This window comes from Trichomycterus rosablanca, chromosome 5 (assembly GCF_030014385.1).
Source record: "Trichomycterus rosablanca isolate fTriRos1 chromosome 5, fTriRos1.hap1, whole genome shotgun sequence".
Taxonomy (NCBI): Eukaryota; Metazoa; Chordata; class Actinopteri; order Siluriformes; family Trichomycteridae; genus Trichomycterus; species Trichomycterus rosablanca.
Window position 1 is genome coordinate 33,063,574 of NC_085992.1, and position 127,226 is coordinate 33,190,799.

Consider the following 127,226-nt stretch of genomic DNA (forward strand, 5'->3'; position numbering starts at 1 on the left):
ACGCTGAAAGCACAAATTCACAAATATCATTGGAATTCAGTGACTGTAACAGATTAGGCTAAAACCCAAAGGATGTTTTCTTTCCAATCATAGAAAACATGCCCTAAAGGCTACAGAAAACACAAAATAAATGAAGTGTTTTGCTTTTGTTGTCATTAATTGTACTTTTTGATTTCTTATGTTACTTTTTTTCTTCAATTTAATCTATTTTTAACTTTTTCATTTTTCTTTTAATTCAGTCTTGTTTGTGTAACTCAGTACATCATAATAATTGCTTAATATTGTAACTGTAATGTACACCGATCAGCCATAACATTAAAACCACCTCCTTGTTTCTACACTCACTGTCCATTTTATCAGCTCCACTTACCATATAGAAGCACTTTGTAGTTCTACAATTACTGACTGTGGTCCATCTGTTTCTCTGCATGCATTGTTAGCCCCCTTTTATGCTGTTTTTAATGGTCAGGACCCCCACAGGACCATTACAGAGCAGGTATTATTTAGGTGGTGGATCATTCTCAGCAGCGCTGCTGTGTCTGATCCATTAATACCAGCACAACACACACTAACACACCACCACCATGTCAGTGTCACTGCAGTACTGAGAATGTGTCACCTACATAATATCTGCTCTGTGGTGATCCTGTGGGGGTCCTGACCAGGGTGAAAGTAGGCTAAAAAGTATTTAGAGAAACAGATGGACTACAGTCAGTAATTGAAGAACTACAAAGTGCTTCTATATGGTAAGTGGAGATGATAAAATGGGCAGAGAGTGTAGAAACTAGGAGGTGGTTTTAATGTATGGCTGATCGTAAGTCGCTTTGGATAAAGGCATCTGCTAAATGTCGAAGGATTTGAACCTTGTCTCTAGTCACTGTGAGGTGTATTTTTAACATGTTTTTATTTCTGTAGTTTATTTGTGAGTTGATTAGTCTGGTGCTTGAATAAGTGAGTATGATGGTAAAATCAGTGCAGTTATGAGGATGTTCTTTGGGAAAGCTCTGATCAGGCTGAAGTGGTAAATGAACATGAATAAATAAATTAAGAACTTCAGATTATAAAAAAAACTTGAGTTGAAGTAACAGTTCATCACACTGACAGCCTTTCAACACGTGCATTACTCATGCTCCTCTTCATCAGAGCTAGAAAAGCAAATGACAAAAAGGGCAAAGTGGAAATATAGACAGGGAGGAGGGAGCTCCTCACTCCATCGCCCCTGAATCCCATAAGCAAGGTTATTAGTGATGTGTTATTAAATTCTGAGAGAATTTAAGTGAGAGTAGAGAGGGGGAAAACAGAGTGAGGAGGAAAGTGAGGAGGAAGTTTATGACTAGTTTTGGTGTTAAATTGGATTGCACTTGTCCCTAGGGGCAGTTAAGATTTCATTGCACTTTTACTTTGAGGTAGTTTATATAGCTCTAATGCTCCTATTTTTTCTGTTTATGTTCTCACACTTTAAAACACCCCTGTATTACACTGTGGGCCTTCCAATGTTTTTATTGATCAACTTTATGCTTATAATGATTTTGTATAAAAATTACCCACTTAAGGCTCAGGCTTTGCAGGAAAAGATGGGTTGTGACTTTTCACTTTGTGCCAAACTTTGAATTAAGTCCAAAAAGGCCATTTCTTAATGCAAGACTGCAAATATTTTAGGTCTTTTACCATCTACTATACATAATCTTGTGAAAAGATTCAGGGAATCTGAAGAAATTTTAGTCTGTTAAGGGAAAGTCCAGAAACCACTGTTCTGTGCTCTTTGAGGCCTCAGATGGCATTTCATACTACTGTGATAAACACAGCCAAACAGGCTTAAGAGTACTTTAGTAAACCATTGTCACTTAACAAAGTTCACTGCTGCATCAAAAAATGCATCTTGCCTGAGCTGGGATTTCGAATACATCATATCGAATCTCAGCTCTGCCATCAGGCTGGGCTGGGCTGGGCGCCTACGTTAACAATGATTGGCTGTTATTCACAGGGTGGGAAAAGTCAGACCGGGTTCCTCATAACTAGTGCTGATAATGCTGATCAAGGGTGTGGCTCTCTGTGCACAAAGCTGATACGCATATAAACTCGCATCGTGCAGGTGAAGAGATGTAGTCGGTAGTGCACATGTGTCAGAGGGGGCGTGTGTCAGTTGTATTGGTAGAGGTGTTTTTTTTTTTTTTCTCTCTCTCTCGTTCTCGTGGAAGACGGACGCACTTTTCCCTCCTCCTCCCTTATCTTCCCTGCTTGGCTTCTCCTGTATCATACTGTCTCGTCTACTCTATTCTACAGAGATTTTCTTAGCACAGCTCCTCAAAGAACAAATTATGGAATTGGTTAAATGGTCTCTGAATGCTATTGACACCATCTTCTCATCGAGAAGTTCGGGTTCGGGGGAACCCACATGCCCCGACGGAACGCAGATGGCAGGATATGCGATGGACTCGTGGGAGAAGTGGAGGGTCGTGTTCCTGGCACCTCTTTCGTTGGAGGACGTAGAGGATGTTTACCTATTCGGAACTTTGATTGTGGGGTTTTTGCTGATTGGATTAGGCTTTGCCCTGCTGTATCGGGAAATTAAAAGAGTTGGGTCAGTTGTCAAAGGTCCCCAGAAACTGCCCAATTTGATTTGATTGATATGGTGGGCAGAGCCGTTGGAACTCAGACTGTGAATATAAATCGCAATATGGATTGCATCTTGGAGAAACTAACGGCTTTGCGAAATGAGATGAACCAGAGACACATTCATTCTGAGAGTTTGTGTTAAATTTTTATTAGTGCTCAGACAAAACAACAAGTCATTTCTGCTCTTGGCTCCCCTGTTATCAGCAACGGCCTCGCTGATAAGTAAATTCCTCCAGAGGATCTGCTGCGATGTACCTACACCCCCTTCACTGACTGTTTTTTCATTCTGGGCAGTAAGAGCTGTAAACAGCCATGTTATCGCGAACTTTGTACAGACTTTTTCTTTCTTGCTGCAGGAATGGAGGACTGACAGACTCTTTCCCAACCCCAACCAACGTCTCCACTCTTAGCTTAATCCCACCAATACGGCAGGACGGGCTGCAGCGCGCGCCGGCATATGGCTGTGAATCGCTGTATGGCTGCTTGTCGTAGTTGGTTACTTTTCCTATCCCCACATCCCTAACCCGTGGCTTGTTGTGTGACTATGTTATGTTCTTATGTTTACTTGTGCTTGTGTGCTGCTAGGGGCTTTTTTTTTGTGTTACCATAGTGTGCTCCTCAGGGAGCACAATCTGGTTGCTGGTTTTTTTTTATCTCCTACTCTCCCAATGTGTTACCATTTCTTGTCTAACGATGTGAATTTCCCCATTGTGGGACTAATAAAGGATTATCTTATCTTATCTTAAGCGTAACGCAATTAGGGTAATTGGATACGATTAGATTAGGGGAGAAAAAAAACACATCTTGAAACTCTATTACACAATTCTATGCAGAAACAATTCTGGGTTCTCTGGTACCAAGCACATCTCAGATAGACCAAAAGACTGGTAACCTGTGCTGTGCTCAGATGAGCCCACGATTCGTATTGATTTGGGTAAAATTGGATGTCAAATTTTTAATGGCAAAGATGAAAAGGACCATCCATCCAGATATCAATGAAAGATAAAAATGCCAAAATCTGCCATGGTATGGGGGTGCATCAGTGCTCAGAGCATGGGCGACTTGCATATGTTTAAAGGTACTATTGATGAGTCATATATTGGGATTTTAGAGAGACATATGCTACCATCAAGGCAATCTTTTCCCAGAATGTCTATGCATATTTCAACAAGCCAATTCCAGACATCATTCTGCATGCTACATCATTGTGACTTCATACACAAAGAGTGTGTGTGCTTGACTGGTCTTCCTGCTGTCCAGATTTGTCTCCTATTTAAAATGTATAGTGCATACTGAAGAGGAGAATCAGATGATAGCAACCACAAACTGTTAAGCAGCTGTGAGTCTTGTATCAAGCATAAATGGACAAAAATTCCATCTGCAAAACTGCAACCATTAAAAAGTCTCATTAAAAGAAAAGCTGATGAAACACAGTGTTAAACATGCCTCTGTCCCAAACTTTTTGGAGTGTGATGCTTGTTAAATGTGTTTCTATTTACAAAATACAATTACGCTGATCAGTAAAACAAAATTCAAGAGAATTAACAAATAAGTCCCAACTTCTCTAGAAATGAGGTTTGTAATCACCATTTATACCTATCAGTCTACACTTAAGCAACAAGGTGCAGCATGTTTGCTTTAATGAGTCTTGAAATATGTCTAAAACTAATTTTGAGTTGCAATTTGAATTGATTAGACATTGTTTGGAAAGGCACACACCTGGGTTTATAAAAACACACAATTTATACTGCATTTTAGGAAAAAAACAGAGAAATTGTGTATTCATTTCTGCCATAAAATTATGGTTAGGCATAGATCTGAGTAAAGACATAAAACAACATATAAGGATTGTTTCCAGGACCACAGTGGCTTTAGTAATTTTAAATAAAAAAGCTTGGCAAAATGTACAACATTCCTAGATTTGGCTGTCTGGGCATACAAGCATGAATAGCCTTGGTGAGTCCATGCAAACTTAGACTAGGGTGATACTTCATCTTTCAACAGGACAATGACTTAAACGATATAGCCACAACAACACTGTAGTGGTTTTAGGGAAAGTTTTCGATATACTTCAAATTTGTGAATGTACTTCACAATTCACACAGCGGACTGTGTTTTTCTGGTGTTTTCAATATTAAAATGTCTCCAAATAAGGTGCAGAGAGAGCGGAGAGCTGAGAAAATGAAAAAAGTCAATTACATTTGTTGTTGTACAGTATAATTACTCCTGCCAGTAGCTGTCACTGTGTATCAGACAGCGGGGACAGTAAGTGAGAGAGAAGAAGAAATTCGCTGAGTAAAGAAGGAAATAATCGAGAATTATGAGAGTTATTGTTGTTTCTGGTAGATACATTTTATAAAAAAAGAAGGAAATTTATTATGGTGTATGGTACAGCACACGTACTGTACTGAAATGTGGTGTGTGTTTTTTTTATGTACAGTACTACTGTGTATTTTTGCTTATTATTGTTTATTACAGGTATGTCTATTCTATAATTTAAGATTTAAGGGAAAATATGCTTGTGTTTATAACAAAAAAGACCTTTTAAGACATTAGAAAGGTTAGGTAAGGGGGGGTCTGGGGGGTCTGGCACGGATTAATTCTATTTACATTATTTCTTATGGGAAAAATAGGTTTAACGTACGAACATTTTGACTTAAGAACAGCACTTTGGAACCAATTAAATTTGTAAGTCAAGGGTCTACTGTATATATACAGTGGCGTCAAAAAGTATTTAGTCAGCCATTGATTGTGCAAGTTCTCCTACTTAGAAAGATGAGAGAGGTCTGTAATTTTCATCATAGGTACACTTCAACTATGAGAGACAAAATGAGAAAACAAAATCCAGGAAATCACATTGTAGGATTTTTAAAGAATTTATTTGTAAATTATGGTGGAAAATAAGTATTTGGTCAATAACAAAAGTTCAACTCAATACTTTGTAACATAACCTTTGTTGGCAATGACAGAGGTCAAACGTTTCCTGTAAGTCTTCACCAGGTTTGCACACACTGTAGCTGGTATTTTGGCCCATTCCTCCATGCAGATCTCCTCTAGAGCAGTGATGTTTTGGGGCTGTCACTGGGCAACATGGACTCCACAAATTTTCTATGGGGTTGAGGTCTGGAGACTGGCTAGGCCACTCCAGGACCTTGAAATGCTTTTTACGGAGCCACTCCTTCGTTGCCCGAGCGGTGTATTTGGGATCATTGTCATGCTGGAAGACCCAGCCACGTTCCATCTTCAATGCTCTCACTGATGGAAGCAGGTTTTGGCTTAAAATCTCACGATACATGGCCCCGTTCATTCTTCCCTTAACACGGATCAGTCGTCCTGTCCCCTTTGCAGAAAAACAGCCCCAAAGCATGATGTTTCCACCACCATGCTTCACAGTAGGTATGGTGTTCTTGGGTTCTTCTTCTTCCTCCAAACACGACGAGTTGAGTTTTTACCAAGTTCCATTTTGGTTTCATCTGACCACATGATATTCTCCCAATCCTCTTCTGGATCATCCATATGCTCTCTGGCAAACTTCAGACGGGTCCGGACACGTACTGGCTTAAGCAGGGGGACACGCCTGGCACTGCAGGATTTGAGTCTCTCTCTGCGTAGTGTGTTACTGATGGTAGCCTTTGTACTTTGGTCCCAGCTCTCTGCAAGTCATTCATCAGGTCCCTCCGTGTAGTTCTGGGATTTTTGCTCACCGTTCTCATGATCATTTTGACCCCACGGGATGAGATCTTGACCCCAAGGGAGATTATCAATGGTCTTATATGTCTTTCATTTTCTTACAATTGCTCCCACAGTTGATTTATTTACACCAACCTGCTTGCCTATTGTAGATTCACTCTTCCCAGCCTGGTGCAGGTCTACAATTTTCTTCCTGATGTCCTTCGACAGCTCTTTGGTCTTGGCCATGGTTGAGTTTGGAGTCTGACTGTTTGAGGCTGTGGACAGGTGTCTTTTATACAGATAACGAGGTCAAACAGGTGCTATTAATACAGGTAACGAGTGGAGGACAGAAGAGCTTCTTAAATAAGAAGTTACAGGTCTGTGAGAGCCAGAAATCTTGCTTGTTTGTTATTGACCAAATACTTATTTTCCACCATAATTTACAAATAAATTCTTTAAAAATCCTACAATGTGATTTCCTGGATTTTTTTTTCTCATTTTGTCTCTCATAGTTGAAGTGTACCTATGATGAAAATTACAGACCTCTCTCATCTTTCTAAGTAGGAGAACCTGCACAATCAGTGGCTGACTAAATACTTTTTGGCCCCACTGTATATGGTAGAGCTATATATAAACTGGTAGAGCTATTAACTCCAGACGAAGAAAACATAAAACAACAGTGAATCATTTTAAAGTGCTCAGGCAAGTTTCCTTCGATAGCAGTCCAAGGCCTGCAGAAACAAAGCAGCCCCAGATCATCACACTTCCACCATCATGTTCTAGTGTTGGTATGATGTACTTAGGGTGGAATTGCCACAGATGTAAAACTTTAACACGTCTCTTAAAGTTTGACGTTTTGACCAAAATGTTTAACCTTTGACTTACCAAATATTATCTTGAAACTTTTGGGGGTCATCTAGATGTTTTTGGCATATGTGAGATGAGCCTTTGTGTTCTTTCTGGTCAGCATCTTGCAACACCCCCATGGATGCCATTTTTGCCCAGCCTCTTTCTTATTGTGAAATCATGTACATTACCATAAACTAAGACAAGTGAGGCCTGCAGTTTTTCAGATGTTTGTCTGGGGTTTTGTGACCTCCTGGATGAGTTGTCTATACATTTTGGTAGGCGGGTCACTCCTGAGAATGTTGAGCACTGTTCCAAATTTTCTCCATTTGTCGACAGTGGCTCTCACTGTGGTTCACTTAAGTCATAGAACCTTAGCCATGGCTTTGTAATCCTTTCCAGACTAGCTGATTTCAATGACTTGAATCTTTTTAGAATGTGGCTTCATGTGCTGCTCTTTGAGACTTTCTGTCCCACTTTACATGGCTAGACTGGTTCTGATTAAGTGTTTATATTCACAAGGTCTGACAGTAATCATGCCTGGGTGTGGCTTGTAAAATGTAACCCAATTGTCAGTTGATTTCTGTTCACTGGTTGTTTGAGTAGCTTAGGAAGCAATTGCTTTTTCACATAGGGACAAGTAGGGCTGAACAGCATTTATCCATTAACAAAGCATGTTGTGTTTAATTGAGTTATCTTTGTGTAATATTAAAAGTAGTTTAATGGTCTGAAACACGTGTTACAATTGTGCAAAAAATGAGAAAAGGGTGAATTATTTCACACAGCACTGTATACAACCAGAGCTCTGACTTCAACCAGCGCTTCATATTAATACATTACTTAGTGTCAGTAGGATTAAATCAGTTCCATGATTACTCAGGTGCTTTATGCAGGTGCATTAAACAGGTGCATTATGCAGTATTAAAATGCATCTTGATTTGAGTGTGTTAATCAGGAGATTGAATTTTATGTAATTACAAATGAAAAATTACAGCAAAAAAACCCAGTGCTTAATGCAATATGTACTTGTGTGTTATGTAGCAGAAGACAGGTGGCACGGTTTGTAGCACTGTTGCCTCACAGAAGGTCCCAGGTGGAGCAGTCTGGGTCCTTTCTGTTCGTCATATATACAAATAGTCGAAATACATGCAGTTAGGTTAATTGAAAATATACTAAAAGTTGCCCCTATATGTCTGCATGAATGTGTTGTGTGTCTGCCCTGTGAAGGACTGGTGCCTGTCCAGGGTGTTTCTGTGTGCCTTGCACCCATTGAGAGCTGAGATAGGCTTCAGCACCTCCTGATTAGGATAGGCGCTTTAGAAACTGAGTGAGTGTAGTAGAAGACAATAAGGTAATAGTTATATACTAGATAGCTGCAAACTGTGAATCAGTGAGTGGCAGGTAAGTTGAGTAGATTAGAGTATGTTTCACTGATTTGCACAGCGAGGGGTTTGTTCTGAAACTCTTCCTCAGACCACGGCCTTCATTACTGATTACTCATGTGGATGACACACACACAGACACGCACGCACACACACACACACATATACAGTATATATGTATATATATATATATATATACACACCGATCAGGCATAACATTATGACCACCTCCTTGTTTCTACACTCACTGTCCATTTTATCAGCTCCACTTAGCATACAGAAGCTCTTTGTAGTTCTACAGTACAATTACTGACTGTAGTCCATCTATTTCTCTGCATACTTTTTTTTAGCCTGCTTTCACCCTGTTCTTCAATGGTCAGGACCCCCACAGGACCACCACAGAGCAGGTATTATTTAGGTGGTGGATCATTCTCAGTACTGCAGTGACACTGACATGGTGGTGGTGTGTTAGCGTGTGTTGTGCTGGTATGAGTGGATCAGACACAGCAGCACTGATGGGGGTTTTAAACACCTCACTGTCACTGCTGGACGGAGAAAAGTCCACCAACCAAAAATACGTCCAGCCAACAGCGCTTGTGGCAGCATCATGTAACCACAGATGAAGGTCTAGAAGACCTCAAACAGCAGCAATATATGTGCACTTGTCTCTGACTTTACATCTACAAGGTGGACCAACTAGGTAGGAGTGTCTAATAGAGTGGACAGTGAGTGGACACGGTATTTAAAAACTCCAGCAGCGCTGCTGTCTGATCCACTCATAGCAGCACAACACACACTAACACACCACCAACATGGCATTGTCACTGCAGTGCTGAGAATGATCCACCACCCAAATAATACCTACTCTGCAGTGGTCCTGGGAGAGTCCTAACCATTGAAGAACAGCATGAAAGGGGGATAACAAAGCATGCAGAGAAACAGATGGACCACAGTCAGTAATTGTAGAACTACAAAGTGCTTCTATATGGTAAGTGGAGCTGATAAAATAGACAGTGAGTGTAGAAACAAGGAGGTGGTTTTAATGTTATGGCTGATCGGTATATATATACTTACAGAAGTGCTTCCATAGTAAACATTACCTTACTTTAGTTTAAGTAGACAACAGTGCAAGTTTACAAATCTGCTGAAACCCTGTTACAACATAAGCCTTTTTTAATAGAAATAAATAAGAGAGTTAGTAAGTATATGTTAGTTCTCAGTTTAAGTGCTTAGTAAAGAGGTGGGTTTTTAATCGTCTAGTACAGAGTCCTCTAAGGTAACTTGGGGCTGGTCTATTTTTTACTTTGTAGGTGAGAATGCAGCAGTGGGGTGATGTGGCAGTGTTTAGGTTGGTTTCCATTCTGGTCAGGGTTGCGGGTGGTCTGATTGATTGATTAGGCAAAAGGCAAGAAACACCCCGAACAGGGCACCAGTCCATCACAGGGCACACACACACACACTTAGGGCAATTTTTAGCAGCTGTAGTCACCCTGGCTGCATGTCTTTGGACTTGTGGGAGAAAACTGGAGCACCCAGAGGAAACCCATGCTGACACAGTGATAACATACTGTACATACTCCACACAGAAAGAACCAAAAATCAAATCCAAGTGACTGCTGGCTTTTCTTTTGCCTTTCTTATCATCAGTCCAAGAGCATCTTAAGGAATATTGTGTAGTGCACCCTGCCTGGGTACAATATGTTGTTCCATTGCACTAGTAGAGATGTTAAGATATTTGTTTTGCAGCATTTTCTATTCAAGTGTTGATTAATAATCTAGTGTCTGAGAACTGGACCAAAAATCACTGTATTTTTAAGGATTCTGATGGTTTCACGGTATATCACGGTATGTTATATTTTTGTATGACTGGGACTTTTTATATGTCTGTGGCTTATTCTACTGTTGTAAGTACATACAATATAAAAAGTTTTTATTTTACCTTGTATATAATGAAGGTTTTAAGTACTATAAGCTTTGCTCCAAACTCCACTGTACATCTTGACCACAGGTCTGTTGTAAAAAAGTTGACAACATTAAATATCTCTGCCTCCAGTTCACCTATAATGTTGGTTTAGCAACTGACCTGAAGAATTTTTGCCCTGTAAGACATACCTGGAATCCACTGATATTGTTCTGAAAGCTCCTTTCTCGACTGTCTATAGAAGAATCGTGTCCTTGTATATGTGGATTGTTACTATGTTCATAATGTCATAGTTTGCAACAGCCGTGGCTTGAGAAACCATGCAGTATATAGTGTTTTAGTCTGTTCTAAACTGCCGACACGCCTCATTTTTTGGCGGGTTCTTCTGGTGCATTTTTGGTCTTCCTCTCTTCATCCTCCATCTGTTTTTTTTTTTCACTGTTACAGGAGAGCAGATCATTGATGGAAAAACTGAGTCAGATTCAGGAACTTTGAATGCAATTTTGGTGATTTACTTATCCAAATCCAAAGACAGGTGCAAAATATTACACATAAAAAAAATAATTTCACTGAGATATTCCAACACTCAAATGCGGTCTAAACTAATAAACAACTTTAAACTAAACTTAAGGGCTTCTTAATTACAGCACCACCATTACAACTCCAACATGCAACAAACAAACACCACCTCCCTCCCCCCTTCCCGCCTTTAATACTCATGAGGGATTGGACCAAACCAACTACAGGTAACACAGCATTTCCTAAGTTCACCACTATCAAAAACTCATTGTTCTATGACAAACAAAAACATGGCATCAGCCCCGGTTCTGGACTGCTTTGCTTGGGGGGGCAGTAAAACCTAATGAGGGGGCATGTTGATAGTCATGTTTTTGAAGCCAGAAATATATTCAAGGCTTGATTTGTGCATGAATGATGACAGCCAAGCTATTGATACTGGCTTAAAGTGATGTATGAGGTAAAGAAATAAAAATGCATGTTTTCAAACTTAAACTTAAAACCCAATGATTAAAAAATACATGTTGATTATGTAAATGGAGAAAAAAGATTATCTAATTGTATTTCATTTTAATACGCCCCCTTAATTAAATTGCCATTACTAATAGAACAACTCTATTTCTTGAAAGGCTTTAATACAAATTTAAGTCAAAGCTGACAAATGTACCTACACACAGACTGAGAATATTCAACATGGAAATAGGAATGAGTGAGAATATTTATATTATTGGGAAATTAAAATATAAAGAAAACAAAAGAATACTAATTCTGTAAAAAAAAAGTGTTTACCAGTATACCTGCCTCTCGCTCACACTAACAGAACATATACTGCTGAACTGAACTGTTTGGGGCAGTCTGCCGATTTTTATATGACTCAAAGAGCCAATCAGGAATAAGCAAGGAAATATCTTCACACTGTAAAACAAAATGCATTTTTGTGATTGGTTCAGAGATAATTTTAAAAATAGCCGTTGCTTGCATTGTGCTTGGGGGGGCAAAGACACAATTTGGGGGGGCAATGCCCCCCTCAGCCCCCCCCTAGCGCCGGCCCTGCATGGCATTATTACACCGATAAACAAGTTTATATTAATTACAGTAAGACAATGTCACAATCACAATTATATAAGAACACCATACAAAGGATAAAAGGATAATTAACAAGACCCCCCCAATAGATACAAAATAGCCCATTCCCAAAATGGTGCAGTCCAAGGACTTCAAATCCCATCAACCATCAGTGTTCAGGTCCTTTGACTCCCAGCACAGCTGCCTGCATGCCTGGTGATAACCTGTAAGTAAACTTACTTGAACCAAACTTTTTGTTTAAAAAGTTAACACTGCTAACCCTACAAACATTTATCCCACTTCTTACAATCATCCCCACCTTCAATTAAATAATCACAGTTTGCATTGATAACCAAGTAAATGATTGTGGTGTTTGTACAATGCAGCACCCAAACAAAAGTGTACCAAACTTTTACATGTCAACCTTGAAACAGACCTTAGCTTCGTTACACTCACCAACCAAGTGTTAACACTGTCATGCTAACGCTTTAGCGGTGAACAATATTATATGATTTGCTGCCTACTGAAGCCTACAGCTGTTGTATTAACTATGCTATGGTATGGCATACGGTATGAGGAATTAAAGACAGTATACTGAATGTATACTTAATGTACCATCATACCCCCCAGCACTAACGTGAATGGTTACATTCTTGTTTTTTCTCACTGTATATGTCCATTGTGGTCTGTTATTTGCTTTCTTAGTATGTGAGCATAGTTTTGTCTTGTCATTTATCTGAAAAACCATCCTGTTCTATTAGATTTTTGCTTCTGGGTATTATGGCAAACTGCACACTTTCTGAATCCTTTTACCCTTCGAATGCTACTCTGTAGCATAAGTATAACTCACAGTGTGCTTTGTGTAACAGTTTATAAACTAGTTGCTGATTTATTAGTGTTAATATTATTGTGTTGATGTCTTGGGGTTTTTTGTATTTTTGTCTATTCTTCTGCCTTAAGTTTCATATCAGTGTGTCAGTAGGGAATGCACTGAAAATGTATATCTTACTAACCACAGGTACAAATTGTTCCACTTGAAAACCTTTAGGATTTGCCTGGAAAATGTTTTGTAAACTGGAGAATATGCAACCTACCTTTTAAAGCTTTATTGTTTTCTTATTTCCTGCTAACAGTTAAATAAAAACTGCGTGCATACGGCTCTTAGTGTCTGCATTTTCTGAAAATAATTTCCCAACATTAATTTTCCTGAAAGACGCTGATCAAAAACAGATTAATGAATGCTTGTTTTACACAGAACAAATAAGCTCTGTATTTTCATTTCCCATTATTAGCAGTTACACAACCAGGGGTGCCATTTGAATTAATTACAAAGGTTTCAGTGTTTCACCTGGTGGGTGAATTAAGAGACAGGGAATATTCATGTAAAATCAGAAATATGTTTATTTGGGCAAATCGAAATGTCGTTGTCAACATTAACTGCATAGGTCAAAAAAACAAGTAGAGAGGGTTATGACCTTCATACTCATAATTATACTCCAGTAACAAACAAGAGACAAAACCAGAGAACCAAACAGAAACATAATGAACATCAAAACTAAAGGGCAGGCTGGGTACAAATACACAAACTAATTAAGAAAGGACAAGAAATGAGTGCACACACTGATACAAATATTATGATAATAATCACAGACAAGTGGCCCAAAACACATATGAAGTGTTACAATGGAGACAACAATGTAGAAAAGACCTGGAAGAATGTTCTAGTTAGAGGCTTTGTGCTGCCCAGTCAGGTCTTTCTCCACACCAAACTCAGCAATTAATTTTAGTAGCCACCTTGTTTTGTGCACAAGGGCATTGTCACGGTGAAACAATGAAGAACCTCTCACAAACTGTTGTCAAGTTAAAAGCACACATTTTTAATACTATTGTATGCAGCATTAGGGTTTCTTTACTGGAAATGAGGAACAAATCCAATTTATTTAAACAGCCTGAGCTCATTATTCTTAACACGACTTTATAATTGTCTCTATGCATTCAGGCAGATGACATTACAGTAATTGGATAAACAGAATTATTTGTAGGATGTAAATGACAAATAAAGCATTTCAAAATTAAATTGTTAACCCTTCCCATTGAGATGCATTGAGATTTCAGGCTTGTCCAAAAATTTTCATCCTCTTTCCATGTGGTTATATCAGCTATTGTTGAGTGGCGGTTCTTGATGCAGTGCCATCTGAGGGATTGAAGATCACAAGCGTTCAGCTTAGGCTTGCACAATTGGCTCTTACGCATTGAAAGTTCTCCCAATTCCTTGAATCATTTAATCATATTTTGCACTGTAGAGGGAGAAATATGCAAATCCCTTTCTTTGTCTTTCTTTGAGGTACATTGTTTTTAAACATTTCAATATTTTCTCACGCATTTGTTGACAAACTGGAGATCCTCTGATCATCTTTGCTCATCAAAGACTCAGCCTGTCCTGAATGCTGCTTTTGTACCAAACCATGATAACAGTCACCTGTTGGCATCACCTGTTTGGAATCACATCATTATTTAGTTTTTTCACCTCATTACTAGCCCTAAATTGCCCCTGTCCCAACTTTTTTTGGAATGTGTTGCAGGCCTGAAATGCAGGAATGGAGGTATATTAACAAATGAAATGAAGTTGAGCAGACAAAACATGAAATATCTCAGGTTCAAACTGTCTGCAATCAAATAAAAGTCAAAGTAAATGTAAGGAACACTGCATTTTTATTTGTTTGCATTTTCCATACTGTCCCAACTTTTTCTGATTTGGGGTTGTAAATCAGTGGTCCAGTTTTGAGAACTTGCACGGGTTACCGATTCAAAGTTCCGCTGTTGTTACTGCCTTTTATGACAGTGTTAGTAAAATCTGTCTAATCAATAGTCAGTCAATAGATACTAACTGGCATGTGTTTATTTTTACAGCTATGTGCATATACAATGAATGCACATAATGCAACTCCACACAGTGTGAAGAGTAATCTTTTAATCAATTATTAGCTTCAATGCACAACCAACACAACCAAAGTCGGCAATTACCTTCTATTTAGTGAATTAAAAATGGATTAAATCTCACATGCCAAGCAGAAGGCATCCCAAAAGGCACAATATGTCTAGCCTTGGGCTTCAACTGACCAGATCAGGTTCCAGTCCTGTCAGTCAGAAACAAAAAGCTAGGAACTAAAGCTAGAGTGGGAAATGCACCGTGTCACAACAAATTTTTCACTAAGTCCATAAACCTTTGGAGTGTGGTAAATTCACAACATGAATGTGCTCTTATGTCAATATGGGCCTAAATCTTAAAAAAATGTTCCAACACCTTGCGGCATTCACTACAGCTAATAATAATAATAATAATAATAATAATAATAATAATAATAATAATAATAATAATAATAATAATAATAATAATAATAATAACACACCCACCACCATGTCATTGTCACTGCACTGCTGAGAATTATCCGCTCTGTGGTGGTCCTTTGGGGGTCCTGACCATTGAAGAACAGCTTGAAAGGGGGCTAACAAAGCATGCAGAGAAACAGATGGAGTACAGTCAGTAATTGTAGAACTACAAAGTGCTTCTATATTGTAAGTGGAGCTGATAAAATGGACAGTGAGTGTAGAAACAAGGAGGTGGTTTTAATGTTATGGCTGATCGGTGTATGTATACAGGACAAATAAAGGCATTCTATTATAGGGTGTCTCCTGCCTTTCAACCAATGAATTAAACCCACCATGACTCTGACCAGGATAAAGTTGTGGTAAAACAGGAACTGCTCCTTGATTTCATAGTACAATGCAGTTGAAAATGCATTTAGATGACTCATTCATTTTCACTATCCCCTTCATTCTAGTTAGTGTCACAGCTGCTCCAGTGCCACCAAGCTGGAAAACAACCTGGAAAGAGCAGCAAATAATCACAGGGTATCGTACACTCACAGGTTTACTCACTTACACCTAGCACAAATTTGGAGTGACTACTGAATGCAAAAGCTGGATTATTTTACAATATGCAGACAAATACTACATGGCCAAAAGTATTTGGACACCTCACCATGAGCTTGTTGGACCTACCTTGTTGGACCTAGCTACCTTTCAGAGAAGGCTTTTGACAAAGTATATCAGAAGTATATCTGTGGGAATTTAGTCAACAGAGTATTTGTATGGATGGGCACTGATGTTCTAGTTCATTCCAAAGCTGTTCAGTAGGGCTGAGGTCAGGGCTCTGTGCAGGACACTGGGTTTTCTTTAAACCAAGCTTTTCTTCATGTCCTTATAGACCTCAATTTGTGCACAAGGGCACAGTCATGCTGGAACAGGAAAGGGTCTTGCCAAAACTGTTACTGCATATAATTGCTGCATATAATTTTCTTTACATGGTTCATTTATTACTATTCATTTATTATCTATTAGCAATTGTTGTGGCTAAAACAAATGAATTCAGAAATTAGAAAAGGTGTCCCAATATTTTTGTCCATACAGTGTACGTTATCAAAGTGTGATAGTGTTTTACTGCTCATATAAACTACTTACAAAACAACAGTCAGTGATGTGGTACAGAAAAAACATTCACTCACTGTTACATTTTTACATTTTGGCACGAAGCTCAGTATTTAGTTCTGTATCCCAGTTTTTAAATTATGACTAATCACTTTAATATGACTAGCAAATACATTTAGGAAATGAGGGCTTTTTCTCTTGCACTCATTCATTTAAGCTGCAGATTGTGACTCTGTTGGCTCTGTAGTTGAGAGCAGCATCTGAGGAAAAAATTAATTCAGTGTAATTCAAACTGACAGGCATCGCATAGCAACAATCCTCCCCCATGTCTGCTGCAGTTCATCCTATCTTTTATGCTAAACTGCAATTGGAATATGGTAGTAAAATAAAAGAAAGCTGTTATGTGTGTAATCTCTCTATAAATACCTTATGAATACACCATATGCTTAAAGCAGCTGTAATAATGTCCTGTATTAATGTTGTTTCTTGGCAGTGAACATCTATGTGTAGGATATATTTTATCTGGCCAACTGGCTCAGGCCCTGCAGACACTCTCTCGATCAGCATGAGTCAACAAGCAACAAAAAACACACTCTCAGGTCAAAGAAAGGGTGAATGAGTACAGATGGGTGAGATACCTTTATAAAAAAATCATGAACTTTCAAATTCAAAAAAATAACATACACTTGTAGGAGACATGTATCTCATAGCAGTCTTGAGATTTAAATATTTACTGCATGTCTTTCTTTGTGGTGGGATGGAAATAACACAAACTTATTTATACATAAAAATGTAGTTATCATATAGATTTTATTGTGGATTTTTTAAAAACTGGATATAAAAATACATCGTGGAGAGAAACAGAACTCGTCAACAACATGTCAAACAAAATCAATGAAATTAATTAAAATATTGATCTTTTTTTAAAATAAGTTTTATATGTATATTTTTTATAAGGCAAGATGCACGCTTAAGACTCTGCCAATATATTAGGAATGTGGAGTTGTGACTAAGTTCAGTTCAGACTTGAGAGGTGTTCTATAAGAGCTACACTATTGCTGTTTCATGACAGCTGGGAACTGTAATATTTTCTGACTCAGATTTTCCTATTTTCACCCTCAGTGCATTTATGCAGACCTAACCATTTTAAGGTTAAAAAAACTGATGCACACAGTAGGCCAGTGCTTGTTCGGCTGCTAAGTAAGCACTAAAAGCCTATAAACAGCTTTTACACAATACACTTTAACAGGCAAGTGAAGAAAGAGAAGTGCATGAGCTCAGCAATAATGCTGCATTATTTTTAATCATTTGTTTCGTTACTCCACAGTGAGATGCAAAGTGCTCAAGTCTCATTCACATAAAGGGTAAAAGGATCCTGAGCTGCCTGAAATAAAGGCTGCATTAAGAAGCTTTGTGCCTTTCTCATTCTAAAGCAGTACCATTCAGTCATTTTATGTTTTACCACTGCTTTATCCTGGTCAGGGTCGCAGTGCATCAAATTCTACCTCCTCAAAACCCTGAAACGAATCAAAATGTCTTGTTTGTACCTTTCACTACACTGCTATGTAAAATGACATTAAAGTATTACAAATCTGATGAGTTTGAACTCTCAAGAAGAATCACTCACTCACTTTCTTAACCTTTTATCCAAATAGGGTCACGGGGGTGGGGGAGTGGGGGAGTGTTGGAGGGGGAGCTGGAGCCTATCCCAGCTTTCCCTTTCAGCAAAACACACAGTAACACCCTGGACATGGGGCCAGTCTATCGTTGGGCACACACACACACACACACACACACACACACACACATTCTCCTATAGGGCAATTAAGTGTCTCCAATTAACCTGACTGTCTGTGGGAGGAAACCGGAGCACCCGGAGGAAACCTACGCAGACATGGGGAGAACATGCATCGCCGCACAGAAAGGAACCGGACCACCTGGGGATCGAACCCAGGACCTTCTTGCTGTGAGGCGACAGTGCTACCCACCGAGCCACCATGCCGCCCTCAAGAAGAATTAGACATTTAAAATAGGCAGTTGTACCCTAGCGGTTAAGGTACAGAACTAGTAATAGAAAAGTTGCTGGTTCAGGCATCGCATCTACCAGGTTGCCACTGTTGGGCCCTTGAGCAAGGCCCTTAACCTTTAACTGTGAATACGGTCACAATTGTACGTCGCTTTGGATAAAATTGTCTGCTAAATGCCATAAATGTAAATGTAGAGTGCTATTCAAATGGATCTTTCATTCTTGGAAATTGAAATTCTTGGAGATTGTTCATTTCTGCCAGAAATTGGGTTTGTAATTCATTTTACAGATTAAAATAAATTTTAATTTCTATTTTACACTTTAGTTACATGAACCCACAAGTAATTGTTCTCAGATAGGTGCATCATGCAAAATTTCAGTTGCAGTCGTTCAAAGAGTTGCAGGATGATCAGAAAGCATCAGGAACAACACTTACACAAAGAACAATAAACAATGAACTGCATCATTTGCATTTATCCTTATTCCTAAACCCCATGAACCCATTTTAAATTGAAATTTGCACACTGGCATTTAGACAAATCAGAACACATCTGCAACAATGTATTATTGATCGGATAAAGCAAAAACCAAACTCAGTAATTCGGTTCAAAATTCAGCTTATCGATTTTGGAGAAAGCATAGTTAAACCGTGGTCATGTGACTGTCTTGGAGACATGACCGTAGTGACCCAAGGCTCATGTCGCATTGATTTGGGATCAGACACAGAGCTGCCTTTGTGGTTTCCTTGGTAACAGAAAATGAGTGGGGAATAGTGATGTGAACACTTAACCCTCCTAAAGAGCTGAAAATGAAAAAAGGAACACCAACACATGTGCATGCATGCACACATGCACACTTTTTAATGTTTAAACAGGGTTATAATTGGTTATAGTTCTTATATTACAGATGATTATATGTTTTTAAATTGAGATACACATTAGCAACAAAGTGTTAAAGCAAAGTGTTAATGATGAGATTTGGAGAGAGTGAAAGCCTTGCTATTTCATTCATACCACCATTAGCAGATTTTAAAGTGAACATAAATGCTATAAGTGGATCTAGTCTGGCATTCAGAATGCCCATTTTCAGCAAAAAGATTTGCTAGCAATTCCTTTTAAGAAGAACTAATTACACAGGCAAATCGAACAATAATTAACATAACTAAGATGCTGTATCTTGCAACCCTGACACAGTAGCAACACTGACTTATCATGGTCAGTAATCTACACACCATTAGCATTCCAGTTGGAAAATACCAACATAACCTCATGTACAGTCTGCCTACCCTTAGACTAGCAACTAGGCCATGTAAATGTAAAGTGAAGAATATCAGAAACCAAACTGGCTTTGTTTCCCTTGTGCTCATTAGTGTTATCTGCATAAGCTGTCTCATTTTTAATCATTTAAATGCCAGTTTTAAACTGCTGAAAATAAAATCTAATTTTATACCATTTGCCTTATTTAAACAAATTGTCATCATTAAAATTTTCACGTGACTCCCATCTAACCACATAATCTAGTAGGATATCATTTACATTATTACATAATTACTTTTTAGGGTTAGCTGCAGTAACATTACATTAGCTACCACATGGCTAAAAAAGGTAGTAACAGACACATAAAAATAAAATACACCCCACTTACATTCGAACATTTGTGTGCTTTTACAAAACATTTAAAATTTACATTTACAATTGTACCCAGCATGACTCGTGTGAGTGCATGCATATGGTCCCCACAGATTACTACCCTTAAGAGTTATAGCCATGTCTATACATAGAAATGAGGTCCATTTGTGGAAGGCTGTTCAGAATCTATCATCTTCAATAAATAATGAAGGCTTGATGGAGAAAATGTGGGGGGCTGTTAAAGATTCCAGCAGTAAAACCATAGCCCAACTCAAAAAAAAAAAAATAGAACAAGACAGATTGACATTTAATATTTATATCTTAATTAGCGCTACATTCAGCTCACTTGCTTAGAACATTCTGAGAGACACTACAGAACTGGATAGTTCAGTAACAATTCAGCTTCTACTTTAGTCTAGAGAGAAAAGGTTTTGGTTATGACAGTGTTAAATTACTTTTATATTGTTTATTGTTCAGCTGTGCTCACTTCATCACTGAGCCACCTTTATGCCTGACTGTGGGAACAGTATCCATCTGGTTATAACCCTTACCTTTCTTGCGTCAGACAAACGACTGATCCATATGTCCAAACAGTTCCAGTTTTGATTTATCATTTCATAGAACTGTGTCTCAGAACTCTGCAGGTGAATTTATTTTCCTTCTGGTGTATTCCAGTTTATCATTTCTGTGCTTCTTGTGCTTCTTCAAGAGTGGTTCGTGTCATGGAGCCCTGCCACAAAGTCCTTGATTGTTAAGTGATTTTTTTATGATTGTCAATGACACATTTGTTCCAGCCTTCATCAGATCATCCTGTAAGTCTTTTGCAGTAACACCGGGGGTTTCTCCTGATTTGATTGCTAAGCCCTCTGTACAATGTAAAAAATTTTCTCATGCCCACACAGGTATGCTGCTGCACCATAAGTTTGGAACTTCTGGACAATACTCCCAGTGGTGTCTCTAGGAATGTTCTAGGTCTTGGAAATCATATTCCATTGTTTTTCTGGTGCAAAGAAATTATATCCTAACTCAGCTTTTGAAACAGCTCCTTAGTTGTCTAAGTACCTTTGGGTTGTTTTTTATACAACATTACAGCTAAAGCAAATTACAGGTCATTATTGAGTTCTTAATGGTTTAATCATGTTGTAACCCAACTTTAAGTCATACAGACGAGCAGTTGGTTTATGGCAGTATTAACAAATTATATTGCTGTTCGTTTCTTTGTGCATTTGTTGTACCAACTGATAAAAAATTACCAACTAGTTTATTGTATTTAGCAAAAAGTTGCCTACAAAGTCACACATTGTACACTACATATGGGAATTCATAATTATAACATCCTACATAAAATAGCATTTAAGTGAGGACATTGATCTTTTTTTTTTAAAGAAATTGTTTATTATGAATTTTTTTTGGCTTGTTTGGAGTTTCTGTCTTTTTGAAGCATCCCAATTTAGTTCCCTGATCAGATTTGATCGTCTTTTAATATGTCCCAGTATGTAAAATACGCTAGCACACCAGAGCTGGGATTTCGAATACATCGAATCTCAGCTCTGCCATCCGGCTGGACTGGGAGGCTGTATGAACAACGTTTGGCTGTTGTTCATCCAGGGAAGGGAGCCGGATAGGGACCTCATAACTGATGCAATTATGACCTCTGCTGGCTGATTGATGGCATCTGCACAGAGAGAGGAATAATGTTGATCAGGGTGTGGCTCTCCGTACACAAGGCTGGTCGGCATATGAACTCGACTCATGCAGGTGAAAAGATGCAGTCGGCTACTGCTCACGTGTCGGAGGGGGAGTGTGTCAGTTCATGTTCCTCAATCAGGGCGGGGGTCAGCACCAGTAGGGAGGAAGCATGACGCAATTGGGTAAAAACTGGACGAGCTACAAATCGCAAATATATATATATATACAGTGGGGGAAATAAGTATTTGATCCCCTGCTGATTTTGTAAGTTTACCCCCTTAAAAAGACTTGAACAGTCTATAATTTTTATGGAAGGTTTATTTTAACAGAGAGAGACAGAATATCAACAAAAAATCCAGAAAAAAAACCATTAAATAAAAGTTATAAATTAATTTGTATTTAATTAAGGGAAATAAGTATTTGATCCCCTACCAACCAGCAAGAATTCTGACCCCCACAGACCGGTTATGTGCACAAAAGGCACACAAATTAGTCCTGTCCCTGTATAAAAGACTCCTGTCACAGAATCAGTTTCTTCCGTTCAAATCTCTCGACCACCATGGGCAAGACCAAAGAGCTATCAAAGGATGTCAGGGACAAGATTGTAGACCTGCACAAGGCTGGAATGGGCTACAAGACCATCAGCAAGAAGCTTGGTGAGAAAGAGACCACTGTTGGTGCAATAATTCGAAAATGGAAGAAATACAAGATCACAGTCAATCACCCTCGCTCTGGAGCTCCATGCAGGATCTCACCTGGTGGGGTAAGAATGATTCTGAGAAAGGTGAGGTCAGCCCAGAATTACACGGGAGGAGCTTGTCAATTATCTCAAGGGAGCTGGGAGCACAGTCACCAAGAAAACCATTAGTAACACACTTTGCTGCAATGGATTGAGATCCTGCAGTGCCCGCAAAGTCCCTCTGCTCAAGACTCAAGACTCATGTACAGGCCCGTCTGAAGTTTGCCAATGAACACCTGAATGATTCAGAGAAAGCTTGGGAGAATGTGATATGGTCAGATGAGACCAAAATTGAGCTCTTTGGGATCAACTTCCACTCGCCGTGTTTGGAGGCAGAGAAATGCCCGGTGGGGATGGTGTTCTTGGGGTCATATCCAACATTTCTCTGCTCCCAGCTCCCTTGAGATCATTGACAAGCTCCTCCCGTGTAATTCTGGACTGACCTCACTTTTCTCAGAATCATTCTTACCCCACCAGGTGAGATCTTGCATGGAGCTCCAGAGTGAGGGTGATTGACTGTGATCTTGTATTTCTTCCATTTTTGAATTATCGCACCAACAGTGGTCTCTTTCTCACCAAGCTTCTTGCTGATGGTCTTGTAGCCCATTCCAGCCTTGTGCAGGTCTACAATCTTGTCCCTGACGTCCTTTGATAGCTCTTTGGTCTTGCCCATGGTGGTCGAGAGATTTGAACGGAAGAAACTGATTCTGTGACAGGAGTCTTTTATACAGGGACAGGACTAATTTGTGTGCCTCATGGGCACATAACCGGTCTGTGGTTCTTGCTGGTTGGTAGGGGATCAAATACTTATTTCCCTTAATTAAATACAAATTAATTTATAACTTTTATTTAATGGGTTTTTTTCTGGATTTTTTGTTGATATTCTGTGTCTCTCTGTTAAAATAAACCTTCCATAAAAATTATAGACTGTTCAAGTCTTTGTAAGGGGGTAAACTTACAAAATCAGAAGGGGATCAAATACTTATTTCCCCCACTGTATATATATACTGTATATATATATATACAGTATATTGCTTAATATAGTGTCTGTGGTTACAGTTATATGTCAAAGTGAAAACATAAATCACTTAGCATTTTTCTTAGCATTTTACATTAACGTTTGTAAGTCACTGATATATGGCTATTTAAATCCAACTTAAGTGTACCTGCAACAGATAAAATGTTTAACAGCTAGCTAGCTAGCTGGCCTATTATTAAGGGATGTCACAAATGTATGGAGTTTTTATGAATTGATTAAATTATAACTATCTAAAGATCCTGGTATTTTAATAAAGGTCAATATGTAGAGATGATCCTTGGTCTTTTTAAAGATTTTCTTAGGCAATGAAAATAGAGGGTTGTGGTGCATCCTAAGCCCATCTCAGGAACACTCTGTACATGTGGAACAGGGCACCAATCTATCACAGAACATTCTTTTCTTACTTACTTACATAACTGGAGGGCAACCAGAGTACACCAGGCAAACGTACACATTAAAGTCCACAGAGGCTGAAGCCAGAGATATGGACTAAACCTGGGTTTCTGAAGTGGTGCAGCACTCATACTACCTGTGTGTTGGCATACTGAACTATTTATTTCTCTATATAAATTATTTCCACGACTGTTCTGGTGTAATCTGAAGGTGTTGGCTACAGTGTAAGGTAGAAAAATTGCATAACTTCAGAAAAGGTATGCAACTAAATTAAATTCCAGGGTGCACTGAAGCCCAATGATCCCATCAGTCTGTTGTGGAAAAACAAGGCGTCTCAGCGAGCTGAAAAAGGTTTTATTGAAATGTGAAAATTAATGTAGCTGCCTGGTGTTTATGTGCTATATAGCAGCTAAACACAGGGCCATTTTACAGATAATTACACCCCTCCTGTGCAATTATCACTACCTCAAGGCTTAGGCACTACCTATATTTCTGCCTCTGTGAGTGTGTAAGAAAAAGTGTTGGTGTGTTATAGAAGATATACAGAGTCTGTTCAGGGATTGTGCTTGGCCTATAGATCCTGACCTACTTCATACACACTTTATGCACTGCCTTCTGGACCCTTGTCCTTACTTTATTTTTTAAATCTGTTTTACACAAACAGGAACTCTTATAACATGTACTGTGCTGATGTATGGACACTGTTTTTTTAAATATATTTTGTTTATGCATTTTCTTCCCTTTTTCTCCCTTTTAGCGCCATCCAATTGCCCGATTACATCATGCTTCCTCTCCACCAATGCCGATCCCTGCTCTGATTGAGGAGAATGAAGCTAACCCATGCCCCCACCGACACGTGGGTAGCATGCCATATGCATCTTATCACCTACACTTTGACGAGTGCAGTGCAGCTCAGCACTGTGTACGGAGAGACACACCCTGAGAGCACTATTTTCTCATCTCTGTGCAGGCGTTATCAATCAGCCAGCAGAGGTTGTAACTGTTATGAGGGAGAAACCCTATCCGGATCAATCTCACCCATATCTGAACAACAGGCCAATCGTTGTTCATGTGGCTGCTCAGCCTAGCTGGCAGGCCGCTGCACCACCTGAGCAGCCTTTACCACTGTTTTTGTCAGTATTTTTTAGACTATAATTTTGTGGACACCTGACCATGAGCTGACCATGGACATTCAATTTCAAGCATTCATGTTTAATAATGTTGAGTCCCCCCTCCCATTGGTACCAAAAGCCTTCAATTTTCTAGGAACACGTTTAAGATTTCTAACAAGCTTTTGCGTATCTGTGAGAATTTATGTCCATTTAATCAAAAGAAGATTTGCAAGGTCGGACATGCATGTTAAACGAGAAGGCTCTAGCTTCTCCACATTTCTATTCATTTCAAATGGTTCATTGGTGTTAAGGTCAGCCATTTGCAGGCCACTTGATTTTCTTTTACACGTAAACCAAGGCTTTTAATAGACCTTGCGTGGTGCACAGGGGTGCTGTCATGCTTGAAATGAAAAACTGTTGCTACACATTTGAAAGCATGTCATTTATTTTATACAACTGATTTAATAGCAAAAAATCCTTCTAAAACACAACTGTCATTTGGTAGGCGTGTCAGCACCAGCAGTGGTAGCTCAGAGGTTAAGGTACTGGACTAGTAATTGCAGAGCGGCTGAATCAAGATGCAACACTGCCAGGTTGCCAATGTAGGGCCCTTAAGTAAGGCACTTAACATTCAGTTGGTTGTAATGTATACAGTCAAGCTGTAAGTTGCTTTGGATAAAAGAATATGATATAATGTATTACATACTTTTGGCCATACTGTGAATGTACAGTACATGATGTAAATATTAAAACACCCAGAACCAAACAGCACTTAAAAATCATTGGCATAGATTTGGAATTGGTTGGCGTTGTATGAGCCAATGAGCACCAATGCTGAGTGCTCCTGTGGTACAGCGGTAAAATAAGCTAGCCCACTACTACTAAGACGTGGGAATCCCGGATTCAAATCTAATCGGTGCTTGTGCACAAACATGATTGTGCACAAGCATAATGTCCGATGTGGGTTGGCCAGAGCCTAGCCATTGGAATGTGCACTTGTCAGTGTGTTCACAATGCCAGTTCCAAGCCTGAATAGAAATAGGAGGTTTGTGTCAGCAAGGGCATCTGGCTTAAAAACCCTTATATACGGGAGTGTTCAATGAGGCCTGGATTGGACATGGCATTCCATTTCATCCTGAAGGTGTTAAGGCGTCAGACTGTCACATTCTTTCATGCCATCAACATCAAAGTGTTCATCAACACCAACCTTTCCAAACTGTTTCCACAACATTTAGAGTCCACAGTGGTTAAAATATTGTAATAGTGATCAGAAGGTCCCTGGCCCAAGCCCCACGTTGGAGTAGATTGCCTCACAACTACGGGCACACGTTGTTTAAGCCTTTTCAGTCTGACTATTGTTCCCACCACTGTACAGAAACTGCTTCACTCAGAGTAATTAATGACCTTCTCTGTTCTGCTGAGTTTGGTGTTATTAATATTCTACTATTTCTAGATCTTAGTGCTGCTTTCGACACAGTTAATCATAAAGCACTTTTATCCCAACTTCAATCCTAAATAAGGGTTGGTGGGATTCATTTAGCGTGGTTTAAATCATATCTCACTAACAGACAGCGCTTCATTTCTCCTGACAAATTCAAATCCTGCATCAAACCAGTTTCTCATGGGGTGTCACAGGGTTCAATCCTGGGTCTTCTCTGGGTCTTTTTTTATTTACCATCCACATGTTGTCCCCTTAGTCCCATCATTCACCGGTATGGTCTGAAGTGCAATTTTTAGGCAGATGATTCTCAAATTCATCTCAGCACCAAACCCAACAAGTCTAGTAACACTAGTAAACTCACTCACTCACTGTCTTAACTGCTTATCCAATTGGGGGGGGGGGGGGGGGAGGTGCTGGAGCCTATCCCAGCTTTTCAATGGGTGCAAGGCACACAGTAACACCCTGGACGGGGCGCCAGTCCATCGCAGGGCAGACACACACACACACACACACACCCCCATACACACATACACATTCACCTATAGGGCAATTCAGTGTCTCCAATTAATTTGATTGCATGTTTTTGGACTGTGGGTGGAAACCGGAGCTCCTGCAGGAAACCCAGGCAGACACTGGGAGAACATGTGCAAATTCGCACAGAAAAGACCCTGACCGCCCCGCCTGGGGATCAAACCCAGGACCTTCTTGCTGTGAGGCGACAGTGCTACCCACTAAGCCACCGTGCCACCATGCCACCCCACTAGTAAACTGCCTTAAAGAAATTAAACAGTGAATGGCATAATTTTTGGCAGTGAATGACAAAAAAAAACTCAGTCATGCCGGTTGGATAGAGAGCTGCTCTTGTCCAAGTTAATGATTAGTTTAATTATAGATGACATTACAAAAGCTTCCTTCACTGTTCAGAATCTAAGAGTCACCCTTAACTCCACACTTTCCTTCCAGTCACGCATTAATTCTGTTACCAAATCTGTTTTTTCTACTTTTGCGATATTACACAACTTCATGTCTTGTTTTCATGATGTACATTCAAAACTGTGCTTGCACAAACTAGGAAATCTTCGCACATCTCTCCAGTACTTCAACAGCTGCAATAGCTCCCTGTCTCTGCATGAATTCAGTTCAAAATTTTCACTCTTGTATACAAGGCTCTTAATGGACTTGCAACTTCTTACATTTTTACATGAAATCTATTTTCCCTGTACACAGACCCACTCACTTAGATCCTCAGATACTGGCCTTCCTACCATCTTTCTGACCAAACTGTGCAGATTGTCTAGTGCCGCAGCCCCAAGACCCCAAGGAATGCACTACCACAACTCAAAGAAGCCACAAGCTTTACGTTATCTCAAGACCCATCTTCGGTGTCCTCTCCCATACATAATCTCACATATTTTTATTGATGATTTTTTTTTTTTTGATGTACAGCTGCCTTGAGTCTGTGCAAGGTGCTCTATAAATCAAACGTATTATTATTAGTAATAAATATGCTGCTTTAAAGTTTGGCTGTCCCATTTAGTGAGTTTATACATTTCTAAAGACACGGTTTTTGCTTCCATACAATTACTCACCACTATTACATTACTGAGAGTTGTTCTATGTAATAGAGCTCTTAATTATAACCCACTGACCAACCACTGCTGGTCCAGGGGCGTAACTACAGGGGGGGCAGGTGCACTGGGGCCCATGGCAGGGGGGCCCTCCACAACATGAACTCAACCACTCACCTCATTGTGTACAATTCCACACATTATCTAGATTTAAAATGCCTGTAAAAGCAATAGCAGCATAATGGCTGTTTAACAGGTGCTTTATGTATTGGGTTTCCATGGCAATGCAGGCTCATACAAGCCCAAGGTGTCGATATGCAATACTAAGTGTTTTCTAAAGAGGTGAATAGCGGTTTTGGAACAGTGAAACATGTTTTCAGACAACATAATTTATGTTTTACCATGTGGGAGTCTGACAGATGAATGAGTTTGGCAGATGCCAAAAATAACAACACAGCTGGCAACCATACTGACAGCTTTAAAGTTTGGTGGAGTTGAACAGATGGATTATTTTTATGGTTTGGTCCTTTTATTTCCAGGAAGGGAATATCTTAATGCTAAGGTGTACATTGATATTTAAAAGTCAATTTTAGTAGTTTTTATTTTGCCATGGCAAACAAGGTTCATAAGGAAATGGTTTGGTGTGACAGACAAACTGTTCTGTACAGAACCCTGGCTTTAACTAATTATTAATAAACATGATGTGTGAATCCTGTTCTACCTTTGAGACATTTACAGTGTGTTTGCCTCTGGGAACAAAAATCTACTATTTTAGTATGGCAGCATAATCAAATTATTGCAAACATATCTAACCTGTGTAAACATATCTACATTTACACAAACTTGTAAAACAATGGCTGCGTCCGAAACCGCATACTTAAGCAGTACATACTAGATTTGAGGCAGTGTGCACTGCTTGGCCGGTAAAGCAGTAAGCTCTTTTAGTACGCAAGTGTGCAGTATGCACACAACCTTGTACTAGTCCGCCATCTTACCAACGTCACATGATGCATGACGTCTCATTGCCACAGCTATAACAATTATAAAATCGTACTGTCATTCTCCACAAAGCTACTCATAAGGTTATTCAGGGTTGTACTTAATACGAATGCCTTTGCAGCTCTAGTTGAATTATGGGATAGACTGTGATAGGTGTGAATCATTTGCATACTCAAAAATGGCTGCCCAGGCAGTAGGTCGCTTTTCGAGTACTGTTTAATGTATAATACGTATTCGGACATACTAACCGCTCTCGTGTACTGCTTATGTACTGTTCAGTATGGAAGTATACGATTTCAGACGCAGCTAATAAATAAAGGTAGAATAATAACAATTGCATAATGTTTCCCCAGAGGTTTAGGAGTTGTAACAGTCTTTTAATACAGATCCTCATTAACCCTCTCCAACCAGTTAGCCTATTCACATGACCACAGTATGCTGTTCAATTAAAGCAGTTCACTAATTTAAACAGTAGTTGTTTTTACCACAGACACCAAGCTCTCAAGATGTTCATGTGTGCAAAATGCCACCCACTACTATTTTCTTGGATAAAATGTTTTCAAATATTAGAAAGGCAGCAGATTTTCATGTGACAGCTAAATATTCTAAATAAAACCAATCCTTAAGTTTCCTATCATTCTGTAAAGCATGACCTCTACTTTTAAGATTCTGGATTTTAAATCAGGCAAGAATAATGACAGTTGCCCCATGAAACAAACCATAACGTCAGAGGTTACAAACTCTAATGTACAATGAATCTTAGACATCTCACTCACCTCTGTGCCTGAGAGTCTTTTAATTAAAGAGAGCATGACGAAGTGACAGAGGAGCTGTTTAATAATAAGTAATGAGCAGAGGTGGAAAGTAACGAGTTACATTTACTCGCGTTACTGTAATTGAGTGGTTTTTTGTGTAATTGTACTTTTTAAAGTAGATTTTACAGCCTGTAATTTTACTTAAGTATGTTTTGTATTAAGAATTGTAATTCGCTAAATTTTAAATAAGATCCGTTACTGAGTAAAAAAAAAGCTAAAAAAAAAATCGCGTCTGGGAAACAGCTGCAGTGAATTCTGCGATGGGGAGTCGGATCTTTTGGCTCGGTTCCTTTTAAAGAGCCATATACTGTATATATAAAACGACTCCCAGAAGCGCGACTCGGTTCCTTTGTTTCATTTTAAAGGGCCGTTCAATAGAATCGAATCATTCTACGACACATCACTAGTGGTTATACAGTTTGAAAAAGTTTTAAGGGACTAAAATGACACATTACACACCCCTAAATGTTTTAAATGTTGTATCAACATGTTTTTTTTCTATTATATTTTAATTAAAAACAACTATTGTGAGATTTATATCCAATTGTCCTGTTTGCATTACACAAGAGACATGCCCTCCTGCTCAAAAAGTAACTAAGTAACGTTTACTCAGAGTACATTTTAAACGAGTTACTTTTTACTTGAGTAGATTTTTAGACTAGTAACTTTACTCGTACTTAAGTAAAAATTCATTAAAGTAATAGTACTTTTACTTGAGTACAATATTTTAGTACTCTTTCCACCTCTGGTAATGAGTGATTAATCTTGACAGAGACTGATTTACTAATTATCATTATTAAAGAGACAAGCACACAGTTCATATTAAAATAAAATATTCCACCTTATTATTATGAGCAATAAGTTTGCACAATATGTTCATAAATGGATTGTCAGAGAATGGTAAGGGGTAATATTGGTAAGTGAAACATTTAGTAATATGCAAAAAAAAATGATTTGTAATCTGTGTTTTGCAGGTATTTAATTAAAAACTGCACAATGAGAAGATATTTATGTTTTACCTTTACTTGATTTTGTAAATACAAGCTAATGTCTTCATGCCCACAACAGAAAGCTGCAGCCATATATATAAAATGACCCATCAATCTACATTTACACACATCAATTCACACACACAATACTCATAATGGGTTAAATAATAAATTACACTTTCTTGGTTGACAGTCATCTGTTCCTCATAAGCATCGCTTCAAGTGGAAGGTTTTCTATATATCATGGCTTCTCTCTGTCTTCTTTGCCAATGTCCTTGTTGTGGCATTTTGTCCCTTATTTCTCCCGATTTATTGTAGCCAATTAGTCTTCCACTGCTGGGGATCCCAACTGCGTTAGAGGAGGGTATATCTGCGCGTGCACAGTCCTCAACTTCTTTTTCGCACATGAGGCTCATCCACTTCTGCATAGGTGCCTTAGTCTGCTAACCTGGGTCCTTACACAGCGTTTGAAGACCCCATCCATTTAGTCTGGCCTTTTCCCACTCAGCAGACTCAGTGGCCGATTTTGTATGCTGCAGGCACTGCCAATTGTGCCCACTAGATGGCACCCAGCTGACCGGTAGCAGAGCCGAGATTCGAACCTGGGTGTTCAGAATTTTAGCGCTTGTGTGTTAGCGAGACTTTTTTGCTGACAAGGTTGTCATCATTGTTTTGATTCCTGAAAATGGGCCACGGTTTCTCTGAGTTTTGGGCCTCAAACTAAACCAGAGAGAGCGAATTGGTATGGCAGGTTCATGTATTGCCGGAACCAGAATGCTCAGACAGTTCCCTGTCTTTCATTGTTTCCCTTTTTATCATATTGTGACATCCAGGTATCATTTCTGCACTATCCCTTTTTATCCATTTTCTCCGTTGTGGGTTGCAGATATTTTCATGATTTTCATATGATACTACAGTATGTTTCTATTAATTTAGCTGCTTATTTATGTGCAGTCGTCTCCCTTTTTGTTAGTGTCACAGTATTTGTCTACATTGATTAGATACTTGCAAACTGGGTTCAGTTTCTATTCTAGCAGGTGTGTGGGAATACGTCTTGTGGTCTCTGCAGAGAGGCACATTACAGCTCCATTACTGAACAGAACACTTTAGCTTTACACCTCTGATAGCTTATTTTGCTAAGATAAAAGCTTTCCGACTTTCTGTGATCATTTCATTCTTGAACATAGGGTCAGGCAACCACTCAAAAGGTTTGTGAAGCTGTTCTCATAGCAGCTGTTATAAAGACTCTCTCACTCAATTGTCAATTGTCCATTACACAATTTACCTTTAACTTTACTTTGTCTCTTGGCCTGAAAAAGGTCTGGATCAGCACCATGAACAGCAACTATTCTCCTAACCTGAAAGATCTCAGCATGATGTTAAACCATTTATAATCCCAAACCGGAACAGCTAAACCAGAGGTACACCAGTCTGCCTATTGTTGCCTTGCATTGCCTAAAAGAATGTGATGCAAGTAATTAAGGCAATAACAGAAGAAACTGAAACATGTTTTTTGTGTGGTTGCTGCTGGCAGATAAGGGGGTACAATCTCACTAAAGCCCATAACATAAGGGAATCTATGGTAAACAGGCAGCTTACATAACAAGTAGAGTCAAATATTATCATGCACACCGTCTGACACTTGTGCCGGCCACTTCTTTTCACCCGCCAAAGGTGAAGTCTTGAGTACTGAAAGCCACACTGTTTTTTCGTGGTCTTTCACCTCTTGTGTAGGCAGCAATGAGAAACCCCATTTTAAGATCTCAGTGGTGGAGGTCTGAGATCACCTAGCTGCTTATGTTTTTATTAGACTTTTTTTCATAATGATACTTATCCAGAATTAGACCCATAACCAAATGCACCAAAACAGCATTTCTTTGAAAGAATATGAAACAAGTAATAAGTCAATAACAATAGAAATTGGCACACGTTTTTGGGTGTGGATTTGGAAATGGATCAACACCATGAACAGCAGCTCATCTCCTAACCTGAAAGATCTCGGTATGATGTTAAACCACTTATAACCCCAGGCTTTTGCCAGCTCAGAACAGCTAAACTAGAGGTACACCAGTCTGCCTATTGTTGTACATCTCTAATATGATGGGTAATTAGAGGAGATGATCATGCACCAAAACAGCATTTCTTTGAAAGAATATGACAAGTAATTAAGGCAGTAACAATAGGCACATGTTTTTTTGGTGTGGATTTGGAAGTGGTGTTGCTGCTGGCAGATAAGGGGTACAATTTCACATAACATAAGAAAACCAATGGTAAACAGGCAACTTACATAACATGTAGAGTCAAATATCATCATGAATATCATCATGCATACCCTCTGATACTTGTGCAGTCACCTGCCAAAGGTGAAGTCTTACTGAAAGCCACACTGTTTTCCCATAGTCTTTAACCTCTTGTGTAGGCAGCAAAGAGAAACCCCATTTCAAGATCTCAGTGGTGGAGGTCTGAGATCACCTAGCCGCTTATGTTTTTATCAGGCTTTTTTATAATAATACTTAAGCAAAATTAGACCCATTACTAAATTCATAAGAAGATTGTGCTTTTCTAGTCTTTGCAATGCCAAAAATCATTAAGAGTTTATTACATTGTCATTGTAATGAACTGAAAGTAATATGAGTGCATTTCTTTGCGCTATGGGCCATAAGATATGAGTTGTTGTTGGCAAGGGGGTTGTTTTGTGTGTAAGTATGCATGTTTGTGTGTGTGTGTGTGTGTGTTTGCACAAGTGTGCGTAATCAAGACAACAGTAAGGTCTCAATCAAGCTCACACTGTGAGTTTGCGTGTGTGCATTTGGGGAATGGGTGTTTATCATTTCAGGGGGAAAAAATGTCACTAGATATTATGTCCCACACCACACTACAAGTCTGAAACAAAGGAAGTAAAAGAGCAAAGACTAACGTGATCTACAATCAAATTTTTATTTACAAAACATTTATTAAATTATTTATTAATTCAAACATTTGTGTAAGAACTTTTGACCCCCTTTAACTTGTAGAATTGCTTTTATTCAGCATCACTGGAGGGATTTCAAGCATTAACTGTCTGTTAAAGGTCCTGTCAGATCATCACAGTGGGGTGTAGGTCAGGACTTTCACTAGGCCACTCCAAAACCAAAATTTAGTTTCATTCAAGGCATTCAGTAATCAGTCATTTTAAAGTTTATTATTTAAAGTTTTTAAATAAAAATAAAAAAAGTAATTTTATTCACTAAAACTATATAATAAATTGTTCAGAAAGCTAGGCAGTTTACAAAATCTGATGTTGTTCAACCTCTATTACTAAAATTCTCTAATAATCTAATAAGACATAAAGACAATAAATGCAAAATTCAACCACAATTTGACATCCAGCCATCTTCTTGTCATGCAGTACTTAAATTACTTGGATTTAAGAACATTTGGTCTAAAATAATACTGATGTCTGCCCACAAGTCTAAACAGAAAGATATTAAAAGATTATTAGAAAATGATTACACTAGAAGTTTGTAGCTCTGGCCAGGAAATTAATCTCAGCGGGAATATGCACAAATAATTAGATGTAATAGTCAGGTTTGAACAAAAATGAGAACAAGGTTTTGGATCATTAAACAAAACAACATTTACACAAATTGACACAGTTTGAAGAAGAAATGTACTTACTTACTTTAAACATATCCACCTTAAAATATTATCTATTTTAGGAATTAGGAAAATGGAAGTGTGTAAAACATGAGGTTGGGCGGCACGGTGGCTAAGTGGGTAGCACCGTCGCCTCACAGCAAGAAGGTCCTGGGTTCGATCCCCGGGTGGGGCAGTCCGGGTCCTTTCTGTGTGGAGTTTGCATGTTCTCCCCGTGTCTGCGTGGGTTTACTCCGGGTGCTTCGGTTTCCTCCAACAGGCCAAAGACATGCAAGTGAGGTGAATTGGAGATACAAAATTGTCCATGACTGTGTTTGATATAACCTTGTGAACTGATAAATCTTGTGTAATAAGTAACTACCGTTTTTGTCATGAATGTAACCAAAGTTTAAAACATGATGTTAAATTCCTAATAAACGACCAAACAAAATATGAAGTTAAAATCATAATAAATTAGCAAAATAGAAGTGTGTAAAACATGATGTTAAAATCCTAAATGTTTTTTATTATTATTTATTAGGATTTTAACGTCATGTTTTTTTACACACTTTTCGTTTTGATTAATAATCCATATTGTGCATATTACTGCTGAGTTTAATTTCCCGGCCAGAGCTACAAACTTCTAGTGTAATCATTTTCTAATAATCTTTTAATTTCTTTCTGTTTAGACTTGTGGGCAGGCATCAGTATTATTTAGACCAAATGTTCTTAAATCCAAGTAATTTGAGTACATGACAAGAAGATGGCTGGATTGAATTTCGCATTTATTGTCCGGTTACATTCATGGCAGGACAGGTAGTTACTCATTACACAAGATTCATCAGTTCACAAGTTTAACGTCGAACACAGTCATGGACAATTTTGTATCTCCATTTCACCTCACTTGTATGTCTTTGGACTGTGGGAGGAAACTGGAGCTTCCAGAGGAAACCCTCACAGACACGGGGAGAACATGCAAACTCCACACAGAAAGAACCTGGACCGCCCCACCTGGGGATCAAACCTAGGACCTTCTTGCTGTGAGGCAATGGTGCTACCCACTGAGCCACCGTGCCTCCCCTAAGCAGAATAAAAAGAGAATATGAAATAAATTAACAACACAAGTATGAAGTCTTTAAACAATAAAACTAGTGTTGTTACCACCTCCTCTACATGCTTCACGTAAGTGTAGTCCTGGGTTAGAAGACATGTGTATTATTGGCACCCGGTTAATTTATTCCTTTGGCTGAAGAGCCCCCTAGTGGGCATGTAGTAAGTTCTTTATGGGAACAAAATGTTTACATTATAATACAAATACATGAGGTTGTCATTTTGTGCAGATACTTTCTACGAATTCTATTAAATAAAATAAATAAATGTGATTTCAAGTCTCAGCTGTGCCATCGGCCCAGTTGTGCATGCAAACTACTGAGTCTCACATCTGTGTTGTGAGATACCAAACGTTTGTGGGCTCACGAGTGCTCATCAACCACCCACTGTGCCAAACCTTATCTCAATTCGTCCAGACTTTGTCTTGCACCTGGATTCTGATGAGGAATAGAAAATGCAATGTTAGGTGGCCTAATCATCCTCAGTAGAGTCAAATTTATGCACAAGTCAGCCTAAACTACATCCTAAATTTGTTTAATTCTGTAACCACTTTATTCCTTGGAATAGGAATTTATTTCAGGGGTCCAAACAACTGCTCATTTAGTCTGTTACTAAGAGATTATTTAGAACAGCCAATCAAAACAAAAGTGGTTAAATACATGTTTCACATAACTTTGTACTTTCAATTCATACATCTAGAATGTCAAATTCACACATTCATTTGCCTTTTGTAAAAGGTAGGCATATTTGAAATAATGCATTTATTCATAGTCTGTTTTACCACTGCCTTATCATATTAATTCACTGTGCAAAGGAATTAACAACAAGGGCAGTGCTAGCTCAGTGGTTAAGCTACTGGACTAGTAATCAGAGGGTTGCTGGTTCAAGCCACACCACTGCCAAAGTTGCCACTGTTGGGCCCCTGAGCAAGGCCCTTAACCCTCAATTGCTCAAAATGTTCATGCTCAAAGTGTTCATAATTGTAAGTCGTTTTGGATAAAAACGTCTGCTAAATGGTGAAAATAATAAAGTAATAGGAAACACCCCAGACAGGTCTTCAGTCCATCACAGGGCAAACACACACACACACACACACAGGGCACACACACAGGGGGCAATTCTGTATCGCCAATTAACCTGACTGAATGTCTTTGGACTGTAGGAGGAAACCGGAGCTTCCAGAGGAAACCCACACACACACACACGGGGAGAACATGCAAACTCCACACTGAAAGAACCTGGACCTGCCCAACTGGGGAGCAAACCCAGGACCTTCTTGCTGTGAGGCAACAGTGCTACCCACCAAGCTACCATGTTGCCCTACTGGAAATATTACTCAGTCAATTTATTCACAACTAAATTAACTAATTTAGTAAAATGCACATGTCAAATCATGAAGGAGCTTCCCTAAGTTCTTACTAACAAATGCATTTACTTACTAACAACCACTGCAGACCTCATTTTGAAACCTCTCTGTCAGTACAAGTGGTTCAGTAAACCACAATTTGAATAACCCGCATTGTTTTCCCTCACTGTATATTGAACGTTAAACATTGAACATCCACCAGGGGGCGGTAATGTTACCTTTCAGCAAACAGTCAATTCTTAGTCGAAGATGTGACCTCTATAACTCCACTGAGATGTTAAAGGCATTCTGGTTTAGACTTTTTTACTATACCATTTAGTAAAGTGTAATACAAAGGGTGTTAAATTAGTACATGATGATACCCAGAAACACTGGCTATAGGCCAGAAATCTACCATAGAAAAAAGTACAATTATGCACTGATAACAAAATAACCATTTTGTTTTCATCTAGGGCAGCGGCCCCCAACCTGTTTTGCACCACGGACCGGTTTCATATAAGATATAATTTCACAAACCGACGGGGACGGTGGGGATTTAAAATAGGATAACTATAAAATGGAAAATCAGTGTAAATCCTCAGCTTTTTTCGCTGCAACGAGACACTGCTCCCACCTAGTAGTGATTGGAAACAATAACACCCGAAGAGTATTGGAAATTTAATTGCTCTTGTAGTGATCTCTAATTATTTTTTCTTTCTGTGTGGCCCGGTAATAAATGACCCATGGACCGGGCCCGGTGGTTGGGGACCACTGATCTAGGGGGTTTAAATTTAACACTTACAGGCTGGATATTAGGGTGGCACACTGGCTGAATAGGAAATAGATCTAACAGCTTTTGGAGCTTAATGTTTTTTTAATACCTTTGTGATTACTACTCTTCAACAAACAGAAAAACTGTGTATGAGAAAATGATGGTGCCCTGTAAATGACTCACTAGCCGCACATGGTTTACTACTTTGTGCCTGGTTTTCCAGGATAAGCTCCAGATACACCTTAATAAATGAATAAAGTAAAGAAAAATGTAACACCTTAAATCACATAAACAGGGTAGAGACAGACTAAAATGTAGCTAATTAATACAGTTGAGTCTAGGTTTCTAAATACCACAGAGGATGGCACTAAAGAACAGTAAAGAACAGTAAACAAGCAGAGATGAGTCAACTCCTCACACTACAGTACTCTGTGCCTAAAAATTCATTTAGAACCACCCAGAAAAGAAAACAGTAATGCACATCATCTGATAGGCCAGCTATTTTAAATTGGCTGCTGGGTGCTTTTTTTAGAAAGTAATAACTCAGTCCTTGTAACATCCATTTTACAATCTGGTTTATGGGTTCTTTAGAAGAAATAAAAGCGAGAACATAACAACAGAAAAAGCAGTGTAAAATTTAAGTGGCTACATCACAAACATAGATGCATAAATCTATCACCATTTCACACCATATATAAGCCTAAAAGATTAAGAATAGTTAAAACATTTTGCATGTAATTTATGGACAATGAACACACATACACTGCATACACAAACTAGGAAATTACACAATTTGCCAAAATTTATGTAGACGCATATTTAGGGGCAGGGGTGTTTCTATTGCTGACAGGTGTATAAAATCAATTATATGCTTCCAACTTTGTGGCAACAGTATTCTTGTTCTAGGATGACTGTGCCCCTGTGCACAAAGCAGGGTTAATAAAAACATGGTTTGACATGTTCGGTGTGGAGGCAATCCAGTGACCTACATAAAGCCCTGACCCTAACACCACTGAACTCTTTTTAGATTAATTAAATGTTCATTGCAAGTAGTCCCACGCATACTTGTTCTTGCCTTGTTTTTAACCATATAAATGCTTTTTTAACTTAAAGAGCACAGATGACCTCAGATGCAGTCCATAATCTTGTGGAAAGCCTTCTAAGGAAAGTGGATACATAGAGGCACCCATGGCAGTAATGCTTGTAGTTATAAAATGGAACTCATGGTCAGGCGTTAACCATAGGGTTTATAAAATTAGATTATTAGACTATACACTTCAAGTATTTTGTTGGTATTTAAGCACTTTTTTGCCCTAATCTTGTTTGATTTTCCCAATCCTTTGCCATTGTCACTGAACACTGTTTAGCATGGCAGTGTTGGTGTCCTTGTCTTTTATTTTTAGGTTTTAAATTATGTGTCTGTAAGAATCACAACACTAATACTTCATATATGGATATAAATGATGGACAGCAGTGGATATTAGCAGATTTCCAAGACCTTGAACATTTCTACAGACACCACTGGGAGCATTTTCTGGAAGTTCCAAACCTATGTTGCAGCAGCAAACCTGCCAGGTAATGGGATTTGTCCAAACTTATCAGTCTCATCAGGACAGCCTTACAGGATGAACTAATAAAGGCTGAAACAAAAGGGTGAGTGGCAACTATGAGAAAACACAGTTCTGGGACATAGTGACCAGAAGAATACTATCAACACAGACAAGCAGAAAGGTGGGTCACTGATGATGTGGGGATGTTTGCTGCAGGAACCAGCGATCTTGAACATGTGGAATCATGGATTCATCAAAAAAACCAAGGCATGGTGATAAATGGAAGCAAGACAATGTTCAATGTCCCAAATACACATTCAAGTTAACCAAAACTTGGTTTTAAAAAATCAGTCCTGGAATATCCTGGAGTGTTCTCAGTCTCCAGATTTGAATCCTATAGAAACTTTTTGTTGGGATTTGAAGAAAGCAGTTGCAGCATGAAAGACATCAAATTCCAATGAGCTGGAAGTTTTTGCACAAGAGAATGGGCAAAAATTCCACAAGAAAAATGGCAGAAGCTTGTTACCACTAAAACTATTATCAGAGGTTATCAAGGCAAAAGGATGTTTCATCCATTTTAAATGCAAAATAATGTCTTTAAAGTCATTATCTAAATTGCTTGTATGTATCAGTTAATAATCTTTCTCCATTTACTGAGACTTTGAGTGGAATTACTTGAATTTCATTGACAGGCTGTGGCAAGACCTTAAACGGGCAGTTCATGCTCAAAAACCCTCCAATGTAGATGAATTAAAACAATTCTACAAAGAAGGTTGTGCCAAAATTCTAACACAGCAATGTCAAAGAATTATTACAGGTTATCACAAATGTTTGCAGCTGTTATTGCCAAGGCTGGCATAACCAGTTATTAGGTTTAGGGGGCAATTACTTGTTCACATTGGTGATTTAAGTTTTTAATAAATCATTAATTGAATGATTATTTAAAAGCTGCATTTTGTGTTTACTTTTGTCTTTATATTAATTTTAGTTGGAGGACTTGAAACAAAAAAGCATGAGGCAAATACTTCATAACACATTACATCCCATAATATTTAATCATTCATGGTCTATGTATGGTCTTGTTTGTTAAGGGTCTTGGTCCTGTGTTGTTCTGAACCATTTAAAGCATGGTCTAGGGCCCTTGGGTGGTGCTAGCCCACCATCGCTGAGATCTTGAGTGGTGCTTTCATGGTCGTGCATACAAATATGCACAATTGGCTGTGCCTGAATAAAGAAGGTCAACAGGATATCATTGTTGCTGTGCTGTCTGGTCGAAAGCACTTGCACTAGTGATGCATATGGCTCTCCATATGCGATACAGCTCTCTTGAGACTGCCACTTCAGGTAAGAAGATGTGACCGGTGAATTCACACATTTCAGAGGTGATTGTCTTAGCTATTCTTAGCCAGAGTTTGAGTGGTGCAGCCAGCAAGAGAATTGCAATAGAAGTGGCCATTTTTACAAAAATGAGAAAAATGTGGGATAAATGCCCCTGGTCTTGCTCTAGTATTGGCTGGTATGGATCTCTGTCTTTTTTTGGTGGTTATAGGTCTTTAATGCTATAAACAACAGACTTTGTCTTGTCTTAGCCACTAAACGTCTTGATATGAATCATGGTCCTCTCTAGGATATTATAGGTTTAAATCGACCCATGTAAGAAACAATTAAAAGTATTGGTCTTGTCTTGGTTGTTCATCTTCATTCATCTTGACTTTCAGGTTTGTCTGAACTGGTGGACGGGTCTAATTTTAAAAAGTAAGATGTAGAAATTTGATTAATGTTGGTTTTGGTTGTTACAAATCTTGGTCTTAATTATTAAAATACTGGACTTGTTTGGGTTGTCATTGGTCTTCGTTGATACTATCCTTGGTTCATAATAGTCTTGGTTCATAATAGCTGAGCACATCTGCAGCACCATCAACCAGACCAAGTGCCATGGACCAGCACAGTGTGATGTCACATTTGTAAGAGCTGGTGAACATCCCAAACCCAAACCGAGAACTCAAGCAGGCCTCCTAGGCGCAGCTCATGACTGGCAACTGAGGGTGGACCTGGGCAAGCAACTTAAATTCCCAGAAAACATCATCAAAACCACTCTTAGGTCAGACATTGTGCTGGTTTCGGATATGTTAAAGCAGGTGGTCATTCTGGAGCCGACAGTACCTTGGGAAGAACGGATGGTGGAGGCCAACGAAAGGAAGAGAGGCAAATACATGGAGCTGGTGGAGGAGTGCCGCAGAAGGGGGTGGAGGGCACGGTGCTTACCCATTGAAGTGGGGGTGAGGGGCTTTGCAGGAAGGTCACTTTGCAAAGCTTATAGCGTCCTGGGTAACACTGGTGCACAGAAAAGGAAAGCCATCAGACAAGCTTCAGAAGCAGCAGGGAAAGCTTCAAGATGGTTGTGGATTAGGAGGGACAAACCATGGGCTATTGCTACTTGGACACAGGCTGGGAACTGATCACTCCTGATCGTGTTGCCTGGGTGAGGGCCATTTGCATCACTAGATGTATCATGCAAATAAAAAGGCTTGTCTTGGTCTTAACCATTAAAAGTCTTTGTCTTGTCTTAGCCTAAGTCTAAGTCTTGAATCATATGAATCATGGTCCTCTCTAGGTTGTTACAGGTTTTAATTGACCCATGTTAAAAACAATTAAAAGTATTGGTCCTGTCTTGGTTGTTCATCTTTACTCATCTTGACTTTTGGGTTTGTCTGAACTGGTGGCCGGGTCTAATTTTAAACAGTAAAATGCAGAAATTTGATTAATGTGGGTCTTGGTTGTTACTTGTTTGGGTTGTCATTGGTCTTCATTGATACTGTCCTCGGTTCATAATAGTCTTGACTTGTCTTGGTCTTAACCATTAAAAGTCTTTGTCTTGTCTTAGCCTAAGTCTATGAATCATGGTCCTCTCTAGGTTGTTGAGGGTTTTAAATGAACCATGTTAGAAACAATTAAAAGTATTGGTCTTGCCTTGGTTGTTCATCTTGAGTCATCTTGACTTTTGGGTTTGTCTGAAATTTGATTAATGTGGGTCTTGGTTGTTACTTGTTTGGGTTGTCATTGGTCTTCGTTGATACTGTCCTTTGTTTATAATTGTATTGGTTAGGACCAAGACAAGCCAATACAATCTTGGTCATATTTTGATGGGTCTTGGTTCCACCTGTGATGGTATTGACATTGAAACTAATGCCCTGTTAAAAAACAAGCTTGATGTTCTCTCTCGCATTTCTTGTGCTGAGTTTCTCGCTCCTCATCCATTATTTATGTTCCAGCTTGTTACTAATGCACCATTTCTCGGCTGTGGTGAGATTTTAATGGATTTTTCGGCTCTGTAATAGAATAATTCACACGTGTGTGGGCGCGTGACGCGTAGCGAATTCAGAAATGGCGCGAAGAGAGCGCTGAGACAGGAGCGCGTGCGCCTGACTGCATGAATAACACAAATATGCGCATTGTGTAAGGCGTGCGCTTCGGTCAGGATAGGAGGGTCTGTCTGACGTTAGAGGGGATGAATATTGGGGTTACTGCACCCCTCAGCCTCTCTGCATGCTCAAACAGGAGCGGAGAGGCAGTAGAGCTAGAAGCACGCCACGCCACGCCACGCCGCGCCAGGGACGATGGGATCTGACCGGCATACTGATACGCTTTCCGCGCTGCGTCTCCACCAGCTCGGCTTGCGCATCGTCAGCACCGGCGGAGCCGCCAGCAGCTTTCCTGCAGTCTCTGTTCGCCGCTGCGCTGTTCTCTAGGATATCTCAGCTCTCGTTTGATATATTTATGCTGGTCACGTCGCAGCTGCGTGCTTGAAATAGCGGGACTGGTTTGGAGTTTAGTCTCTGCGCGATGTGGAGGGCTGGAGAGCGCTGGTTCCCAGTGCTGCTGGGTTTCATGCCCATGCTGATAACAGTGGAGCTCGGCCGCGGTCCAGTCTCACACAGGTAAGCTCGGCTTTATTCGCGCACACACACACACACACACACACACATGCATAGGATCTGATATCTGCATCATTTACCACATCATGTCTCTCCTTTTGTGCAGTGTTAACGAACCAAGCAACATGTCATATGTCAAAGTCACAGTTGATAAACTGCTCAAAGGCTACGACATTCGGCTCAGGCCAGATTTTGGAGGTAATGAACTTGTACCTGCTTGTACTGTACTTAAATGTCGACGTGTACCGTGTGGAGCGATGATTGGTGATAAATATTTGATGCATTTTGTGCTGGCAGGTCCTCCGGTGGATGTTGTGATGAGTATTGATATCTCTAGTATCGACATGGTGTCTGAAGTGAACATGGTGAGTAGCTAGATTGGCTGAAAAAACATTTCTAACCATTTCTCAGCATTTAGCATATGTGCAATCACCACAGAAAATTCCACACATCTTACTGTATGAGGGAAAAATGGGAAACTTGCTTACCTAAAGCTGACACATAATGATTACCTATAAGGTAGAGCCCTGCATTATCCCGGGACTCCCAAGAGACCTGCATATCTAGAAAAAGCTTGCTGTGCAGAACTGTTTTGAAGGCTGGTTGTAGACTTCAGTGTTGGCAAGGGATTAATATCTATCTATCTATCTATCTATCTATCTATCTATCTATCTATCTATCTATCTATCTATCTATCTATCTATCTATCTATCTAGCTAGCTAGCTAGCTAGCTAGCTAGCTATCTATCTATCTATCTAGCTATCTATCTAGCTATCTAGCTATCTATCTATCTAGCTATCTATCTTGTGGCATCATTTCCACAAGCTTCTGCAATGTCACAACATTTATTTCTGTCCAGAGTTGCATGAATTTTTCCCCAAGATCTTGTATTGATGATGGGAGATTTGGACCACTGCGCAAAGTCTTCTCCAGCACATCCCAAAGATTCTTAATGGGGTTCAGGTCTGTACTCTGTGGTGGCCAATCCATGTGTGAAAATGATGTCTCATGCTCCCTGAACCACTCTTTTACAATCTGAGCCCGACTCTGGAGCAATGGAAGAAGGTCATGTGGTCTAATGAGTCCAGATTTACCCTGTTTCAGAGTCCAATTTTTATGTTCCCTAGCAAATTGAAGCCGTTTTTGCCGGTTAGCCTCACTGACAAGTGGTTTTCTTAAGGCTACACAGCTGTTTAGTCCCAATCTCTTGAGTTCCCTTCACATTGTGCATGTGGAAATGCTCTTACTTTCACTATTAAACATCCCTGAGTTCTACTGTAGTTTTTCTACCATTTTATTTCACCAAACGTTTAAGTGATCACCGATCACGATCATTCAAGATTTTTTTCCGACCACATTCCTTCCTGGAAGATGATGTTTCCCCACTGTCCTTCCACTTTTTAATAATGCGTTGGACAGTTCTTAACCTGATTTTAGTAGTTTCAGCAATCTCCTTAGATGTTTTCTCTGCTTGATGCATGCCAGTAATTTGACCCTTCTGAAACAGATTAACATCTTTTCCACGACCACAGGATGTGTCTTTCGACATGGTTGTTTAACAAATGAGAAGCTACTCACTGCATCAGTTACTTGTTGCCAGCTGAAACATAATTACCCATGCAGTAATTATCCAATGGGAGGCTCTTACCTATTTGCTTAGTTAAATCCAGGTGGTGACTTGTTTTTTGGCCAGGCAGTATATATATATATATATATATATATGGGATAGGCTCCAGCACACCCCCCCCCCACGACCCTAATTAGATAAGCGGTTAAGAAAGTGAGTGAGTGAGTTTTACTGATCTTTAATGCATTACTTCAATGAACAGTAAAGCATGTACGTTTTACAAGTCATGCTATCCTTGTATGATGACACTTAAGATCTCATTACAAATAGGGCTCAGATACAACACACTCCTAAAAAATAAACACAATTGTAGGACTGGTTTAGTTAAGAAAGGACATTGGCACTAATTTGACAATTACAGATTTTGTTACAGTTTTTTACTGTATTCCTTGATTAGACAAAACATTAGAACCTTCCACCTAAAATGCTATCAAAACAGCTCTGATCTGCTGAAACATGGTCTTTACAAGACATCTAAAGGAGTCTTGAGGTATCTGGTACCAGGAGGTTGCCAGCAGGTTCTTCAATTTTTGTTTGTTGTGAGGTGAATTGTCCTGAAGTACATTCTGGTGCTTTCTACTTTGCGGTGGAGCAATATAAGAGTGGTGGCCTTCCACGTGATCTAGGAGAAAACAGGATTCGCTGGACCCATACATCTTCCATGGCTCAAATGTCCAGTTCCGATGCATGCATGGCTATTGTTTGCTGTTTTTTTGTTTTTGGCATGAACAGGTGTACAAAAATGCATGGGCATTTTTACTGGCCTGTGACTATGCAGCCTTTTACACAGCTATTCAGCCTTATACAAATTATCTGCAATTTGAGCCCCAGTGGCATTTCTGTTGGTCTGTATCAAATGGTTTTAATAAATCTGGGCCACACAGCAACCGGCTAGTGATTAGTGGCCTGTCGCTCCTCAGACCACTGTCAGTGGGAACTCACCATGGCTGCCTGTAAGCAGCTCTTGCTGTTTCTGAGATACTCCAACCCAGTGGCCTGGCCATAGCAATTTGGTCCTTATCAAATTTACTCATGTTTTTATGCTTGCTCATATCTGCTGGATTAAGATTGTACTACCATTAGCCCAACTTTTAGTATATCCCTGACTGTGACATGCACAGCGTTATGGCTTATTTATTGGGGGGTGGTGGTGGGAGATTTAGTTTGAACTTAATTCAAGCTTAAAATGTACTTTTACTTTTACTTCTTTTTGGTCCTGTAATGTCTAGTTTTTCCTGGTCTAAATGTTGTTATACTCTTTCTCTTTGGACCTCTGCAACCTATTGACTGAAAAATAAGCATTTAATCTTATTTGCATAAAATTGTACAACCCCTACGAACAGTTGGAGAGTTGGATGCAGTGTTTCTTACATTTACTTTGACTTTTAATTCATTACAGACAGGCTAGTCTAGTACACGTACTATGGAGGTAAATATGTAGCAAAAGTTTTGCACCTGTGAAAACAAAATCTGTAAAATTTGTACCTGTAAAAAAAAAATCTGTAACTGTAAAAAAGATTTGTACCTGTAAAAAATAAATTTGTAACTGTAAAAAAAATCTGTAAAATTTGTATCTGTAAAAATACAATCTGTAACTGTGAAAAAGATTTGTACCTGTAAAAAATAAATCTGTAACTGTAAAAAAGATTTGTACCTGTAAAAAATAAATCTGTAACTGTAAAAAAGATTTGTACCTGTAAAAAATACATTTGTACTTTTATTTTCGATGTGAGAATAAAAACATTGCAGCACAGTTTCAAATCTGCCCGCCACGAGTTTTGCAACAAATATCTCAGTCAGCATGTTGCAAAACTGATCTGTACCTGTAGCTGCAGGGGCGGGGCGCAGGGGGCGGGACTACCGGGGAGATAGACGTAATTACCGACCAATCAAAAGAGCTTGTTTTTAGAGCAGCAAGAAGCGTGTCAATCACAAAGTTTCAGTGTAGTTGGATTAGAACATCATAACTCACGTTATAACGTCCTTATTAGTGTTGCTGTGGGTATTATGTTGGATTTTGCTGCGTGTTGTCTGCTAGATGATGTGTTAATGCGTTTAACCCTGCTAGTTTTATAGTGGACGTATTGGACACTCGGCCTGACATTCGAGTTTCTTTCATCTCGTTCTCGGCTAATAAACATTCAAAAGCGACTAAACCTGCACGAACTGACTCTGCAGTAAACAAAGCACAAACTACAATCTAATATGTTTTTAAAAGTCTTTCTGTTTATTTTTATTTAACGCTATTTCGTGATTCTGAGCTTTATCTGCCTTGAAAAGCCAAGGGAGCCTCTCAAAAGTGCATAAAACCCGGTTATAGTTCTGTATTACCTAGTGACATGTACCATTCACCACAACTGTATTAAGTCCTACAGTACCGGTACAGTCAAATACAAACCGTGTAAAAGAAATCTAAACGTACATTTTAATGTAATAAGCAATGTAAATTGCAATGAAAAATTTCTATATTTCATACTTTATTATTATACTCATGCTGTAGGACTTTGTATGATTTATCACTGCTGTAAGACTTTAATAAAATTATGTAAAATAGTGAGTAGTGCAAGTGACATGGTAACTACTACAACCTTTTTTGTATAAAAATGTACGTTTCTATGTTATATTTCTACGTGTATATTTTATTCTTCATTACTATACCCAAACTGTAGAGCTTTTTTTCTGTAATTTAGGGGTAGTAGGTGGTGCATGTCACTACATTGCTTATTACATTAAAATGTACGTTTAGATTTCTTTTACACGACCTGTACTGTAGGACTTAATACAGGTGTGGTAAATGGTACATGTCACTAGGTAATACAGAACTATAACCTGGCTTTATGCACTTTTGAGAGGCTCCCTTGGCTTTTCAAGGCAGATAAAGCTCACAATCACGAAATAGCGTTAAATAAAAATAAACAGAAAGACTTTTAAAAACATATTAGATTGTAGTTTGTGCTTTGTTTACTGCAGAGTCAGTTCGTGCAGGTTTAGTCGCTTTTGAATGTTTATTAGCCGAGAACGAGATGAAAGAAACTCGAATGTCAGGCCGAGTGTCCAATATGTCCACTATAAAACTAGCAGGGTTAAACGCATTAACACATTAACTAGCAGACAACACGCAGCAACATCCACCATAATACCCACAGCAACACTAATAAGGACGTTATAACGTGAGTTATGATTTTCTGATCCAACTACACTAAAACTTTGTGATTGACATGCTTCTTGCTGCTCTAAAAACAAGCTCTTTTGATTGGTCGGTAATTACGTCTATCTCCCCGGTAGTCCCGCCCCCTGCACCCCTAAGCCCCGCCCCTGCAGCTACAGGTACAGATCAGTTTTGCAACACGCTGACTGAGATATTTGTTGCAAAACTCATGGCGGGCAGATTTGAAACTGTGCTGCAATGTTTTTATTCTCACATCGAAAATAAAAGTACACATTTATTTTTTACAGGTACAAATCTTTTTTACAGTTACAGATTTATTTTTTACAGGTACAAATCTTTTTCACAGTTACAGATTTATTTTTACAGATACAAATTTTACAGATTTTTTTTACAGTTACAAATTAATTTTTTACAGGTACAAATCTTTTTCACAGTTACAGATTGTATTTTTACAGATACAAATTTTACAGATTTTTTTTACAGTTACAAATTAATTTTTTACAGGTACAAATCTTTTTCACAGTTACAGATTGTATTTTTACAGATACAAATTTTACAGATTTTTTTTACAGTTACAAATTAATTTTTTACAGGTACAAATCTTTTTCACAGTTACAGATTTTTTTTTACAGGTACAAATTTTACAGATTTTGTTTTCACAGGTGCAAAACTTTTGCTACATATTTACCTCCATAACGTACCATCTTCTTCCACAGTCACGCCTTTGTATGTGCATAAGCTAAATAGAGGTGTACAGCATGTGGTTTTGCATTGTATTCTGGACATGTGTAACATAAGGCTTTTTTGCACAGGCTTTTAATGCAGTGCTGTCTGAGGGATCAGAGATCCCTTCTTTAAGGAACATTGTTTTTAACCATTTCAATAGTTTTCTCAAACTGGACACCTTATGCCAATCTTTGCTCCTGAGAAACTAAGTTTTTTGTGGATACTACTTTTGTTCAAAATCCAGATTACAAGGGCCTGTAAAAAATAATTCTTGTGTGTGGCAACACTATGTTGCTACTAAAATAATTTGAGGTGTAGAAATTTGCAAAGGTACAAGAATCAGAACACAACATGGTCTAGGGATTCTGTTAATCTTTTCATACATTAAACTTTAAGAAGCAGAATACAAAAATCACCTCCATATGCATCCATATATAAATAAAATAAAGACGTTTGTATCACAAACAAATGAGCAATTAAATTAGCCCTATATCATGTTTATTTTAATTTTTTTAGTACACCTAATGCATTTTTCCAATGATTATAAATTAAAGAAAGAGGCTAAAATTTAACCGTAAAATATTTAAAAGCTGAGGTCTATTAAATGCAGTGTATTTTCTTTATTTAGTTCATGTTTTGGACCTATAGAGCATTATTGATGACTTTGCTATATAGAATACCTGTCAAATGGCCCATACGTGACTGAGAATCCTAACTGGCTTTGCAGTATTTGGTCGTGGCTGCAGTAACACTGTTTGCATATTAATACTGTGATTTCTTAAGCTTTGAACTTAGGCAGGAGCTTTGCATGGTCACACTTTATCTTTTGTGTTTGTATTAGGGATACAAATGTGCCAACCAATAACCGATCATCATTAGTCAACTGTTAACCAAAAACCGACAAGCATATAGTTTATAGTTTAGTCAAAATATAAAACACATCAGTGAGATTTATTTAAACAAGTCACAAAGCAAATGTGGCAGTAATGTAGAACAGTAAGATGAACACATACACTATTAGCAGAACCAGTTCTGCATTCGGAATGTACATTTTAGGCAGTAGCTGGTAGCAAATAGTTAATTACAAGTGCTACCTAAACATGCTAATCAAAGTATAAAGATGCATAAGTAATATTAACCCTTTGATGCACAAGCTAAGCAAACTCCTTCTAATGCACAACATTGGTCAAAAATGACCCATATTCATCCATTCAAGAATATTTTCATATGCACATTTGTCAGTTATTCATGTATTTGCTGTCTCAGCTAATAAAAGCTATCTATACTAGAATATGTAAACAGCTAGCAAGCAAATAGTATTGGACATATTCAAGATACAAGAGCCTAATCTTTGGTTGTCTTTCAAAAGACTTACAAACACTTACAAATGTCAGTAGTTTCTGTCAAATTCCAGTAAATACATAAGGGTCATTTTGACCCATGTTGTGCATTAGAAGGGTAGTGATACAAAAATGATTTTTATTAAAAAAGTAAAAAATATAAAACTGAAATAAGGATTTGTGATGATCAAAAACAAGTTAATTGAGGAATTCATGGAAGCTTGAATGACGAAATAAATTTATTGCAAAGATGTAGAAAATAAAAACTCAGTTGGGTCACTTTTGACCCAGGTTGTGCATCAAAGGGTTAAAGATCTTTCTAACAACGTAGTGTTGTTATTATTAGATGATGATTATATGAGTTTTACATTTATTCTGGGTGTTGATGCAAAATATCATCAAACTACGTCATGTCAAAAAAGTGACCCTTATGTATTAAACTTATGTAAATACATAAAAAGTTAAAATATTAGGGTTAGAAACTTCATATGCAAATGTACACAGAGCTTGCACATGTCCACCGAGGATGGGTGTGTCTTAAATCTTTCTCTGTGCAGACTATAGCTTTGCTGTCAATAAGCATCAAGTGGCAGCTGTTGGAAATTAATTTAAATGACATTTTTAACTGACACAGTTAATCAAACGATGAGTTAACCATTTAACCATCTCTCCTTTGTAAATTAGCTTTGGTTTGTGTATTACCCACACTGGTTTGCAATAAAAGTGCTGGGTCATCAAAAGCTGACTTTGAGAGTAATGATATCCATACAAGACGCCTGACATTAAACATTAGGAATATGAAAGTATAAATGTGGGAATTGCCTGTTATATTAGGTAGGTAGTGTGAGTTGGTCCAAATGTAATGCTTGCACCAGAGCCCACTGCAGCAAAGTTTCACCACTGTACTACGTATATTCTGAAAATTCATAATTGCAGCTGTTAAAAATGATGATGGGATATTAGTCAACCAGTGGAAATTGTGTATTCATCTTTATATATTGTTTTATCCCATTCAATAAAACATGTATATAGTCACAGGTTGCAGGGCATTATTCACCCATTTATTTACTTTTCTCTCCTCTGGGTTACTAAGAGTAGCCACAGACTTGTTAGTGGGATGTGGAAGGAAATACCCAGAAAGTTTTCTAAAGAAAAATACTTAGACTGATGCAGAAGATACCTGAAAATAGGTGACAAAACTGACACTGTTAGTAATTAAGAAATCAGCGAATGATATCACACACCCTAACAGGTTAGAGTATGTTAATATGCAAATTCCAATTAACAGAATAATTTCATCTGTTTATCATTCTAATATCCATAAAATACTGTCTTAGGGTGTGTTCGAAAACCTAGTGAGCGTAGAGTAAAAGTAGAGAGGATTCTAATAAGTCATCGACTTGTAAGGCAGGTTTATTCGAACGCACTACTTAGACAGCGATTCCATCAGTTTTTGCTTACTAAGCTAACACAGTTAGCATCATGCCGTTCAAACCAATGGGATGGGGTGGCACAACGCGCTAGCATGTCTAACATCTCCCTCCGTGTACTGAAAATGGTTCAATTTGCTGACAAGCCTGAATTCGCAAATAAATGACACTTGTGCAAGTTTATTAAAAATCAATGATCATTTATTTACTCAGTTCGTTTCTCCACACTGACTGCCATGTTTTTTTATTTTTTGTGAGAAAAGTTGTGCCGCACTGAATGCTGGGTTTGCCTTCACCGCTAAGGCAGCATCGAAATGCTCACTCGTTCTTGAGTCAAAATAGCGTTAGGATATTAAGGCATCTAGGATTTCGAACGGCCTACTTCTCGGGAGCCGAGAAGGGAAGACGTAAAATGTATGTAGAGAGCCCCCTAGGTTTTCGAACACACCCATAGTAAAGTTTCTTACATTTTTCAACAGGTTTGAAGTATTCATGTGTAGCACATGATTAGATCTTTACATTTATGGTGGCAACACATGGCAGTGGTAGGTAGTGGTCTAGTAAGAAGAAGGTTGTTGGTTCAAGCCGCACTACTGTCAAGCTGCCACGGTTGGGCCCTTGAGCAAGGCCCTTAAACTTCAGCTGCTTAAACTGTATTTAGTAACTGTTGTAAGTTGCTTTGGATAACAGCATATTCTAAATGCAGTAAATGAATTGCAATACAACAAGATTTTTACTTTGTAAATGTAGCTTAGCTCTGTTTCAAGAATCAAGAAGAGACAGTTCAAGTGGTTTGGCCCTTTTATAAGAACACAGGAGCTATTTTAGGATTGCTGATTGTTTGAAGACCGCAGGAGAGAACTTAGACCTTGTTGGATGATTTGCAACCCTATATGTTAAAGATGATTTGGTATGCTGGTTACTGGAATGATTCACTAATGTTTCTCCATTTGAAGAAAACAGCTCTCACTGTGGTTTGCAAGAGTCCCAGAGCTTAACTGTGTTTAAGTCATGCACAGCTGATGCATTTCAATAACTATCTAGTCTTTTAAAGAATTTCTTTCAATCTTATCACATTATGGTGCTATTTAAGCAACATATAAGGTTTTATAGCACCATATAATAAGGTTTTTATTTAAGTCATGTTTAGATTTAGTAGGACTGGCAGCAATCAAGCCTGGGTGTGTCAAGTTAAACTGAAGCCAGTTTTCAATAAACCTTGGTTTGTTTATTAAGTGGCTAAGATGGCAATTAGGTTTCCCACACAGGGCCAGCTGGAAACATTTGTTTGATATTTTGACTTGATTACATAACAAAAATTCTTTGTCAGCTGATTTGTCAGCCGTACATTCATTTTGAAACTTTACTATTTTATTACACTACTAAGGTGTTCTATTAAATTCAGATCCGGTGGCTGTGAAGGCTATTAAAATACAACAAACTTTGTCTTGTTCAAAGAACCATTTAAAGATCATTTGTGCTTTGTTACATGATGGTAAATTGTGTCCTTAACAGAAAGGACATGGTCAGCCACAATCCTTATATAGCCTGTGGCATTTAAACTGTGTTTATATCTTGTTTAGTGGACCTAATGTGTGCAAGAAAACATTCCCCACACCATTATATGGTGTCAAAAATGTTTAAATTAGGCTTGTTAAGCCATTCTAGTCATGCTGTTTACACATAATTCTGATCCTACCAACTGCATGTGGCAGAGGTTGAAATTTATTAGACTGGGCAACACTGTTCAGTGTTTAATTGTCTAGTTTTGGTGAGCTACTGTAGCTTCAAATTCATGTTGTTTACAGTTTGTCCTTAATAAGGTCGTGCAATTGATTCTTTATGTTTAGAGATATTACATTTTTGGCATTTAGCAGACACTATTATCCAAAGTGATTTAAAGTTGTGGCTTAATACAGTACAATTCAAGAAATTGAGGGCCATGCTAAGAGTCGGTAGCAAATTGGAGGTGATGAGGCTTGAACTGGCAGCCTACTTATTAATAATCCAGTATATTAACCATTGAGCTTCCACTGCTTCTTAAACTTGTTCCTTTGTTTTTGTCATGCAAATGTAAAATGTGAAACCTGCTCTATCTATTGATATTATATGTTACTACAAATAATTATGTATTTTTTTTAGAGCACCATTTTGAATGTAAAGAGTTTAGAGCCAGTATCATTACCATAAGGTTTTGTGCTGTACAACCACAAAATCATCCTTCTAAAAAATACAGTCTAAAGAGAAAATGTAAGAGAAAATGTGTGTAAAACTGTGACACTTGGGGTTTTGGATTGTGCTGGCCACATGTAAACTAATCTGACAAGGTGTCACATTTCTCATGGTGGAAATGCTTTTTGAGTAAATTATGAATAGTGGTCTAAACCAAGCTATTTCCTGACAGTCATGCATTAGTAATTTCAGTGAGTGAATTCTGGCTTTGCAGTGAAGATCTTTGAGGACCATGGCAACAACAGGGTTTATGATACAGATAGATGTAGCAAGTTTGTGCTATAATCTGTATGATAACATACAGTATATTTGTCTCTATATCCTAATGTGTAGTTTTGTTTTCCAAATGTTATTTATGAACGACTAACACATTATGTAAGATGATCTTATTTATAAGAAATATTTTTTTATCAGCTTTCGGCTTTTAGCACAAAAAAACAAAAACTGTGCATAATTTATTTTAAGTCAATATTTTACGAAAGCATATGTTTAATTTATTATATACTTATTAGGATTGTTATGTCATGTTTTACACACTTTGGTTACATTCATGACAGAAACGATAGTTACTCATTACACAAGATTAATCAGTTTACAAGTTTAATGTCAAACACAGTCATGGACAATTTTGTATCTCCAATTCACCTCAATTGCATGTCTTTGGACTGTGGGAGGAAACTGGAGCTCCCAGAGGAAGCCCTTGCAGACACAGGAAGAAAACGCAAGCTCAGAAAGGACCTGGACTGCCCCACATGGGGATCGACCCCAGGACGTTCTTGCTGTGAGGCGGCAGTGCTACCCACTGAGTTACTGAGCCCAAAAGCATATGAATACCATTAGAAATAAACTGTAGTTTGCAGTCTGCGTTTCTATAACTCCATACTAAAGCTATGCCAATCTCTGAAAAAATTCTTATAATTTTAATATCATTTGTATAACTATTACAGGCACATTGCACATACTCTGCACTCCAAATTATCGAATCATTATTCAGTGTTTATGAAGTTTAATAGCAAAACTGGGTTCTGCTAGGTTACTCAACTTTAGGACCAGAAGCAATGGAACAGTTTCTTTCTTAATAGTTTATAGTTTCTTAATAGTGTTATTGTGTGTTTTTGTATTGTGCAAAAATTTAAAACAAAGTTTATTTATTCATAAATACAGTATTTTATCCTCAGTAACCATTTTAAACCTGATCAGAGCCATAGTGCTTCCGGAGCCCAATTCAGAACATTAATTTGCTCCAGGTGGAAGTGTTTTTATTCATCACGGTTTCTTCCTCTCAGATTTGCCAGTTCCTGCTTTTCTTTTGGAACTGTAATGTCAGGCTTGAGCTGAGTCAGTTTTCTGCTGCTGTATGATGCCAGCACACTATTTTTTTCTCTGCACTTTTCTGCAGTCACAAGGGACTCGTCCTGGACGAGCAAGCTGCTCCAGAGGCTTGACAGCACTTTTCTGGAGTGGACCCTGTGTTTGGCACCCTACATTTCTGTTATATTCAAGTTTCTGTGTATAAAATATACAGAATTTTTATTGGATTTATTTAACTTAACAGGTTTTTTGCTTTAAAAACATAATTTTTTTAAAGTACAATGGCATGAGCTCAGAGGCGACTGATAAGCCTTAAGAACTTGAAAATCTTGCAGTTAGCTAAAACTTAAACAGTGCCACACAGTGCTACTGATGTGAATCACCAGTGTGAGTTGTTGTTGAGGACTGCAACAAGATAAGTCTGTCACGAATCATGACATCCAGCTCTTCCTCCATATGCATATCACTATTTTAACCCCTTTTCATTGTAGCCGGTTGCAGTTATTATATTTTGTAGAGTTATTACATTGCATGTATCAGTTGGCCATTATTTTATTTCAAAATTTTCTCCCATTTAGCTTTTTTGGGCTTTGGATTTGAGATCAGCACATTGGGTTCTATTTCATCTTTCCCATGTGTGTGAGGAGAAACAGAGTGATGCGCAATCCCCACACACCTGGGAGAGGTGAAATAGACCAGCGGTCCCCAACCTGTTTTGCACCACGAACTGGTTTCATGTAAGATATAATTTCACAGACTGGCGGGGGCGGAAGGATTTAAGTTTTTTTTTTTTCCTATTTTATTTATGCATTTGCTCCCAATTTAGTGTAGTGAATTTGTCTTCCACTGCTAGGGGATCCCTGATTGTAGTCGAGGTGGGTATATTGCTGCACACCTCCTCAGACTCGCATGCAGCCCTTAGCAGAACCCTTTTCACCTATGCACTCTGCACAGACGCCTCTCTATCTGCCAATCGGGGTCCTTACACAGCGTTTAAAGACCCCACCCACATAGTCTGGTTATCCTGTCCTAGCAAAAACGTGTCTGCTGCAGGCACTGCCAGTTATGTCCGCTAGATGGTGCCCAGTCGAGTGGTGGCAACACCGAGTTTCGAAACCGAGGGGCTCAGAATCTCTAGCGGAATATCCCACTGCACCATGTGGGCGCCCGGGTGGGAGGATTTAAAATTATATGACATGACTTAAATAGGTACGTGTCAAACACGTCAAGAGGAACAGACGGATGTTATTAATGAAATAGACCTTCCTCGTTACAATCCTATTGTGTGTGTTGTCATCATCTGTACTTAAGTGCTTACCTCAAAGGATACTGCATTGTAAATCTGCATTGCTTGCACTATTTTATGCTTTTTTTTTTAAAAGGCCAGATGGAGGAATAGAACCTTAGCCATAGGATTATGGTGGTGTTTTAGATTTAGAGCCTGGCTGAATTATGTATTGAATGTCCTGCATACTAAGAAAGACTTTGGCTTCCTTCTTCACAACACAGCTGAACCTTAAATATCTTGTTTTCTGGGTTGTTTACACAATCTCTCTTGACTCTCGCATGTTTTCCCTGTTGCTTTGTAGCCAGTTCACGTTTCTAGAATGCGAATGCTGCACCTTTAGTAAGATAGTGTAGAGAAATAAGGTCATGGGAAGGTACACCGCAGTGCGGGCAGTAAGTATTTGCATGGTTGCTGTAAAGAAGTGGAGGTGTTGGAGTGATGATTTGAAGCGGTTGTCAGGGGCAACAGCTGCTTCTAATAATAGGGTTTGAGGAAGACATTTGTCCTAAGTAAACCTGTGGCTCACCTATCATCTTTATGTTTGTCATGTACACATTTCTTTATGTATCTCTCCTTCTATTATACTGTTTTACTCTCCTTTTTTTCCTCAAATGCACTAACGGGCAGCTCAGTAACGCAGCAGGTAGTGTGAGTGTCACATAGCTCAATATTCACCACCTTTTAAACCTAGTTCTAACACTCCTCCTACACAGTATGATAAAAAAACAATTGTAACGAGAAATAGACCAAAATTGCTGTTTATTTAAGAAGCAGTGGGACAATTCTGAGCAATTGTGAGGTATTATCAGTATTATCACAATGTTTGATGCGGTTAAGATGAGTACTCCGACTGGGCCACTTGATTATTGCTTTGAGTCTTTGAAAGACAAAACTACCTCTCAGTTAGTCCTGTGCTGTGTGGATCCTGACCAGGCTGTCAGTCCCTGCTGCTGAAAAGCATTTTATTTCCATTGCATGTTGCTACTATTTACCATATTTAACAGTGGGGATGATGTGTTTCCGTGTTTATGTGCTTTGTTGGACTTACCACACACAATCATCTCTGAATTCAAGCTGAAATTTCACTTTATTCTTATCAGATGACTTTCTGCCATAGTTTTGTCATCCAAATGACTTCTTTAGTAAGAGCTTCTCTCTGCTACATTATTATAAAGGTTCTTTTGATATATTTCTTTATTTAGTCATACATTTATAAATCCACTGACATTTGCAAGAGTGATTGTTAAGTGCTTTTGATGTGATCATGTATCCTTTTTTGGAACTTTGCTTTATAATTGGGTTGTTGGCTTTTGTTTATTCTGTGAGGTTCTACTATACTGCCAGACCTTACAAAGTGGGCTAATCTTCTGAAGTAATTAAAAACCCTTGATCTACCGTTTCAGTGGTGCTGCAGTCTAATACTCTAAGCCACCATCAAGGAGAACTTGAACTCCTGAGTCCTAGTATAGCAGTCTTCCTGGCTTGGTCAGTGGCCCAACAGACACAATTGATCATGTCTGAGTCGAGGCGCCAGCACAAGTAGTGAAGGAGCACCTAGGGCAGCACTAGCGTAGCTCTTTCTATGCGGTATAGCTCTCTGTGAGAATCCATGGCTGACTGGTGTAAACATGCAGCTGGTGACTTCACACGTGGAGGAAGTGCTAGTCTGCAGACGTTTTTGTCCAGCTTGGGGGTGGCAGAAGAATTTAAAAAAAAAAAACTTTTGTTTATGCATTTTCTCCCGACTTTTTAGCACGTCCAATTGCCCGATTGCGTCATGCTTCTTTTCCACCAATGCTGACCCCCGCTCTGATTTGAGGAGAACGAAGCTAACCCACGCCCCCTCCGACATGTGGGCAGCAGCCGTATGCATTTTTTCGCCCACACTAGGCGAGTGCATATATGCGAATCAGCCCTGTGTACGGAGAGACACACCCTGATCAACTCACTCTTTTTCCGTCTTTGTGCAGGCACCATCAATCAGCCAGCAGAGGTCGCAGACGCACAAGGAGTCCCTATCCGGAGTCACAAGTAGTCCCTATCTGGCATAATACCCCACCCCTATATGAACATCAGGCCAATCGTTGTTCATGTGGCCGCTCAGCACAGCCGGATGGTAGAGCCGAGATTCGATATGATGTATTCAAGATCCCAGCTCTGGTGTGCTAGCGTAAATTAAAAAATTTAAAATCTTAGTTATTGACTAGTAGAAAACTAGTGGGTTGGCAAGGAAATGTATACAGTGTATCACAAAAGTGAGTACACCCCTCACATTTCTGCAGATATTTAAGTATATCTTTTCATGGGACAACACTGACAAAATGACACTTTGACACAATGAAAAGTAGTCTGTGTGCAGCTTATATAACAGTGTAAATTTATTCTTCCCTCAAAATAACTCAATATACAGCCATTAATGTCTAAACCACCGGCAACAAAAGTGAGTACACCCCTAAGAGACTACAGCCCTTAATGTCCAAATTGAGAACTGCTTGTCATTTTCCCTCCAAAATGTCATGTGATTCGTTAGTGTTACTAGGTCTCAGGTGTGCATAGGGAGCAGGTGTGTTCAATTTAGTAGTACAGCTCTCACACTCTCTCATACTGGTCACTGAAAGTTCCAACATGGCAGCTCATGGCAAAGAATTCTCTGAGGATCTTAAAAGACGAATTGTTGCGCTACATGAAGATGGCCAAGGCTACAGGAAGATTGCCAACACCCTGAAACTGAGCTGCAGCACAGTGGCCAAGATCATCCAGCGTTTTAAAAGAGCAGGGTCCACTCAGAACAGACCTCGCGTTGGTCGTCCAAAGAAGCTGAGTGCACGTGCTCAGCGTCACATCCAACTGCTGTCTTTGAAAGATAGGCGCAGGAGTGCTGTCAGCATTGCTGCAGAGATTGAAAAGGTGGGGGGTCAGCCTGTCAGTGCTCAGACCATACGCCGCACACTACATCAAATTGGTCTGCATGGCTGTCACCCCAGAAGGAAGCCTCTTCTGAAGTCTCTACACAAGAAAGCCCGCAAACAGTTTGCTGAAGACATGTCAACAAAGGACATGGATTACTGGAACCATGTCCTATGGTCTGATGAGACCAAGATTAATTTGTTTGGTTCAGATGGTCTCAAGCATGTGTGGCGGCAATCAGGTGAGAAGTACAAAGATAAGTGTGTCATGCCTACAGTCAAGCATGGTGGTGGGAATGCCATGGTCTGGGGCTGCATGAGTGCAGCAGGTGTTGGGGAGTTACATTTCATTGAGGGACACATGAACTCCAATATGTACTGTGAAATACTGAAGCAGAGCATGATCCCCTCCCTCCGGAAACTGGGTCGCAGGGCAGTGTTCCAGCATGATAATGACCCCAAACACACCTCTAAGACGACCACTGCTTTATTGAAGAGGCTGAGGGTAAAGGTGATGGACTGGCCAAGCATGTCTCCAGACCTAAACCCAATAGAACATCTCTGGGGCATCCTCAAGCGGAAGGTGGAGGAGCGCAAAGTCTCGAATATCCGCCAGCTCCGTGATGTCGTCATGGAGGAGTGGAAAAGCATTCCAGTGGCAACCTGTGAAGCTCTGGTAAACTCCATGCCCAGGAGAGTTAAGGCAGTTCTGGGAAATAATGGTGGCCACACAAAATATTGACACTTCAGGAACTTTCACTAAGGGGTGTACTCACTTTTGTTGCCGGTGGTTTAGACATTAATGGCTGTATATTGAGTTATTTTGAGGGAAGAATAAATTTACACTGTTATATAAGCTGCACACAGACTACTTTTCATTGTGTCAAAGTGTCATTTTGTCAGTGTTGTCCCATGAAAAGATATACTTAAATATCTGCAGAAATGTGAGGGGTGTACTCACTTTTGTGATACACTGTAGTTTCATAATAGCACTGGGTATGAACATTTTCATGACATGAGGCACTGTATATTTAGACAGTATTTATTAGGATTTTAACGTCATGATTTACACACTTGGATTACATTCATGACAGGACAAGTAATTACTGGTTACACAAGATTCATAAGCTTTAATGTCAGACACAGTCATGGACAATTTTGTATCTTCATTTCACCTCACTTGCATGTCTTTGGACTGTGGGAGGAAACTAGAGCTCCCAGAAGAAACTCACGCAGACACAGGAAGAACATGCAAACTTCACACATAATGGACTCGGACCACTCCATCTGGAGTCGAACCCGGGACCTTCTTGCCGTGAGACAACAGTGCTACCCACTGAGCCACCATGCCACGCTATATTCAAGCACTTTATAATTGGGAACATGTGCTTCTATTTTTTCAATTTTCAGTTAGTGCTTTAAGGCAGTGCACTGCAGCAGTAAATTAAGCAAGGTGCTCTGCATGAGCTAAAATGCAGTTTGTTAGAAAGTTTGTTTTCCCCAAGGCATGCTTCGAACTGCTAGTAATAGCATTTTTGTAAACTGCAGACTTGCCTGGAGTTTGTGTGTGTGTGCGTGTGTGTGTGCTTTTGCATCGCAACAAAGATAAGGTGGATAAGAAGGAAGTGCAAGAGCAGTCGATTGAAACATTTTAACTGCATTTGAAAACAAACCCTTGGGCCATGCGTAGAGACCTGGATAAATACAAAACATTTCCATAGTCTCTGCATTTTTATGGGCAAGAAGATCCTATCTGTGTGGAGTTTGCATGTTCTCCCTGCATGGGTTTTCTCTGGGAGCTCTGGTTTCCTCCCACAATCCAAAGACATGCAGTCAGGTTAATTGGAGATACAAAATTGCTGTGTGTGTGTGTGTGCTTTTGCACTGTGATAGATTGCCGACCTGCCCGGGGTGTTTCCTACCTTTCGCCCAGTGAATTGTACACATAGCGTCCCTGAATAGGTTAAAGCAGTGATAAAACGGACAATGAATGAGTTCATTTTTATAGGCAATACTTCTGTCGTGTGGAAAAAATACAATACCTGTTAGGTTTGGGAAAGAGCAGCTTCATCTCAAAACTTCGGGATAAATACAGTTTAGGTTTGAAGTGTACATACACCTGTAAGATGTTCTTCTATGACAAAATATTTAAAACTTACTTTTACAAAACTTTCAAAACTTTGAGTTTATTGTATTTTTTTTTTTTAATCCATTTTCTCCCCATTTTCCTCCCGATTTAGCGCACTCAATTTGTCTTCCGCTGCTGAGGGATACCAGATTGCATCCGAGGAGAGCACGTCACTGTACACGCCTCTTCCGACACGTGTACAGCCCTCCTCTTCTCACCCCTGCATTCTGCACAGGCGTCTCTTCCGCCAGTTAGGGTCCTTACACAGCGTATGAAGACCCACCCACCCATACATAGTCTTGCCCCCACCCTGCAGATATGATGGCTAATTAGTATCTGCTGCAGGCACTGCCAATTATGCCCGCCAGATGGTGCCCAGCCGACCGGTGTCAACGCCGAGTTTCGAACCGAGGAGTTCAGAATCTCGGTGCTGGTGTGCTAGCGGAATATCCCGCTGCGCCTTCTGGGCGAGTTTATTGTATGTTTTTAAAACTTAAACATAATTTTAAATGGATTTTTTTTTAACATTTGTGAACATTGTTATTTAGGTATGAGACTAGTTATCAGTAGATTGCTGGTTTAAGCCTCACTACTGCCAGGTTGCAACATTTCGGCCCTTAAGCAAGGCCTTTAACATTTACATTTTTAGCATTTAGCAGACACTTTTATCCAAAGCGACTTACAGTATGCAGTCTAAGCAATTGAGGGTTAAAGGCCTTGCTCAAGGGCCCAACAGTGGCAACCTGGCGGTGGTGGGGCTTGAACCAGCAATCTTTCGGTTACTATTCCAGTACCTTAACCACTAGGCTACATTTGCTTGGATTGTATTTGGTCACACTTGTAAGTCTTTTGGATAAAGGTGTCTGATAAAGACCAGAAATGAAATAAATAATTGGTATTGGTTTAAAAAAAGCGTAGTCACATGGGATGGGAGATACGGTCAACTCATACTTTTATTTTAAAACAGATAAATTACTATGTCTAGTCAAGCTAATGGCAGCTCTAATACTGTATGTGAGATATGGAAAACATTGATTGCTTATCTTAATGTAGCTGAAGTCTCCATGGAACAAAAAGCACTACTCTATATGGGCTCTCGTTTCCATTAGTGCTTTAATAAAGTTTTCTGATAATGTTAAGCCATATCATGTTAACTGATATTAGAAAATAAATGAGACAGGTATAGATTAGTATGGGCCCATTTTAGTTCAATTTAATTTTGTGTATGTATGGTTTGTGTAAATCCTATTCATTCAAATTATTCTCCAGGCCACCCAAGGAGGATGGGGTCCCTGCTGAGTCTGGTTCCTCTTTTGTGTAATTTTAAGGGAGTTTTTCCTTGCCTCTGTCACCCTTGGCTTGCTCAACAGGGGTTTCTGGTCTGTTGGTCCTGAATTTTGTTAAGTTGCTTTGAGACAAAGTCCATTGTAAAAAGCGCTATTCAAATAAATGTGACTTGACTTGTATATATTCTAATGACCAGTGTGTCCACCTGACAACATTAATTACACATAAGTTGTATGGGTTGTGGGTCAAATTATCATATAAAAACATGAGTCATGTATTGTTTGTGGAATTATTATTGTGAATGTAAACTAGGGCTGAAACGATTCCTCGAGTAAATCGATTACTAAAAATCATCGATTCAAATTTTTTGCATCGAGGAATCGTTTAATCCGCACAACCATATACAGCTCACGGTGTTTTACACGGTCGACTTTCACTTTTGCGCAGCGTGTTTAACGCTGTGTGCAGGTGACGTGAAGAATCTGAGGGCTGCGTCCCAAATATCTTAAACATAAACAGAACTTAACAGGACTTAATCCGGGTTCTTTTTGCGGACAGTTTAATGAACACTACGTATTTGGACACGTTCGCCGCTCCTGCGAACTGAACGTACCAGTTTAGGACGCAGCCGAGATTTGATAGCGCGGACTGCAAAATATAGAGAGAAAATAGCGAACAGGAGGAGACTGGACAGAGAAAACCACAGAAAGTTTGAGATCATTTTAAGCTGATAAAACTAAAACTCAGTATAACATCCACACCATCAGAGCGTCGTGTTTACTTTACTCATGTTTACTGACTTTACTTCGTTTCAACCACCACAGGCTTTTATGAAGATTTAGGCAAACACACACACACACACCAGATCTACCTCATCTAGAGACACAATCCTGACAGATTTTTATCCCCCTACAAACACCACAAAACCTCCCAACAAAATATTAAAGCTTTATGTTCTGCGTGAGCTGTAGCTGAAACGTTGAGTTTTGAAAGTTGCACAAATTACAGGCTTATGTTCATGTATTTTTGTTTATTATTATTTATGACTTGATGACCTGATGTTTCAGGTTGTCTGTTTACATTTTAAAAGTAAATTGATTTATTTTTGATTTATTTATTTTTGCATTTAAAATTTTTTAAACTGTCCTGTATGCAAGGAATACAAATGTACAGTTTGGTTTAAGAAACACGTCTTATTTAATCTAATATGTATTTGTTTTTGCTCTTTGTTAAAGCAAAAGTATTTCTTATCCGATTACTCGATTAATCGCTGGAATAATCGATAGAATACTCGATTACAAAAATAATCGATAGTTGCAGCCCTAATGTAAACACACCAGAGTTTAGGTTTTAACTCAGGTGCTTTGCACAGTCCACACTACATGCTGCTCCACTGCGTTTCTGTCTTAATGTGATAATGCACTGGAGGAATTAATTCAATATTTATACACCTTGCTTTATGTTTAACTCCCTGTTAAGTGCACCTAAAAGAGACCAGGCTTAAGGCTGGTGGCAACTCCATGAATTAAAAAGACCTAAGAAAAGAATTGTAAGGACATATAAAGCTGAAAGGCAAACCGAAAAGGCTCAGAGCAAACTAAAATGTGCATTGCATAACAGCACCAAAGTTCAGTCCCCACTATGAAGTATGGTGGCAGATGCATTATTGTTTGGGCTGATTTGCTGGTTCAGGCCTAGGCAGGTAAGTGTAATACTAAAATATTAAGAGGAAACCCTCACTGAGAGATTGTATTACGGGAATGTCAGGGTACCAATTACCTACAAAGGTGCTAAGAACGCACAGAATGGTTTAAATAGGCATGTTTTGAAAATAGAGTCTAGACTTAATCAAGATGCTGTGCCCTGATCTAAAGAGGGCTGTCAGATCAGTGTTTAGAAAACAAATGTATCTTCTTTGTTGTTCTATTGCTTAAATATAAGGCAGTACATGAACTGTGAAGGATTCAGTACAAGTGTTCGTTAAGGCAGAATTATTTTTTAATGCAGACATCCAGGTACAGTGCCTTGAAAAAGTATTCATACCCCTTGAACTTTTCCACATTTTTTCATGTTACACCCACAAACTTAAATGTATTTTATTAGGATTTTATGTGATAGACCAGGGGTCATCAAACTACGGCCCGCGATGCTTTAATTTGACCGGCCCCTTTAACCACAGCAGCAATACATGTTGTCTGGCCACTGTTCATCTTCGAACTCACAGTATTATAACGGGGGAAAAAATAACAGAGGAAACAAAAATTGGCCACCCGGAGTCTCAGTAGATTATATGGCAGCGATCCAACAGGTGGCGCTCCAAGCGTGAGGGGAGTGATTGGCGCATCAATAGAGAGATGAGTGACCGCAGCCACTGAACTGTGTTGCAAAGCAGTTAAGTGGGATTTCGTTATGAAAATGCTCGTGTCCTGTGTTAATTTCATTAAAGCTAATGCTCTTGACTACAGGCAGTTTCAGGAATTCTTGTCTGAGCTGAAGATGTGCTTTACTGAGATCCGCTGGCTGAGTCGGGGCGAGTTTTGAAATGTTTTAACGTCCTGCTCCCGGAGATCAACGCATTTATGCATCCAAAATCAAAACTTAAGCACATTGTTTAATTTTTATGCTTCTCTTTCCATTGCTCCCCGATCTCAATAAAACATGCACTCAAAGTAACTACCGTTTTCGGGAGCATCTACTTCTGTGTGCAGACTTTTTCGAAGTTGAAACACCTTAAATCTCCAACCAGATCCAGACTCACTGATCAACATTTATTAGCTATTATGACTGGCAGTAACAAATATGGAACCTGACGCTTACTCTCGTCAGGCAAAAGCAGGCTTACAGTTCACATTGATTTTTTAAGGAAACACTGTATGAGGTAGGATAATGGAAATTATTAAAATAAATAAAATTTCTGCATTATCATTATGAACTACAATTATACAAAGCACAGATCCAGAATACATCCAGTATACATAGTAAATAGCTTTTTTGGGTGTGTTTACTATTTCACCCGCGGTCCGGCCCCCCGAAACACTGAAGAACAGTAATCTGGCCCTTCGGTTAAAAAGTTTGAGGACCCCTGTGATAGACCAACACAAAGTAGCAAGTAATTGTGAAGTGAAAAGAAAAAATGATACATGGTTTTCAGATTTTTTTACAAATAAAAATCTGGAAAGGAAATCTCTGGCATGCATTTGTGTTCAGCCTCCCTGAGTCAATACTTTGTAGGACCACCTTTCGCTGCAATTACAGCTGCAAGTCTTTTGGGGTATGTGTCTACCAGCTTTGCACATCTAGAGGCTGAAATTTTTGCCCATTCTTCTTTGCAAAATAGCTCAAGCTCAGTCAGATTGGATGGAGAGTGTCTGTGAGCAGCAATTTTCAAGTCTTGCCACAGATTCTCAATGGGATTTAGGTCTGGACTTTGACTGGGCCATTCTAACACATGATCTGGGCCTCTTGGCTGCTTCTCTAATTAGTGCTCTCCTTGCCTGGGCTGTCAGTTTAGGTGGACGGCCATGTCTTGGTAGGTTTGCAGTTGTGCCATATACCTTCCATTTTCGGATGATGGATTGAACAGTGCTCCGTGAGATATTTTTTCTAACCTAACCCTGCTTTACACTTCTTCACAACTTTATCCCTGACCTGTCTGGTGGGTTCCTTGGTTTTCATGATGCTGTTTGATCACTAATGTTCTCTAACAAACCTCTGAGGCCTTCACAGAACAGCTGTAGGTATACTCAGAATAAATTACACACAGGTGGACTCTATTTACTAATTAGGTGACTTCTGAAGGCAATTGGTCACACTGGATTTTATTTAGGGGTATCAGAGTACAGGGGGCTGAATACAAATGTATGTCACACTTTCCAGATTTGTATTTATTAAAAAAAAAAAAACATGTATCATTTTCTTTTCACTTCACAATTACTTGCTACTTTGTGTTGGTCTATCACATAAAATCACAATAAAATACATTTAAGTTTGTGGGTGTAACGTGAAAAAATGTGGAAAAGTTCAAGGGGTATGAATACTTTTTCAAGGCACTGTAATTCCGGAAAGTTCAGCTGTAAATGGTTTATTCAAATGGTAAACCCAGATTGAATACAATTTACTCAAGCTATTAACAGATACAGACTTCCACTTAAATATGTGGAAAAATGGACTGGTTGTCTAAATGTTTCTTAAGTGTCCTGGTAACAGTAAGCTCTCCTCCCTATGGGCTCTTTTCCACTTCTCTGTGTTTTAGTGCAGGTTTCTAATACTATTAAGCCATATCAGGTGAACTGATATTAGGATAGAATATAAAATAGCATGAGACAGATATGGATTTGTGTACATACTGATTACCAGTGTGTCGGCCTCACGAAATAAGTTAGGCTCAGTTTCTTTAGGTGAGCTTTAACACAGAGGTGTGTGAGATGAGTCGCACCTAAGTCGCACACACAGCGACTTCAGACTCGACTCAGACTCGTTTCAAATGACTCGGACGCAAAAAATTACTTGATACAGTGTATCACAAAAGTGAGTACACCCCTCACATTTCTGCAGATATTTAAGTATATCTTTTCATGGGACAACACTGACAAAATGACACTTTCACACAATGAAAAGTAGTCTGTGTGCAGCTTATATAACAGTGTAAATGTATTCTTCCCTCAAAATAACGCAATATACAGCCATTAATGTCTAAACCACCGGCAACAAAAGTGAGTACACCCCTAAGAGACTACACCCCTAAATGTCCAAATTGAGCACTGCTTGTCATTTTCCCTCCAAAATGTCATGTGATTTGTTAGTGTTACTAGGTCTCAGGTGTGCATAGGGAGCAGGTGTGTTCAATTTAGTAGTACAGCTCTCACACTCTCTCATACTGGTCACTGAAAGTTCCAATATGGCACCTCATGGCAAAGAACTCTCTGAGGATCTTAAAAGACGAATTGTTGCGCTACATGAAGATGGCCAAGGCTACAAGAAGATTGCCAACACCCTGAAACTGAGCTGCAGCACAGTGGCCAAGATCATCCAGCGTTTTAAAAGAGCAGGGTCCACTCAGAACAGACCTCGCGTTGGTCGTCCAAAGAAGCTGAGTGCACGTGCTCAGCGTCACATCCAACTGCTGTCTTTGAAAGATAGGCGCAGGAGTGCTGTCAGCATTGCTGCAGAGATTGAAAAGGTGGGGGGTCAGCCTGTCAGTGCTCAGACCATACGCCACACACTACATCAAATTGGTCTGCATGGCTGTCACCCCAGAAGGAAGCCTCTTCTGAAGTCTCTACACAAGAAAGCCCGCAAACAGTTTGCTGAAGACATGTCAACAAAGGACATGGATTACTGGAACCATGTCCTATGGTCTGATGAGACCAAGATTAATTTGTTTGGTTCAGATGGTCTCAAGCATGTGTGGCGGCAATCAGGTGAGGATTACAAAGATAAGTGTGTCATGCCTACAGTCAAGCATGGTGGTGGGAATGCCATGGTCTGGGGCTGCATGAGTGCAGCAGGTGTTGGGGAGTTACATTTCATTGAGGGACACATGAACTCCAATATGTACTGTGAAATACTGAAGCAGAGCATGATCCCCTCCCTCCGGAAACTGGGTCGCAGGGCAGTGTTCCAGCATGATAATGACCCCAAACACACCTCTAAGACGACCACTGCTTTATTGAAGAGGCTGAGGGTAAAGGTGATGGACTGGCCAAGCATGTCTCCAGACCTAAACCCAATAGAACATCTTTGGGGCATCCTCAAGCGGAAGGTGGAGGAGCGCAAAGTCTCGAATATCCGCCAGCTCCGTGATGTTGTCATGGAGGAGTGGAAAAGCATTCCAGTGGCAACCTGTGAAGCTCTGGTAAACTCCATGCCCAGGAGAGTTAAGGCAGTTCTGGGAAATAATGGTGGCCACACAAAATATTGACACTTCAGGAACTTTCACTAAGGGGTGTACTCACTTTTGTTGCTGGTGGTTTAGACATTAATGGCTGTATATTGAGTTATTTTGAGGGAAGAATAAATTTACACTGTTATATAAGCTGCACACAGACTACTTTTCATTGTGTCAAAGTGTCATTTTGTCAGTGTTGTCACATGAAAAGATATACTTAAATATCTGCAGAAATGTGAGGGGTGTACTCACTTTTGTGATACACTGTATATATGTAATCCGACATCATTCTGATCGTGTCATTTTCTGCTCTCTAATAACGCTCCGGCCGTCTTAACTCGCAATACATGCAATGGCTAAATGTTCCAGCTTCCGGCGAAGTGATGAAGCGTTGCTCCCTACTTTGAATTCGAATCTCACTTAAAATGGTGGAATACGTAGTGCGCTTCACAGTAACAGCTAATGTGAATGGAACGCTCCTACAGAATTTGCACTAATGATTGAAAAAAACACTTTCTGACCTTTTGATTTTAATTATTAGTAAGAAATGCTGTTATTTGCATGTATTTAGTTTGCAGCGTCACACAGAGTACGTGTCAATGAAACACTTGATTGGCTTTCTAATGAGTTTGTGTGTGTTTTACTTCATAAGCGGGAAAAGTTTGGAGGTTTTTAATTATAAGCACATTTACAAAATAACGGATTCTATTCCTAATGGGACACACGGTTATAAATGTAATAGCATCTGAAACAACATAAGCTAAGGTAAGCAGTGGTTATGGATTTTTTGCTGCATTTTGGATTTTGGCTGCTGTGCCGTAATTTGCAATGAAAACAAAACGTCAGTTTAAGCTTTTAACTGGTACCTAGGAAAGTAAAGGCACTAAGTAAAATGGCTAAATACAGATGCTAATCTGTTGTTGTTTTTTATCTGAACTTACATGTTATTTGTTTATTTCTATGCTACATTTCCAACATATGTTTTGTGTATATTATATTGACTCGTGACTTGACTCGGACTCTAGCCTACTGACTCATGACTCGACTCGGACTCGTATTTTGTGACTTGTAAACATCTCTGCTTTAGCAGGAGACTGAGAATCCACTGGCAATTCATTAAAATTCACAATAGTAAAGAAGTCCAAATAATGACCTAAAACCCAGGCCACAATTTTCCCAGTAAATAAAAGCTGAAAGAGGGATTTTCTCAAACATGGTCTAGAGCAGTGTTTTTTTTAAATGTACAGATCAACTTGTAGATCAGTGCAAAATTATTATATTCTTGGGGAAAGTGCTGATTGCACTGATTTAGGTTTGTTTTCATTTGTTTTATTGCATTTCATTCAACTCCAGTTTCCTCCTACAGTCCAAAGACACGCACGTGAGGTGAACTGGAGATACAAAATTGTCATTAAAATTTTGACATTAAAATTTAATTGACATTAAAAACTTGCACTGATGAAACTTAACCAGTAACTACTGTTTCTGTCATGAATGTAACCAAAGTGTGTAAAACGAAGTTAAAATCCTAATAAAAAAATTTGCATTTCATTTTCTATTCATCATTACCGGTCAGGGTAGCGATGGGTCTGGCTTTCCTAAAATCACTGGGTGTGATGCAGTAACAACATACGTGAATGAATTCGGCAGTGAGTAAAGTTAGAAGTTGTGTCCTTTTGTGTTGCCATTTTGGCCAGCAGTGTGGGCATGGAGGCACAGATGATTGATGTGTTGGTTCGTTTTAATTGCCTATCACCTGCGCCTCGTCAGTGTTAATTCGCTCCAGGTGGAAGCTCTTCTATACACTGATCAGCCATAACATTAAAACCACCTCCTTGTTTCTACACTCACTGTCCATTTTATCAGCTCCACTTACCATATAGAATCACTTTGTAGTTCTACAATTACTGACTGTAGTTCATCTGTTTCTCTGCATGCTTTCATCTGTTTCCCTTTCATGCTGTTCTTCAATGGTCAGGACCCCCACAGGACCACTACAGAGTAGGTATTATTTAGGTGGTGGATCATTCTCAGCCCTGCAGTGACAATGACATGGTGGTGGTGTGTTAGTGTGTGTTGTGCTGGTATGAGTGGATAAGACACAGCAATGCTGATTGAGTTTTTAAACACCTCACTGTCACTGCTGGACTGGGAATAGTCCACCAACCAAAAATATCCAGCCAACAGCGCCCCGTGGGCAGCGTCCTGTGACCACTGATGAAGGTCTAGAAGATGACCAACTCAAACAGCAGCAATAGATGAACGATCGTCTCTGACTTTACATCTCCAAGGTGGACCAACTAGGTAGGAGTGTCTAAAAGAGTGGACAGTGAGTGGACACAGTATTTAAAAACTCCAGCAGCGCTGCTGTGTCTGATCCACTCACACCAGCACCATGTCATTGCAGTGCTGAGAATGATCCACCACCTAAATAATATCTGCTCTGTGGTGGTCCTGTGTGGGTCCTGACCATTGAAGAACAGGGTGAAAGCAAGCTAAAACAGTATGTGGAGACACAGATGGACTACAGTCAGTAATTGTAGAACTACAAAAGTGCTTCTATATGGTAAGTGGAGCTGATAAAATGGACAGTGAGTGTAGAAACAAGGAGGTGGTTTTAATGTTATGGCTGATCGGTGTATACTACAGTTTTCTTCTTCTCAGATTGGTCGGCTCCTGTCTGGCAAATGTGGTTTTCTCTGTGAAAATTCTCCGTGATGCCTGGTTAGGTCTGATCTGGTTTCCTGCTTGCATGTGGGGCCAGCATGCTTTGTCTTTTTTCAGGGAACTCAGTTGCCATTGCTGCAGTCTAGGGGTGTCACCTTGTAACCAATCTGGATGAGTGAGCTACCCGAGAGGTGGTGTGACGACCCTTCTCTCCACAGAGTGTAACCATGAAGAGTGTGGGTGGGCTTACCGCTCATAATTTTCTGCCCTCAGCTTGCGTTTAGGGTTCCCTATATTCCCTATATATACAGTGTATCACAAAAGTGAGTACACCCCTCACATTTCTGCAGATATTTAAGTATATCTTTTCATGGGACAACACTGACAAAATGACACTTTGACACAATGAAAAGTACTCTGTGTGCAGCTTATATAACAGTGTAAATTTATTCTTCCCTCAAAATAACTCAATATACAGCCATTAATGTCTAAACCACCGGCAACAAAAGTGAGTACACCCCTTAGTGAAAGTTCCTGAAGTGTCAATATTTTGTGTGGCCACCATTATTTCCCAGAACTGCCTTAACTCTCCTGGGCATGGAGTTTACCAGAGCTTCACAGGTTGCCACTGGAATGCTTTTCCATGACGACATCACGGAGCTGGCGGATATTCGAGACTTTGCGCTCCTCCACCTTCCGCTTGAGGATGCCCCAAAGATGTTCTATTGGGTTTAGGTCTGGAGACATGCTTGGCCAGTCCATCACCTTTACCCTCAGCCTCTTCAATAAAGCAGTGGTCGTGTTAGAGGTGTGTTTGGGGTCATTATCATGCTGGAACACTGCCCTGCGACCCAGTTTCCAGAGGGAAAGGGTCATGCTCTGCTTCAGTATTTCACAGTGCATATTGGAGTTCATGTGTCCCTCAATGAAATGTAACTCCCCAACACCTGCTGCACTCATGCAGCCCCAGACCATGGCATTCCCACCACCATGCTTGACTGTAGGCATGACACACTTATCTTTGTACTCCTCACCTGATTGCCGCCACACATGCTTGAGACCATCTGAACCAAACAAATTAATCTTGGTCTCATCAGACCATAGGACATGGTTCCAGTAATCCATGTCCTTTGTTGACATGTCTTCAGCAACTGTTTGCGGGCTTTCTTGTGTAGAGACTTCAGAAGAGGCTTCCTTCTGGGGTGACAGCCATGCAGACCAATTTGATGTAGTGTGCGGCGTATGGTCTGAGCACTGACAGGCTGACCCCCTACCTTTTCAATCTCTGCAGCAATGCTGACAGCACTCCTGCGCCTATCTTTCAAAGACAGCAGTTGGATGTGACGCTGAGCACGTGCACTCAGCTTCTTTGGACGACCAATGCGAGGTCTGTTCTGAGTGGACCCTGCTCTTTTAAAACGCTGGATGATCTTGGCCACTGTGCTGCAGTTCAGTTTTAGGGTGTTGGCAATCTTCTTGTAGCCTTGGCCATCTTCATGTAGCGCAACAATTCGTCTTTTAAGATCCTTAGAGAGTTCTTTGCCATGAGGTGCCATGTTGGAACTTTCAGTGACCAGTATGAGAGAGTGTGAGAGCTGTACTACTAAATTGAACACACCTGCTCCCTATGCACACCTGAGACCTAGTAACACTAACAAATCACATTACATTTTGGAGGGAAAATGACAAGCAGTGCTCAATTTGGACATTTAGGGGTGTAGTCTCTTAGGGGTGTACTCACTTTTGTTGCCGGTGGTTTAGACATTAATGGCTGTATATTGAGTTATTTTGAGGGAAGAATAAATTTACACTGTTATATAAGCTGCACACAGACTACTTTTCATTGTGTCAAAGTGTCATTTTGTCAGTGTTGTCCCATGAAAAGATATACTTAAATATCTGCAGAAATGTGAGGGGTGTACTCACTTTTGTGATACACTGTATATATATATTTTTTTTTTTTTTTTTTTTTTTTTAGATCTGAGTTGTCGCAGACTGTCATAGCAGCCTGTCATATTGTGACAGCCAGTTCTCAGTTCTGCGTTTTCCCTGTTGTGTCCACTTTCTCTATTGTTGACTGCAGATGTTGTATCTTTTATTTGATACTGGTTTCAGTTATTTTGGCCACCTTATTTGTTTGTTTGTTTTTGTTTTAATGTCATGTTTCACACTTTGGTTACATTCATGACAGAAACTGTAGTAACTCATTACACAAGATTCATCAGTTCACAAGGTTATATCGAGTACAGTCTTGGACAACTTAGTGTCTCCAATTTACCTCACTTGCATGACTGTGGGAGGAAAACGGAGCTCTGGAGGAAAAGGACCCGGACCGCCCCACGTGGGGATTGAACCCAGGACCTTCTTGCTGTGAGGCGACAGTGCTACCCACTTAGCCACAGTGCTGCCCCCTTATTTATTTGCAATAATACTTTTTTGTGAGTAGCTTTTAGCCACAGTATTGTTCTACCTTGATTAAAACATTTGTAATTGGGTTATTTTTATTTAATAGCAAAACACAACCTGCTTTGTTACAACATTCACCAAAAACTGAACACTGTCATGCTACTGTCCTTGTAAATAAACTCTCGACTTCAATTCTGAATGTACTTGTGTCTCTCTGTGCAGGACTACACCATCACCATGTATTTCCAGCAGTCATGGCGTGATAAACGCTTGTCCTACACAGGGATCCCTCTGAATCTGACGCTGGATAATCGTGTGGCCGATCAGCTCTGGGTTCCTGACACTTACTTCATAAACGACAAGAAATCCTTTGTTCACGGGGTCACTGTCAAGAACCGCATGATTCGCCTGCATCCAGATGGAACTGTTCTCTATGGACTCAGGTTAGTACACTATGTACTGTATGTGTATGAGTCAGACATTACCAGGTGTTCTATACAGACGGTTTTATTTTTGTTTGTTTGTGATTAGATATGTGCTCTGAGCAAATCAGTATACATCTGAATATTTAATGTTGATTACTTTAAGAAACATAATGGAAAAATATCAATATGATCTTCCACTTGCAAGTGAAGGCAGGGTCAACCCCCTATTTATATCCTTGATGTTAGAAGCTCATAGTCAGGTATCCGCATATTTTGGCCATGTAGTGTGTTTAAACTAGCAAAACAAATTAGTACCTCATCTGCAGAAGACAATACTGGCAAGTAACTAAAGAGGAATTATATTATTATAGTATCAGCAAGACAATCTCTATATGCTTGGCTCATTGACTTTTGCTACATTTCATTACTCATTTGACTATTTCCTTTAGCTGCTGCATTGCTGCCAATGTAAATTTAAATGTGAATGTGAACGTTTACCTTTAAATGCCCTATTTCATTAAAAAAAAATACATTAACCCTTTGATGCACAAGCTAAGCAAACCCCTTCTAATGCACAACATTGGTCAAAAATGACCCATATTCATCCATTCAAGAATATTTTCATATGCACATTTGTCAGTTATTCATGTATTTGCTGTCTTAGCTAATAACAGCTATCTATACTACAATATGTAAACAGCTAGCAAGCAAATAGTATTGGATATATAATATTCAAGATTCAAGAGCCTAATCTTTGGTTGTCTTTCAAAAGATCAGTAAATATGTTTTTGACTACAAACACTTACAAATGTCAGTAGTTTCTGTCAAATTCCAGTAAATACATAAGGGTCATTTTGACCCATGTTGTGCATTAGAAGGGTAGTGATACAAAAATGATTTTTATTAAAAAAGCAACAAATATAAAACTGAAATAAGGATTTGTGATGATCAAAAACAAGTTAATTGAAAAATTCATGCAAGCTTGAATGACGAAATTAATTTATTGCAAAGATATAGAAAATAAAAACTCAGTTGGGTCACTTTTGACCCAGGTTGTGCATCAAAGGGTTAAACATGGCAGTAATGTAGAACAATAAGGTGAACATAAACACTGTAAGCACAAGCACAGGTCATTACAAGCAGAGTTCATTACAAGCAACTAAACGTGCTAATCATCATTAAGATGCACTCAGAATTTTAAAACTCTTTCTGACAGTGTAGTCATTATAAGATGATAAGCAGAGTTTTACCTTTATACTGGAGGGTGGTATGTATGGTGGCCCACAGTCCAAAGACATGCAAGTGAGGTGAATTGGAGGTACAAAATTGTCCATGACTGTGTTTGACATTGAACTGTTGCATAAATCATGAAGTTAAAATCATAATAAATTAATAATATCTTTATACTGGAAGATGATGCAAAATATTCACGTTAAAAACAAACAAAAAAAACACATTCACATGAGCAGAGTTTTACACGCCGTCAGACTCCATACGGTGGCTTAGTGGGTAGCACTGTCGCCTCACAGCAAGAAGGTCTTGGGTTCGATCCCCAGGCGGGGCGGTCCGGGTCTTTTCTGTGTGGAGTTTGCATGTTCTCCCCGTGTCTGCGTGGGTTTCCTCCCACAGTCCAAAAACATGCAGTCAGGTCAATTGGAGACACTGAATTGCCCTATAAGTGAATGGGTGTGTGTATGTGTGTGTGTATGTGTGTCTGCCCAGCGATGGACTGGCGTCTTGTCCAGGGTGTTACTGTGTGTCTTGCGCCCATTGAAAAGCTGGTATAGGCTCCAGCACCCCACCCCAGCCCCCGCGACCCTAATTGGATAAGCGCATAAGAAAATGATTGAATGAATGAATAAATAATGTATAAAAAGTGTCCGGGTGGCACACTGTATGGTGCTCACTGATTTTGGGGAAACTGGACCCACTGTGATGCTGATCAGGATAAGTGGTGGTAAAAAAGAAAATATTATGTTAAAAAAAACTTCAAATGCGGATGTACACAGAGCTGGGACATGCACATTTGAAGCTAGGTCGGGGTGAGGTTCTAATCCACATTCTGTACAGACTGTAGCTGGAGTGAGGTGTTAGCAGTTGGAAATGAATTTATATTTATATTTAATATATTTTTTAAAACCAGCATTATTATTCAAACAGTGACTTCTGTGTTGGTTATCGGTTAATCCTTGACATTCCTAATAGCAGAATTAAAAAGTATTGAGATATTTTGACAGTTTTAGTACGTGTGTGCGTTTTGCCTTTGCTTGGAATTGCTGTAATTAACTGCAATAAAATCTGTGCCTGAAAAGGCAGATCTATCTTAAGAAAAGTGCAAAGTCACGCGCTGAAACCGTCTGTCTATGTATTGCAGTGTTAATTAAAACACCATAATTAAGATCTAACTTGAGATCTTTCAGAGCGCGATGGCAGCCATGAGTGAGACGGTGTGAAGGCAATTACTGGTAGAGGGGAGGGAGACTGATGGAAAGTTTTGATATTGTGTCGTGAGGAAAAGATTTCCAAGGGAAATCAAGGGAGGAGGGAAGTGCTGTGGTGTGAGTCTCCAGTAATAATCCAGTTTGCTGAAAGCCGCATGTAGGGTAGTATTTCTGTTACCTGAATGCACAGTATGCTCTATGTACCTTCTATTAGCACTTTATTACATGTTACATCTGCTTTTCTGGAATGTGTGGCAGCCATCAAATTTAGTGTGAGCTTATATACACAAAAAATGGATTAGTTAAAACAGTTTTGTACTGTTTATAATCAAATATAAGTTATAAAGAATTGCTTTACAGTCTGTTTCTATTTAAATGTGTCCTACGTTTTTGAAACTGGGTTTGTACACTGACCAGCCATAACATCCTTGTTTCTACACTCACTGTCCATTTTATCAGCTCCACTTACCATGTAGAAGCACTTTGTAGTTCTACAATTACTGACTGTAGTCCATCTGTTTCTCTGCATGCTTTGTTAGCCCCCTTTCATGCTGTTCTTCAATGGTCAGGACTCTCCCAGGACCACTACAGAGTAGGTATTATTTAGGTGGTGGATCATTCTCAGCACTGCAGTGACAATGACATGGTGGTGGTGTGTTACTGTGTGTTGTGCTGGTATGAGTGGATCAGACACAGCAGCGCTGCTGGAGTTTTTAAATACCGTGTCCACTCACTGTCCACTCTATTAGACACGTTACTTAGTTGGTCCACCTTGTAGATGTAAAGTTGGAGATGATCACTCATCTATTGCAGCTGTTTGAGTTGGTCATCTTCTAGACCTTCATCAGTGGTCACAGGATGCTGCCCATGGGGTGCTGTTGGCTGGATATTTTTGGTTGGTGGACTATTCTCAGTCCAGCAGTGACAGTGAGGTGTTTAAAAACTCCATCAGCGCTGCTGTGTCTTATCCACTCATACCAGCACAACACACACTAACACACCACCACCATGTCAGTGTCAATGCAGTGCTGAGAATGATCCACCACCCAAATAATATCTGCTGTGGGGGTCCTGTCCATTGAAGAACAGGGTGAAAGCAGGTTAAAAAAAAGTATGTAGAGACACAGATGGACTACAGTCAGTGATTGTAGAACTACAAAGTGCTTCTATATGGTAAGTGTAGCTGATAAAATGGACAGTGAGTGGAGGTGGTTTTAATGTTATGGCTGATCAGTGTATATGTTGACATCTACAGTATATACTGCAATTGGCTATTTGCAACATTGTGGATTTAAGCTTGACCAGTTTCTCTTGGCAAATTTTTAATTGTTCTATATGTATGACTATTTCAATGATGGACTCAAATTCAAACATTTTTGTTGGATTTTAGTCAGAAGATTGGCTTAAGGAGATCTTAAGATATTTTAATCATGTCCAATTCATTCATTCAAGTTCCAGTTCTGTTCCTAATACTTAATTCATGATTTTGTTAAGATATCCTATATCCTGATGCTTTGACTATACTTGGGATTATATGCCTGTCTTCTACAGGGTGTATTTCCACCTTGCCTGCAATAGACCCACTGCAGTACTAATCAGGAAAAGGTTACTGACTATGAATATATGAATAAATTAATTATCCATGCCTGCAATCCTAATCTGTTATACAAAGCTACAAGCTAAGCTAAAAATATTTATAAGTCTTAAGCTTTTATGCCAACAGCACTACGATAAAACCTTCAATTATTTGAGTTTTATCTGAATTAGTACTGACTAAGTTAATGGCATAAAATGAACTGCTTAATCTGTGTTTGAAATCTCTCCTAAATAACATTGCTTCCTCAATTGTTTGAATAGTATTTAGCCACAATTGGAGGTCACTTCGGATAAAAGCATCCGCTATATGGCTTAAATGTAAATGTAATATGTGTGGAGTGTAGGATAAAAGTAAGGGAGGACTTGTTTTTCCAACTCTTAACCAGCAAGTGTCGCCAGACTGCAAATGTCACATGATGAATCTGGTGCCCTCTGACAGTAAAGCAGTTCAAATGCATAGCATTCTTTAAAAAGTGAAGTATTATAGAAGCAATATGCTTTTATAATTAATCATTTTTGGAACTAGTTGTAGCCTAGCGGTTAAGGTACTGATCTAGTAATCAGAAAGTCACTGGTTCAAGCCCCACCAATGCCAGATGCTGCTGTTGGGCCCTAAAGCAAGGCCCTTAACCCTTAATTGCTCAGACTGTATAGTGTCATAGTACTGTAAGTCGCTCTGGATAAGGGTGTAATGTAAATGTAATGAAAATGTAAATGTAACTCTGTTATTTTACTTGTAATTGATCGTCCTTGGATGCTACTACTTGTGTGGTTGTAACTTGTGTGGTTGTAACTTGTGTTTGGATGGGTTGGTGGGTATTTGACTAGGATAACTACAACAGCAGCCTGCATGATGGACCTGCGGAGATACCCACTGGATGAGCAGAACTGCACCCTGGAGATAGAGAGTTGTAAGTCTCATTTAATCATCACTGTAGTTAATACATCTGCACATTTATTTTAACAGTATGAACAATATAATGATGTACAGTATAATGTATAATATGGTCAGTGTTTGATCTGAATATATAAAAGTATATATAAAAGTATGTGGAAAGCCTATACTATTATTAAGTTCAGCCCCAGCTATTAATAAGAGGTGGATAAAATTGATTATATGCTTCCAACATTTTTATAGCAGCTTGGGGAAGGCCCTTTCCAGTTTCAGCATGATTGTGCACCTGTGCATAAAGTACTGATTATAAAGACAAGTTTGGTGTGGCGAAAATTCAGTGGTCTGCACAGAGCCCTGACCTCAAAATAAAAAAATGGCATACGCAGTATGTCTGAGGTTGCGTGCATACTGCACACTTGTGTACTGAAAGAGCTTACTGCTTTATCGGCCAAGCAGTGCGCACTGCCTCGAATCTAGAACTTACTGTTTAGGTATGCAATTTCGGACGCAGCCTATGTATCCCCATGGTTTTGAAATGGGATGGCCATCAAGCTCATGGTCAGGTGTCCACATCCTTTTAGCTATATAATGTATGTGCTGGAAATAGAAATCAGTAGTGAAATTCAAAACACATTTAAAATGTTTAGTTTATCTATTTAATATTTGTTAAATTAAAATTTTACAATAACTGCAAATTCACTAGGGGCTTTACTGAACCTGTCACATGATTAAATGATCAAGGACAAATTATTTTGTACAATCCTCTAAGGCAGGAGTGTGGTTTTGACTATTGTTTTATAGTGTCCAGGTTATGAAAGTAGTCCTAGTTTTCCAAACTGGTCTTAAAATATTTATAATAAATTTTTAAAAAATTAAAGAGCTACATAACATTATCTAGGACATCTGGAATATTGTGGTTTATCTTCTATAACAATATGCTTTGTGATGCAAATGTTGTCTGTAAAATGAAGGAAATCAACAAATCAATGATTTAGTAAAATACATATTTCAAGAACTGTTGCTTAAATGCTGTAATACATTATACGTCTAAACAAGTCACACAGAATCCCAAAATAAAAAGTGTTGAGGATTATGCAAAATGATTCCTAGGCTTCTCTTAGAAAGCCATATCTCAGCACTATGCCACATTAATGCAGACAGACCCCTGAGCAGCATCAATAATGATGAATTTCACCTGCACGCTTCCCTAAGTCCTCTGCACCGTCCGTGATCTCCAGCCAGCCATGGAATGATTGAAAAGCGTGTGCCAAAATAAACATGTCAGCAGCCATGTGTTCTCTATCTGTCTGCTGTCTACACTCTTCTGTTAAAATGCCAGGTTATTGTGGTGTAAAAAAATCAGACCAAGATTAGTCATTGTAGATGTATTTGCATTTTTAATGTGACCTATAATCTGTGCAATTCAATTGAAAACAAACTGAAATCATTTAGAGGGTAAAAGGACACCCTCCTATAATTAAAGTTGTGATTATGTTTAGAATCACTTTCAAACTCATGTTCAATAATAGTCAGTGACACCAGCCATCAATTAAAATGACTCTAATAACCTGATATGAAGTTAAGCTTGTCTAGTAAGATTGTCCTGATATTTATTTACTGGAGCATTATATATTATTATATTATTGTACTAATTATTACTATAATTAGCGTTTTCCTTCAGCTGGAACTATGGCTTTAGTCAAGATGGGAATCATAAACAGTTTCAAATATTAGTGAGGCCTTCACTAAAAAGCTAAATATGAAGAGGAATTTTATCTTTCAGCATGACAACAACCCAAAACACACCTCCACATTAACTAAGAAATAGCTTCACCAGATCAAAGTTTTGAAATGCTCCAGACAGAGCCCGGATCTTAATCCAATTGAATTCACTTGTCCCTAAAATGCGATTGTCCGAAACAGCAAGGTTTTTTTCCAGGGGGTGCGAAAATATACGAAGACACAGCACTAAGATCCACAAAAGTGCCAAACATGCACATATGATTAACAGTAAAATGAACCATGTAAATAGATATGTAAATATGTAATGTAAAACCTGTAAATAACGTAGCGGTTAAGGTACTGGACTAGTAGTCACAAGGTTGCTGGTTCAAACCCCACCACTGCCAGGTTACCACTGTCAACCCTCAACTGCTTAGACTGTATACTGTAAGTCGCTTTGGATAATAGCGTCTGCTATATGCTGAAAATGTAAATGTAAATATTCAAATTGGTGTACTGTACTACTGGGGAAAAATTTCATTTACCTTGTGTGGTGGTTTGCTGTGATCGTATAGTGGGGACTCTGTGTGTCTGAGACACTGCTGGTGCATAACTAAGCACTAGAACTGCAAAAATTAAGCATAAAACACAGAGAAAAAGGTGAGAACTAAGCGAGCCTCCCAACAAAATAAAGCCTATCACTCCGGTAAACAGAGAGACATGTGCCGGCTAGCTGACAATTACTGAACTACTAGTCTTGGTGCGCTTCTCGCAGGAACTTTAAACTATTGGACCGGACATTTGGTTTCCCAGACTTTGTCTGTTAAATGGAGGTTCCAGTGTATTTAAAAGTATGTTTTTACAACACAGAACAAATGAATAGTAATAAATTATATTAAAGAAATTTAGGGCACATTGGCACAGTCGGTAGAGTGGGTGCGGCATAGCAACATGGATCCTGGGGTTCTGGGTTTACCTCCAGTCATTGTCTGTGAGAAATTTTGTTAATCTTCCACATGTTCGTGTAAATTCATGGAAAAAAATTTTCCCACCTCCCGAAAACATTTAGCAGTTGGATTGGCTACGCCAAAGTGGCTGGGTGGCACACAACACACTGTGACCCAGATCATAATAGTTTATTTATTTTATTTTATTAATGAAAATGAATATAATACGCACACATTGTGTTATGATACATATAAGAGTAACCACTGAATGAAAATGATAAGACACATTACTATAATATGCTTGTAATTATGAGCTGTACCTGGAACTCTGTTGGGTTTTTCTATTTGCCTGGTTCTCTGTCTCTCCCAGTGTCTGATGGACAGTTGTAAATTGGTTTGTGTTTTGCAGTAATGTTCTAGGGCCGCTGTCTTGTCAGACCTCAGAGACACAAAACACAACATGGAAGAGAAACCACAACGCCAACATACCAGAATGTAGATTCACAGTAGATCTTTGAACATTTGGACTTAGGCTCTCACTTAGTTTGCTTTTAGACACCATGCATATATTCAATTCCAAGCATATTCAATTCACATCAAATCAAAAAAGAAAGCATACACATCTGTATGTCCTGTGAATGGAGTTGACAAACAGGCTTCATATATGGCGTTTGTCATAGTCCTTGGATTTCAGTCTCTGATTTCTCTGAGCTCATGTCTCATTCGACAGAACAGCAGAAGCTCTAATGAATAAACCGTAATGTGCTGAAGAGCTGTGTTTTTAAAGATAAGTATTAAATCTCTGCTGGGAGGTGAAATCGTCTCAGCTGAGCTTAAATAAGATCTGACAAAGCTATTCCCACTGTTCTAGCACTGTGAAATGACACATTGATTTAGTGGGCAGACAAAAAGGCTGGCACCTTTCTTTTCCCTGTTCAGTCAGGAATATAGTCTACCAGTGTATAAATATAACAAAAACGTCAAGCATTTATGATGCAACATAAGATTATAGACTGTAATTGTTCAGGTAATTATTTATATTGGCAGTCACTTTTATCTCTAATCTTAAGAATAAGGTAGAGCACAATCTAGCTGGCTATCAGTGTCAAAGCATTTAAAGTATTTTAAAGATTTAAGTTCATATACAAATTTTTCTCATCTGTGATAAAATAACTGAATGTATATCTCTCCCCTTTTTATCTCTCCTTTCATCTTTCTCCCTTTCAGATGGCTACACCACAGATGACATTGAGTTTTATTGGCAGAAGGGGAGCTCTGTAACAGGGGTGGAAAACATCGAACTGCCACAGTTTTCTATTATTGGCTATGAAACTTTGTCTAAGAAGGCGGTGTTTGCCACAGGTACACAGCACACCCTCCTACCACTGTCTGCTAGGCTATTATGCATGCTACTGAATTATTTTGACCAGATACCTAACCACCAACCAGCAAGCCTGTAGCAAAACAAGATTAAATGATTCGCTGAGTTTTATCAACAAGGCTTTAGGACTGATTGAATGTCATCACTCTATGTAGCCAGTTTGCCAGTAGTGTAGCACGGTTACATATGCACATGAGCTAAATGTTAATTAACAATATTGTGGAGCCAGTATATCAGAGTAATTAACAGAAGAGTTACTGTCATCAGCTATCCACTCTCTAAATAAATGTTCAGTAAAAACTATACAGTTTTTAGTAGTTTTAGAAATATTGCATTGTTTACTACATTTCCTAGACTCCTTTGCACTGCTTTGTTAATCCATCACAAGATAGCTGCACTCATGAATGTTTCTGTCAAAGCAAAAATATCCACATTTTTGACAGTTTTGTTGTTCTTTAACCAAATAAGTGGATTCATCTTGGGTAAATTACTGTATTTCTGTATTACTGTAGCAAGACATAAAATGGCCTTATTATTTTTGCAAGAATTAATCTTGCAAATTAATCCGTCATCAAACACAGGAACGAGAAGGATTAGCAGCTGAACACTGGAGTACAGTGGTACCTTGTAACTTAACGTCCCCTAAACTCAAAATCTTCGAAACTCAACGCCCTTCGTCAAGAAATGTGTACCCTTAAACTCAACGTTTCCCGTAAACTCAACGTGTTCAGTTTCTTTTTAAAAGATTTATTTATTTAATTTCAAATGAACAATGAACAGTCACTTTGTTCAGCGCTCGGCTTGAGCGGTGCAGTAATACTTCATCACAGTGTGCATATAAGACAAAACTGCATTTGTGTGGAATAACCATCAGGTTCACTCTGAAAGCTCCACATGTATCTGTGTTTAGCTGGATTTTCCTCACTGTTTCACTTTTAAACTTGTGTTACAGCTAGAGGTTATGAGAAATTGTAAGAATTAGCTTTTTTATATCAGTGTTTTTATATTATATTTGTGTTATTTTCAGTGTATAAATGTCAAAAAACAACCCCATTATTTTACATTAGCCTCAAATATATGCAAATCCACAGGACCATGGAACGCATAAACAGGTTTCCCATACATCCTTATGGAAAAAAAACCCTTGAAACTCAACGCCTTTTAAACTCAACGCCAGTCCCAGAACCAAAATATTAATTAGAAGGGTCAAACTCCTCCTTCCCCTGTAATTTAAACTGTTACCTCATCTTACAACAGTGTATTTACAAATAATGTGCAATATTATTAATTAATATTTTCCCAGTTTTGAAAGATTAATATATGCTTCACATTTTTTCTAATTTCATTCTCTTTTTAATTGCTAACTGTTTGAAGTCATTAGACAATCTAATTAGGCTCATTTAAGTTAATTAACTTGGGCATGTCAACATGATTGCAAACTTTTATGTTTGCTAATGATTATGATATAATTAAAGTGCTTATAATATTGAGCACTTGAACTGTAATTGCTGTAAAAATGTAGATAATCTTATACAGTAATATGTAATGTGGTCTAAGCTACTTTCATACACCGTAGTGCAGTAAATCTGCAGAATGAACTGCCCTTTTTATAGACACAGCAGCAGTACATAAGGGAAAGGGGACATGTTGCAAACGGATACTAATAAAACAATCTATATAAAAACTATACTGTCAGTAAATACAGGTCTGTAAGGTGTAAGTTTAAGTACTCTAAGCTTGTAAAAGCTAATAGATTTTATAATTCTGTAGTTTATCCTCACATTTATTATTTTATATAAAATCCTATAAAACAGCAATTTGTGTAAACAGCAACTGCACAATGTAGTTCAATTACTTACTGACCATTGTTTTTTTTAATTTAATTTCATTCCTGGTTTTGTAGTAGCAGATCCTAAAAACACAGTACACTGAAGTATTGTTTACTAGAAGAGGTTGGATGCAAATATGTCTGGATGGTACAAAAACATGTCAGCATGTGTTTGTGTTGAGAAGCCCCACAGACATTGTTCTGTCCATTGCCCTTTTAGGGTCATACCCTCGTCTGTCCCTGAGTTTCAAGCTGAAGAGAAACATCGGCTATTTCATCCTGCAGACCTACATGCCCTCAAACCTGATCACCATCCTGTCCTGGGTTTCCTTCTGGATCAACTATGATGCCTCTGCAGCACGGGTAGCTCTAGGTGTGTGTGTGTGTGTGTGTGTGTGTGTGTGTGTGTGTGTGTGTGTGTATAAATGTAATGATTTGTTGCTACCTTTGCAGTGAAAAAAAAAATTGCCTTTTTTTGTTTTGTTTTTGCATGTATCTTTGCATAAAGATAATCCAAGTAAACACAACTTGCTCTTTTAAAATATTAATTTCAATGCTGAAAAAAATGCTGTTTAGAAAATGTTGTACAAAAAGTAATTGTCACAGCCCTAGTTACTAAATCAAACAGTTTGTTTGATTGTTTATTTCGATTTTTACGTCATGTTTTACACTCTGAGAAACGGTAGTTACTCAGTACACAAAATTCATCAGTTCACAAGGTTATATTGAACACAGTACAGGACAAATCAGTATCTCCAATTCACCTCACTTGCATGTCTTTGGACTGTGGGAGGAAACCGGAGCACCCGGAGGAAACCCACGCAGACACGGGAAGAAATCAAACAGTTAACCACATGCAGTTGACAATTGGATTCAAATTAACTATTTACACCCGGGCATGATTACTGCCAGATCTGTTGAATCTAAACATCACTTAAATAGAATCTGTCTGGCAATGTAAAAAAGCAGCCTAGAAGGTCTTAACAAGCAGTACATTATGCCACCTTCTAAAAACAAAGTCAATAAAAACTACCAATCTGAAAGTGTTTTAAAGCAATTGCTAAAACTCTTGGACTCCACTGAACCACTGGGTGTTTGATTCATTATTGACAAATGGTGAAAACTTGGAACAGTAATAAACCTTTACAGGAGTGGCCAGCCTACCAAAATTTTAGCAAGAATGTATTGCCAACTTATCCAGGTGGTCACAAAAAAACCAGACAATCATCTAAAGAACTGTAGGCCTCACTTGCCTTAGTTAAGGTCAATGTACATGATTTCACAATACAGGGTAAAAGTGGCATCTTTGCATCAAGGTGCAAATCACTTTGGACCAGAAAGAACTCAAAGGCTAATTTGCATTTGCCAAAGAACATCCAAGACTTTTGGGTCGATATTCTGTGGACTGATGAGCCAGGGGTGAAAACTTTTAAAAGACCTGTGTCACGTTACATCTGGTGTAAAGCTAACACAGCATTTCACCATACGTACATGAGCTTACCAACAGTTAAACATGGTGGTGGTGGTATTGTGATGGTATGAGGATGCTTTGCTTCCACAGTTTTGTCATAAATGATAGAACCATGAACTCAAACATGAGATTGCTCTATGTTTTTGAAATTGAAATTAAATCTGTCATCAAAAACACTAATCATAAGGAACAGCAGCTAAACACTGGAGTATTTACATTTGTTTATGCCCATGTAGAAGAAATACTTTGAGCACTAAACCCATTATGAAATCATCTTGATATTTCTGTGGCCATGTAGACATTAGCACCATGTTAGAAATGCTGAGCTAAGAAAATCCTGACAGAGAATTTCTGCCTGTCAGTTTATGACCTACATCTTAAGCACAGTTGAGTTATGCAGCAGAATAATTATCCCAAGTTCACAAGCAAGTGCACCTCTGAATGGCTCAAAAGAATCCAAATGAAAAAATGTTTTTGAGTGGCCAAGTCAAAGTCTTGACTTAATTCCAGAACAGCCTAGGTTCTGTTTCCTGGCCAGTTGGCTAGGGTCCTTTCTGTATTGTTTGCATGTTCTCCCTGTGTCCAAGTGGGTGTCCTCCCATGAGTTCAGATACATGCAGTCAAGCCAGTTGGAGCTACTAAAATTCTACTAAAGTGTCTGTTTGCCCTATGATGGACTGGCAACCTGTCCGGGGTGTTTCCTGCATTTCGCCTAATAAATCAAACATGTTTGTTTAAGAAGATATAAAAGAGGTTTTAATTTATTTTCTTCATTATTTCATCCTGGTAAAAGTCACTGGTCCAGTGAAACCCCAGCACCCCAATTACTAGTCACACCGCCACACAGTCTGAAAAATGAGATCATTAACCCATTTATGTCTTGTCCTATATATCTCATTTTGGAAGCAAACCTTAACATATCAATTGAAGATTAATGGTGATGAGTGGGTCACAAAGTAACTGGTCACTCTGTTTTAATAGCATTTGTTTTTGAAATGGAATGTCCAGCAAGCTCATGGTCAGGTGCCCAAATACTTTTGGCCATATAGTGTATGTGTTAAGTGAAAATAAATTACTAAATAAATTTTAATGAATTCAGTTGAGAAGATGAAATTCAGTCTGTTCTTTTAAAAGTTTGAACTGCCTAAATAAATACACAATATGCTAATGATGGGATATATCATCTAAAGTAATCAACTAGATATGCCAGAGCTACACCATACAGAGCATTAAACATCATAAGCAAAATTTTTGCACTGAATATGAGTTACTGTCTCACTGTTTCTGTAGGAATAACAACTGTACTAACCATGACTACAATCAACACCCATCTGCGGGAGACGCTGCCTAAGATCCCCTACGTAAAGGCAATTGATATCTACCTGATGGGCTGCTTCGTCTTTGTATTCTTGGCTCTGCTCGAGTATGCATTTGTGAACTACATTTTCTTCGGCCGAGGTCCTCACCTGCAGAAGAAAGTGGCAGAAAAAGCTGCTAAGAGCAACAACGAAAAGAGCAGACTAGAGAGCAACAAGGTCCAGGTGAGCAGTCCCAGTTTCTGTTGTTCCTTTTTTGGGGTCGTCAGATACTTATTATATGTTTGGTCATTTCCATCCTAAACACCAACTCTTCCCCTCTTTTACTTTCCTGCAGATGGACCCCCATGGGAACATTGCCCTCACCAACCTTGACCTTCGCCTCACTGGGGCTGAGATGCTCGGGGGTCTTGGTGACCCTCGAAATACCATGTTCTCCTATGACAGTGCCAGCATCCAATACCGCAAGCCTCTGAGTGGCTGTGACCTCTATGGACGACCAACTCCTTCCCTTGAGCGGCCCATCAAGCACAAGAAAAGCCGCTTGAGGAGGCGGGCCTCTCAGCTTAGGATGAAAATTCCGGATCTAACAGATGTGAATGCCATTGACAAGTGGTCGCGGGTCATTTTCCCAATCACTTACACCTTCTTCAACCTGGTCTACTGGCTTTACTATGTTCACTAGGAGACAGCAGTGCACATAGCTCTGCTTCCTTCACTCATCAGGTCTGGTCAGGCTTTTCAACCATTGGTTGGTTCTGACTTACTATCAAAAAAGGGTAAGAAGTCCAAAAGTAGTATTTTCTCTGTAAATATATCTAATTATAGGAATAAATAAATGCATATATAATTAAGTACAACAGCTATTTCAGTTAATATTATCCTATCTTCTATAACCGGTACAATCATCTAGATAATGTAGTGAACATTCATTAAAAAAAGACTAAGAGGCTATCACTCCTGCTTTGTGTAAAAATGGACTGCAAAGATCTGACATTTGTACAACTTTGGCTCTGTAATGAAGGAATCAACTCCTAACACTGTGTACATATTTCATATTAAAAATTTAACATTTGCTCTGCATTGGTTCAGTGCACAAGAAGTATATTTAGCAGGCAGATACCACACGAGAAAAACAAGACTGCGACCAGGATCGTAGCCAAAACTCATGTTGTGTGTTCTATAAAGGATGGGACCCAGAATTACTAGCTACGCTTATGACTGCAACAATTCTAGACAAAAAGGACAGTGCTTTGTGAGGGTGTCTGCCTTGTGCGTGCTACCACACTTTTGGTGAACTATGTTCAATGCTTAATAGGTAATCTATAGTCACAACATTTTTCTAGGTCATCTATAACTACGTCATTGTATTAGATCGTAGTCGCATCATGGTATGTATTAAGTCATATATAGTCACGACATACTGTATAGTTGGGTAATTTATAGTCACGTTACTGGATCATCTATAATCATAGCATATTGTTAGATCCTTTATAGACACAACACATTATTAGGTAATCTGTAGTCAACATGTTATTAGATCATTTATAGTCACCACATGTTATTAGATTATTTATAGTCACCACATGTTATTAGATCATTTATAGTCACCACATGTTATTAGATCATTTATAGTCACCACATGTTATTAGATTATTTATAGTCACCACATGTTATTAGATCATTTATAGTCACCACATGTTATTAGATCATTTATAGTCACCACATGTTATTTATTAGGTATTATCGCTAGTCAACATGTTATTAAATCATTTGTCACCACGTGATTAGGTAATCTGTAGTCAACATATTAGATCCATTTATAGTCATCACACATTAATAAGTAATCTGTAGTCGACATGTTATTCGATCATTTATAGTCACCACACATTATTAGGTAATTTATAGTCACCGCACATTATTAGGACAGCTATAGCCACAACATCTTGATAGGACCTGTAAACACATGTTATTAGGTCTTTTATAGGCACCACATGCTATTGGATCATCTATAGATAGAGAACATATTGTTAGGTCCTTTATGGTTTGTTACAGGACAGACAAATGAGCTGAAATACAGCAGACAGGGATCCAATAATATAAGCATGAAAATACATTTATTATTTTCACAAAATCTGTATGAGGATGGAATGGTTATTTTTCAGGTATTAAGAATGATGTCAGTGCAATTTATTGTATAAATAAAAAGTACATTGTTGTACATGCAACATAAATATTATACTTATAGATGATTCAGATTAATTCAGCCTCTGTTTGGAAAAAAAGTTGTATTGCAAATCTAAAGACTGAGCAAACTGTTCATAATGGTGTTGATAATGTATTAAGAATATAATTACATCCCTCACACTACAAATTCTTTAAAACTATTTTCTTCATGACAAGCCCGGCATCTGAGACATACATGAAATAAGCTACACTGAATAAGGCTACATAACTTCTTACTCTGTTAATAAATACATCTCGGAATCTTTCTGAATTGAGCGCCCCATGTTGCTACAATGCTATGAAGTTATGTATCGTTTAACCTACAGAATGGCAAAAAGTAATTTTACCACAGTGCACATCCACAATCATTTCTAATGTTTATTATCCATTTCCACTCTAAAAGTTTAGCGCATTCTGTTTGTTTATTCATGTGGTGGTAAAGTTGCAGTATGTAATATAAAATATGCAATATAAAACATTTTAAATTGTTTATATGAAGAGATTTTAATAGTAGTTTTCATGGATGAAGGCCAAACACAATAAAGAAGTATTAAGGCATGAGCCAAGGTTTTGTTGTGAATCTGTGACAAAATATGATGACATTTAAATTCAGCTTTAAATTCAGCTGCATCCAGCTTTACCGTTATTTGCATTCCCCCGTTCTTTCTTCCCTTTTCCTCCCAATCTAGTCGTGTCCACTTCCTAATTGTAACTTCCTCCCCCACTGCACTACCTCTGCCCTGAACAAGGAGAGCTGCAAGCCATCACATGCCCCTTCCGACACGTGTGCAATCACCTGTTGTTTGTTTACCTGCCTGAGGCGGATAGACATAGTGCAGTGAGACACTGCTGTCTGTGAATCATCTATCTCTCATGCAGGTGCCTGAAGCAGGCACAGGCCATAGTTGCAGCAGCAATGAGTAACCTATTCGACATATTCTCACTGTCACAGCCAACTGTGGCCAGGGTGATGGCTCAAGATCTTTGCGGTGATGGGCTAACGCATTAGGCTACTGCACCACCCAAGCACCCCATTAAATTATTTTCTAAATTGGCTTTAATGCAAGTCTTGAGGACCTATGGAGTTTAGCATGTTGCCGGAGTGTCTGCATGGGTTTCCTCCAGGCACTCTTGTTTCCTCTCACTTCCTAAAAACAACCCAGTACATCAACTGGCTGCCCAAAATTGCCCATAGATGTGCCTGGGTAAATAAGTAAATGGGTAATTGTGTGATGCCCTGTGATGGATTGGTGCCCTGTCGAGGGTGTGCTCTCTCTTTACGCTCAGTGTTTGTTTCAGCTTAGAACTTTGTTCTTAAAAACTTTGTGACCTTGATCAGGATGAAGCTGCTATGTAAGATACATTTAAAATAAATAAAAAGTGACACAAAAAAGCACAAAACATATTTTACTTGACTGCTAATATGTTACATTTTGACACAAACATTTACATACTGCAGCTTTAAGATATGTGCATTTTTTAAGTGAGCAGATTGCACATCTCAGGTGCCACGTATGTGATTAATGGTGCTATAAGTTGTCCAGTTCTACACGTCTGGGTCAGCAGTAATGTAGCAGTGCGTATGTGGCCTTCACCTAAATGTTTCTGAGATAGACTGGCTTTTAAACGATGCCATCTCATGCATGTACGTATAAAACATTTCAGTTATAAATAAAGGCATATTGGCCAAATTTGATGCATGTTGTAGACTAATGTTCTAACGTGAGCCCCTCTTAAAATAATTGACACATGAATGTTTTCTGATACCGGGCTTGTTTTGTTAGAAGCAAACATCATTGTAGAGTATGTTTGTGACCCTGTGATTTGCACGTGTACCCTTTTCATTTACATTTAGCTTTAAACTCATGCACTGTGACTTGTGGGACTTAGGTTCACCACAAAAGCATAAAGAAAAGTTAAATTGCAGATTAATTTTAACAAGCCGAGCTGTTACTTATTCAGGCTAAATTTGTGCCTTGAAATCAAAATGTGGCATTTTACAGGGTTTAATATAAGCAACAGTGTAGCTTTTCTAGATGATAACTCAAGGTTACCATAATAACATCCTTGTTAGAACCTTGGCCTTTGAAGATGCTCTACTTAGGCATGCAAATGAGTAGCTGATAGTAACATTCCAGTATTTCTGTGACAATCTATGACGGAGTATTTTTGGAAATATTAATCAATGAGGTACCAATTTCTGCATTTAGGTCAATTAGAGAAGAGTCCAAAGAATGACCACGACCCAAACCGTACAGAGTTAAAGCAGACTGAGCGTAAACGCTCGCACTCACCGGATCAATGCTACATAGACAAAGTACACACTTAAAAGACTTGCAGACCTGGGATAAGTATAACATCAGAAAAATGCTGCCAGTCTCATTAAGCATTCAACTGAAGCTGTTTATGTGGTATTGTTGTAAGCTGCATTCATGCTTTTAATCTCTGTGCCCCATACTAATGTGGATGTGTGCTAGTAAGCTTCAGGAATGTATGACAAGATCAAAAGGTCTCTGTGTAAGCTTCTGATTTCAAGTTCTATTTATAAATCCTTTACAACTATAAATAATCTTAAAGGATTTAAATAAAATATTTCCTCAACCAATGCTATTGTTGTTCCTTTTTTTGGTGATCTGTTTAGCCCTTCGAATTGGTCAAGAAAATCTGGTAATGCTTTTGCACTCCATTGTACTCATGGGACCCAAATAAATTGAATAAATTAAATAAAATCTGAAGATCTTTCCCAAAATCATATATGTGGCTGTGTGTACTGTAATGTAATAAAATATATTTAACATAATTTCATTTGCATCAACCGCCAAGGATGCAGCAGGTCCAGTTCCACTGGAAACACTGGGCACAAGGCAGGAATATTCTGGACAGGACGCCAATCCATCGCAGGGCTCCGGCCACTCCCAAATCAGACATAGGCAATTACCCAGCCAATAGCACCACTGAAATTTGAACCCAGATCTCACCAGTGGTAGGCTACCCAAGCACCAGAAATTCTAACCTATCTGACAATAATTTTTTTAAATACTGTAAATATTTTATGTCACCAACCTTTTTGCTTAATGAGTACAAGCTGTGTAGGATCTGAGCCTTGCTTTTTTCTTCTCTAAGCAAATGTTTGTCTCATCTGTGGCAGAACAGTCTCAGTAATGTCTTTTGCATACTTGCAGTGGTTTTCCCTAACATGCCCTTTCATTAGTTGAGCATTGGTTCACTGTTGACCTTCAGTACACACAAAAGAGACTTTAGTAAGTCCTAGAAATTTCACATAGGCTTATGTTTACACTCATTTTAACTGTAATAAAAAGAGGACTTGGCAACAACCAGATTATTTCTCTTCAAAAGGTTTTATTAAACATTATTAATGTATTTACTTGTCCCACATTACTTATGTTTAAAATGGGATACAATCCAAGTATACATCTGAGCAGCTGACTGTTGCTTGATGCCCCAACATGTGCTCTCTGCTAGTGTCTGTAATCACTAGCTTTGAACCACTAAGCTATCACCATACAGAATGCTGTACAAATAATCCTCCAAAACAGCACTGAACTGAATAAATTGTCTCAGCACGTTTACCATGTATTTAATCAAACTGAGCTGCTTTCAGCTAACAGACAAAAACAGAGGCACTATGAGTCACTGATTGGGCACAAGCCTCAACACATTCACAAACGCACATTATCATACTTCACATCACTTTCCCAAAATGCAAACATGAAATGGAATTTCAGTTACAGCATGTAGGTCTCTTTCTTATTCCATCAGCAAGCAGTGTCCTATAAAGATTTTGCAGTCTGGATGCTTCTACATCCATCAGTGCTCTTCACTTCATCTGCAGGACCACCTTGGAAAGTAAATATTGTAACATAAATAAGTGCATCCATAAGCATGTTTCTGTGCAGCTGGCAGTATGCTTCAAACAAAACAATCACTTTCACAATTTATTGTGATTTAACTCTTTTCCACTGATTTGGACATATTCAGGTTTATTATGCACTCTGGTGACCTCTGCTGCTTCCACGAAGCATTTGTGGTTCAACAAATGGTCACAGAATAGCACACACCTCCTCAACAAAGGATGAGCATGCTATGCTCTCTGTATTTCTCAGACATTCTAAATCTAAAACACCTGAAATTACTCATTAAGAGAGGTGTCTGCAGACTTCCGACAATATAGAATACCTTTAGCTCCCTACAATTAACTTATTCCTACAATTCCTCTACGGTTTAAAGCATATGACTGTTAAATTAACGCTGATTTTATGATGTATGTCTCATAATGCTATGTTTATATTTGTTTTATATTTCATGTTTTATATTACTGTTTTTCTGTAGCACTTTGAGATTTGTTTTCAAATGTAAAGTGCGTTATAAATAAAATGTATTATTATTATTATTATTATATCACCAGTTTTAAAAATGTAAGTAATGAAATAATAGGAAATGATGTGTGCATCAGATAATGATAAATAATGGTACCTTATTAGCAGCCTCTAATGCAGTTATAAGTGTGTGTAGCTCCTCTTTGGTCATTTCAATGTTTACAGCTCTCTGGAGTCCATTTTCCTTCACGTCTAGACTAAGGTTTAGTAGAGGAATGTTCAAAGATGACATTTTATCACTGGATAATGCGAGCTACAGAGAAAGCAAAAGGAAATGAAAACAACAGAAAGCCACTACGTTAGCAAAACCAGCAGGATCGTCTCACAATTTAACACTGTTGTATAAAATACATGTGTTGTGTACTTTGAGCTGCCAGTTAAAGTCGGTCAGTTGTGTACTGGAAATGCAGTTGGTTCTGTCCACTAAAGCTTGCCTGATCTCCTCCTGTCTGGCATGCACACACTGCAGAACCACTTGTGACCATGCAGAGTCCAAATCACCCAAGAGATTCAACACCTACATACACATGCAAAACACACAAAAACCACAGAGTATAGTATGAAATATTGTCCATAACAGCACTACATCTATTACACAAACATCATCATATTCAGTAGTCTGCTACTGTGATATAACAATCATTGCAGATAATGTACTTTTGTACTACAAATCTGTTATACTGTAGAAACAATGACGTATTAAAGTCAAACCCTATTCTGTGCACTTTGTTTTTTTTACCTTATAAGTAATTCATTATTAAAACATGTTATAATTTATTAATGTGGTTAACCAGTGCGGTTTGGCAAAACTGAGAAACAGAAGCACACAGCGTCAGCTTGGTTACTGTCAGGATGAATATTGGTGGATGTTTAGAGCCATTTTATTTGTATTGAATTATTTAAGCAAAAATGGAATCTGGTTTCTAATGAACATGTAAGCATATGGATACTTAACCTCCTGGTCTGAAAACTTTCTACCAACTGCCACTCTGAAGAACTGGGAAAGTGAGTTCATCAGTTCTCCCCACTCCAGCAGACTCCATGCTTCACCATACTCGATTTGCTTCGGGTAACTGCGACCACAGAGTCCATCCACCACTCTGTGCAGGAGCTGGACAAGCACAAATGACATATCACTGATGACAAGCATACGAGAATGACACTATATCTGACACAATGTTGCAATGAATTAGTGCTTATTAATTCGGTTCAGAGACAGCTTCTTCCCCCGGGCAATCAGGCTGCTGAACAGCAATGGACAATCACACTACTCATCACCAATACAAGGATCTCCTTACTCACTCCACACTCCGTACAACTTTTTTCGCACTCTGCAATTTACTGGAACTAAATTCACCACACCTGCATACATACACATACCGTAATTTATTTTGTGCAATACCTGCACATCTGGACATTATATAATTATTCTAAATTGAAACGTTATATGCCGGAATAATACTTAAAACATTTACTGACTCACAGTAGATTATACTATAATGTTGTATATCTACACATTCATAGCTGTACATGTATAAATTGAACAGATGGTGCTAGTTTTATGTAAGTTTTATGTAAGTAACTGTTTGTTTTGTATTTAATGTGTGTTTAAACTGTGAGGGACAATGCACCCAAGATTTTCACTTACCTCTCACACCTGTGTTAATGTGACGAGACAATAAAAGTGATTTGATTTAATTATTATTATTATAGAACACCTTAAAGAAGAGGGAGTAAATTTGGTTATCGAGTATAACAAGTGTTAAACATTTACACTTTCTTCAAAGAAAAATCATAGCTCAAACAGACATGTCTGGTAGGTTAAGGTCAGAGTGTTTCATACTTTACAGTGTTTCAAACCATTATTAAGCTATATATTAGAGTAAAACTTGTAAACTTGTAATTTGTATATATCATGAGTGGTGTAGCTGGTGGAGTATGTGCCCAACTGCAAAAGAGATCCTGGGGACTCAATCTTCGCCTTCAATCAATGTCTGTGTCGAGTTTTGCATGTTCTCTTCGTGTCCCATGGATTTACAAGCTTAAACACGCCGGTGGATTGGCTACTCTTAATTACTCTTAATTGATGTAACTAAGATAATGTGTGGTTGCTCTACGATAGACTGGCGCCCTGACCAGAATGTATTCCTGCCTTAAGCCTAGTGTGGCGAGGCGCCAGACGCACTACGACCCGGACCAGGATGAAGTGTTTAGTATCTGGACAAGCTTGAGTATTATATTGTTTTAATCCTGAGCTTCATAGTATTTCTAATTAGTACGACGTAATTTCATTTTTTCCTTTTAGGTACTTTAATGTGCGGTTTTGTTTGCCTGGTTTGTTACTTTCGTCTACTTACTTTTTCTGCTAAAAATGGTTAACGTTACTTAATGTGGAAAAATGAAAACACATTGTTATATTTTAATTACTTACTTTAGGACACTCGGTTACAGGTAATTTTTCCAGGAGTTTTAGCATGATGCTAACAGATCCGTTTGTCTCTTCACATCAGCTGACACACATCACGTGACTACAATTTGCTGAGGCTCATTCGAGCGCGTGACCTAGTTTAGGCTATAATTAAGTACAATTTAAAACAGCAAACTATTAAAGCTAATCGAATAACAGAGTCGGTTTTAACCGCACAGAAGCTTAAGGTTTACCTGCCAGCCATGTCAAATATTATTGTATTATTTGAAAAGTAAGCTTAGAATTTCAATATAAAAGTCTTTTGTTTTCTGAAACATCAACAAAAATCCTATGTACAGTACATTAACCCCTACCTAAACCCTTAAGAACTCAACGTTTTTGCACCTCATATCTTTGCTTCTATTATTGACTGCACATGTTATGTTTGTCTGTGTATTGTAGTGTGTTGTTTTCTCTGTTGCTGTTGTTTTACTTTTTACAGTATATTATTCAAGTTGAGAAGTGCAGTGTAGTATTTCACTGTACAATTACAAATAAGGTTTCTATTTATATTCTATTTCTATTTGCTTTTATCTAAAAGACATACTAAAAAGTAAGCTTTCTTCGCTGTATCAGCACTGACCGGGTTCAAATTCTGTAATAGATATAGTCTGATTTTAATACAGGCCAATAAAAGAGATAAAACCTGGACATTAACTACAGCATCACATCTTTAACTACTGCAAAACACTAAGAAAAAGTATAATTAACTTAGGAAAAACAACATGAATAGGAGTAAAGTTAGTGCTATAGTCATGGTTCAGACCTAAATTAACTGAGATGCAAGTCTATTATAATACGTAATTATTATAATAAAGTTGCATGTTTTACATGTTTAACTTTAAACAATTTCTAACAATTTTTGTCAAGATTAGGCGACAGTTCAATCATAAAGTAGTTTTCCTCTTAGTCATTTTAAACAGGTAAAAATGTACATACTTTAATGTAACACTTGTAACTTTTTGTCTTGTTTTAAAATTAAACGTGTTTTGCGGCACTTTTCTTTGCTGTTTTAATTTTCTAAATGTATCTTTTATTAGTTAACTGCCAACTTAGACTGCTAAAATAAATTTTATATTTGTGAAACTTATATTCTACTCTTTGCTCAGTTTAGAGTTTCACTCTTCACATAAGCACACAATACTGTCACTTTATTTCACCTTGAATCTCGATCATTGTGCATTGTATCATTCCTTAGTGGCGCACAGACCCTTGAATTGTTCGTGTTAAACAGGTATTTTATGGCACATGATATATTATATTATAGTTTAAGGAAACATTACACTCTTTTATTTAGGAGAATAGCTCTTTTATTTAAGAAAAACAAGCTCTTGTGTGGATCACACATCTGGGCCACATCTGATATACCGCAGATCCCTCCCACTTAACGAACAAGTAAAAATGAACACATACACTGACCAGGCATAACATTATGACCATTGACAGGTGAAGTGAATAACACTGATTATCTCTTCATCACGGCACCTGTTAGTGGGTGGGATATATTAGGCAGCAAGTGAACATTTTATTTTTTAAGTTGATGTGTTAGAAGAAGGAAAGATGGGCCAGCATAAGGATTTGAGCTAGTTTGACCAGAGCCAAATTGTGATGGCTAGACGACTGGGTCAGAGCATCTCCAAAACTGCAGCTCTTGCGTCGCATTTTCAAAATTCTCCACACACCCTGGCTGTTGGACTTGTTGCTGCTACCAGTCTGGATAATTCTTTTAATTTTTTTGGTCTGTTGCATACGCCGCCCTTTTCTTTAAAAAAAAAGATTTGTCTGACCACAATACACCTACCACTGTGTGATGGTCCATCCCAGATGCCTTCAAGTACAGAGAACTTAATGCCACTTCGGGAGAAGCCTTCTTTTTTGCACAGTAAAAAGTGGCATTTGTAAATGTATCTCTGTATTGTAGTGGTTCTTGATGGGGTGCCGTCTGAGGGATCAGGGATCACTGGTGTTCAGCTTATTGATTGTGCTCTTGCCCATTATGCACTAAAATTCCTCCAAATTAATTCAATTGTTTACTGATATTATGCACTGTAAAGAAAGAAATGCGCAACTCCATTCCAATCTTTTGTTAAGGCACCTTGTTTTTTTATGTAATATTTCAATACTTTTCTCATGCATTTGTTGACAAACTGAAGATCCTGGAGATATGTGGTATTAAAATAATGATATCTAGTTGATCTTTTCAGCTGTAACAACAGCTTCTCACAAGACTTTAAAGACTTTAAAGTATTTCTGTTGAAATTGTATCCCCTGATGTTGGTCAAGAAAGCACCAAGTGATGTTCCAGTTCTTTGCAAAGCTGTTAAGTGTGACTGAGGTCAGGACTGTGCAGGCAATCAGATTAAAACCTAAGTTTTCTTCATCATGTCTTTATAGCTTTTGATTTGTGCAGAGTGACATGCTGAAACAGGTAATGACATTTTCTTAACTGTTGCTGTAACACTGAAAGCATAATTTGCTTTAAGCAATTGTTGTGGCTGAAACACATTAATTCAAAAATCGGTGTGTCTCAAAACTTCATTCCCTTAGGCTATTGAGGTCATTTGGGAGCTTCTAGATACAGTGGTGTTCAAAAGAATAGCAGTCCAACACCATTACCTTGATAAATCAAAGTTTTTAGTAGAAATGCCGTTCATTCTGAGTGATTGAAGCATTGATTGAAAGGGGGTTGTTCAAAATAATAGCAGTGAGGAGTTCAATTGGTGAAGTCATTCATTCTGCAGAAGAACGGGTGTCAATTTTGGCCCTTATTTAAGGTAGGAGGGTGGCAAATGTTGCACAGGTTGGTCATAGCGCGTTTCCTTCTAAAATACTGAGTAAAATGGGTTGTTCCAGACATTGTTGATTTTAGAGGGAAAAAAGTTGATTTTAGAGGGAAAAAACATACAGAGAAGTGCAGCAAATGATAGGCTGCTCAGCTAAAATTATCTCAAATGCCTTAAAGTGACAACCAAAACCTGAAAGATGCAGAAGGAAGCGTGGAACTACTGTTTGAATGGATCAAAGAATAGCCAGAATGGCAAAGGTTCAGCCAGTGATCATCTCCAGAAAGATCAAGGAACATCTGAAGTTCCCAGTGAGTACAGAAGATGATTAAGTGAAGCCAATTTACCAGCAAGAACTCCTTGCAAAGTCCCGTTGTTAAGAAAAAGACATGTCCTGAATGGGTTAACATTTGCCAAGAACACATTGACTGGTCCAAAGAGAAACGGCTCAACATTTTGTGGACTGGTGAAAGCAAAATTGTTCTTTTTGGGTCTAGTGGCTGTAGACAGTATGTCAGATGACCCTCGAGCACTGAATTCAAGCCAAAGTTCACTGTGAAGACAGTAAAGCATGGTGGTACAAAACTATGATATGAGGATGTTTTTCATACCATGGTGTTACGTCTATTTATCACATACGAGGGATCATGGATCAGTTTAAATATATCAGAATACTTGAGGAGATCATGTTGCCCTATGTCGAAGAAGAAATGCCCTTAAAATGGGTGTTTTAACATGACAATGACCCAAAACATCTTGGTTACAGACAAACAAGATTGAGGTAATAGAGTGGCCAGCCCAATCCCCTGACTTCAATCCCATAGAGAACTTGTGGGCTGATATCTGAAATGTGTTTTTTTGAGGCAAAACCCAAAATTGCAGAAGAACTGTGGAGTGTAGTCTAATCATCCTGGACTGGAATACCTGTTCAGAGGTGCCAGAAGTTGGTCGACTCCATACAACACAGATCTTGGAAACAATTGTTCTGCCACTAAATATTAGTTCAGTAATTTAAAGTAAAGTGAAACCTCAAACATTTTCAGTTTATAGATACATTTTTTGAGTTTTTAAAGAAAAATGCTGGCACTGCTATTTTTTTGAACAGCCTAATATTCATTTTTCTTAACTTTCTGTAAAGGATGAACACAAACTGGCTAAATGTTGTTAATGTTTTGATTTAGAATTAAAAGTGTAGTATTTTCAGTATTTTCAGACACACAGATAGACAGATAGACAGAGAGACAGAGAGACAGATAGATAGATAGATAGATAGATAGATAGATAGATAGATAGATAGATAGATGGACAGACAGACAGATAGATACACAGACAGACAGATACAGACATGTAGACAGACAGACAGACAGACAGATAGATAGATAGACAGACACACAGATAAACAGATAGATAGACAGACAGATAGATAGACAGACAGACAGATTGATAGATTGACAGACAGACAGACAGACAGATTGATAGATGGACAGACAGATAGACAGATAGATAGATAGATAGATATACAGACAGACATAGATAGACAGACATATAGATAGACAGACAGACAGACAGATACACACACAGACAGACAGACAGACAGACAGACAGACAGACAGATAGACAGATAGATAGATATACAGACAGACATAGATAGACAGACATATAGATAGACAGACAGACAGACAGATACACAGACAGACAGACAGACAGACAGACAGACAGACAGACAGACAGACAGACAGATAGATAGATAGATAGATAGATAGATAGATAGATAGATAGATATAGGAAATTCTGACACACTTTAGTTGCCTTCAGCTTAAATCTTGTGGACTACCCCCTTTATTAAAATGTAATAAATACCCTGGGAAAAATCCCACAGGGTCATAGGTGTGGTCGTCAAAAAGAAGGCCCAGAAACGTTGACCACACTTGAACTAGTGAATACGTCGCGGAAAGGGAGGTGTTAAGGGAATGGCAGAGATGAAGCTCTCTCATGGGGAAGATGATGTAGCTCACTGCGCACAAGGCACAAGAGCAAACGCGCAGCTTTCGGCTGTAGACCAGCCGCTTTTTAGCGAGTAAAAGAGAAGAAAGAAAAGCGAGTGTATGAGGGTGAAAGTGGCGGTTTAGCCGCTCGACACTGCACAATGCGGTACAGTGAATTTAACACCATACCGGCTGAGCAGTGCGGATGAGTTGAGCGGTAAGTTGCTGAGCTGAATTGTTCTGTTGGTTACTATGTGAACAAGCTAACGTTTAACTAGCCGGTGAGCTAGGAGTCCTTGGCTAGTCCGACACAGTCCCGTTTTAAATGCTTTTTAAGAGAAAGCTGCATATTTTATGACAATATTGATTGTATTCTTGTGTATATTAGCACATGCATGTAATTAAATACATTGCTTGTTGTATCAATGTTGTCTTTACATGTTACATAAGTCAGTCCAGATTTCCTACAGTGTCAATTACGATAAATGATGGTTAGAAATTTTGTATGGAGCAAAGCGTCTCATGATTGTCTCGTGATGGCGAGTTTAATTTGTACTGTATTTCTCCTCAATCATGTCATAATAAAATCGTTTCACCTTCACGGTAAAGAATAAGGTTATAGTTTTAAAACCTGGTATTAACTTCTGCTTGCTCCGGCTTGCTGCTTTTCACGGAAGTACTGTTAAAAGGTAACATAGGTTCACAGTGTTCCGTTCTTTAAACCCTTTGATGCACAAGCTAAGCAAACCCCTTCTAATGCACAACATGGGTGAAAAATGACCCATATTCATCCATTCAAGAATATTTTCATATGCACATTTGTCAGTTATTCATGTATTTGCTGTCTTAGCTAATAAAAGCTATATATACTAGAATATGTAAACAGCTAGCAAGCAAATAGTATTGGACATATTCAAGATACAAGAGCCTAATCTTTGGTTGTCTTTCAAAAGATCAGTAAATATGTTTTTGACTACAAACACTTACAAATGTCAGTAGTTTCTGTCAAATTCCAGTAAATACATAAGGGTCATTTTGACCCATGTTGTGCATTAGAAGGGTAGTGATACAAAAATGATTTTTATTAAAAAAGTAAAAAATATAAAACTGAAATAAGCATTTGTGATGATCAAAAACAAGTTAATTGAGGAATTCATGGAAGCTTGAATGACGAAATTAATTCATTGCAAAGATATAGAAAATAAAAACTCAGTTGGGTCACTTTTGACCCAGGTTGTGCATCAAAGGGTTAAAAGAAAAAAGAAAAAAACTGAAGTTGGGTGATGTCTCACTTGCAAACGTGTTATATTCGAAAAAGTCTATTGAAAATTAAATAAAACAACAGAGTGACTTGATGGGCTGCTGGTAGTGTCCAAGCAGGACTAACTGTTACATTTGGCTGTTTTCTAATAGCAGATTTCTAAAACCAGATCAGTGTTGTCATGGAACAGCTTAAATATACTGCCAAATCAATTGTGTTAAGGCACAATGACAATCTGTCCAGTTGTTTTTCTCATAAACGTTCATAACAATGATTAAAATAGTAAAAAATGTTGTTTAAAATGATGGTGTAACAGTTCTGTATAGAATACTAGGGCATTGTGTAAATGCATACCTAGTTCTAACAATAAATGTAAACTTTGTTTAGGTAATGTTAAGTCAAGTCACCTTTATTTCTATAGCACATTTAAAAGACAACGTGTGTCAACCAAAGTGCTGTACATAAAAATCAGGTATAAACACCACTCAACTATGCAACATTTAACAAATCATTAACATACATACAAAATAATATACATACGCACCAACATATAAACATATAAATCAAATAAAACCACTAAAACAAAGATGGCTATGACAACCCAACAAATATTAAAAACGTATTAATTAAGAGGACTCAAATGCCAAAGAAAACAAATGATTTTTTAAATTAACTTAAAGGCATCTATTGTGTGAATGTGAAGATGCATTAGTTTCTATAATAGCCATGATTTATATTTCTGTATAACCAAAAAACAGTACTTAAAAAAATCCAGAGCCTAGTTGGCTTGTTTACATCCCTCTATTTATATTATGGACATGACCCCATAAGCTCCTCACTTCACCATAAACTTTACTGCTTACCTATGACAGACTCAACCTCTAGAGCAGGGGTGTCAAGATCCGGGCCGCCACGTCATTTCATGTGGCCCGCGAGAGCTTAAACGACTAAATGATTGTTGTGATGGTTCGAGTCGTTACAGAGACGCAGTTATAATTTAATGAGACACCTGCGCCTTTAAGTGGTAACTGTTGACATCGTAGTCATGGCAACTAACTTTGACCTTCGCTGAGAAGCCATGTGACTTTTACGGCAAAAGAACGCGGGGTAGCGTAGTCAGTAACGTAAACAATAATAAATAAATACAGATAATTATCTTGCAGTATAATACAGAAGCATCGTCTGTAAGTAGTGGCGTTTATATTCTCAGTTGTTTGTAAATGTTTAGTGAGTATATCACAGCGTTTTAGTTACAAATTTATCGTAATTAAATACAATCGTTAGCGTTACTATAGCAATTAGTATCTTTACACAAAATGCTAACTCGTTAGCACTATTTTACGTTTGGTTAAATCTCATATTGTACCAGATGTAACACTTGATTACAGCTGTGTGCTTTTACTGTATTAAGTTCTTTATTGTTTTTATTGTTTGTATTTTTACTTTATTTTGATGCACACAGTGTATCACACAGCTGGGAAGCAAATAAACCGACTGTATTCTGAAGAGAGCTGTCTGTCTGTCTGTCTGTCTGTCTGTCTGTCTAGCTGAACAAGGGGGATAAACTATTAGTAAGGGTTGAACAATTGTCTTACAATACACTGTAAAATCCTACATGAACTGCATCTCTCAAAATTCGTAATCTTGTGACCTGCAAAGTGACCTCATCCCACCAGTAGATGATGTTAAGAAATATTTACACATAATCCCAAAATGTACAAGAAGATAAGTAAGAAAATTAAGCAGAAGGAGGAAATGTAATGAAAGTGAAAACAAGTTTGTGCTTCAGGAAGAGAAAACGGTGCGTCTCTTGTGTTATGAGGCTGTGTCTGTGGTAAAGGAGGACAATATAAATGCAGAATTCGGCCTCCAAGAAAAACAACAGACTGCAATCACAGCAGGATACGTAACAATCGGCCCTTTGAGGGCCACCATAATGCTGATGTGGCCCTCGGTGAAAATGAGTTTGACACCCCTGCTCTAGAGGCAAATCTAACCACTAGAGCTAAATGGTTTTGGCTTTTCAGTTTCTGTAAGTTGAGTGTTGCGCTATAGGCCTTTTATATAAACATTCACTTTTAGGTAATGTGAAGATGCATTAGTTTCTATACTAGCCATGATTTATATTTCTGTATAACCAAGTTACAAAACTAAGTAACACTACGTCTTTGTAACACTTGCATAAACGTTACATGTGAAGCAACATTTCATTGCCCAATCATCCAAAGTTTGTTGTATCATGCCCAGAAAAGTGTTGATTGTCCTCGCCCTCTGAGCAAGGTGGGGGACATTTCTGTCTGCCCTCCTGGCAAAGACAACAGGTGCAGGCATATAGTTTTTCCTTCAAGTGCTTCAACCTGCCCAATGACAGCACATGAGCCATATGTCTGTGGATGGCTTCAGATGTTTTGGATAAACATGGACTACCATTCCACTCGTGATTTGTTATGTGTTGGGTGAAAACTCAGATGGTGGAAACTGACAATGTCTAAGTAGGAAAAAACATACAGTAATTATAACTGCTAATGCCAGATCTGTACATTTATACTGTCAGAAAGTGTACACACTTTATCGACTGGGCAGTGGTCAATATTTTTGTGTTCTTACTTATTTAAAATAAGATAAATATCTGAAAAAAACAATGAAACAAAATTGTTAAATATGTGATGTGTGGTAAAAAGCAAGGATATCATAAAAACAGCAATTAAAAAAATTCAGAGCCTTGTTGGCTTGTTTACATTTATCCCTCTTTTTATATTATATTATATTATATTTTTTCCCATAAGGATGTATGGGAAACCTGTTAATGCGTTCCATGTTCTTGTTAAATTGCATATATTTTAGGCTAATATAAAATAATGGGGTTGTTTTTGACACGTAGACACTGAAAATAACAGAAATATCATATAAAGAACACTGAAATACAATTGAAAACACTTAAAATCAACAAAAATACAATAAAACCTGCACTTTACCTTTACTTCTTTATTGTTTCCTTATGCTTCATAATCGTGGAGATGCTTGATCTTGGAATATCGTATTCCGTTCAGTAAAGGCGCATTCACATGAGAAGCAGCAAAATCGCTTTTGTGCTGGCTTAAGCGAAGCGCTGAACAAAAGCGGCTGTTCATTGTTCATTTAAAATTAAATTAATCAGTTTTTTAAAAAGCTGAACACCTTGAGTTTAAGGTAAATGTTGAGTTTATAAGGGTACAAATTTCTCGACGAAGGGCGTTGAGTTTCAAAGATTTTGAGTTTAAGGGACGTTGACTTACAAGGTAACACTGTAATCCCAAAAGCTTGTCACTTCACCATAAACTTTACTGCTCACATATGACAGACTACCCTGCTGAATGACGAATATCTTACTATATTATGATTTTGGGAGAAATCTATGGAGGTAAATATGTAGCAAAAGTTTTGCACCTGTGAAAACGAAATCTGTAAAATTTGTACCTGTAAAGTAAAAAAAAAATCTGTAACTGTGAAAAAGATTTGTACCTGTAAAAAATAATTTTGTACTTTTATTTTCGAGGTGAGAATAAAAACATTGCAGCACAGTTTCAAATCTGCCCGCCACGAGTTTTGCAACAAATATCTCAGTCAGCATGTTGCAAAACTGATCTGTACCTGTAGCTGCAGGGGCGGGGCTTAGGGGTGCAGGACTACTGGGGATATTGACGTAATTACCGACCAATCAAAAGAGCTTGTTTTTAGAGCAGCAAGAAGCGTGTCAATCACAAAGTTTCAGTGTAGTTGGATTAGAACATCATAACTCACGTTATAACGTCCTTATTAGTGTTGCTGTGGGTATTATGGTGGATGTTTGCTGCGTGTTGTCTGCTAGATGATGTGTTAATGCGTTTAACCCTGCTAGTTTTATAGTGGACATATTGGACACTTGGCCTGACATTCCAGTTTCTTTCATCTCGTTCTCGGCTAATAAACATTCAAAAGCGAATAAACCTGCACGAACTGACTGCAGTAAACAAAGCACAAACTACAATCTAATATGTTTTTATTGTTATGTTTATTTAACGCGATTTCGTGATTGTGAGCTTTATCTGCCTTGAAAAGCCAAGGGAGCCTCTCAAAAGTGCATAAAACCCGGTTATATTTCTGTATTACAGTCAAATACATACTGTGTAAAAGAAATCTAAAAATGATAAACTTACATTTTCATGTAATAAGCAATGTAGTGACATGCACCACCTACTACCCCTAAATTACAGAAAAAAAGCTCTACAGTGTGGGTATAGTAATAAAGAATAAAATATAAACGTAGAAATATAACATAGAAACATACATTTTTATACAAAAAAGGTTGTAGTAGTTACCATGTCACTTGCACTATTTTACATAATAGTCTTACAGCATGAGTATAATAATAAAGAATGAAATATAGACATTTTTCATTGCAATTTACATTGCTTATTACATTAAAATGTACGTTTAGATTTCTTTTACACGGTTTGTATTTGACTGTACCGGTACTGTAGGACTTAATACAGGTGTGGTGAATGGTACATGTCACTAGGTAATACAGAACTATAACCGGGTTTTATGCACTTTTGAGAGGCTCCCTTGGCTTTTCAAGGCAGATAAAGCTCACAATCACGAAATCGCGTTAAATAAACATAACAATAAAAACATATTAGATTGTAGTTTGTGCTTTGTTTACTGCAGAGTCAGTTCGTGCAGGTTTATTCGCTTTTGAATGTTTATTAGCCGAGAACGAGAAGAAAGAAACTCGAATGTCAGGCCAAGTGTCCAATATGTCCACTATAAAACTAGCAGGGTTAAACGCATTAACACATTAACTAGCAGACAACACGCAGCAACATCCACCATAATACCCACAGCAACACTAATAAGGACGTTATAACGTGAGTTATGATTTTCTGATCCAACTACACTGAAACTTTGTGATTGACACGCTTCTTGCTGCTCTAAAAACAAGCTCTTTTGATTGGTCGGTAATTACGTCTATCTCCCCAGTAGTCCCGCCCCCTGCGCCCCTAAGCCCCGCCCCTGCAGCTACAGGTACAGATCAGTTTTGCAGCACGCTGACTGAGATATTTGTTGCAAAACTCGTGGCGGGCAGATTTGAAACTGTGCTGCAATGTTTTTATTCTCACCTCGAAAATAAAAGTACACATTTATTTTTTACAGGTACAAATCTTTTTTACAGTTACAGATTTATTTTTTACAGGTACAAATCTTTTTTACAGTTACAGATTTATTTTTTACAGGTACAAATCTTTTTTACAGTTACAGATTTATTTTTTACAGGTACAAATCTTTTTTACAGTTACAGATTTATTTTTTACAGGTACAAATCTTTTTTACAGTTACAGATTGTATTTTACAGGTACAAATTTTACAAATTTTTTTTACAGTTACAAATTTATTTTTTACAGGTACAAATCTTTTTTACAGTTACAGATTTATTTTTTACAGGTACAAATCTTTTTTACAGTTACAGATTTATTTTTTACAGGTACAAATCTTTTTTACAGTTACAGATTTATTTTTTACAGGTACAAATCTTTTTTACAGTTACAGATTTATTTTTTACAGGTACAAATCTTTTTTACAGTTACAGATTTATTTTTTACAGGTACAAATCTTTTTTACAGTTACAGATTTATTTTTTACAGGTACAAATCTTTTTTACAGTTACAGATTGTATTTTACAGGTACAAATTTTACAAATTTTTTTTACAGTTACAAATTTATTTTTTACAGGTACAAATCTTTTTTACAGTTACAGATTTATTTTTTACAGGTACAAATCTTTTTTGCAGTTACAGATTTTATTTTACAGGTACAAATTTTACAGATTTTTTTTACAGTTACAGATTTCTTTTTTACAGGTACAAATCTTTTTCACAGTTACAGATTTTTTTTTACAGGTACAAATTTTACAGATTTCGTTTTCACAGGTGCAAAACTTTTGCTACATATTTACCTCCATAGAAATCTCCTGTTGTAGTGTACTCAACCTGTAGAGGCTAATCTAACCACTAGAGCTAAATGGTTTTGGCTTTTTAGTTTCTGTGAGTGTTGCGCACTGTAGGCTCTTTATATAAAACACACTGGATGTTTGAAGAGTATAGGTGCTTATTTATCAGATCTCGCAACATTAAAAGGGAAGTCTAGTCTAAAATAAAGCAGTCACTACATTGTTTGCTAATCTTGGCTTTTTAGGTGCGTTTTTACTTCCTTTGGTTGTTATTCATATGCAATCATGTATACAAGTGACAAATTGCCATTATAAGTACAAGACACTGACCAGCAGTTTATTTTAGTTTTTAAGAGTAAAACAGGTAAACATATACTGCCATAAACCTTAAAACACTGGTCCGGATAAGATCTGTTTTTTTTAATGTAAATTATAAGCTTAATGAACAATAAAGCTGTTTATGAATTTGAGAAACACTTCTAGTTGCACAAAGTTTAATAGGAGTGGGGAAGTTTATTTATATCTTGGGTCACTGGCTGCCTATTTTCACAACCTGTTTTAGTGTTGCTATGTGTGGTTTCCTTCAGTTACATTTACTTCCATATTTTGCCAGTAGGTTAACTGAAAAAATTAACCCTAGGTGTGACTATTATTGAGTGAGTGTCTCATCCCACAGAGTCCTGTCTGGAATGTACAGTACATAGGCTCTAGACCCACAGTGATAAAACAGTTATAGTCAAGGGTGGACTTTTCAGACATTAGGTAACATATTGCTTTAGTGTGCTTGTCCAGTACACAACACTTCAGCGTGCTTGTTTTGGTAGCACAGAAAACAAAGTAGACAAAAATGGTAAATAATTTAATCCAGTTATATGACGCTGTTATAAGTACACTGATCAGCCATAACATTAAAACCACCTCCTTGTTTCTACACTCACTGTCCATTTTATCAGCTCCACTTACCATATCAGGGCTCTAGACTAACGTTTTGCACTGGTTGCACTGGTGCACCTAACTTTTTTTCTTAGGTGCACCAGCACAAAAGTTAGGTGCACCCAAATTTTCGACCGCATCGCATTTAACACCGCAGTTTTACAGGTTCACTTTTTTTTTTTTTTTTTTTTTTTTTTAAATCACTGTCCATACAGGCAATATTGACTTGGAAATAACTAACAATCTGGTCAACATGGCCTCGTCTGATGATCTGTTTGCTGCTGCCTGACAATGAAGGGCAGTGGGGAGAGGGGACACTTGGGCAGTGCATTTATCGCGGCATGTAATGTGTTTTATAGATGCATTGGGCTTTTTCAGCCTTTCAATTCGAAATGTATTAGAACCAGTCACAAATATACTATTGCCGGCCATGGTCTTCTTTACAGTTAATTATAGTATTACAGACTAATTATAGCACACTTATAAAAATTATAAAAATAATAGAGTAAATGTGTATGTATGTGTGTATATCTATTTATATGTGTGTGTATATTTAAAATTATATGTATATGTTTGTGTGTGTGTGTGTGTGTGTGTGTGTATGGGGCTCTAGAGTGTTAGAGTGTAATCTTAAATGCAGTGCATTATATTATCGGCTTTACTGAATCTTTTACACAGATTCCCAAAATCGCTTGCGGTGCACTCACTGTGTATTTTGACTACATGTATTGTAATATATTTTGGTCTTTTAGTTATTTTTATATTTTACTTAACGAAAATATTGTCGTGTTTTTACTTTCACTATCGCGGCACTTTACCGCTAGCATTAGCCCCTTGCTACTGTAGAGGGTCGGCTCACCTAGCCGCTGTCCGGTGGGGATGCTGCGGGTCTTTTGCTGTGCGGTGGTGGAGGTGTGGGAATAAAGGCACACGACAGGGTCGAGTCACTTTAACTGTTTAGTCAGGACTTAAGTGAGCGTTACGACACTTTACACCGCCGAGCTCCAGAACCCGAACTTCCATTCTGGGGACATCCGGCGAGTCTCATATACAAAACTAAACTTACGGCAGAACGTCCGAACGCACGTGTATAAACCTGGTGCTGCATTCTGATTGGCTGAGCTGAATGTCGCTCACATATCACCGCTACAATATTGTCCCGCCCTTCACTATCTCTGATTGGTTTAGACCATGATATTGGCCTAATGTGTGTCTGTTGTTTTTTTTTTCCCTCGGACGCCTGGTCGCACCGGTGCGACCTGAGATTTTTTTTTAGTCGCACCATTGAGAAATTAGGTCGCATGTGCGACCAAATTGGTCGCACTCTAGAGCCCTGCATATAGAAGCACTTTGAAGTTCTACAATTCTATACAGTTCTGCATACATTTTTAGCCTGCTTTCAACCTGTTCTTCAATGGTCAGGACCCCACAGAGCAGGTATTATTTAGGTAGTGGATCATTCTCAGCATTGCAGTGACACTGGCATGGTGGTGGTGTGTTAGTGTGTGTTGTGCTGGTATGAGTGGATCAGACACAGCAGCACTGCTGGAGTTTTTAAATACTGTGTCCACTCACCGTCCACTCTATTAGACACTCCTACCTAGTTGGTCCACCTTGTAGATGTAAAGTCAGAGACGATCGCTCATCTATTGCTGCTGTTTGAGTTGGTCATCTTCTAGGCCTTCATCAGTGGTCACAGGACACTGCCCACGGGGCGCTGTTGGCTGGATATTTTTGTTTGGTGGACTATTCTCAGTCCAGCAGTAACAGTGAGGTGTTTAAAAACTCCAGCAGTGCTGCTGTGTCTTATCCACTCATACCAGCACAACACACACTAACACACCACCACCATGTCAGTGTCACTGCAGTGCTGAGAATGATCCACCACCCAAATAATACCTGCTCTGTGGTGGTCCTGTGGGTGTCCTGACCATTAAAGAACAGCATGAAAGGGGGCTAACAATGCATGCAGAGAAACAGATGGACTACAGTCAGTAATTGTAGAACTACAGTGCTGTTTGTTGATCTTCTTAAAAAAATATATCATTTGCAACTGCCACATCTATGTATGGCTTTTTAATACTAATAAAGCACTGGCCACAGTTTCGTTTTCTTTGTTTTTAATAAATTTAAGTGTGCAAATAAAAAGCAATTTTCTTTTACAATGTGCAGTGTGTCAGTATACAGAATGGTTAAGCCTGCAGGAATTTCTTGTAAGATGAGTTTGTAATGGCTTTAAACTCCAAAGTCATTTTACTAACCTAGACACATGGCCTACTTGTCCTTGGTCTACTGATTTTTAAACATCAGATTTTAAACGTTTACCAATATATAAGACATACAAGACCACTCTTGCCAAATCCCCCCTGTTGCATCACCCAAAGCACATTTCTACCACCACCCTGCCCCTGCCTTGGTATATTACAGACAAGTTTGTAATAATAATTTTGTCTCTTTTGTGTTTTTAGGATTCCAAAGTGTAGGCAGAGAGGAGTGAAGGTCTGAAAGAGGCCATTTTGCCTCCGATTCTGGGATCTCCTGACCCGCTGATGGAGCGGTTTTATTGGATTCGGCACAGATGGCAACAGGTAGCAGTCACAGAGTCAGGACAGGGCTGGTCCCATGCCGCAGACTCACTAGCCTTAAAAGGAGGATTAGATTGTCAGGATGTCACAGGACACACGATTTCTGGAAAGAGACGATCTGTGGTGGCACGATACGGCCCACACCAGGCGGAATACCTCAGCATCTCAAAGGGCTACCAAAGCAACGCCATTCATACCACTAAGTACAGCCTTTTGAGTTTCATACCCATGAATCTCTTTCACCAGTTTCACAGGTAAGATTTTACATTTCAGCAGGTTTATGGTACCACTACACAACCTTTGTTTTGCATACCACACAAAAGTCATCATTTATTTTAACATGGCAATGTGTGTTTAATACTGATCAGCAATGGCTTTTGGATGTACAGTCTTGTACACCTAGTTCCTTCAGGCATTAAAACAGCAGGAATTCCCCTAGGCATGAATTTAACTGTTTTGGTGTTTTATACAAAGATTTAGAAATATAAGAAAATGACTGGGTTGAACAGTTAAATATTTGATTATTTTCAAACATCTCTTTCCAAATTAAAAATTATATTGATTGACAGGTTTGAGATACCAGGAATATGCAAATGTTGGTGGCCATATGTAAGTCATTATTGTATTGTCAATGTATATTGACAACAATAATGAACAATGAGCCCCTGTGGCTTTGTTTCCATTTATAGCCTGAATGCAAGGATGGTGTTTGTTTTGAAACTAAAACAAACGAAAAAAGCTTTACAAAACAGCTGCACAGGTATTGGGCAACCCCCAATCAGGAAAGCATTGGGACAGTAAGGAAAATGTAAATTAAAAAAATGTAGTGTTGACAACACAAAACATGAAACATGAAATAAAAGTCAAAGCAAATGAAACACTTTTTTATTTGTCTTTTCCATACTGTCCCAACTTTTTTCTAATTTGGGATTGTATTAATGTACCAAGGCCATCAAAACCTTGCCCACCCAAAAAAGCTTACATTTTTGGAGGCACTGACATTTAAAAATGTTGTATAAATGATAAAAAATTAATTAAACTTTACACTCTCATAATCACACAACCTACTTTAATGTTTAAAGACATTTATTTAATGCATTTTTCCAATTTTCCTCACAATCTAGTTGTATCCAATTACCCGATTGCATTACGCTTCCTCTCTACTGATGCTGATCTCCACTTCTGATTAAGGAGAGCGAGACTGACACACGCCCCCTCCGACACATGCAGTAGCCGACTACATCTTTTAACCTGCTCGAGGCGAGTTCATATGTGGATCAGCTTTGTGTACAGAGAGCCACACCCTGATCAATGCATTTTTTCTCGACGCTGGCGCCATAAATCAGCCAGCAGAGGTCGTAATTACATCAGTTATGAGGTCCCTATCCGGCTTCCCACCCTGTATGAACATCAAGCTAGGGCTGGACGATTTTCACGATTAATTCGGTTATTTTTACCCGATGTTAGAAATGTGACATTCGCGATTGTTTACATACTTTATATTTTAATTAACACCAACATGTCACGAAATATGTCGCGGAATATAAATCAAGGAAAGTTTAATATTAAAAGGGCAAAATCAGAGTGCAAAACCAGAGGATAAACAGACCGGCAGCAAAACCAAAACAGCAAAAAAGAAAAACAGTAAATGGAAGACAAGAAGTGTCATACATGGTAATGGTTAGATTCAGAAATAAAGCATGCAAACACGATCGGCAATACTTCACAACGAGACTCAAACAGAAGAGTTTAAATAAGATTCATGGAATTGAACACAGCTGAACTGAATCAAAACTCCGGAGACGGTGAGCACGATCAGGATTGGCTGACCGGGGACATGTAATAGTCACGTGAGAGTGAGGAGCATGGGAATTGTAGTCCATATTGTTAGAAGCAGACCGTGCCCCCTCCATCCACCCCCCAGTCACAAGAGGACAAAATCAAAGCTGAGCTGAGTGCTTACTTGATGTCCCCCCCAGTGTAGATACTGATACAGACTCACTTCATTGGTGGAAACAGTACACAGGCTTGTGTTCCTTTTAAAAAAACCTGTAAAGAACTTTTTGTAGTTTTGCACTTTTCTCAGTGTAAGGAGGTTATGCTGCACATTATTTAAAGTGAGCTGTTTGTGAGCTATTTATATAAAGAATATAGCTAATTAAGATTTCTATTTTGTTTAAATTATTGTTAATTGTTGTTATATTGTTATTGTTATGAAGTTTGAGTTTCTTGAAAGGATAATTATCGGTGGTGCTGTTACTATTTTTGCACTTCTGCAGTCTTTTAAATTAAAATGCAAAAAATTGTATTATACAAAAACAAAAACAAAATCGCAAAAATCTGCTCTTTTTTTGTTTTTTTGTTTTTTTTGCAATATCGCCCAGTCCTACAACTAGCCAATCGTTGTTCATGTAGCCGCCCTGCCCAGCCAGATAGCAGAGCTGAATTTCAAACCGGCGAGTTTGAAATGTCAGCTCTGGTGTGCTAGCGTGGTTTACCGCTGCGCCACCTGAGCAGCCTTCATTCATTTTTGATGTATTCAGCTGTGATAATAGCCATAGTAGCTGACATGGCGTAAAGAATTAAACAAACAAACAAACCAAGGCCATCAAGCAATATAAGGAAAGTAATATGGTAGTAAAAAGTCTACTTTTTCTATATTTCTGATGGGTCTGATTGTGCAGATGAAGGAAATATGATAAAGTTGACCAAAGTATGTTTGAAGGAAGCCAAAGCCACGAATATCTTTAACTAATAATGTCAGCAGCCGCCTGTTAAGAATGATAGATCAGGCCAAGTGGTATACCACTGTAGGGTATGGCACATTTTTTCCTAATGATATATACATTCATATTCCTGGTTGATAAAGGGCTTGATATTTACAGCTAGATTTATACAAATGTGTGTTTAATGGCCTTATTAATCCCAAGATTTAACCATCATTACATCTTTATGTACGTTTTAAAGCACAGACTGCTGATTGGACATTTACCTCATTTATTTCTAACAAAGATTTTTTATGCTACAACATCCAACCAGGGCGGCACGGTGGCTCGGTGGGTAGCACTGTCGCCTAACAGCAAGAAGGTCCTGGGTTCGATTCCTTTCTGTGTGGAGTTTGCATGTTCTTCCAGTGTCTGTGTGGGTTTCCTTCGGGAGCTCCAGTTTTCTCCCACAGTCCAAAGACATGCAAGTGAGGTGAATTGGAGATACAAAATTGTCCATGACTGTGTTTGACATTAAAGACTTGAACTGATGAATCTTGTGTAACCAGTAGATACCTGTCCTGTCATGAATGTAACCAAAGTGCGTAAAACGTGACGTTTAAGTCCCAATAAATAATTAAAACAATAAACAACATCATCCAACCTCAGATTATTTAGGACTTGTGTAGCAATATTTAAAAAAATTGAAAGATCGTGTGCAGTTAAACTCTTTAGTTTCTTGATTGGTTGAATTATTGTAGGTTATGATTTCACTATGGAACTGAATTATTACCAACTTCAAAAGTTCCTGAATGTAAGAAGACTACTTGCATTACACATACAGAAACTTTCTGTGCAAAATGAGGAAGAATGCTTGAAAAGGTCACTGACATATATGATTGATGACCCTTATTAGTAATGTGTGAAAGTCTAACAATAATATTTTTGTTTATGCAGAGCAGCAAACCTGTATTTCCTGTTCCTGGTGTTGCTTAACTGGGTTCCGGCCGTGGAGGCCTTTCAGAAAGAGATCACCATGATCCCGCTTGTAGTTGTGCTCACTGTCATCGCCTTCAAAGATGCCATAGAGGACTACAGACGCTACTGCTACGACCAGAGGATCAACAACACCCTTACACACGTGTACAGTGGGTCAGTGTGGATTTCACCTCTTTAAACTCAGAGTTTGTGTGTGTTACAGTAGTACACCACCGACACATTTCAATCCATAATCTCGTTAAATGTCTTATTTCAGCAGCATAGTTATTTATTTGGAGTCAGTCCACATTTTGCAGCTATGACAGCCTTCACTCACTGTGGGAAAGTTTTTCTATTAGATTTTGGTCACATGACTGAAGGGAGTTAGCCACAAGAATGTTAATAATGAGGTTGAACACTGATGTTGGGTAATAAAAGCTTCATTTCAACTAGGGCTGCAACTATTGATTATTTTTGTAATCGAGTATTCTATCGATTATTCCAGCGATTAATCGAGTAATCGGATAAGAAATACTTTTGCTTTAACAAAGAGCAAAAACAAATACATATTAGATTAAATAAGACGTGTTTCTTAAACCAAACTGTACATTTGTATTCCTTGCATACAGGAACATTTTTTAAATGCAAAAATAAATAAATCAAAAATAAATCAATTTACTTTTAAAATGTAAACAGGCAACCTGAAACATCAGGTCATCAAGTCATAAATAATAATAAACAAAAATACATGAACATAAGCCTGTAATTTGTGCAACTTTAAAAACTCAAAGTTTCAGCTACAGCTCACGCAGAACATAAAGCTTTAATATCTTGTTGGGAGGTTTTGTGGTGTTTGTAGGGGGATAAAAATCTGTCAGGATTGTGTCTCTAGATGAGGTAGATCTGGTGTGTGTGTGTGTGTGTGTGTGTGTGTGTATGTGTGTGTTTGCCTAAATCTTCATAAAAGCCTGTGGTGGTTGAAACGAAGTAAAGTCAGTAAACATGAGTAAAGTAAACACGACGCTCTGATGGTGTGGATGTTATACTGAGTTTTAGTTTTATCAGCTTAAAATGATCTCAAACTTTCTGTGGTTTTCTCTGTCCAGTCTCCTCCTGTTCGCTATTTTCTCTCTATATTTTGCAGTCCGCGCTATCAAATCTCGGCTGCGTCCTAAACTGATACGTTCAGTTCGCAGGAGCGGCGAACGTGTCCAAATACGTAGTGTTCATTAAACTGTCCGCAAAAAGAACCCGGATTAAGTCCTGTTAAGTTCTGTTTATGTTTAAGATATTTGGGACGCAGCCCTCAGATTCTTCACGTCACCTGCACACAGCGTTAAACACGCTGCGCAAAAGTGAAAGTCGTCCGTGTAAAACACCGTGAGCTGTATATGGTTGTGCGGATTAAACGATTCCTCGATGCAAAAAATTTGAATCGATGATTTTTAGTAATCGATTTACTCGAGTTACTTGAGGAATCGTTTCAGCCCTAATTTCAACTGAGTTGCATACATTAAACAATAACAGCTCTTATGTTTGACTGGCGCTGAGAGCTCACCGACAAGTGCACTTCCCAATGGCTGGGTTGTTTGGCCAGTCCCAGAGCGGTAGAGAGAACAGAGTGGCGACACTCCCATAGGGAACCGTTGGAAAGGGGGCGGGACATTTTTTCTGCGCAGCTTCCGGGTTGTGGAGCTCTGTATAGTTCCAAACAACCCATAGAGCCCCATTCATTTCCACTACTTATCAAACATTTTTAGCTGTATGTTGCTTTGTTTTAAAAAAATTATGAATTTAATGTCATTAATATACTTAATACTGTTATTGTTTAGCATTTGCTCAGCACTAAATGTTACATGTTTATCTTAATTAATAGGTATAACCCAATTTAGCTTAGTCAGTTAAGCTTAATTAATGACACACGAGTCTTTTCACCTAAAATGAGTTGATTAATCAAGAGTCTTGTTACAGAAATGATCATAAAACATTAGAACCACAATAAATCATTATACTTTTACTTTCATACTTAAGTACATTTGAAGGTAAATTTAGTTTAGTACTTTAGTGGAGGTAAAGAGTATTTTTACTTTTACTACTACTTTTACTGGAGTAATATGTTACCTTGGATATCTCTACTTTAACTCAACTAAATGGTTTGTGTACCTTGTCCACCACTTACATTAGACAAAATGAACTAGTGCATATTCATAATGAATTCATTAATGTATTACATGTAGGAATCAATTATTAATCACTCATGAAATAAGAGATGAATGAATGCTTTTTCATGTACCTGCACTATAATGTTTTTGGTACGGTAATGTGTTTATCAATCTGTTCATTCAGTGCAGGTAAACCTTATGAATCCAGCACATGACTTAGTGTTTAGCCAAAATGATTATTATTATGAATCCTCAGGAAAGTGAAGGGAGATTAGTTTATGCAAAAAACAAAACATAAAAAACTTTAATGTCTATACTGTATATTGTCTCTACTACTTAATGATATCGCATTATGTAATGTATGCTATTATAATGTACTGTGTGTTAACAAGAACGACCTATTAACAAGTCATTATAAACATCAATCTTCCACTTTATATACCAAATTGACATTAAAGCAGATGCAGTAAATGTAAACGCAGTTGAAAATACCCAGAAATTGTACAAATGTTTATTATTTGCCGTTTAATATTTCATTTACTGCTGCCTGTCCCATTTGAGAACATGACAGCGCCAGGTTTGTTTGGAACTATTGAGGGTTACATGAACCACGTGACCGCGTAGCGGCGAGATCAAGGAGTGTCGCAACTCTCTCTATCTACGGCTCTGGCCAGTCCCATTCAAGACATAGCCAATCATGTCTGTGTAGATGCCCAATCGGCTGATAACACTGCTGAGATTCTTCTGTTCTGGCTTAGTTTTACATAGTGAGGTAAGGTAATTAGATAGTACCACAGTGAATCCCATTTGTTACTCGCTTAACAGGCTGCATGCTCTGTGTCCTTAAGGACTAATGCTGCAGCATCTGTTTACTTTGAATCAAATGAGGCCTGGATACATTTAGATCACTCCAGGCAATACATATCCCATGTGAAATGACCTGCTAAATTGCTGGGTCAGTTTACTTAGCCACTGCTCTCACACATTACCACATATCTATTAAAGTGTTGATATTTATTTAAGGCTTAAATAAACAGAACCTACCATCTCAAAAAATGCTGGGAAAAAAACTACATATCCGAGATGCCATATTGGACACACAGAACTAAGGAAACCAGGTGCCCACCTGTCCACCTTAGCATCCTCTTTTTAGGCAACAAAATGGACATCAGGACAAAATTTTATTCCCCAAAAAAGCTCCAAGAAGTCTTTACCACAGTCCTTCCCCAAACACTACTTAGATTCCTGTAAGCACTAGGAAACAACCTATATGTTTCCATAAAAGGAGCCGGCATGGTATCAAAAGTAGCTGGTATGGTATCAGGAAACAATCAAACAAACTCAAGGTTGAAGAGTCATTGTTGACATTAACCTATGGCTTAATATTTACATTTCCATGTAGGCAGATAATTTCTGCAACACCTTTTGTTCTATCTGACTTTTAGACAGGGTGTGCTCATTGGATTGCTGGTCAAAGGGGAAATTGTGGATAATTACACAGCTAAATGATTTACCTTTTGAAAACATTAAATCCAAATTTAAGTGCCTGATACTGATTTTAAAAAAAACCCCAAAAAACAGTGAAATTATTAAATGTTAAAGAAGTTAGCTGACAGACTAACTAAAACTATTTTACATTGCTCAACATTGGACTTTATGATTTTTTTTAAATAGGTAGCTCTACAAACACAGGCTGAATCTCATATAATCCATATTCATTTATTTATTGATTCACTGTCTGCTTTACCACTGATTTATCCTATTCAGGGTTATGATGGGTCCGACTGACTGGGCAAAAATAGGAAACACCATTGACGGGTCACCAGTCCATTACAGGGCAAACACACTCACACATTTACACTGAGGGCAAGTTTAGTAGCTCCATTTAACCTGACTGCATGTCTTTGGACTGTGGGAGAAAACCGGAGCACAGGAAACCCACACAGACGATGGAAAAATTTGCACGCAGAAAGGACCTGGACCAGTCCATCTGGGAATCGAACACAGGACCTTTTTGCTGATGGGTGATACCCATCAAGCCACTGTGCCACCCAAAATAAACAATGTTTAGTCATTATATCAATATCAAAGCTTTAGCAAAGATCCGAATACAATTAGACATGGATATCCTTACAGTAAGTTTTAGTCATGACAGTTCCATAGCTATCCACCACAAGGTGTTCAAAAAGCATAAGCAGCTTCCTAACCTGAACCTAAAAACTGATTGTGCCACCCTTGGCAGTAAGAACTGCAATCAAAATGCAAAATTCTTTTAACTTGGCCACATTGGAGGGCTTTCAAGCATGAACTGGCCATTTAATGTCTTGCCACAGCATCTCATTGGGACTTTTACTCAACCTCTCCAATTTGTTGTCCTGCCACATAACCCTACTGCTTTTGAGTTTTATGCTACAAACAGACAAGAGCCGAAATCATGGTTCCATCAGTTATGACAAGTCATCCAGGTCCTGCAGAAGCAAAGCAGCCCCAGACCATCACAGTAGCACCTCCATGTTTGACTATTGGTGTGATGTTCTTATGGTAGAACACAGTGTTAGCTTTATGCCAGATTTAACAGGACCCATGTCTTCCAAAATGTTCCTCCTTTGACTCATCGGTCCACAGAACAGTGTCCCAGAATTCTTGAGGGTCATGTAGATGTTTGTTAGCAAATGTGAGACAAGCCTTTGTGTTCTTTTTTGTCAGCAGTGGTTTCTGCCAAGCAGCTCTCTCATGGATGTGATTTTGCCCAGTGTCTTTGTTATTGTAGAATTGTGTACACTGATCCCAACTAAGGCAAGTGAGTCCTGCAGTTCTTGTTGTTCATGTGAGTTCTTTAGTGACCTGTGTTCTTGAAGAAATTTTGTTTAGCTGGCCACTCCTAGGAGAATTAATTACTTTTCCAAATGTTCTTCATTTGTAAATGATGGCTGTTATTTATGTTTCCTGGAGACCCAGATCCTTAGCAATGGCTTTGTAATCCTTTCCAGACTGGTGGTTTTCATTGACTTTGTTTTGCATCTGTATTTGAATCTGTTTAGAACGTAGCATCATGTGCTGCTTTTTTAGACTTTCTAGCCTGCTGCACATTGCCAGACAGGTTCTTTTTAATTGATGTTTAGAATAAACAGGTCTGGCAGTAAGCATGCCCGGGTGTGGCTAGTGGCAATGGAACCCAGTTGTCAATGGAATTTGGTTAACTGGTTGATTTAGTAGCGAAGAGGGTAATTACCCTTTCACATAGGGCCAGATAGGGCTAAACAGCATTTTTCTTTTGAATAAATGAAAGTGTCATTGTAAAAAGCATTTTGTGTTTACTCTGATTATCATTGTCTAATTTAGTAAAAGTAGTTTGATGACTGGAAAATCGAAGTAGGTCACATGCAAAAATAGTAGACATTTGGAAGGGGGTAAATACTTTTTCACAGCACTGTAAAATAAGATCTGATTATAATTCTGCATTTTAGGCCAGCATTATGTATTTATCCAATTTTGTTTTGTCATTAATTTTACTTTTAGTGCATATACACTGATCAGCCATAACGTTAGAACCTCCTCCTTGTTTCTACACTCACTGTCCATTTTATCAGCTCCACTTACCATATAGAAGCACTTTGTAGTTCTACAATTACTGACTGTAGTCCATCTGTTTCTCTGCATACTTTTTTAGCCTGCTTTTACCCTGTTCTTCAATGGTCAGGACCATTACAGAGTAGGTATTATTTGGGTGGTGGATCATTCTCAGCACTGCAGTGACACTGACATGGTGGTGGTATGTTAGTGTGTGTTGTGCTGGTATGAGTGGATAAGACACAGCAGCACTGATGGAGTTTTTAAACACCTCACTGTCACTGCTGGACTGAGAATAGTCCACCAACCAAAAATATCCAGCCGACAGCGCCCCGTGGGCAGCGTCTTGTGACCACTGCTGAAGATCTAGAAGATGACCAACTCAAACAGCAGCAATAGATGACCGATCATCTCTAACTTTACATCTACAAGGTGGACCAACTAGGTAAGAGTGTCTAATAGAGTGGACAGTGAGTGGACACGGTATTTAAAAACTCCAGCAGCGCTGCTGTGTCTGATCCACTCATACCAGCACAACACACACTAACACACCACCACCCAAATAATACCTGCTCTGTGGTGGTTCTGGGAGGGTCCTGACCATTGAAGAACAGGGTAAAAGGGGGTTAACCAAGCATGCAGAGAAACAGATGGACTACAGTCAGTAATTGTAGAACTACAAAGTGCTTCTATATGGTAAGTGGAGCTGATAAAATGGACAGTGAGTGTAGCAACAAGGAGGTGGTTTTAATGTTATGGCTGATAGGTTTATGCAAAGGTAGCATAAAAGTAAAGTTTTAGAATTGAATTATTATGCAATATTTAAAGAAAGAAATATACAGAGCCATAGCAAACATCCCTGTCAGTATAATTGGTCAAAAAAATTGCAAGTGGTAAATTAACATCGCCACAAAAGGTCCCCAAACAGATGCGCTACACAGATTTGATGCTCAACTTTTTTTTTCAGACTTCTAATAAAGGAAATTAAAGGAGAGGTCAGTAGTTGCTCATAGAGTTGCAGAAGGACCAGAAAACAGCAGGAGCACTAATTAAATAAAGTGAATAAGCAGTGTACCACAGTTCTCTGCTGCTGAAAAAGAACCACAGATGCATATTCAAAATGTGCACAAGAGCATTTGTAACAAAGGGCTCATGACGGGAGACGAGGGAGGACACACACACACACACACACGGAGTTACATAAAGTTTATTTATAACACTGGACAAGACACATAAACACATGCTATGCTAAATGCTAATCTAAACACACATGAAACTTGGAAAGGTTTTTTAAGCTTGTGTGATGCTGAAAATGCATTGTACAATGTAACTATAACAAAGTAACAGGTATTTACAAACACTAAAACAATACAGATCTGTGCTTAAAACACTTCCTTGAGCTTGCCTGATGCTAAAAATGCATTTTATACACCCTGCAAGCTAACACAATGCTAATGCTCAATATGAGCTAGATGCTAAAACTAAACATGAACTAGACAACACAAGACATGAGTCTCTAAACAAGATTTCTAAGCAAGATACACAAACTAGAATGCAAGATCAGATTCACTAAGCAAGATTTCTAAGAAACGGAGCACCTTAGGGGTCACTAACGAGAAAAAATATGTGAAAAGGAAAATCTGTACCCATGCTTTAGTAATCCATACTCTCAGTTTATAAACTGTACCCACAGATTTGTAAAGTTAACCCACAATTTAGCAAAACTCTACCCACGGATTTGTAAACTGTTGCGTGGTGGTTATAGCGGACTAACGTTATATGTAATAAACGTGTAAGCAATGATACATGTATAATTAAATATTAGGGTATTATACGTACGTATGTGGCCACAGATGCACTGAAATCTTAGAAGAACCAGCTGTTTATGAAGGTCATGGATTTTAAATCTGAGACTATGATTTACAAAACTGTGAGCAAAATTGCTAAATTGTGGGTACACTTTACAAATCAGTGGGTACAGTTTCCTAACTTGAGAGTACGGATTACTAAACTGTGGGTACAGTTTACAAATCTGTGGGTACAGTTTGCTAAATTGTGGGTACACTACAAATCTGTAGGTACAGTTTACAAATCTGTGGGTACAGTTTGCTAAATTGTGGGTACACTTTACAAATCTGTGGGTACAGTTTACAAATCTGTGGGTACAGTTTGCTAAATTGTGGGTACACTACAAATCTGTGGGTACAGTTTACAAATCTGTGGGTACAGTTTGCTAAATTATGGGTACAGTTTACAAATCTGTGGGTACAGTTTGCTAAATTATGGGTACAGTTTACAAATCTGTGGGTACAGTTTGCTAAATTGTGGGTACACTTTACAAATCTGTGGGTACAGTTTACAAATCTGTGGGTACAGTTTGCTAAATTGTGGGTACACTTTACAAATCTGTGGGTACAGTTTACAAATCTGTGGGTACAGTTTGCTAAATTGTGGGTACACTTTACAAATCTGTGGGTACAGTTTACAAATCTGTGGGTACAGTTTGCTAAATTGTGGGTACACTTTACAAATCTGTGGGTACAGTTTACAAATCTGTGGGTACAGTTTGCTAAATTGTGGGTACACTTTACAAATCTGTGGGTACAGTTTACAAATCTGTGGGTACAGTTTGCTAAATTGTGGGTACACTTTACAAATCCGTGGGTACAGTTTACAAATCTGTGGGTACAGTTTGCTAAATTGTGGGTACACTTTACAAATCTGTGGGTACATTTTAGAAACTGAGAGTACGGATTACTAAACCATGGGTACACATATTTTTCACATATTTTTTCTCGTTAGTGACCCCTAAGGGGCTCTGTACTAAGCAATATACATGAACTACAAAACATGATTCTCAGAGCAAGATTCCAAACAAAGTGACCATCAAAATAGCCACCACTGATCCATGGCACAGTCTTTACATAGCCTAAGCATTCAACCTGCAATGAGGTTCAGCTGTGGATCACTGACTCTGATGTCAGCTTGAAACTATAAACAAAACCACCCCAACCATGTGCACCAGGAGACAGGGACGTGGCACATGCACATGAAACATGAGCTCTGGGAGCTGGATTTGTGACAGCATTTAAGCAAATGAGAACATTTGTTAGATAAGGAAAAATACAACTCAAATAACCCATCATTTTCCTAATTTAAATCTTATTTATATAAATATTTAGGGTTTTGGTATTGCAAGTTGATCAAAAATAACCCAGAAAAACCTTGAAGAAGGAAAGAAAATTGGTTAAAATGTAAGCACAGTGAGATTTTGCACACATATGGCTAAAATTGCAAACAATGTCTGCGTTAGCAAATGCTAAGTTTATTAGTTGGTAATGTTTAAATACAGTGTATCACAAAAGTGAGTACACCCCTCACATTTCTGCAAATATTTCATTATATCTTTTCATGGGACAACACTATAGACATGAAACTTGGATATAACTTAGAGTAGTCAGTGTACAGCTTGTATAGCAGTGTAGATTTACTGTCTTCTGAAAATAACTCAACACACAGCCATTAATGTCTAAATAGCTGGCAACATAAGTGAGTACACCCCACAGTGAACATGTCCAAATTGTGCCCAAATGTGTCGTTGTCCCTCCCTGGTGTCATGTGTCAAGGTCCCAGGTGTAAATGGGGAGCAGGGCTGTTAAATTTGGTGTTTTGGGTACAATTCTCTCATACTGGCCACTGGATATTCAACATGGCACCTCATGGCAAAGAACTCTCTGAGGATGTGAGAAATAGAATTGTTGCTCTCCACAAAGATGGCCTGGGCTATAAGAAGATTGCTAACACCCTGAAACTGAGCTACAGCATGGTGGCCAAGGTCATACAGCGGTTTTCCAGGACAGGTTCCACTTGGAACAGGCTTCGCCAGGGTCGACCAAAGAAGTTGAGTCCACGTGTTCGGCGTCATATCCAGAGGTTGGCTTTAAAAAATAGACACATGAGTGCTGCCAGCATTGCTGCAGAGGTTGAAGACGTGGGAGGTCAGCCTGTCAGTGCTCAGACCATACGCCGCACACTGCATCAACTCGGTCTGCATGGTCGTCATCCCAGAAGGAAGCTGACGCACAAGAAAGCCAGCAAACAGTTTGCTGAAAACAAGCAGTCCAAGAACATGGATTACTGGAATGCCCTGTGGTCTGACGAGACCAAGATAAACTTGTTTGGCTCAGATGGTGTCCAGCATGTGTGGCGGCGCCCTGGTGAGAAGTACCAAGACAACTGTATCTTGCCTACAGTCAAGCATGATGGTGGTAGCATCATGGTCTTGGGCTGTATGAGTGTTGCTGGCACTGGGGAGCTGCGGTTCATTGAGGGAAACATGAATTCCAACATGTACTGTGACATTCTGAAACAGAGCATGATCCCCTCCCTTCGAAAACTGGGCCTCATGGCAGTTTTCCAACAGGATAACGACCCCAAACACAACCTCCAAGATGACAACTGCCTTGCTGAGGAAGCTGAAGGTAAAGGTGATGGACTAAATCCAATTGAGCACCTGTGGCGCATCCTCAAGTGGAAGGTGGAGGAGTTCAAGGTGTCTAACATCCACCAGCTCCGTGATGTCATCATGGAGGAGTGGAAGAGGATTCCAGTAGCAACCTGTGCAGCTCTGGTGAATTCCATGCCCAGGAGGGTTAAGGCAGTGCTGGATAATAATGGTGGTCACACAAAATATTGACACTTTGGGCACAATTTGGACATGTTCACTGTGGGGTGTACTCACTTATGTTGCCAGCCATTTAGACATTAATGGCTGTGTGTTGAGTTATTTTCAGAAGACAGTAAATCTACACTGCTATACAAGTTGTACACTGACTACTCTAAATTATATCCAAGTTTTATTTCTATAGTGTTGTCCCATGAAAAGATATAATAAAATATTTGCAGAAATGTGAGGGGTGTACTCACTTTTGTGATACACTGTACATGTTTGCCCAATTTCTTAAACAGACATTTGTTAAGCTTATAAATGCTTTTTCATGGTGGCTAAGTGGGTAGCACTGTCGCCTCACTGCAAAATGGACCTGGTTTCGATCCCCAGGTGGTGCGGTCCAGGTCCTTTCTGTGTGGAGTTTGCATGTTCTCCCTGTGTCTGCGTGGGTTTCTTCCGGGAGCTCCGGTTTCCTACCACAGTCCAAAGACATGCAAGTGAGGTGAATTGGAGATACTAAATTGTCCATGAATATGTTTGATATAACCTTGTGAACTGATAAATCTTGTGTAATGTGACTACTGTTCCTGTCATGAATGTAACCAAAAAGTGTAAAACATGACGTTAAAATCCTTATTAAGAAAATAAACATTATAATTACTTTTTTCATATTTTTTAGTATAAAGACAGAAGTCTAAATATCTGAGCATAAATGAATTTTTCTGGTTAGTCGTAAACAATGTTGATTAACGTCATTCATTCATTGACTCAATAGCTGACCTACCCTTTTTTGAATGTTTGTAATACTTCTTGCGTAGATGTCATCACATTCCTTCTTCAGT

The 127,226-nt window shown here is 38.6% G+C and overlaps 3 protein-coding genes and 1 long non-coding RNA gene across 4 annotated transcripts; 2 read left to right on the forward strand and 2 right to left on the reverse strand.

Moving 5' to 3' along the window:
* Window positions 1–43,169: 43,169 nt before the first annotated feature.
* gabrb1 (gamma-aminobutyric acid type A receptor subunit beta1) lies at window positions 43,170–88,940 on the forward strand. The gene is made up of 9 exons (XM_062996025.1): window positions 43,170–43,274; window positions 43,378–43,469; window positions 43,569–43,636; window positions 73,899–74,119; window positions 78,967–79,049; window positions 82,930–83,064; window positions 85,132–85,284; window positions 87,673–87,923; window positions 88,036–88,940. Exons 1-9 carry the CDS (start codon window positions 43,180–43,182, stop codon window positions 88,381–88,383), a joined length of 1,446 nt encoding a protein of 481 aa, XP_062852095.1. The 5' UTR covers window positions 43,170–43,179; the 3' UTR covers window positions 88,384–88,940.
* On the reverse strand, window positions 78,872–93,057 carry LOC134315087 (uncharacterized). The gene is made up of 5 exons (XR_010012463.1): window positions 92,988–93,057; window positions 87,765–87,848; window positions 82,023–82,141; window positions 81,301–81,381; window positions 78,872–79,033 (listed from the first exon to the last, which is right to left on the reverse strand). It is a non-coding gene; the product is annotated as an uncharacterized LOC134315087 (long non-coding RNA).
* A 207-nt stretch (window positions 93,058–93,264) lies between these two features.
* Window positions 93,265–96,890, reverse strand: commd8 (COMM domain containing 8). Its single transcript, XM_062996027.1, has 5 exons — window positions 96,753–96,890; window positions 95,277–95,432; window positions 94,686–94,838; window positions 94,419–94,574; window positions 93,265–93,783 (listed from the first exon to the last, which is right to left on the reverse strand). The coding sequence occupies exons 1-5, from the start codon at window positions 96,795–96,797 to the stop codon at window positions 93,763–93,765; spliced, it is 531 nt and encodes a 176-aa protein (XP_062852097.1). The 5' UTR covers window positions 96,798–96,890; the 3' UTR covers window positions 93,265–93,762.
* A 4,717-nt stretch (window positions 96,891–101,607) lies between these two features.
* LOC134315090 (phospholipid-transporting ATPase VD-like) lies at window positions 101,608–116,420 on the forward strand. Its single transcript, XM_062996028.1, has 3 exons — window positions 101,608–101,773; window positions 112,184–112,554; window positions 115,963–116,420. The coding sequence occupies exons 2-3, from the start codon at window positions 112,265–112,267 to the stop codon at window positions 116,180–116,182; spliced, it is 510 nt and encodes a 169-aa protein (XP_062852098.1). The 5' UTR covers window positions 101,608–101,773; window positions 112,184–112,264; the 3' UTR covers window positions 116,183–116,420.
* Window positions 116,421–127,226: the final 10,806 nt, after the last annotated feature.

What these genes read in the sequence shown, in the direction of transcription:
- gabrb1 (XM_062996025.1), top strand. Translation starts at nt 43,180, where the DNA reads ATGTGGAGGGCTGGAGAGCGCTGGTTCCCAGTGCTGCTGGGTTTCATG. An exon ending in CACCCTGGAGATAGAGAGTT is followed by an intron (nt 79,050 to 82,929) that starts GTAAGTCTCATT and finishes TCTCCCTTTCAG; the next exon opens with ATGGCTACACCACAGATGAC. An exon ending in TGCAGCACGGGTAGCTCTAG is followed by an intron (nt 85,285 to 87,672) that starts GTGTGTGTGTGT and finishes CTGTTTCTGTAG; the next exon opens with GAATAACAACTGTACTAACC.
- commd8 (XM_062996027.1), bottom strand. Translation starts at nt 96,797, where the DNA reads ATGCTAAAACTCCTGGAAAAATTACCTGTAACCGAGTGTCCTAAA. An exon ending in ACTTTAACTGGCAGCTCAAA is followed by an intron (nt 94,575 to 94,685) that starts GTACACAACACA and finishes CTTTCTCTGTAG; the next exon opens with CTCGCATTATCCAGTGATAA. An exon ending in CATTAGAGGCTGCTAATAAG is followed by an intron (nt 93,784 to 94,418) that starts GTACCATTATTT and finishes TTACTTTCCAAG; the next exon opens with GTGGTCCTGCAGATGAAGTG.
- LOC134315090 (XM_062996028.1), top strand. Translation starts at nt 112,265, where the DNA reads ATGGAGCGGTTTTATTGGATTCGGCACAGATGGCAACAGGTAGCAGTC. An exon ending in CTCTTTCACCAGTTTCACAG is followed by an intron (nt 112,555 to 115,962) that starts GTAAGATTTTAC and finishes TTGTTTATGCAG; the next exon opens with AGCAGCAAACCTGTATTTCC.